General features: G+C 43.5%; 1 long non-coding RNA gene across 2 annotated transcripts; it reads left to right on the top strand.

Moving 5' to 3' along the window:
• The first annotated feature begins 11,395 nt into the window (after nt 1-11,395).
• Nucleotides 11,396-107,072, top strand: LOC138641400 (uncharacterized). Of its 2 annotated transcripts, none has more exons than XR_011313817.1 (3): nt 11,396-11,498; nt 43,636-43,769; nt 106,464-107,072. It is a non-coding gene; the product is annotated as an uncharacterized lncRNA (long non-coding RNA). The 2 variants fall into 2 exon arrangements; XR_011313818.1 differs by lacking the exon at nt 11,396-11,498 and adding an exon at nt 13,741-13,820.
• Nucleotides 107,073-131,817: the final 24,745 nt, after the last annotated feature.

Below are 131,817 nucleotides of genomic sequence, written 5' to 3'. Positions count from 1 at the left end.
GGTTGGTGGCTAACGTTAGGGTTGGGGCTAAAGTTAGGGTTAGGGTTACATTTACAGTTTGGATTAGGGTTAAGGGTGTGTCAGGGTTAGTGGTGTGGTTAGGGTTATGGTTGGGATTAGGGTTAGGGGTGTGTTGGGGTTAGGGTTTCAGTTAGAATTGGGGGTTTCCACTGTTTAGGCATATCAGGGCTCTCCAAACGCGACATGGCATCCGATCTCAATTCCAGCCAATTCTGTGTTGAAAAAGTAAAACAGTGGTCCTTCCCTTCCGAGCTCTCCCGTGCGCCCAAACAGGGGTTTACCCCAACAAATGGGGTATCAGCATACTCAGGACAAATTGATAACAACTTTTGGGGTCGAATTTCTCCTGTTACCCTTGGGAAAATACAAAACTGGGGGCTAAAAAATTATTTTTGTGGGGAAAAAAAAAGATTTTTTTATTTTCACGGCTCTGCATTATAAACTGTAGTGAAACACTTGGGGGTTCAAAGCTGTCAAAACACAGCTAGATAAGTTCCTTAGGGGGTCTACTTTCCAAAATAGTGTCACTTGTGGGGGGTTTCAATGTTTAGGTCCATCAGGGCCTCTCCAAACGTGACATGTTGTCCCATCTCAATTCCAGTAAATTTTGCATTGAAAAGTCAAATGGCGCTCCTTCCCTTCCGAGCTCTGCCATGCGCCCAAACAGTGGTTTACCCCCACATGTGGGGTATCGGCGTACTCAGAACAAATGGCACAACTTTTGGGGTCCAATTTCTTCTCTTACCCTTGGGAAATTAAAAAATTGGGGGCGAAAACATATTTGTGAAAAAATATGATTTTTTATTTTTACGGCTCTGCATTATAAACTTCTGTGAAGCACTTGGTGGGTTAACCCCTTTCTGACATCGGACGTACTATCCTGTCCATGTGGGGTGGGCCCCTATGACCATGGACGGGATAGTACGTCCAGCGCGATCGGCGGCGCTCACGCGGGGAGCGCCGCCGATCGCGGCCGGGTGTCAGCTGCCTATCGCAGCTGACATCCGGCACTATGTGCCAGGAGCGGTCACGGACCGCCCCCGACACATTAACCCCTGGCACACCGCGATCAAAGATGATCGCGATGTGCCGGCGGTGCAGGGAAGCACCGCGCAGGGAGGGGGCTCCCTGCGGGCTTCCCTGAGCCCCCCGCAGCAACGCGATGTGATCGCGTTGCTGCGAAGGTCTTACCTCCCTCCCTCCCTGCTCGAGCCCCGGATCCAAGATGGCCGCGGATCCGGGTCCTGCAGGGAGGGAGGTGGCTTCACAGAGCCTGCTCAGAGCAGGCACTGTGAAGGCTGCAGCGCTGCATGTCAGATCAGTGATCTGACAGAGTGCTGTGCACACTGTCAGATCACTGATCTGTGATGTCCCCCGCTGGGACAAAGTAAAAAAGTTAAAAAAAAAATTTTCAAATGTGTAAAAAAAAATAAAAAAAAATATTCCAAAATAATGAAAAAAAAAAAAAAATATTATTCCCATAAATACATTTCTTTATCTAAATAAAAAAACAAAACAATAAAAGTACACATATTTAGTATCGCCGCGTCCGTAACGGCCCGACCTATAAAACTGGCCCACTAGTTAACCCCTTCAGTAACCACCGTAAGAAAAAAAAAAAAAAACGAGGCAAAAAACAACGCTTTATTATCATACCGCCGAACAAAAAGTGGAATAACACGCGATCAAAAAAACAGATATAAATAGCCATGGTACCGCTGAAAACGTCATCTTGTCCCGCAAAAAAAGAGCCGCCATACAGCATCATCAGCAAAAAAATAAAAAAGTTATAGTCCTGAGAATAAAGTGATGCCAAAATAATTATTTTTTCTATAAAATAGTTTTTATCGTATAAAAGCGCCAAAACATAAAAAAATGATATAAATGAAGTGTCGCTGTAATCGTACTGACCCGAAGAATAAAACTGCTTTATCAATTTTACCAAACGCGGAACGGTATAAACGCCTCCCCCAAAAGAAATTCATGAATAGCTGGTTTTTGGTCATTCTGCCTCACAAAAATCGGAATAAAAAGCGATCAAAAAATGTCACGTGCCCGAAAATGTTACCAATAAAAACATCAACTCGTCCCGCAAAAAACGAGACCTCACATGACTCTGTGGACCAAAATATAGAAAAATTATAGCTCTCAAAATGTGGTAACGCAAAAAATATTTTTTGCAATAAAAAGCGTCTTTCAGTGTGTGACGGCTGCCAATCATAAAAATCCGCTAAAAAACCCGCTATAAAAGTAAATCAAACCCCCCTTCATCACCCCCTTAGTTAGGGAAAAATTAAAAAAATGTATTTATTTCCATTTTCCCATTAGGGCTAGGGTTAGGGTTAGGGTTAGGGCTAGGGTTAGGGTTAGGGCTAGGGCTAGGGTTAGGGTTAGGGCTAGGGTTAGGGTTAGGGCTAGGGTTATGGCTAGGGTTAGGGTTAGGGCTAGGGCTAGGGTTAGGGCTAGGGCTACAGTTTGGGTTGGGGCTAAAGTTACAGTTAGGGTTTAGATTACATTTACGGTTGGGAATAGGGTTGGGATTAGGGTTAGGGGTGTGTCTGGGTTAGAGGTGTGGTTAGGGTTACTGTTGGGATTAGGGTTAGGGATGTGTTTGGATTAGGGTTTCAGTTATAATTGTGGGGTTTCCACTGTTTAGGCACATCAGGGGCTCTCCAAACGCGACATGGCGTCCGATCTCAATTCCAGCCAATTCTGCGTTGAAAAAGTAAAACAGCACTCCTTCCCTCCGAGCTCTCCCGTGTGCCCAAACAGGGGTTTACCCCAACATATGGGGTATCAGCGTACTCAGGACAAATAGGACAACAACTTTTGGGGTCCAATTTCTCCTGTTACCCTTGGGAAAATACAAAACTCGGGGCTAAAACATATTTTTTGTGGGAAAAAAAAGGATTTTTTATTTTCACGGCTCTGCGTTATAAACTGTAGTGAAACACTTGGGGGTTCAAAGTTCTCACAACACATCTAGATTAGTTCCCAGGGGGGTCTAGTTTCCAATATGGGGTCACTTGTGGGGGGTTTCTACTGTTTAGGTACATTAGGGGTTCTGCAAACGCAATGTGACGTCTGCAGACCATTCCATCTAAGTCTGCATTCCAAATGGCACTCCTTCCCTTCCGAGCTCTGCCATGCGCTCAAACGGTGGTTTCCCCCAACATACGGGGTATCAGCGTACTCAGGACAAATTGTACAACAACTTTTGGGGTCCAATTTCTTCTCTTACCCTTGGGAAAATAAAAAATTGGGGGCGAAAAGATAATTTTTGTGAAAAAATATGATTTTTTATTTTTACGGTTCTACATTATAAACTTGTGTGAAGCACTTGGTGGGTCAAAGTGCTCACCACACCTCTAGATAAGTTCCTTAGGGGGTCTACTTTCCAAAATGGTGTCACTTGTGGGGGGGTTTCAATGTTTAGGCACATCAGTGGCTCTTCAAACGCAACATGGCGTCCCATCTCAATTCCAGTCAATTTTGCATTGAAAAGTCAAATGGCACTCCTTCGCTTCCAAGCTCTGCCATGCGCCCAAACAGTGGTTTACCCCCACATGTGGGGTATTGTCATACTCAGGACAAATTGTACAACAATGTTTGGGGTCCATTTTCTCCTGTTACCCTTGGTAAAATAAAACAAATTGGAGCTGAATTAAATTTTGTGTGAAAAAAAGTTAAATGTTCATTTTTATTTAAACATTCAAAAAATTCCTGTGAAGCACCAGAAGGGTTAATAAACTTCTTGAATATGGTTTTGAGCACCTTGAGGGGTGTAGTTTTTAGAATGGTGTCACACTTGGGTATTTTCTATCATATAGACCCCTCAAAATGACTTCAAATGAGATGTGGTCCCTAAAATAAAATGGTGTTGTAGAAATGAGAAATTGCTGGTCAACTTTTAACCCTTATAACTCCCTAACAAAAAAAAATTTTGGTTCCAAAATTGTGCTGATGTAAAGTAGACATGTGGGAAATGTTACTTATTAAGTATTTTGTGTGACATATCTCTATGATTTAATTGCATAAAAATTCAAAGTTGGAAAATTGCGAAATTTTCATAATTTTCGCCAAATTTCCGTTTTTTTCACAAATAAACGCAGGTACTATCAAATAATTTTTACGATTGTCATGAAGTACAATATGTCACGAGAAAACAATGTCAGAATCACCAGGATCCATTGAAGCGTTCCAGAGTTATAACCTCATAAAGGGACAGTGGTCAGAATTGTAAAAATAGGCCCGGTCATTAACGTGCAAACCACCCTTGGGGGTAAAGGGGTTAAAGTGCTCACCACACATCTAGATAAGTTCCTTAGGGGGTCTACTTTCCAAAATGGTGTCACTTGTGGGGGGTTTCAATGTTTAGGCACATCAGGGGCTCTCCAAACGCAACATGGCGTCCCATCTCAATTCCAGTCAATTTTGCATTGAAAAGTCAAACGGCGCTCCTTCCCTTCCGAGCTCTGCCATGCACCCAAACAGTGATTTACCCCCACATGTGGGGTATCGGCATACTCAAAACAATTGGCACAACAACTTTTGGGGTCCAATTTCTTCTTTTACCCTTGGGAAAATAAAACAAATTGGAGCTGAAGTAAATTTTTTGTGAAAAAAAGTTAAATGCTAATTTTTTTAAAACATTCCAAAAATTCCTGTAAAACACCTGAAGGGTTAATAAACTTTTTGAATGTGGTTTTGAGCACCTTGAGGGGTGCAGTTTTTAGAATGGTGTCACACTTGGGTATTTTCTATCATATAGACCTCCTCAAAATGACTTCAAATGTGATATGGTCCCTAAAAAATATTAGTGTTGTAAAAATGAGAAATTGCTGGTCAACTTTTTACCCTTATAACTCCCTAACAAAAAAAATTTTTGGTTCCAAAATTGTGCTGATGTAAAGTAGACATGTGGGAAATGTTACTTATTAATTATTTTACATGACATATCTCTGTGATTTAAGGGCATAAAAATTCAAAGTTGGAAAATAGCAAAATTTTCAAAATTTTCACCAAATTTCCGTTTTTTTCACAAATGAACGCAAGTTATATCAAAGAAATTTTACCACTATCATGAAGTACAATATGCCACGAGAAAATGTCAGACTCGCCAAGATCCGTTGAAGCGTTTCAGAGTTATAACCTCATAAAGGGACAGTGGTCAGAATTGTAAAAATAGGCCCGGTCATTAACGTGCAAGCCACCCTTGGGGGTAAAGGGGTTAAATAAAATGTTCATTTTTAGTACTTGGTTGAAAACTGTTTGTTGGCAATGACTGCCTGAAGTCTTGAACTCATGGACATCACCAGACGCTGTTTCCTCCTTTTTGATGCTCTGCCAGGCCTTCACTGCGGTGGTTTTCAGATTCTGTTTGTTTGTGAGCCTTTCTGTCTGAGGTTGATCTTGGTTTCATCTGTCCAAAGAATGTTCTTCCAGAACTGTGCTGGCTTTTTTAGATGTTTTTTAGAAAAGTCCAGTCTATCCTTTTTATTCATGATGCTTATGAGTGGATTGCACCATGCAGTGAACCCTCTGTATTTACTTTCATGCTGTCTTCTCTTTATCGTAGATTTGGATATTGATACGCCGACCTCCTGGAGATTGTTGTTCACTTGGTTGGCTATTGTGAAAGGGTTTCTCTTCACCATGGAGATTATTCTGCGATCATCCACCACTGTTGTCTTGCGTTGGCTCCCAGGTCTTTTTGCATTGATGAGTTCACCAGTGCTTTCTTTCTTTCTCAGGATGTACCAAACTGTAGATTTTGCCACTCCTAATATTGTAGCAATTTCTCGGATGGGTTTTTTCTGTTTTCGCAGCTTATGGATGGCTTGTTTCACCTGCATGGAGAGCTCCTTTGACCGCATGTTTACTTCACAGCAAAACCTTCCAAATGCAAGCACCACACCTCAAATCAACTCCAGGCCTTTTATCTGCTTAATTGACAATGACATAACGAAGGGATTGCCCACACTTGTCCATGAAATAGCCTTGGAGTCAATTGTCTAATTACTTTTGGTCCCTTTAAAAACAAGGTGGCACATGTTAAGGAGCTGAAACTCCTAAACTCTTCATCCAATTTTAATGTGGATACCCTCAAATGAAAGCTGAAAGTCTGAACTTCAACTACATCTGAATTGTTTTGTTTAAAATTTATTGTGGTAATGTCTATAACCAAAATTAGAAAAATGTTGTCTCTGTCCAAATATATATGGACCTAACTGTACATACAAAAACTGTAAGCAGGATGGTTCTTGCAGCCCAAATATGGGTGAGCATTAAATTTTTTTTCCCATGAACAAAAGTTAATTTTAATCAATAGATCTCGGAATAATAATAACTTCCACAATTTGACTGTCAGGATCCAAGCCGGGTTTTGAGTCCTGTTCTCCCTTTTTTACGGTCTGGTCATGTCAAGAGTTAACCTTTCTCAGCCTCTGTCTGGGTTCAGGTTGACTTTATCGCTGCTGCTTCCTGCAGGCGGTCAGTTACAGCCCCCTGAGGAAGCCCACGAGAAACGCGCATTGGGGCTGCGTGGTCTGACCAGTTACAAGGACCTATTTGGGTGAGACTTTTTCTATGTACTAGATTTGGACTATTTATGTTTTGGGCGTTTATGGGGTTACAGCTATGATGGCAATAATTTTTAACTTACCCTAGTTACACCAATTGTGTTGTATCAACTTTCTAGTACTGTGACAGTGCTGCAATATTTATATATTTACTTAATATTATTGCATTATGGAAATTTTTATGGTCTCTGAATCCTCGGTCCTTATATACATGTAATTGTGTCAGATCTTTTTTTGTTTTGTGTCCTTCACTGTGATATTTTTTTGTTCATATAATCTTTTTTAATAATATTGTGTATATGGTATTTTTTATGAGTAATAAAATATGATACATTTAATATGGGTGGTTTGTACTCCTTCTGTTTTTTTGTATATAGCTATGTTTTGGAGTATACCTGGTGCCTGTTTTAAACAGTGCTTATTTTATTGATTTAACTTATTTTATTCTGTTTTTTTTATTTACAGTTACAGTTTTTGCCTAGTGCTGCTGTAGCTGACTGATTGCCCTGATTGGTCCTGCTGAGTTTGCTGTCTGAACCCATGTCTCTGTTTTCCCCTATTCCCATCTTCACTCAGTGTTTCCCTTTAGTGCGCAGACTCCCTGGTTTTGACTTGGCTTGTATCCTGACCTGTTTCTATCGTTTGTCTTTTGGCTTATCCGCTCCTGACCGTTACTGACCCCCTGGCTTGTCTCTGACCACGAGTTTGCTTATTCTTTTGGCACTGCGCTTCAGTCTAGTATTTGACCCGGCTTGTTTGACTATTCTGCTGCCACCTGTGGTAGCCTCACTGCTGCACTGCAGGTCAGCTCTGTTTAGATGCAGACTCATTTTTTGGGGATGAATGGGCTTATTTAATCTGGAGAAGAAGTTGGCTCACCAGTGCAGAAAAACCTAGGTTCTGACATTGTAGAAAAACTTGTTATACCTATTTACAATTTTGGTATAAACATAGCAATGGGCAATTACTTCACTAATGTTGAACTGGGCAATTTTTTGATTGGAAAAAATATTACAGTTGTTGGTACTATAAAGCCATATAGATGAGATATTCCTCCTGTGATGAAGCACAATCCACAGCGAGCACTTTATGATAGTGTCTTTGGTTTCAGCAACAAATCAATAATGGTGTCTTACAAAGATAAAACAAAAAATCAGTTGTCAGTTGATTTGTGAAAGTAGATTTCTACAGTCATGCATTGTAGGGTTAAAATGAACTTTTGTTTGTGTTTAAACCCCTTTAAGCACCTGTCACTGATCCCTCTGCGGTTCTGCGCTCGCACCTTGCTGCTACATTTGAAAAATGTCAATAAGAAAGTCTGAGCATTTCCTATGCTCGGCTGGATTTACACATGAAGTTTTCAATGCTGTTTTGTTGGTAGCGATTATTGTAATTTATTAATGCAAATGTGTACAAATTGTATGATGGCTCATTGCTTTCTAGCAAAAAATTAGCTGTCAAATGCAAGGGTTTGTATCAAGTTGGTAAGTTATCCCATATCCAGGATATGGGATAGGACAGAACTTACTGATCACTGACGATCCAAGCGCAGGGACCCTCACAATTTAAAAAATGGGGTTCTGCACTGAACATATTTATGGGACTGTCGGAGAAAGTCGATAATTCTCTGACTGTCTAATATAGTCATAATGTTAATTATAGATTCACTTATGATTCTGGTTGCTCCAGGGGTCGTCATTCTCATGGAAATACTAGGCAATTTGCTACCTCCTGAGGCCGGGGTCATACTATCGTATGGCATCCGATGCGAGAGCATCAGATGCGATATGCTAATGACCCTCGGCTCCTGCTTCTCTGCGAGCGGGAGCTGAGGGTCATGCTACTGTGGTCCGATCCTCTTGCACAGAGAGAATCGGAGCACAGCTGTGGAGGAGACGGAGAAGGTAATTTCTCCATCTCCTGCACTGCCGGCGTCAGTGTATATCACTCAGTGATGTGCATTGTGTCACTCGCACCCATAGACTTATTTGGGTGCGAGTGAGCCAAGACTCGGCCGAGTCTCGGTGCCAATCGCAGCATGCTACGATTGTTCTCACATGCCGATTTGGCATTAGAAAATAATTGCAGATGTGATCTGCCCCATGAAGTAACGCTGGTCCGAGTGCTATGCGATGTTTTCTCGCATAGCACTCGTCCATATTCTACGCTAGTGTGACCCCGGCCTGAAGCTGACTCTGCCCACCTTATTCAAATATATATTAGCTCTACAATCATCACATCACATTTGTTAGTGGCAATATTCTACAGCCAAAAATATATGAAACTTGTCAAAAAAAGAAGTTGACAGATTTGGTATTTTGAAAGAAATAAATCCTCTGTTATGGCCAAACTACAGTATATATATTGTCAAATACCCCAAAGCAATAATGTAACCCCGGTCTTTATAAGAGGAGATAGAAAATCCTCATACCTTTCTTTTGAATCTTGGAGATGGGCTGAGTGAAATTCCCTGTTTCTGAAAACATAGCACAATACTATTGGATAAACTCGAAATAATCCACTAGATGGCAGTCATACACCAAAGAATACGTATATATGTTTACGGTCCCATTCACATTGATTTTATTTTCTTGTAAATTTTCTATTCTTTTATGAATCTAGAAGGTGAGTAAATGAAACATTACCAAATGTTATGATTTACAAATCACAGAGAATTTACTAATTAAGTTTTTAAGACCCAGCATACATTTTTACTATATTTTTTGGATATTATTTCTCATTTAGCTGCCACTCCTTCATTTCAAACCCTTAATAATCATAAAAAAGGTCACTTTGAAAAGGTTCTAACTATTAAAGATCTGTATAATTTGGGGGTCCTGTTAGAGATTCTGCATTTGGGTCCATAAGCTTCTAGTTCCACCACTGCCTTCAGGCTAAGGGACCCACTGAGAGGTTTGCTGTGACGTGGCAGTGGGCTTCATACAGTCTAATTAAAATGTTAAACTAAGAACCTCATGTCTAGCTTTGTAAATTTTTGCCAAGCGGCATTAGATCAATGTATGATTTTGGACGTGCGGTCCATGTATTTTGGCTTCATATTAGGAAATTTTCAAACCAAAAAAATGGACCCTTTAAAAAAAGATGCTGTATTTACTATTTGATGACGGGCAGGTATTACTAGGATGCTGGTGGTGGTGGTGGTACTAATGTTTTCCTATATTTGCTTATTCTTCAGAGCACCAGCTGCTCATGGTGATAGGTGAAGGATTCCAGATAGCTGACCCCTCTATTACATCCCTTTGCCCCTAATAAAACACTCTATTTTCTGATTTTTATTGCATGCTGTTTTATTAGCTATAGTTATACCATTTGATAGAGATTTTCTCGTGTTTTCTCATTGCAGCAGATATGATATTTACTTGGTTTTCTGTTGAATTTGGAACCCTGTAACGTAACACTAATCTTGAGTGATTTTTATGGACTCACCACCATCTCGGATTTATTTTGAAATTTGTAGGAATTTGATCTACACTAGAACAGGAGCTATATATAGATCCTACCAGCTTGATATATATATTGTGGTAGATCGGCTCACTCAGCTGCACACGGAGGTAGACACGGGTACACTGCGACTTTAAGTACTTCCATTGGTTTATTGTAGGCAATATAAACCAAGGTGTTGTAAAGAAAAATACAGCCCTCTGGGCAAAACAGGAAAACAAAACATAATGGTGGCAGAACAAACACAGTCCTTCTGTAAGCGTGGTTCCTACCGCTCACGGCTGGCAAAACACACACTGTTCAGGCTTACAGGTCCCAGCCACACTTTCCTCGAGTGCTCCCTCTCCAGATTCACACTGAAAGCTCTGGCGTTCAGCCATTTAAGCTCAGACCTTGTGACTCCTTCATTATGTGACTGATCACCTGATCTTGACATCACACAGGTCCTTTCAGGACTCTGCATGTGGAGATACGGTGGACACCCTCCCACCTTTTGTGGACGTCCACTAAAACCGGACCATAACATAACTCTCATTTCATCCTCTCAACATGTATTGTGCTGGAGGAAACTACTCTGGTTTTACATCATTGACACCATCATGCGCAGTGACACATATCTGCCCTCTATCACTTCACCTACATATATATGCAGTATATATATATATTTATGTATATATGGTTTAACAAATTCATTTTTGCTTAATTTGTTCCCTATTTAATTAGCAATTTTACTTTAATGGATGATAATGATGTATTTTATAGCACTGCTTTCCCACTGGAAATGTAACTGGCATAGCAGCCACATTTACAGGAAACAACTATTCTTTATGGTAACATTTGTCACAATGAGAACTGATCTAGGTCACACACTGCTGTGTATATGGTAATGGAAAAGGTAGGAAAGGTTAAGACCGTTCTCTCTCATATGTCGGAGACAGCCCCCATCTTGCAGCTGCAGGGTTGTTCGTACACTTGCATTTTAATGTGTCATAAAAAGATGACTCCTCACCAGGACATGGCTGCGCAATAGGAACAGAAGAGCAGCCGCGAAACAGAAGTAAGTGGTAATACATATATAAAGACTTTAAAGATAGGGAAAGTTTATATTTAAAATACACTCTTTTCTTAATACTATGTATGTAAGTGAAAAAATAAAAGCGCATCACTTTAGGTGTTATAACAACATTTATTTCATCTACTGACCAGCAGAGGGCGCAACAAACCTACCATATTGAACAAGGGCAAACAGCCTGCGGAGAAGACACTTACACTGTACTGCAAACAGAATAAGAATCATTTTTATTTATATGGTGCCAACATATTCCGAAGCACTTTACAATAAGGAGGGTTCGTGTATAGACAATATCAGACATTACAGAGTAACACAAGAGGAATGAGGGCCCAATCAAGGAGGAAATAGTGGTGACTCAAAAGGTAATTAGTGCTAGTCATATTTTAGAATAAATAAGGCTATTGATATGTGGCTACATGAACCGATCACCAGCCAGTGACTGTATACGTCTAGGTACGAAGTGCTACTGAGTGAATGAGGTTCCTTATTTTCTAGTGTAATAGGGACAACCACTTATAAGAGTTTCCCTTGCAATGCTTGACATTCCACATACTGTCTATAGATACTATATGGGCTGAGCCTGAAGCAACGCTAATGCAGGAGACATTTCAGTCTGCACATCTTTATGTATTTATTTGACATAGTTAGGTCCAAAAATATTTGGATATTTGGACAGTGAGAAAATCTTTGTGATTTGGCTTCTGCATGCCACTATTTTGGATTTAAAATTAAACTGAGATACAATTGAAGTGTAGACTTTCAGGTTTAATTAAAGGGGTTGAATAAAAGTATCCTGTGACATGTTTAAGAATTGCAGCCATTTTTCTACAGAGGCTGCTCAATTCCAGGGCTTAAAAGCAATAGGACATATTAAATTTACATAAATAAAATGTTCATTTTCAATACTTTGTAGAGAACCCTTTGCGCTCAATTGCTACCTGAAGTCTGGAAGCCATGGACGTTACTAAACGCTGGGTTTCCTCCTTTGTGATGCTTTGCCAGGCCTTTTCTACAGCTGACTTCAGTTGTTGCATGTTTGTAGGTCTTTCTGCCTTTCATTTGTCTTAGTTAAGTAAACAAGGCAGCACACTGCAGCGCTAAAACATGTAAACTTGAAAACACGAAATTTGAACTGCATTACTGCACTAAAAATATGAAAAATGAGAGCTTTTAGCGCATAAAAATTGCCAATTTTATGTGTACCTGGTAGCCCCTTTACGGCATCTCTCTTATACCAGGTCCTACACTTGCCTCACCTCACTGAGAATAAACGTCTCCATCTGAATGGGTACATGTGAAACCTCTTCTTAGACTAAAATTCTCTCTCTCTGTGGAGGGGTATTGGACCTGCTGTAATTAAAACACCTGAAGCTAGGAGGCGGAGTGCACGATCAGAAGGCTAAAGAATACATTTCAAAAATCTGACCGGCACATCCAAACATAGACTAAGTGTGAACAGGTGCTGAACCTAGAGTCGCCAACTCGTATATAGTTAAGTAAACAAGGCAGCACACTGCAGCGCTAAAACATGTAAACTTGAAAACATGAAATTTGAACTGCATTACTGCACTAGAAATATGAAAAATGAGAGCTTTTAGCGCATAAAAATGGCCAATTTTATGTGTACCTGGTAGCCCCTTTACGGCATCTCTCTTATACCAGGTCCTACACTTGCCTCACCTCACTGAGAATAAACGTCTCCATCTGAATGGGTACATGTGTCATTTGTCTTAAGCATGTGAAATGCCACTCAATGGGGTTGAGATCTTTTGGTTGACTCGGCCATTGCAGAATATTCCAGTTCTTTGCCTTAAAAAAAAAAAAAAAACTCTTCAGTTTCTTTTGCAGTATGTTTTGGGTCACTGTCTATACCGTGAAGTGCCGTCCAATCAACCTTGCTGCATTTGGTTGAATCGGAAAAGAAAGATCGCCCTGTACACTTCAGAATTCATCCGGCTGCGTCTGTCTTCGGTCACATCATCAATAAACACTAGTAACCCAGTGCAATTGGAAGCCATGCATGCCCATGCCATAACTCTGCCTCCACCATGTTTTACAGATGATTTGCTGTGCTTTGAACCATGAGCTCTTCCGAGCCTCCTCCATACTTTCTTCTTCCCATCATTCTGGTACAGATTAATCTTAGTTTCATCTGTCTAAAGAATGCTTTTCCAGAGCTGGGCTGGCTTTTTTAGATAATTTTGGCAAAGTCAAATATGCTTTTTTAAGTTTTAAGGCTGATTGATGGTTTGCATCTTGTGGTGAACCCTCAGTTTTTGCTCTCATGAAGTCTGCTCTTTATAGTAGACTTAGATACTGAAACACCTACTGGAGAGTGATCTTCACTTGGGTGGATATTGTGAAGGGAGTTTTCTTCACCAGGGAAAGGATTCTGCAATCATCCACAACTGTAGTTTTCTGTGGACTGCCAGGACTTTGAGTTCCCAAGTTCATCAGTGTGCTTTTTTTTGCGGAATTTATCAAACTGTTGATTTGGCCACTCCTAATATTTCGGCTATTTCTCAGATGTATTTCTTTCTTTTCAGCCTAATGGTGTGTTTCTCCGTTGACTGCATGTAAACAGAAACAACTTCCAAATGCAAATGACACACATGGAATCAGCTCCAGACCTTTTACATGCTTAATTGATGATGGATTAAAGAGGGAATAACCCATGCAGCACGGTAAAGAGCTTTTGAGATAATTGTCCAATTACTTTTGCCACCTTTCAAAAGAGGTGGTAGCATTTTAATTAGCTGTAATTCATAAACCCTTACTCCAATTAGGATGTGAACACCCTCAAATTAAAGCAGAGAGTCTGCACTTTAAACTACATTGATTATATAACGGTATCTTGAATATGTTTGCTAAACAACTAAAATACCAAAACTTGTGTCAATGTCCAAGTATTTCTGGATCTAACTGTATAAACGTGTGATAAGTTTCATGTTCTCATGTACAGAACCATGGAATTAATGGTTCTATATAAATAAATAATAATAATAAAATAATAATGTTAGTGTTTAAATGCTCATAAAATATTAATTACAAATATTCAAATATATTTGTCCTAATCGAATTGCTGCTGATACTAGAAGAGCAGAGTAATTTACTAAATAAAGATTGTAATTGCTCATGTTTTAGGGTGATGAGGAGCAAGTGGTGATACCTGTAGTGGTATACAGAGGGTACGGAAAATATTCAGACCCCTTAAATTTTTCACTCCTTGTTTCATTACAGCCATTTGGTAAATTAAAAAAGTTAATTTTTTTCACATTAATGTACACTCTGCACCCAATCTTGACTAAAAAAAACAAATGTAGTAATTTTTGCAAATTTATTAAAAAAGAAAAACTGAAATATCACATGGTCATATGTATTCAGACCCTTTGCTCAGTATTGAGTAGAAGCACCCTTTTGAGCTAGTACAGCCATGAGTCTTCTTGGGAATGATGCAACAAGTTTTTCACAACTGGATTTGGGGATCCTCTGCCATTCTTCTTTGCAGATCCTCTCCAGTTCCGTCAGGTTGGCTGGTGAATGTTGGACAGCCATTTTGAGGTCTTGCTAGAGATGATCAATTGAGTTTAGGTCAGGGCTCTGGCTGGGCCAGTCAAGAATGGTCACAGTTGTTCTGAAGCCACTCCTTTGTTATTTTAGCTGTGTGCTTAGTGTCATAGTCTTCATGGAAGGTGAACCTTCGGTCAAGTCTGAGGTCCAGAGCGCTCTGGAAGAGGTTTTCATATGGGATGTCTCTACTTGGCCACATGTTTCCTTCAATGACAACCAGTGGTCCTGTCCCTGCATCTAAAAAACACCCACATAGCATGATGCTGCCACGACCATTGTCACGCTCACGCCCTGACTGGTGGGCGTGAGCTCGGGGGGTTTGTGGCCCCACTGGGCCACAAACCAGACTACCCTGGAAGGGGCGTGACTATGACATCTGCCTGGGTTTTCACTGGAGCCTCTGATGGTGAGATCAGGCTTGTGCAGCAGGCAGCTGCCAGGTACTACTCCAGGGTGGTGTCTGGCTGTGGCTGCTGATCCCACTTGGTAGACAGGAATACTAGGATTGGTGCGGGCATCAGGCAGGACTAGCAGATGAGCACGGATGAGATTCAGACGAGTAGGCTGGCACAGCTGAGACACAGAGCTGGCAGAGACACGGCAGAGAATACAGGACTGGCAGGCACGGCAAAAAACACAGGGCTGGCAGGAACACTGCAGAGAACACAGGGCTGGCAGGAACACGGCAGAGAACACAGGGCTGGCAGGAACACGGCAGAGAACACAGGGCTGGCAGGAACACGGCAGAGAACACAGGACTGGCAGGGACGGCAGGAACACAGGACTGGCAGGAACAATGTATGAAGGTGTGGTGTATGAAGGAACAGGTAGGGACCTGTTCACACAGGAGGTGCAGGTATGGAAATGTAGTATGAATGAACAGGTAGAAACCTGTTCAAACAGGAGGTGCAGGAAAGGAAACAAGCCAGAAGGAAAGGAGAATGAAGGAACAGGTTGGGACCTGTTCACACAAGAAGAGAACCGCAAGGCTGTGGACAGGAGCGGTATAGCAGCAAGAGATAGCGCAGCAATAAAAGCTAAGCAGAGCAGAACCACAAGGAATATGGAGAGGAGCTGCAGCAAGAGATTTCTGCAGCGGCAAAGCAGAGCAGAACCGCAAAGAATGTGGAGAGGAGCTGCAGCAAGGGATTACTGCAGCCGCAGAAGCTAAGCAGAGCAGAGCCACAAGGAATGTGGAGAGGAGCTGCAGCAAGAGATTACTACAGCCACAGAAGCTAAGCAAAGCAGAGCCACAAGGAATGTGGAGAGGAGCTGCAGCAAGAGATTACTGCAGCCGCAGGAGCTAAGCAGAGCAGAGCCACAAGAAATGTGGAGAGGAGCTGCAGCAAGAGATTACTGCAGCCACAGAGCAGAACGGAGCAGAACCGCAGGAGTGTGGAGCAGAGGTAAAGCTACAGAGCAGGCAGAGCCGCCAGAGTGCAGAGCAAAAGCAGACTGAGAGCACAAGGAAAGACACAGCAGAGAAGGAAGCCACAGACAAGGAGACCGAGATAAGACTAAGTACAGACAAGGCAATGGAACAGTTCACCTGGTTAACTGAAAGCAGGGACTTGGAAGCTTGTGATTTGACCACAACATAATCTGATTCTTTGGACACTGAAGACACCTTAACTGGATCCAACTTAAGCCCATCATCACAAGAAAATTGAACCTCCTCCTTTAGACTGGTGGAAAGCAGAGATGAGAAAACTTCTGTCTTGGGATCTTCACCCAATAGCCAGATGGAAACTGGAGGCATACATACAGGAAACATCTTCAGCCTGGTACCCTGAAAAAACTGGACCTCCTCTTCTAGATTAGAGGATGAGTAAGGCTGCCGTCACACTAGCAGTATTTGGTCTGTATTTTACATCAGTATTTGTAAGCCAAAACCAGGAGTGGAACAATTAGAGGAAAAGTCTAATAGAAACATATGCACCACTTCTGCATTTATCACCCACTCCTGTTTTTGGCTTACAAATACTGATGTAAAATACTGACCAAATACTGCTAGTGTGACAATACTAAGACAGAGACTTAGGCTACTATCAGCAAGTAGCCATTTGGAAGCAGAATACTTACATTTAGCAAGCCCCATCAGCCAGTTACTTTGACAAAACTGGACCATTTCTTCCTCCGGATTGCTGAAGAACAGAGATGCAAGAGCTTCAGCTTCAACTTCTTCATCCACCTGCCACATGGAATCTGAAGGCATCATTACAGGAAGCATCTTTTTACCAGAGTTCAGAATTTTTTTTTTAAGTGACAGGGATGTTCCTGTGAACTGGTTGCTGGTATTGTCACTGGAGGTGTGCGGAGAGGACGCCACTGTTTCCTTTACTTCAGTGAGGTCAGCACACCGTGATTCAATAGCCAGCAGATCAGATGGAGAGGATGTTAACACTGTAGACTGACCTTGCATTATAGGAACTAGAGACCTCTGGAGACTAGGTAGTTCAAAATGCAGCACCATGCTGGGTCTTCGGACCGGACTGGACAGTAGAGTACCTGGCTCAGAATGACCGATGGGCAAACAGGTCAGCAAGTGAAAAACAAATTTCTTTACATATAATGCTCTGATTTGGAGCTGTAGTTGTCCCTTCGACACTGGACTGTTCATAAGTAGGACTCGGCAATCACCAAATACCTGCACAGGATTCTGGAGCAGTGGAACAGGAACCACACTTAGACTCGGTCTGGTTTGCAGCTTGAACACATCTGCAGGATCGAAGCTCCCACAAGGCACCGGAACAGACACAGACTTTAGCGGAAGGGAGTTATTCTCACCAAGGGCAGTCTCTCCTACTGGCCCGAAGTTTTGGAGCTTTAGATCCCCTGGACATAGGCTATCCAGGTGTTCCTCACAACAGCAGCGACCTAGTAAGCCCTTCTTACGACTGGTCTTAGACTGGTGCTTTGCCAGTCCACTCTTGACAGTCTTTTTGGGTTCTATTTGAGTAGCTGCTTTAACGGGTAGAGGAACTGGAGGGTCACAGACGGTCATGGCTTGACGTAGAGGTTTCTTCACGGGTTTCGCCCATCTGGAGCGCCTCTCGGATCTAGATGGGGAAGACTTCACAGGAGAAACAGGATGAGGTATGTCAAAGACTCTACGGAAGGCCACCAGGAAGGCCCCTAGGTTCATGATGATAGGATCCCCTGCTTCCCAGAGGGGAGTTATCCATATTAGAGCATCTTCGGCCAGGTAGGACATGATGTAACCCACCTTGACCCGGTCAGAGGGGAAACAAGCTGCATTCTGCAGGATGTAGTGCAAGCACTTTTTCAGGAACCCCTGGCATTCTTCAGGATTCCCATAGAACATAGGTGGGTCAGCTGGGTCGTGCTCCTCCTCATAGGCCTGAAGTTGCTTGAATAGAGCATTAGAGATTATAATTGGGTCAGAAGTCCCTTCAATCTGAACCACCCTTGGTGGAACAAATTTTTAGGTTGCTCATACTGATAGAGAGAAAGTTCATCATGCTCTGCGAGCAGTAGGACATGGGATACAGCAGAGGCTATGGCCTGTGTAAACTGTCATGCTCATGCCCTGACTGGTGGGTGTGAGCTCGGGGGGTTTGTGGCCCCACTGGGCCACAAACCAGACTACCCTGGAAGGGGCGTGACTATGACATCTGCCTGGGTCTTCACTAGAGCCTCTGATGGTGAGGACAGGCTTGTGAAGCAGGCAGCTGCCAGGTGCTACTCCAGGGTGGTGTCTGGTTGTGGCTGCTGATCCCACTTGGTAGACAGGAACACTAGGATTGGTGCGGGCATCAGGCAGGACCAGCACATGAGCACGGATGAGATTCAGACAAGTAGGCTGGCACGGCTGAGACACAGAGCTGGCAGAGACACGGCAGAGAATACAGGGCTGGCAGGAACACGGCAGAGAACACAGGACTGGCAGGGACGGCAGGAACACAGGACTGGCAGGAACGATGTATGAAGGTGTGTATGAAGGAACAGGTAGGGATCTGTTCACACAGGAGGTGCAGGTATGGATATGTAGTATGAATGAACAGGTAGGAACCTGTTCACACAGGAGGTGCAGGAAAGGAAACAAGCCAGAAGGAAAGGAGAATGAAGGAACAGGTTGGGACCTGTTCACACAAGAAGAGAACCCCAAGGCTGCGGACAGGAGCGGTATTGCAGCAAGAGATAGCGCAGCAATAAAAGCTAAGCAGAGCAGAACCACAAGGAATATGGAGAGGAGCTGCAGCAAGAGATTTCTGCAGCGGCAAAGCAGAGCAGAACCGCAAAGAATGTGGAGAGGAGCTGCAGCAAGGGATTACTGCAGCCGCAGGAGCTAAGCAGAGCAGAGCCACAAGAAATGTGGAGAGGAGCTGGAGCAAGAGATTACTGCAGCCGCAGAGCAGAACGGAGCAGAACCGCAGGAGTGCGGAGCAGAGGTAAAGCCACAAAGCTACAGAGCAGGCAGAGCCACCAGAGTGCGGAGCAAAAGCAGACTGAGAGCACAAGGAAAGACAGCAGGGAAGGAAGCCACAGACAAGGAGACCGAGATAAGACTAAGTACAGACAAGGCAATGGAACAAGACACAAGGACAAAGACACAGGGACCAGGATATTCTGCCTCCTGGAGGGCGGACAACAAGATCAAGGCAAGACAAGGAGAAAAGCCTCTAGAGAGGGAGTAACACAGAGCAGGGCCTGGCAAACTTAGAAGCTAAGCACCAACTGAGCTAACACATTGCACTGGCCCAGTCCACAGGGTGGAGCTGCATTAAATACTGGAGGCCTCTTGGTAATTGGTCAGGAACAGATTAGACAGGTGCACCTGATTCCTATAACAACCAGAGAGTTCAGGCGCAGCCCCCTTATACATGCAGCCAGGAAGCATGCAGAGGGCAGAGGCACAGAATATGGTGCTGGCTAGAAACAACCGCAACATGACCTGGAGCAGTGGGTAAGATAGTGTGAGAGATGAGAGGCCATGCCGTGATGCCAGCAGAGTTGTTACAACCATGTTTCACTGTTGGGGTTGTATTGGGCAGGTGATGAGCAGTGCCTGGTTTTCTAAACACAAACTGCTTAAAATTATCATCAAAAAGGTCTATCTTCATCTTATCAGACCAGAGAATTTTCTTTCTCATAGTCTGGGAGTCCTTCGTGTGTTTTTTAGCAAACTCTATGCAGGCTTTCATATGTCTTACACTGAGGAGAGGCATCCATCGGACCACTCTGCCATAAAGGCCCAACTGGTGGAGGGCTGCAGTGATAGTTGACTTTGTGGAACTTTCTCCAATCTCCATACTGCATCTCTGGAGCTCAGCCACAGTGAGCTTGGGATTCTTCTATACTTCACTCACCAAGGCTCTTCTCCCACGATTGCTCAGTTTCGCTGGATGGCCAGGTCTAGGAAGACTTCTGGTGGTCTCAAACTAATTCCATTTAAGGATTATGGAGGCCACTGTGCTCTTAGGAACCTTGAGTACTGCAGAAATTCTGTTGCAACCTTGGCCAGATCTGTACCTTGCCACAATTCTGTCTCTGAGCTCCTTGGCCAGTTTCATTGACCTCATGATTCTCATTTTCCTTTAGAAATACACTGGTTTAGGGAAATAGAGAAAAAAAGAAGTGCGGCGCTTCCTCTGAGCGCAATACGTTTTTACCGACAGTAAATTCGGTAAGAAATGCACTTTGAGATTCTCAAGGAATCAATTTTTTAGGCATCTCTTCTCTGTGGCTTTTATAATCCAATAAGGTGTACAGCTCACTTTGGAGAACTATGTGTTGATCCTGCTTCGGATCCACATAGGTGGTGAATTCAAAGGGAAAATAAACTACAAGCGAATGTGGTGCTTATCACTAATTTTTAAAATATTTTTTCCTTTTTTTAGTTTTGAGAAAATGAACTTTTATTAACATTTTTTCACTGGAAGTGGATGTATTAAAAAAAATCCTAAGGTGATTAGCGCCACATTCACTTGGAGTTTATTTTCCCTATGAATCTCATTTGGGCTGACATGTACTGTGAGCTGTGCGACAGGTGTGTGCCTTTCAAAATAAAGTCCTATCAGTTTATTAAACACAGCTGGCCTCCAATGAGGAGGAGGAGTAGAAACATCTTAAGGAGGATCACAAGGAAATGGACAGCATGTGACTTAAAAAAGAGTAAAATCTGAGCAAAGGGTCTGAATACTTATGACCATGTGATATTTCAGTTTTTCTTTTTTATTAAATTTGCAAAATGTCTACATTTCTGTTTTTGCAGCCAACTGCAGAGTGTACATTAATGTTGAAATAATGAACTTTTGGAATTTACCAAATGGCTGCACTGAACTAAAGAGTGAAAAATTTAAAGGTGTCTGAATACTTTCCGTTCCCACTGTAGGGGCAGAGTTCTGATTCCCTTGTTACAGCCATCCATTTAAAGTATAAGATGGATGGCTTCCATGATAGGAAGCTCACTGTAGATCCAACCCAACTCATTAGACAAAGAAGTTTTTCAAGTTAACTTGTCTTCAATGTAGTAATCAGTCCCACTGATCTGATCTAGATGACCTATTTTAACCCCTTTCTGGCATCGGGCGTAATAGTACGCCGATGTCGGACTCCTTCCCTTTGATGTGGGCTCCGGCGCTGAGCCCACATCTTATCCGGTACATGTCAGCTGTTTTGTACAGCTGACATGTGCCTCTAACAGCCATGAGTGGAATGTGTGGTAAGCACATTGATCCAACAAGTGCTTCACAGAATATTATAACGTAGAGACTTGAACATGAAAAACTAAATTTTGGCCTTAAAAATGTTGTTTCAGCCTCAACTTTTTCATTTTGCAAGGGTAACCGGAGAAATGGACCCCAAAATGTGTTGTGTGATTTCTCCTGAGTAAGCCCATACCCCATTATGTAGTCGAAGACTACAGTTTGGGCACACGACAAGGCATGGAAGGGAAGTCACGCCAGTTTAATTCTGGAGCACAATTTTGGCTGGAATAGATTGCGGATGCCATGTCACATTTGAAGAGCCCCTAACATGACAAAACAGCAGAAACTCCCCAAAAGTGACTACATTTTGGAAATTACACATCTAGAACAATTAGTCTAGCTGTGTAGTGAGTATTTTTAACCCTCAGGTGATTCACAGAATTGTTTAACATTGGGCTGAGTCACTGTAAAATTTCAATTTTTTTCATCAAAAAAATAACTTTGGCCCCAAGTTTTCAATTTCAAAAGGGATAATAGGAGAAATTGTGTGAAAATTTGTACTGTTCATTTTCTTCTATGTATGCCAATATCCTATATGTGGTCGAAAGTTACTTTTGAGGCATAGTGTAATGCTCAGAAAGGAAGAAGCGTTCAGATTTTGCTGGATTGGTTTGAGAGTGCCATATCACATTGGTTGAGCCCCTTCGGCACAAGAGCAGCAGAACAACTTCATAAGAGACCCCATTTTATAAACTACACCTTTCAATAAGTTCACGTAGGGGTGCAATGAGCATGTTGACACCACATGTGCCTCACAGAATTGTATACCATTGGATGGTGAAGAAAGAATAATTAAATTTTTACTACTAAAATCTTGTTTTAACCCTAAGTTTTACATTTTTATAAGGGCTAAAGGCTAATAGGAAAAAGTAGACCTCACAGTTTGTTGTGCAATTTCTCATGAGTGCTCCAATACCCAACATATAATTGGGAAATACTTGTCAGGCACAGTGGAAAGCTCAGAAGGGAAGGATCTCCATATTATAGTGCATATTTTATATTATTATATATTTATATGTAGTCATGGCCGGAAGTGTTTGAAATTGTTCCTGAAAATGAAGTATTTCTCACCTCAACTTAATATTTGTTTGCACACCATTTGGAATAAATCACTCAAATCAATTGCTTCCTATAACCATCAAAAAACTCCTTACACCTCTCAACTGGAATGTTGGACTATTCTTCTTTTGCAAACTGCACCAGCTCGCTCATATTTGAAGGGTGCCTTCTCCCAGCAGCAATTTTAAGATTTCTTCACAGGTGTTCAATGGGATTTATATCTGGACTCATTGCTGGCCACTTCAGAACTCTCCAGCGTTTTGTTTCCATTCATTTCTGGTTGCTTCTTGAAATATGTTTGGGTCATTGTCCTGCTGGATGACCAATGACATAGAATGCAAACCCAGCTTTCTGAAACTGGGTGCTATATTGCAACCCATAATCCTTTGTTAATCTTCAGATTTTATGATGCCTAGTACACAGTCAAGACACATAGTGCCAGAGGCAGCAAAACAACACCAAAACATCTTTGAACTTCCACCATATTGGTCTGTAGGTACAATGTTATTTTTTTTGCAAACAATAGAATGATGTGCTTTACCCAAAAGCCCTATCATCTGTCCATAAGACGCTTTCCAAGAAGGATTTTGGCTTACTCTCGTACATTTTGGCAAACTACGTTCTAGGTTTTTTATGTCTCTGTGTCAGCAGTGGGGTCCTCCTGGGTCTCCTGACATAGTTTCATTTCATTCAAATGTCGATGAATAGTTTGCATTGACACTGATGCACCCGAGCTTGCAGGACAGCTTGAACTTCTTTGGAACTGGATTTGGGCTGCGTATCCACCATCCAGACTATCTTGTGTTGCAACTTTTCTTCAATTTTTCTCTGCCGTCCAAGTCCAGGGAGATTAGCTACAGTGTCATGGGTTGGAAACTTCTTGATTATGTTGCGCATCATGGACAAATGAATATAAAGATCTCTGGAGATGGACTTTTAACCTTGAGGTTGTTGATATTTTTCAACAATTTTGAATCTCAAGCCCTCAGAGAGTTCTCTTCTATTTCTGTTCTCCCTGCTTAGTGTGGCACACACAGTGCAAAGATTGTGTCAACGTCTCCCCTTTTTATCTGGTTTCAGGTGTGATTTACATATTCCCAACACCTGTTACTTGCCACAGGTGAGTTTGAACGAGAATCACAAGCTTGAAATAAAGTTGTTTACTCACAATTTTGGAAAGGTGCCGACAATTTTTTTCCTGGCAATTTTGGGGCTTTTATGTGGAATTATGTACAATTTACTTTTTTTTTCAGTTGTGTAAACACAAACATGTGTAAATGCAATAATTTTCTGGGAGAAAACTTTACTTCAGTTTATGGAACAATTTCAAAGGTGCCAACACTTACGGCCATGACTATATTTTTTAACTTTGTGTCTGTCTGTATTTTTAGTTTTCTATTTGGCCCTTGAAAGATTCTGCTTTATCACCTGCTGCTTTGTGGCAACCTTTAGGGAGCTGTTTCTGACCTGTTGGAGACTGGATGATTTCATGATTCTTTGCTGTTAAAGAAAAACAAGAAAGTATCTTAACCCCTTAGCGACCGCCGATACGCCTTTTAACGGCGGCCGCTAAGGGTACTTAAACCACAGCGCCGTTAATTAACGGCGCTGTGGAAAAAGTAAATAGCGCCCCCCAGAGTCAGATTTTCTCCGGGGTCTCGGCTGCCGAGGGTAGTCGAGACCCCAGAGAACATGATTCGGGGGGTTTTTAACCCACCCCGCATTTGCGATCGCCGGTAATTAACCGTTTACCGGCGATCGCAAAAAAAAAACCGCAATCTCTTTTTAATTTCTCTGTCCTCCGATGTGATCGCACATTGGAGGACAGAGAAAAGGGGTCCCAGGTGGCCCCCCAATACTCACCTATCTCCCCCGATGCTCCTCGTGTCTCCCGGTGGGCGCCGCCATCATCAAAATGGCGGGCGCATGCGCAGTGCGCCCGCCGGCCGGCCCCGCGAGAATCTTTGGGGTCTCGGCTGCCGGGGGTAGCCGAGACCCCAAAGAGCATGATCGGGGTCGGTTTTAGCAACCCCTGTTTTGCGATCGCCGATAATTAACTGTTTACCGGCGACCGCAAAAAAAAAAAAAGTCAAAGTGTAATTCTCTGTCCTCTGATGTGATCGCACATCAGAGGACAGAGAAATAGGGGGATTCGGGGACCCTGCCATACTCACCTGTGTCCCTGGGTCCTCCTGCTGCTCCTCCTGGCTGCCGGCTTCTTCCTCCGGTAAGAAAATGGCGGGCGCATGCGCAGTGCGCCCGCCATCTGTCTCCATCTGCCAGCCGGCAGGAGAAGAGCAGTTGGGGCTAAAATTAGGGGTAGGGTTAGGGTTAGGGCTAGGGGTAGGGTTAGGGGTAGGGTTGGGGTTAGGGGTAGGGTTAGGGTTAGGGCTAGGGGTAGGGTTAGGGTTAGGGGTAGGGTTAGGGGTAGGGTTAGGGTTAGGGTTAGGGGTAGGGTTAGGGGTAGGGCTAGGGTTAGGGGTAGGGTTAGGGGTACGGTTGGGGTTAGGGGTAGGGTTAGGGCTAGGGGTAGGGTTAGGGCTAGGGGTAGGGTTAGGGCTAGGATTAGGGTTAGGGTTAGGGCTAAATTTAGGGTTAGGGTTGGCGCTAAATTTAGGGTTAGGCTTCTTTCACACTTACGTCAGTACGGGGCCATCGCAATGCATCGGCCCGACATAGCGACGCACGTTGTGAAAATTGTGCACAACGTGGGCAGCGGATGAAGTTTTTCAACGCATCCGCTGCCCAATCTATGTCCTGGGGAGGAGGGGGCGGAGTTACGGCCACGCATGCGCGGTCAGAAATGGCGGATGCGACGTACAAAAAAACGTTACATTGAACGTTTTTTTGTGCTGACGGTCCGCCAAAACACTGATCCAGTGCACGACGGACGCGACGTGTGGCCATCCGTCACGATCCGTCGGCAATACAAGTCTACGGGCAAAAAACGCATCCTGCGGGCACATTTGCAGGATCCGTTTCTTGTCCAAAACGACGGATTGCGACGGATGCCAAACGACGCAAGTGTGAAAGTAGCCTTAGGGCTAAGGTTAGGGTTGGGGCTAAAGTTAGGGCTAGGGTTGGGGCTAAAGTTAGGGTTAGAGTTGGGATTAGGGTTAGGGTTTGGATTAGGGTTGGTATTAGGGTTAGGGTTGGCATTAGGGTTACGCTTGGGATTAGGGTTAGGTTTGGGATTAGGGTTAAGGTTAGGGTTGTGATTAGGGGTGTATTGGGATTAGGGTTAGGTTTGAGGTTAGGGTTGAGATTAGGATTAGGGGTGTGTTGGATTTAGGGTTTTGATTAGGGTTATGGTTAGGGTTGACATTAGGGTTGTTTTGGGGTAAGGGTTGTGATTATGGTTAGGGTTAGTGATTAGGATTATGGATCAGGTTGGGATTAGGGTTAGGGGTGTGTTGGGGTTAGGGTTGGAGCTAGAATTCGGGGGTTTCCACTGTTTAGGTACATCAGGTGGTCTCAAAACACGACAGCCAATTTTGCGCTCAAAAAGTCAAATAGTGCTCCCTCCCTTCTGAGCTCTGCCGTGCGCCCAAACAGTGGGTTACCCCCACATATGGGGCATCAGCATACTCGGGATAAATTGGACAACAACTTCTGGGGTCCAATTTCTCTTGTTACCCTTGTGAAAATAAAAACTTGGGGGCTACAAAATCCTTTTTGTGGAAAAAAAAAAAAAAAAAAAAAATATATATATATATATATATATATATATATATATATATATATATATATATTTTTATGACTCTGCATTATAAACTTCTGTGAAGCACTTGGGCATTCAAAGTTCTCACCACACATCTATATAAGTTCCTTGGGGGGTCTAGTTTCCAAAACAGGGTCACTTGTGGAGGGTTACTACTGTTTAGGTACATCAGGGGCTCTGCAAACGCAACATAACGCCCACAGACCATTCTATCTAAGTCTGCATTCCAAAACGGCGCTCCTTCCCTTCTGAGCTCTGCCGTGCGCCTAAACAGTGGTTTACCCCCACATATGGGGCATCAGCATACTCAGGATAAATTGGACAACAACTTTAGTGGTCCAATTTCTCCTGTTACCCTTGTGAAAATAAAAACTTGGGGGCTACAATATCTTTTTTGTGAAAAAAAAATATTTTTTATTTTCACGACTCTGCATTCTAAACTTCTGTGAAGCACTTGGGCATTCAAAGTTCTCACCACACATCTAGATAAGTTCCTTGGGGGGTCTAGTTTCCAAAATGGGGTCACTTGTGGAGGGTTTCTACTGGTTAGGTACATCAGGGGCTCTGCAAACGCAACATAATGCCCGCAGACCATTCTATCAAAGTCTGCATTCCAAAACGGCGCTCCTTCCGAGCTCTGCCGTGCGCCCAAACAGTGGTTTACCCCCACATATGGGGTACCAGCATACTCAGGACAAATTGGACAACAAGTTTTGGGGTCCAATTTCTCTTGTTACCCTTGTGAAAATAAAAACTTGGGGGCTAAAAAATCTTTTTTGTGGAAAAAAAAAATATTTTTTATTTTCACGACTCTGCATTATAAACTTCTGTGAAGCACTTGGGCATTCAAAGTTCTCACCACACATTTAGATAAGTTCCATGGGGGGTCTAGTTTCCAAAATGGGGTCACTTGTGGGGGATTTCTACTGTTTAGGCACATCAGGGGCTCTCCAAACGTGACATGGTGTCCGATCTCAATTCCAGCCAATTCTACACTGAAAAAGTAAAACGGCACTCTTTCTCTTCCAAGCTCTGCGGTGCGCCCAAACAGTGGTTTACCCCCACATATTGGGTATCGACGTACTCAGGAGAAATTGCACAACAACTTTTGTGGTCTAATTTCTCCTGTTACCCTTGTGAAAATAAAAATTTGTGGGCAAAAAGATCATTTTTGTAGAAAAAATGCGATTTTTTTTTTCACGGCTCTACGTTATAAACTTCTGTGAAGCACATGGGGGTTCAAAGTGCTCACTACACATCTAGATAAGTTCCTTAAGGGGTCTAGTTTCCAAAATGGGGTCACTTGTGGGGGGTTTCTACTGTTTAGGCACATCAGGGGCTCTCCAAACACGACATGGCGTCCAATCTCAATTCCAGCCAATTCTACATTGAAAAAGTAAAACGGCGCTCCTTCACTTCCAAGCTCTGCGGTGCGCCCAAACAGTGGTTTACCCTCACATATGGGGTATCGACGTATTCAGGAGAAATCGCACAACAACTTTTGTGGTCTAATTTCTCCTGTTACCCTTGTGAAAATAAGAATTTGTGGGCGAAAATATCATTTTTGTGTAAACAAAAGCGATTTTTTTATTTTCACGGCTCTACGTTATAAACTTCTGTGAAGCACTTGGGGGTTCAAAGTGCTCACCACACATCTAGCTAAGTTCCTTAAGGGGTCTAGTTTCCAAAATGGTGTCACTTGTGGGGAGTTTCCACTGTTTAGGCACATCAGGGGCTCTCTAAACGTGACATGGCGTCCAATCTCAATTCCAGCCAATTCTGCATTGAAAAAGTCAAACGGCGCTCCTTCACTTCTAAGTTCTGCGGTGCGCCCAAAAAGTGGTTTACCCCACATATGGGGTATTGGCGTATTCAGGAGAAATTGCATAACAAAATTTATGGTTACATTTCTGTTTTTACACTTGTGAAAATAAAAAAAATGGTTCTGAATTAAGATGTTTGCAAAAAGAAGTTAAATGTTCATTTTTTCCTTCCACATTGTTTCAGTTCCTGTGAAGCACGTAAAGGGTTAATAAACTTCTTGAATGTGGTTTTGAGAACCTTGAGGGGTGTAGTTTTTAGAATGGTGTCACACTTCATTATTTTCTATCATATAGACCCCTCAAAATGACTTCAAATGTGATGTGGTCCCTAAAAAAAAATGGTGTTGTAAAAATGAGAAATTGCTGGTCAACTTTTAACCCTTATAACTCCCTAACAAAAAAAAATTTTGTTTCCAAAATTGTGCTGATGTAAAGTAGACATGTGGGAAATGTTATTTATTAACTATTTTTCATGACATATCTCTCTGATTTAAGGGCATAAAAATACAAATTTTGAAAATTGCAAAATTTAAAATTTTTTTGCCATACTTCCGTTTTTTTCATAAATAATCGCAAGTAATATCGAAGAAATGTTACCACTATCATGAAGTACAATATGTCACGAAAAAACAATCTCAGAATCAGCGGGATCCGTTGAAGCGTTCCAGAGTTATAACCTCATAAAGTGACAGTGGTCAGAATTGCAAAAATTGGCTCCGTCATTAAGTACCAAATTGGCTCTGTCACTAAGGGGTTAAAGTGTACTGGAAAATAATACTATGTTTTCATATACACTTTTTTCACTTTGGGATTTTGATGTGCTTTTGAATGACATTTACACATTTTTTCACATGAAGTAACATCACTTGTCATTTATATTTCACATATATTTGACATTACAATTTTTTAGCACCCATCCTATACACTCACATACTGACGTTTTTATATTCAGTATCTTCTTTTTTATTTCATTTTTTATTTACTATTAATTTTTATTCTTTTTGTCTTTATCAAATATTAATTAGCATTTTTCCTTCAAGTATATTACCTTTTAGTTACTTTCATATATTTGTAATTACCACTATCCTCCAAAATGATACTGTTCACTGGGTTCCTAAAACATGACCACCAGGATGCGCGTCCGCTTTATGATTGTGACCTAATACTGTTTCATTGATGACTTCTAATGCCTCTTTCACATTTCCGTCGGTACGGGTTGGTCGCTATGCGTCGAGCCGACGTACCGATGGACGTTGTGAAAATTATGCCCGACGTGGGCAGCGGATGCAGTTTTTCAACGCATCCGCTGCCAAGTCTGAAGTCTGAGGAGGAGGGGGCGGAGTTTCGGCCACACATGTACGGTCGAAAATGGCAGACGCGATGGGCAAAAAAGTTACATTAAACTTTTTTTGTCCGCCGAGTCCGCCAAAACACAACAGATCCGTTACACGACTGATGCGACGAGTGGCAATCCGTCGCGATCCGTCGCTAGTACAAGTCTATGGGAAAAAAACGCATCCTGCAAGCACATTTTCAGGATCCCTTTTTTTCCCAAAACGACAGATTGCAACGGAGGCCAAAAGACGGAAGTGTGAAAGAGGCCTAACATGGAAGCACGCATGTCCATGACGTCACAGGGAGATCTTCCCCCATCATGCATTCTTCCCTGAATGCCGTAACTGATTATAATACTTCCGGTTCGCATATCAACGAGCATGCGCTAAGGTAAAGATGACCATAATCAGGCTTCTAAATATTCTTAGCAGATCATTCATTCTATTACTCCCCTTGAGAAAGCACATGCGATATGATTTCTCCCTGGACTTTGCACAGGCACTTTATTATCATGGGTAAGCTGTCCATATGATTTACCTTCATGCTTTTTACATGCTTTCAGTTAAGGATTTTCATGGGGTTCTGTATTCATATAATATATTTTGGGCTTGTTTGCCACATGAAAAAAATGCTACTTTTATACAGTTCATGGCCGTTTTTGTCACAGTAGCCTTCCTGATCTATTTTTTCGGCTATAGTCACTTCTGCTTCAAGTTACTAGATATATTGTCTTCTGGCTGCATTGTCTAAGACTTTCTTAGTATTTGTGAACCCCTTGACTTATTTACTACTATATACTGTATGTGTATTGGCTATAATTACCGTATGCTGCAAATCATTGGACTTTTTAAGTCTTTTTGGCAAACCCCTTTAACATTTGTTGTTTTGATTTGTCTTTCTTATATATTATGTATAAAAATTTCATTTTTTTATTATATAAATACAGTACTCAAGTTTCTGTGTTATATGTAGGTTCTATATTGTTGGTGTGTATTTTTTACCATCTTTCACTATTAAAGGGATCATGTGGTGTGTGTGACAACATGCTTCTAACCTGGATAATATACTCATGCCTAGTGAATAGAATTATATTTATTACTAGCTATTGAACCCGTTCTACGCCCGGGTGGCGAGCATTTATATTGGTATATTGTCTCCATCATGGTATGTGCTGCTCCATCCTGCGTCCCCATCCTGTCATGCGCTGCTCCATCCTGCGTCCCCATCCTGTCATGTGCTGCTCCATCCTGCGTCCCCATCCTGTCATGCGCTGCTCCATCCTGCGTTCCCTTTCCTGTCATGCGCTGCTCCCATCCTGCGTCCCCATCCTGTGATGCGCTGCTCCCATCCTGTGATGCGCTGCTCCCATCCTGCGTCCCCATCCTGTCATGCGCTGCTCCCATCCTGCGTCCCCATCCTGTGATGCGCTGCTCCCATCCTGCCATGCGCTGCTCCCATCCTGCATCCCCATCCTGTCATGCGCTGCTCCCATCCTGCGTCCCCATCCTGTGATGCGCTGCTCCCATCCTGTGATGCGCTGCTCCCATCCTGCGTCCCCATCCTGTCATGTGCTGCTCCATCCTGCGTCCCCATCCTGTCATTCGCTGCTCCATCATGCGTCCCCATCCTGTCATGCGCTGCTGCATCCTGCGTCCCCATCCTTATGTGCTGCTGCATCCTGCGTCCCCATCCTTATGTGCTGCTGCATCCTGCGTCCCCATCCTTATGTGCTGCTGCATCCTGCGTCCCCATCCTTATGTGCTGCTCCATCCTGCGTCCCCATCCTTATGTGCTGCTCCATCCTGCGTCCCCATACTGTTATGTGCTGCTCCATCCTGCGTCCCCATCCTTATGTGCTGCTCCATCCTGCGTCCCCATCCTTATGTGCTGCTCCATCCTGCGTCCCCATCCTTATGTCCTGCTCCATCCTGCGTCCCCATCCTTATGTGCTGCTCCATCCTGCGTCCCCATCCTTATGTCCTGCTCCATCCTGCGTCCCCATACTGTTATGTGCTGCTCCATCCTGCGTCCCCATCCTTATGTGCTGCTCCATCCTGCGTCCCCATCCTTATGTGTTGCTCCATCCTGCGTCCCCATCCTTATGTCCTGCTCCATCCTGCGTCCCCATACTGTTATGTGCTGCTCCATCCTGCGTCCCCATCCTTATGTGCTGCTGCATCCTGCGTCCCCATCCTTATGTGCTGCTCCATCCTGCGTCCCCATCCTTATGTCCTGCTCCATCCTGCGTCCCCATACTGTTATGTGCTGCTCCATCCTGCGTCCCCATCCTTATGTGCTGCTCCATCCTGCGTCCCCATCCTTATGTGCTGCTGCATCCTGCGTCCCCATCCTTATGTGCTGCTGCATCCTGCGTCCCCATCCTTATGTGCTGCTCCATCCTGCGTCCCCATCCTTATGTGCTGCTCCATCCTGCGTCCCCATCCTTATGTGCTGCTCCATCCTGCGTCCCCATCCTTATGTGCTGCTCCATCCTGCGTCCCCATCCTTATGTGCTGCTCCATCCTGCGTCCCCATCCTTATGTGCTACTCCATCCTGCGTCCCCATACTGCCTCTGACCCGCTCGGCGTCGAGTGCTGGGGGGCCTGAGCAGGTGGGGACACCGGCGCGCTGTGGGGGTCAGGTGCCGGTATCGCCGCCAGCTCAGGCCCCCCCAGCACTTACTATACTCACCTGTCCGGCGTTCCATCGCTGAGCGCCGCCATCTTCCCGGTCTCCTGGCTGTGACTGTTCAGTCAGAGGGCGGCGCCAGCGCGCATTAAACGAGTCATCGCGCCCTCTGAACTGAAGGCCACAGACCGAAGACCGGGAAGATGGCGCCGCTCAGCGATGGAACGGGGACAGGTGAATATAGGCCGATACTCACCCTCCTGGCGGTCCCTGCTTCTGCGGTGGAGATCGCGGTGTGTGTTCAGTGTGAACGCACACCACGATCTCCCGGGAGCGTCGCTATGTGAGGCCCAGACTGCGCCGGCGCTTGCGCTTGCGCAGTCTATAAGGGCTTCGGACAGAGTGACGCTCCCAGCGTTATATTATAGATGGTTTATGGTGCCATGACCCCTTAGCTCCTGAGGTGCCAGAACCGCAGAACCCCCCATAAGTGAGCAAAATTTTAGAAACTACACCTGCTATGGACTGACCTGGGTTGGAGTAGTTACCAGACAGGAGGATCAGTGAATGGCGATGTCTTTGCCACCGAGAGAAATCAAGGTGCAGAAATTTATTGGTTAAAAAGTGTTTGGTGTCCAGTATTTTCCCACAAAATTTTTTGACATAGAATGGTACAGTCAGTGTTAGACTTTTCTTGAAGGTCCAGGTTCAGTAAATATCCTGGACAGAGCATCAGCCTTGCCGTTTCTTGAACCAGGCCAATAAGAAATTATAAAATTAAACCTGGAGATAACTAAGGCCCAATATGCTTGTCGTGCAGACAACCTCTTAGCTGTATGGATGGATGAATTCAAAATTTTTGTTGCTAATAAGGACAGTCACTGGATGACTGTCCCCTTCCAAAAAGATGTCTCCATTTATGCAAGAAAAATGTTGTATGCACAAATAATGTGCTCTATATATGAGCAAAAATCGCTGAAAATATAAAAATAATAATAAAGTGCTTGTCTAGTACACCAATGTAGTGTATATACTGCATGATATCTAATATATAAAGCTGAGTGTGTATGTATCGACCATGCCCACTCCATATATCCCCGCCCACTCCGCAAGCAATCACTAAGCATCCTTCATTTCACTAGAGCTGTTTAAAAGATGAAAGCTGAGCTGTGATTGGCTGCTATGAGCCACAGTTTTCCTTAGCCATGCCCACACCGCGTAGCAGGCACAGGCCACATGTAGCTCCATGTCTACAGGTATACACTATAAACAGGGGAGATGACATACAGGTATATACTATATACAGGAAATGACATACAAGTATATACTATATACAGGGGAGATGACATACAGGTATATACTGAGGGGAAAATGACAGGTGTGAGGTCAAAACCTTCCAGCATCTGTGGCAGCCTTTCCCGCTCCTCGCGATGCTCCGGTCCCAAGAATGCATTGCGGCAATGACCCGGGATGATGTAGCGGTCTCACGAGACCACTACATCATCACAGGTTATTGCCACAAGGCATTACTGGGAACAGAGCATCACAAGGAACATCGCTAAAGGCCTGGGCTGGATCCGGGGCCACCAGAACGTGAGTATATAACTATTTTTTATTTTAATTCTCTTTTTAACAGGTATATGGTGCCCACATTGCTATATACTACATGGGCTGTGTTGTATACTACGTGGGCTGTGTTATATACTATGTGGGCTGTTATATACTTCGTGGGCTATGTTATATATTACGTCACTGTGCTATATACTATGTTGGCTGTGCTATATACTATGTGGCTGTGCAATATACTACGTGGCTGTGCTATATAAAACGTGGCTGTGTTATATACTATGTAGGCTGTGTTATATACTGCATGGGCTGTGCTATATACTACGTGGACTGTGCTATATACTACGTGGCTGTGTTATATACTACATAGGCTGTGTTATATACTGCGTGGGCTGTGCAATATACTGCGTGGGCTGTGCTATATACTACATGGCTGTGTTATATACTATGTGGGCTGTGTTATATACTGCGTGGGCTGTGCTATATACTACATGGGCTGTGCTATACACTACATGGGCTGTGTTGTATACTATGTGGGCTGTGTGATATATACTGTGTGGGCTGTGCTATATACTACGTGGCTGTGTTATATACTATGTGGGCTGTGTTATGTACTGCGTGGGCTATGCGATATACTACGTGGGCTGTGTTATATACTACGTGGGCTGTGCTATATATTACGTGGGCTGTGTTATATACTGCGTGGGCTGTGTTATATACTACGTCACTGTGCTATATACTACGTGGGCTGTGCTATATACTACGTGGCTGTGCAATATGCTACGTGGCTGTGCTATATACTATGTGGCTGTGTTATATACTATGTGGACTGTGCTATATACTGCGTGGGCTGTGTTATATACTACGTGGCTGTGTTATATACTATGTGTGCTGTGTTATACTCCATGGGCTGTGCTATATACTACGTGGGCTGTTATATACTGCGTGAGCTGTGTTATATACTAGATGGGCTGTGTTATATACTGCGTGGGCTGTGATATATACTACCACTGAGATTCTTTCGCCCCCAGGGCCCTCAAAAACCTGGAGCAGGCCCTGGTTTCACTAATTGGTCATGCTCAGCCGGGCGTGACCAATCGGCAACATGCGCAGTCTGGCCGCGAATTGGCGCGGGATTTGAACCACGGTTCACTGATTGGTCGCATCCGACCGGCCTGCCGAATCCTGTGTATTCATTGCATTATTCTTAATACTTCATAAATAAACTACATACATATTCTAGAATACCCGATGCATTAGAATCAGGTCATCATCTAGTGGAATTTAGAAAAGAATATACAGTATATAGCAGGGCCGGACTGGGACTAAAATTCAGCCCTGGCATTTGAAGGTACACAGGCCACTTGTCACATGGTGACTGTATAATATCTTTGTACACTTGTAGGTTACAAGAAGTAAGGGGAGTGTAACACGACTATATAACATATAATTAAAGCTGTATCCAGCATTACAGCTCGGTCCTATTTATTGCTTTTAGTTGCAGTATCAAGAAAAGCTGCTACTTTACCTACATAACTGGATCTTGTAGATAATGAAGGGATTGAGATGACCAAAGGCTATGGAACCTCATTCTGATGCTCTATAAACTTTGCCTACAGCCACTTTGGGTTCCGCTGCGCAGCACGAGACCCGGTGACTATGAAGAGCGGTGACATCAGTAACGTCACCGCTCTTCAGATATTCCGGGTCTTGTTCTGAGCTCGGCGACTGTGAAGAGCGGTATTGTTACTAACGTCACCGCTCTTCAGAGTCTCTGGGTCTCGCCAGGTCTGGGCTAGTAGTGGGGGTGTCTGATAGACACCTCTCCATTACTTACACCAGGGATTGATAGCAGCTGACATTATGCAGCTGACATCAACCCTAAACATCATTACACATACCAGAATTAAATGCTCTGGCAGCTGGGAAAAGCAGTAGAGTTACCGCTAATACCAGGCGCCGAGTGCTAACTACAACTGTCATCATCCTTGCCTGGTCTCCCTGTGAAGCATTTCTGCTGTATTTACATGCGCTGATCTCAGGCCACTAAATGAGTGTGATCGACAATAGTGAAGTCGTTTGCTTGTTCCCCAGCCTCTTTACTCCAACTGAGAAAGAATGAAGGGAACAGAACAATCACAATTAGATCAATCTGTCCCCATACAGTTTAATGTTATCAGCAGCACATCTACAGTTTACACCAGCGATGTGCTGCTGAGAACAAGGATTTCTGTTCCCACATAAACAATCCAATCACTCGATGAATAGGCAGCATTTTGCTTGTTTAGTATAATACACCCCATAGTCCTCCATATATTATAATGTGCACCTCAGTCCTCCATATAGTATAATACACTCCTCAGTCCTCCATATAGTATAATACACTCCTCAGTCCTCCATATAGTATAATACACTCCTCAGTCCTCCATATAGTATTATACACTCCATATAGTCCTCCATATAGTATAATACACCCCTCATAGACCTCCATATATTAACCCCTTTCTGACATTAGACGTACTATCCCGTCGAGGTGGGCCGGTATGACCACCGACGGAATAGTACGTCCAGCGCGATCAGCCGCGCTCACGGGGGGAGCGCGGCCGATCGCAGCTGGGTGTCAGCTGATTATCACAGCTGACATCCGGCACTATGTGCCAGGAGCGGTCACGGACCGCCCCGGCACATTAACCCCCAGCACACTGCGATCAAACATGATCGCAGTGTTTCGGCGGTATAGGGAACCATCGTGCAGGGAAGGGGCTACCTACATGCTTCCCTGAGACCCCCGGAGCAACGTGATGTGATTGCGTTGCTGCGAGGGTCTCTTACCTCCTCCTCCCTGCAGCAGGCCCGGATCCAAAATGGCCGCGGGGCTGCATCCGGGTCCTGCAAGGAGGTGGCTTACCAGTGCCTGCTCAGAGCAAGCGCTGGTAAGCCTGCAGCAGTGCACGTCAGATCGCTGATCTGACACAGTGCACATCAAAGTGTCAGATCAGCGATCTTACACTATAACATGATGCCCCCCTGGGGCAATGTTATAGTGTAAAAAAAAAATATTCACATGTGTACAAAAAATAAAAAAAAAATTCCTAAAAAAATTCCTAAAAAAAATAAATATATATATTGTTCTTATAAATACATTTCTTTATCTAAATAAAAAATAAATAAAAGTACACATATTTAGTATCGCCGCGTCTGTAACGACCTGACCTATAAAACTGTCCCACTAGTTAACCCCTTCAGTGAACACCGTAAAAAAAAAAACGAGACAAAAAACAACGCTTTATTATCATACCGCCAAACAAAAAGTGGAATAACGTGATCAAAAAGATGGATATAAATAATCATGGTACCGCTGAAAACGTCATCTTATCGCGCAAAAAATGAGCTGCCATGCAGCATCATCAAAGAAAAAAAAAAAGAAAAAAGTTATAGTCCTCAGAATAAAGCGATGCAGAAATCATTATTTTTTCTATAAAAGTTTTTATCGTATAAAAGCGCCAAAACATAAAAAAAGATATAAATGAGGTATTGCTGTAATTGTACTGACTTGAAGAATAAAACTGCTTTATCCATTTTACCAAACGCGGAATGGTATAAACGTCTCCCCCAAAAGAAATTCATGAATAGCTGGTTTTTGGTCATTCTGCCTCACAAAAATTGGAATAAAAAGCAATCAAAAAATGTCACGTGCCCGAAAATGTTACCAATGAAAACGTCAACTCGTCCCACAAAAAACAAGACCTCACATGACTCTGTGGACCCAAATATGGAAAAATTGTAGCTCTCAAAATGTGGTAACACAAAAAATATTTTTTGCAATAAAAAGCGTCTTTCAGTGTGTGACGGCTGCCAATCATAAAAATCTGCTAAAAAACCCACTGTAAAAGTAAATCAACCCCCCCCTCATCACCCCCTTAGTTAGGGAAAAATAAAAAAATTAAAAAAAGTATTTATTTTCATTTTTCCGTTAGGGTTAGGATTAGGGTTGGGGCTAGGGTTAAGGCTAGAGTTAGGGTTGGGGCTAAAGTTAGGGTTAGGGTTGGGGCTAAAGTTAGGGTTAGGGTTTGGATTACATTTACGGTTGGGAATAAGGTTGGGATTTGGGTTAGGGGTGTGTCAGGGTTAGGGGTGTGGTTAGGGTTACTGTTGGGAATAGGGTTAGGGGGTGTGTTTGGATTAGGGTTTCAGTTATAATTGGGGTATTTCCACTGTTGAGGCACATCAGGGGCTCTCCAAACGCGACCTGGCGTCCAATCTCAATTCCAGCCAATTCTACGTTGAAAAAGTAAAACAGTGCTACTTCCCTTCCGAGCTCTCCCGTGCGCCTAAACAGGGGTTTGCTTAACCCAACATATGGGGTATCAGCGTACTCAGGACACATTGGACAACAACTTTTGGGGTCCAATTTCTCCTGTTACCCTTGGGAAAATACAAAACTGGGGGCTAAAAAATAATTTTTGTGGAAAAAAAAAGATTTTTTATTTTCACGGCTCTGCATTATAAACTGTAGTGAAAAACTTGGGGGTTCAAAGTTCTCTCAACACATCTAGATAAGTTCCTTGGGGGGTCTAGTTTCCAATATGGGGTCACTTGTGGGGGGTTTCTACTGTTTAGGTACATTAGGGGCTCTGCAAACGCAATGTGACACCTGCAGACCAATCCATCTAAATCTGCATTCCAAATGACACTCCTTCCGAGCTCTGCCATGCGCTCAAACGGTGGTTCCCCCTCACATATGGGGTATCAGCGTACTCAGGACAAATAGGACAACAACTTTTGGGTCCAATTTCTCCTGTTACCCTTGGGAAAATACAAAACTGGGGGCTAAAACATAATTTTTGTGGGAAGAGAAAAGAATTTTTACTTTCACGGCTCTGCGTTATAAACTGTAGTGAAACACTTGGGGGTTTGACGCTCTCACAACACATCTAGATGAGTTCCTTAGAGGGTCTACTTTGAAAAATGGTGTGACTTGTGGGGGTTTTCAATGTTTAGGCACATCAGTGGCTCTCCAAACACAACATGGTGTCCCATCTCAATTCCTGTCAATTTTGCATTAAAAAGTCAAACGGCGCTCCTTCCCTTCCGAGCTCTCCCATTCGCCCAAACAGTGGTTTACCCCCACATATGGGGTATCAGCGTACTCAGGACAAATTGTACAACAACTTTTGGGGTCCAATTTCTTCTCTTACCCTTGGAAAAATAAAAAATTGGGGGCGAAAAGATAATTTTTGTGAAAAAATGCTTTTTTATTTTTACTGATCTGCATTATAAACTTCTGTATAGCACTTGGTGGGTCAAAATGCTCACCACACATCTAGATAAGTTCCTTAGGGGGTCTACTTTCCAAAATGGTGTCACTTGTTGGGGGTTTCAATGTTTAGGCACTTCAGGGGCTCTCCAAACGCAACATGGCATCCCATCTCGATTCCAGTCAATTTTGCATTGAAAAGTCAAATGGCGCTCCTTCGCTTTCGAGCTCTGCCATGCGCCCAAACAGTGGTTTACCCCCACATATGGAGTATTGGCATTCTCAGGACAAATTGTACAACAACTTTTGTGGTCCATTTTCTTCTGTTACCCTTGGAAAAATAAAACAAATTGGAGCTGAATTAAATTTTTTGTGAAAAAAGTAAAATGTTCATTTTTATTTAAACATTCCAGAAATTCCTGTGAAACACTTGAAGGGTCAATAAACTTCTTGAATGTGGTTATGAGCACCGTGAGAGGTGTAGTTTTTAGAATGGTGTCACACTTGGCTATTTTCTTCTATCATATAGACCCCTCAAAATGACTTCAAATAAGATGTGGTCCCGAAAAAAAAAACGGTGTTGTAAAAATGAGAAATTGATGGTCTACTTTTAACCCTTATAACTCTATAAGAAAAAAAAATGTTGGTTCCAAAATTGTGCTGATGTAAAGTAGACATGTGGAAATGTTACTTATTAAGTATTTTGTGTGACATATCTCTGTGATTTAATTGCATAAAAATTCAAATTTGGAAAATTGCAAAATTTTCAACATTTTTGCCAAATTTCCATTTTTTTTCACAAATAAGCGTAGGTAATATCAAAGAAATTTTACCACTATCATGAAGTACAATATGTGTCAAGAAAACAGTGTCAGAATCACCAGGAACCGTTGAAGCGTTCCAGAGTTATAACCTCATAAAGGGACAGTGGTCAATTTGTAAAAATTGGCCTGGTCATTAACGTGCAAACCACCTTTGGAGGTAAAGGGGTTAAAATACACTGCAATTCCTCCATATAGTATAATACACTCCCCAGTCCTCCAAATAATATAATACATTCCTCAGTCCTCCAAATAGTATAATACACTCCTCATAGTGTTCCGTATAGTATAATGCACCGCCATTGTCATCCATGTAGTACAATTCACTTCCCATAGTGTAATGCACTCCATAGTTCTTCATATAGTATATGTATTCCCCATAGTCCTCGATACAGTATAATGCAGCCCACATATAGTATAATGATGCCACCCCAGAGTATAATGCAGCCACCCCACAGAATATATTGTAGCTCCCTGAGTATAATGTAACCCCCCCAGAGAATATAATGCAGCCCCATCATAGAGCATAATGCAGCTCCCCATAGAATATAATGTAGCCCCTCCATAGTATATAATACAACACCCCATAGAATGTAATACAGTCCTCCCCCATAGAATGTAATGCAGCACAGCCCCCATAGAATGTAATGCAGCACAGCCCCATAGAATGTAATGCAGCACAGCCCCCATAGAATGTAATGCAGCACAGCCTCCATAGAATGTAATGCAGCCCCAATAGAATGTAATACAGCACAGCCCCCATGGAATGTAATACAGCCAGCCCCCATAAAATGTAATACAGCCATCCCCCATAGAATGTAATACAGCACAGCCCCCATAGAATGTAATCCAGCACAGCCCCCATAGAATGTAATGCAGCACAGCCCCCATAGAATGTAATGCAGCACAGCCCCCATAGAATGTAATGCAGCACAGCCCCCATAGAATGTAATGCAGCACAGCCCCCATAGAATGTAATGCAGCCAGCCCCCATAGAATGTAATGCAGCACAGCCCCATAGAATGTAGTGCAGCACAGCCCCCATAGAATGTAATGCAGCACAGCCCCATAGAATGTAATGCAGCACAGCCCCCATAGAATGTAATGCAGCACAGTCCCCATAGTATGTAATGCAGCACAGCTACCATAGAATGTAATGCAGCACAGCTCCCATAGAGTGTAATGCAGCACAGCCCCCATAGAATGTAATGCAGCCAGCCCCATAGAATGTAATGCAGCACAGCCCCCATAGAAAGTAATGCAGCCAGCCCCCATGGAATGTAATACAGCACAGCCCCCATAGAATGCAATTCAGCACAGCCCCCATAGAATGTAATACAGGACAGCCCCCATAGAATGTAATACAGCCCCCCCAATAGCCCCACAATCCAGTTATCAATCAGTGATATATTTAAAAAACAAAAGAAAAAAAAGCACTCTCCTCACCTCTTTACATGCCCAGCGCTGCTCCTGGAACCGGTCTCAGCAGCTGCAGTCTGCACACAGCAGGTGCGCGATGATATGACATCATCATGCACCCGCAGTGTCAGCGCCAGGCAGAGCGGGGAATGATGGGAGAGGGAGCGTCAGCAGACGCTCTCTCCTCCATCATTGCATTCAACTGTACTGGCGTCATAGACGCCGGTATAGTTGAATGCGGTGGCGTCGGGGGAGTTGGCACTGGCGAGCGGCCCACGACTGCCACCGGCCCTACAATGGCCAGTCCGGCCCTGTTATATAGATCCCTTAAAATAAATATAGGGCACAAAATACTCCATATATAACAAAAATATATAACAATACCAAGGTAAGTATATAACCAAAGAGAAGGGAGAGGGTTGCTGAAATAATACATAAATATTAAATAGGATCAATTCAAAAATAACATCATAGCTATGCCCGAAACACATGTCCAATCCCTAAGGGGGTAAAACCATAGTGTATTCCCAATAAGGTAAAACAGAAATATGCAACTCTATTGAGAGATGTTGATGTGAACCTACTGTATGAGGATGTGAACAAAAAAATTAGGACATGCATATATAAAAAAAAATAGAAAAAAGGAAACATTCTCTGATGTCACGATAATATATCCGAATGAAATAGCAACAGCCGTTCCCAGGGGTCTTGGCTGAACACAGAACCATTCATCCTGCTACCGCGAGCCAAAAAAAGGAAGGTATATACTAGAGTAAAAGAAAAAGAGGGTTAACATCATCATAAACAACAATAACAAAAATATAAAAACAACACTACCAAAAAAACACCCACCCATAAAAACGGATGCCGATTAAAGAAAAGCTGAGAAACCCATGTTTTCATTGAGGCCGGCAGGGCTAAGAGTACCAAGCCGATAAATCCAATGGCATTCCAGTTGTGCTAAAGGCCTACCGATGTCACCACCCCTAGAACCCAAATCCAATTGATCATTTGCCTTAAAAAGTAGACCCGGGGATTGCACTTATGATTTTTCTTAAAGTGGCGTGGCAACGTTTTGAAAAGGGTATCATATTCAATTGTTGCAGACTTCTCGATATCCAACACATGCTCCTTCACTCTAAGTTTAAATTCTCTTGTAGTGAGGCCAATATACACCTTCCTGCAGGGGCATTCTGCCTGATATATTACCCCTTTGGAGGTACATGTAAGGTGTTTTCGAATCTCATAGATCTGTGGTCCATCCGCATTTTTAAAATTTTGGGTTTTAACGAGATTCAAACAAGCCTTACACAAGCCGTATAGAAAAAATCCCAGGGATGTAATGGCAATATTCTGGTCCTTCCTAGTGGTCTCATAGTGGCTATGGACCAAAGGTCCTTTAAATTAGCCGAACATCAGGCCACACATTGAGAGGAAGAGGGTAGAATGTGTTTCAGGACTGGGTCCGTGAGTAAAACGTTCCAATATTTGTTAATAATTCCCCTCAAATTATGCCACTGGCCGTTGAACATAGAAATGAAGTGTACCTGTGTATTGTCATCACTGATTTTTGCCTTTTTCGTGCCATATCACAATTCATTCCTGGATGTAGTAGAGGCCCTCTTGTATCCTCTGCGAATCTTTCTACGGTTATACCCTCTGTCTTCAAATCTACTGGTCAGTTCTGAACATTGTTTCTCAAATCTTACTGAATCCGAGCAGATTTTTTTAGCTCTCAGAAACTGGCCGATGGGGATGCCACGTATGGCACTTGCAGCGTGAGCCGAATCGGCCACAAGGTAAGAATTTGTGGCAGTCGGTTTCCTATAAAGTTCTAGACGTCTTTTAAATTTCTTGGGGTAGGCCAGTCAACTACCTCTCTGATTTTACTGAGATCCATGCTCAGACCTTCCGTGGAGATGATATATCTAAGAAATTGAGTTTGTTCAAATTCACATTTTTCGAGTTTGATATAGAGATGGTTCTCTTGTAGACATTCCAGGACTAACTGGACATGCCTGCGCTGCTTCTCCAAGGAATGTGAAAACTTTATGCTGATTGAGTAAAGGAGTAGTTAGGGTTCTTTCCAAATACTCACAGTTTTTACTTTCGTTGTTCAGTGAGTCTCTGATCAAGTCAGATGCATAATTAAATAAAGTCCTCTAAATTATATATTATCAGGTGTCTCTCGCCCCTGGCAAATTCATCCTTTATTAGCTTTGATAATCCTCATCGAAATTGACTCTTCTGGGAAGCTAAATTCCATGTGGTGTCTGCCACCCAGCTTCGGAATTGGGAGGTATATTCAGCTACAGAGCGACGCCCTTGATGTAGGTTATGTAACTTTGTCTCAGCTGTAGCACAATGATTCGGGCCATGAAACGCTTGATCCATAGCTGTCATGAAAGAAACTAAGTCATTAAAGAGGTCGCAATTTTTTCCCACATAAGATGAGGCCCATGCAAGAGCCTCATCAGTAAGGTGATTAATGATGATGAACAGAACCTTTTTGTTGTCACTGGTAAACGACTCTGAAATGCGTTGACATTAAGTCTACATTTTACCTAGGTACTGGATTGTCGTGACTCCAGAGAGCGCAGAATTACTTCAATTCCCGACACCTTATTCTGACTTATTTCCTGGAAGCTGCTGCATCTGGACTTTAGGCTTTTTAGGTGTTGTGTCTCACACAACCCTACAAGGTGAGCGGTTCTACTTATCTTTTATAACCTGTTACCTGGATAAGACCCTCTTGCATTTTTTACATTTTATAATTTTTTAATATTTTTGCCAACAGAGTCATTTGAAGGCTTGTTTTATGCGGGACGAGTTGAAGTTTTTTATTGATACCATTTTCAGTCACATAACATTGTTTGATTGCGGTCTATTCACATTTTGTGGAGACAGAATGAACAAAAACCAGCAATTCAGGAACTGTTTTGGGGATTTTTTTTATGCTGTTCACCGTGTGGTAAAATTCATAAGGCAGCTTTATTTTCTGGATCAGTATGGTTGCAGCGATACCACATTTATGTAATTTTTTTTATACGTTGCCACTTTTGAGATTAAATGGCCCAAGGCAGTGAGTGTATTGCTCCTGGCTGTGACAGCCGAAGCTCGGCTATCACTTATGCCGAGCTCCTGGCTATGATTGTGCGGGCACTGCTCTTGCCCCAACGCAATCGTCATGACATATATTTATGTTATAGGACATGAACCCCTGCGTTGCCATGACGTAAACATGCGTCAAAGGTCGTGAAGTGATTAACTGATTGGCAATTTTGGAAACCTGAAGCAGTTAAAAGACGGTCAAAAGAGTGAACCTATGAACAGAAATTTGTGTTTACTTAGAAATTAATGTTTCTTTTCTTGGGGATATTTTTTGAGTCCTTTTCGGGCCGTTTCCATTGCTGACCTGCTTAATCGGCCTGAAAGAGATGTTGTGTTAACATACCGTTAAACGGCAATAAACCAATCCGCATAAAAAGGTATAATAATACACATCAGTACTTGTAGTATTTAATACCATACATGTCATGACTCTGGACAGGATGGTTCCGCCTCCATCCTGTTCAGGTCAGGGTTAATTTTAGTTCACCTCTCTTTGGTTCTGGAGCGGCTATTTAATGTTGGCAGTTCCTGGATTTGGTATCGGTGATACTTTTGTATACTCGGTTTGTGGATGCTGACTCAGGTTACACGTCCGTAAACTTTGTGCCTCTGTGCTTGTGTGCTTTGCTGTGTATGACCCAGTTTGTCCCCTGACTTTTGCTTTTTGACTTCAAAGACGTGTTCTCCAAAAGTCAGGCCGAGGGGTTAACACCTCATCGCCTTTTGATTGTGCCATTGACCTGATTCCTTGGGCTAAATTGCCTAAGGCCCGATTGTTTAACCTTTCTGGTCCCAAGCGGGTCACCATGAAGGAGTACATATCTGAGAGTTTCTGCAAAGGGCATATCCGCCCTTCCGTGTCTCCTGTTGCTTCAGCTTTGTTTTTGTAAATCAAAAGGGTGGTGGTCTCCGCCCCTGCCTTGACTTTCGGGAACTGAATAAGATTACTGTAAGAAACACATATTCCCTCCCACTCAGTCCCAATTTCTGTAACCAATTATCCGGGGCCACATGGTTTTCAAAACTAGACTTGCGGGGGGCATATAACCTCATCTGGGTGCCTTCAGCGCTTCTTGGGATTCGCCAGTTACTACCAGAGGTTTATTAAAGGGTTCTCAAAGGTCAAGCCCCTCACTAACTTGACACAGATGGGGCTGATATCAAGAACTGGTCTGCCTCAGCGGTAGTGGTGTTTTTCACTCTGAAAAAATGTTTTATGATTGCTCCGGATCTGGTTCATCCTGATCCATCTGAACCTTTTGTGGTGGAGGTTGATGCCTTGGAGGTGGGGGTGGGGGCTGTGTTGTCCCAGGGGCCCGAAACCTTGACCAATTTTAGACCATGCATCTTCTCCAAGAGGATCTCCCCGGTGGAAAGAAATTATTGCGTGGGTAATCGATAACTTCTTGCGGTTAAGTTGGACTTTGAAGAATGGAGGCATTTTTTGGAGGGGGTGGTTCATCCCATTACTGTAGTTACGGACCACAAGAACCTGACGTATATTGAGTCTGCTAAAAGTTTGACCCCCAGGCAAGCCAGATGGTCACTTTTCTTTTCCCGGTTCCAGTTCTCGAACACTTTTTGTCCGGGATCCAAGAATGTGATGTCCAATGCCTTGTCTCAAAGTCTGGACCCAGTTTCTCCCCCCGAGCCTCCATCCTCTTCAACCCAGGGTGGTAGTGGCTGATGTTTCTGCAGGTTTGGAACGGGAGATTCAGGAAGCCCAGTCTCAGGCTCCCCCGTCCAAGCCAGTGGGAAAATTGTTTGTTCCGGTTCAACTTCAACTCAGAGTCCTCCAAGAATTCCATAATTCGGTGCTGAGTGGACATCCTGGGATTCGGCTACTTGTGTGGCCATTGCGAAGCTTTTTTGGTGGGCCTCACTTACATCTGATGTTGGGAAGTTTGTGTCTGCCTGTGAAGTTTGTGCACCTCTCTTTGGTTCTGGGGCAGCTATTTAATGTTGGAAGTTCCTGAATTTTGTGTCTGTGATACTTCTGTATACTCGGTTTGTGGTTGCTAACCCAGGTTACTCGTCCGTAAACTTTGTGCCTCTGTGCTTGTGTGCTTTGCTGTGTATGACCCGGTTTGTCCCCTGACTTTTGCCTCTGTATCCTGCTTTGTACTGCCCAGTCCCTCCTGGTTATCTGACCCCTTGGCTAGTCTGTTTACTCTTTGTCTTATCCCTAGGTACTCCGCTCTCGTCTGGCTTTTGTGCCTCATCTTTCCTTGACCACATTTACTGTCTGTGCCTTGCACACCGTGCACTCAGTTGCCTTCCCTGCGCTCACACGTGGTGACTCTGCCCCCTGGTCACATGACTGCTCAGTGCCAGGTCCTGTGCTCACTGCTTAGTCTCAAGTCCTTGAGCACAGCGTGCCTTGTTCCTGCACTCCCTGCGATCGTTCCCATGCCCCCTGATAGCGCCCCCTAGGCAGCGTCAGTGACACCGTTGGTGTCATCACAATACACTATGACAAAAGGAAAACCATGAACATATTGACTTGCATCCAGTTTCTCTGTATAACTTTACATTGCAAAGCCTGTGCAATGTGAATTAACTTTTCAAATATCATACAACTAGAAGGCACACAAAAAAACATCCATTTTTGCTTGTTAAACAGAGCACTTGGTAACCCTGGTAATCTGCAAATGCCGCTGTGTATGGCAGGGACAGAAAGTAGAAAAGGGTAGGAGACTTCTTAGTGAACAACTTCACAACAAAGATGGGGTAGTGGGTGCAGATTGTGATTTAATTTTAATTCCCAATATATGCATCCAAGCCTATAAAGAAAAATGCTCTCAATCATTGAGTGACACCATCCTCTAGAAACCAAAGCATAGAAATTGTGAGGAATTCAATACATGAGTGATGTGATCAACTGAATCTTTTTTTAAACAATTCTGTATATCAATCTGCTCAGCTTTTTTTACTCAACATGCATGATGTAATGCTAGTAGAAAGCGTTAACAAAGATCCCTTTAATGTGTGTGACGCAGAAGAATGATCATTAGGATCTGAGCCACTTTGACAAACACTAAATTGCGGTGGCTAGACTACACGACCACCTCCCAAATGATACGTTTTAATTGTGTGTTTGTGGTATGCAGTGGTAAGTACCTTCCAAAAGTGGCCCAAGGAAAAGTAAACTGGGCACATGGAAAATGTAAGCTAGTATCCCATTCTATACAATTGTACAATAAAGATTATTATTACTGCAGCATACAAATGTAGGATCCATTTGCAAAAAAAACTATTGCTGACTATGACAAAAGGGTAACAGAACACATCGTGCATCTCAGATAATAGAGAGAGAGAGAGAGAAAAAAAATACTCACTCTGTGATTGTGTTAATATGGAGCATATATCAGGAAACTCATAAGAATTAAATCCTTTTGGTGGTCACTGCCAATAAAAAATAGTATAGATCATATACGGAAATGGATAGAATTACCAGTAGTACTGCTGGCTAAAAAATTTTCAGTACTTACTACTTGGTGTGAATGTCCATGAGAGACTTCTTGGACCGGGTACTGGGTTATAGCATGAAGGGGTTCTGCTAATAGTGTGCTTTAATTGTGCGTATTTAGTACTTCAGGGAATTACAATATGTTATATGATTAATGGATGTGTTCCTTATACCTAAATACTAGACTCTGAGTATTTGAGACTTACTGCGGTATAGGCAGAGGCAGCAATTGACACTTGAAGGTGAAGGCAGTCCAACCAGTGAGATACTGATGGAAAGCACTAGGTAAATGAGAGCAGTAATTAGAGGAGATCGCTCGTGCAGCTGAGTGCTTGAATAATCTGTGCTTATACAGTGGGGCAAAAAAGTATTTAGTCAGTCAGCAATAGTGCAAGTTCTACCACTTAAAAAGATGAGAGGCGTCTGTAATTTACATCATAGGTAGACCTCAACTATGGGAGACAAACTGAGAAAAAAAAATCCAGAAAATCACACTGTCTGTTTTTTTAACATTTTATTTGCATATTATGATGGAAAATAAGTATTTGGTCAGAAACAAACAGTCAAGATTTCTGGCTCTCACAGACCTGTAACTTCTTCTTTAAGAGTCTCCTCTTTCCTCCACTCATTACCTGTAGTAATGGCACCTGTTTAAACTTGTTATCAGTATAAAAAGACACCTGTGCACACCCTCAAACAGTCTGACTCCAAACTCCACTATGGTGAAGACCAAAGAGCTGTCAAAGGACACCAGAAACAAAATTGTAGCCCTGCACCAGGCTGGGAAGACTGAATCTGCAATAGCCAACCAGCTTGGAGTGAAGAAATCAACAGTGGGAGCAATAATTAGAAAATGGAAGACATACAAGACCACTGATAATCTCCCTCGATCTGGGGCCCCACGCAAAATCCCACCCCGTGTGGTCAGAATGATCACAAGAAAACGGTGAGCAAAAATCCCAGAACCACGCGGGGTGACCTAGTGAATGAACTGCAGAGAGCTGGGACCAATGTAACAAGGCCTACCATAAGTAACACACTACGCCACCATGGACTCAGATCCTGCAGTGCCAGACGTGTCCAACTGCTTAAGCCAGTACATGTCCGGGCCCGTCTGAAGTTTGCTAGAGAGCATTTGGATGATCCAGAGGAGTTTTGGGAGAATGTCCTATGGTCTGATGAAACCAAAGTGGAACTGTTTGGTAGAAACACAACTTGTCGTGTTTGGAGGAAAAAGAATACTGAGTTGCATCCATCAAACACCATACCTACTGTAAAGCATGGTGGTGGAAACATCATGCTTTGGGGCTGTTTCTCTGCAAAGGGGCCAGGACGACTGATCCGGGTACATGAAAGAATGAATGGGGCCATGTATCGTGAGATTTTGAGTGCAAACCTCCTTCCATCAGCAAGGGCATTGAAGATTAAACATGGCTGGGTCTTTCAACATGACAATGATCCAAAGCAGACCGCCAGTGCAACGAAGGAGTGGCTTCGTGAGAAGCATTTCAAGATCCTGGAGTGGCCTAGCCAATCTCCAGATCTCAACCCTATAGAAAACCTTTGGAGGGAGTTGAAAGTCCGTGTTGCCAAGCGAAAAGCCAAAAACATCACTGCTCTAGAGGAGATCTGCATGGAGGAATGGGCCAACATACCAACAACAGTGTGTGCCAACCTTGTGAAGACTTACAGAAAACGTTTGACCTCTGTCATTGCCAACAAAGGATATATTACAAAGTATTGAGATGAAATTTTGTTTCTGACCAAATACTTATTTTCCACCATAATATGCAAATACAATGTTAAAAAAAAACAGACAATGTGATTTTCTGGATTTTTTTCTCTCAGTTTGTCTCCCATAGTTGAGGTCTACCTATGATGTAAATTACAGACGCCTTTCATCTTTTTAAGTGGTGGAACTTGCACTATTGCTGACTGACTAAATACTTTTTTGCCCCACTGTATGTATAAGATTAGCATGAGCCCATAAGACCTTACTGCGATATAAGATACGGGCAGAGGCAGCATATAATAATTGTAGGTGATGGCAGCCCAACTAGTAGAAACGCTGATAGCAAGCACTAAATAAATGATATATGATAGCGGTGATTAGAGAAATACTCTCATAGAGTTAAATGCTAGAGATAGAATTGCACTTATAGTGCGCTTACTTGTAGAGCCTAATTCCTTGCGTGGCCGGCTGGGTGCTGCTGCTAAGCGTGGTGGTGCTGGCTAGCAGTGACAGTGCGGTCTGAGGACGTGCCGACTCCTTGCGTGCTCCAGCCGGATGCAGCGCTAAGGGTTGCGGCGTGGAAAAAAATTGCAATTCTATCTCTAGCATTTAACTCTAGCTTTATTTCTTTCCTTTTCTGTTTTTCAATTATCCATTTCTGGACTACATTGGATTTGTTGGATTACATCGGACCTGCATGGAATTTTTTTTAATAAATTGGTGAACCAGTGATAGTCTTTGTTCAAATAAGTTGTTTTTTGGTGTGTGTTTTTATTTGCTTATTGGGTTAGTAATGTGGTGTCTTGTAGACACCTCTTCATTACTATCCCCAGGACGCTATGCCAACTGTGATTTTTGATAAATCAAAGCTGACATCAGCCCCAGTACAATTACCCTGATTGCCAATGCACCAGGGCAATTGGGAAGAGCCAATCAAAGTACTATAAGTGGATGCGCCACTTCTGAGGTGACTGCGGGCTGGTATTTTTAGGCTAGGAAGGGCTCAATAACCATGGCCCTTCCCAGCATGATAATATCAGCTCACAGCTGTCTGCTTTACTTGCTGATTATCAAAAATAGGGGCTACCCCACCTATTTTTTTCATTAATTAATTAGCTTACAAGTCCACACGCAAAGCACTATTTATATATCTGATGGACCTTCACTTTGTTCTGCTGTAGTCAATAGCAGGTCGACTTGGCCTTGTGTTTTGAATCGTTGTCATGTTGGAACGTCCAAGTACATTCCATGCAAAGCTACCGGGCTGATGAGTGCAAATTTGCCTCCAGTATTTGCTGATAATGTGCTGCATTCATCTTTCCTTCAACTTTGACCAAGTTTCCTGTGCCTTTGTAGCTTACACATCCACAAAAGATCAGTGAACCACCTCTGTGCTTTACAGTAGGAATGGTGTTCCTTTCATCATAGGTGTTGTTGACCTCTCTCCAAGTGTAATGTTTATGGTTGTGGCCAAAAAGTTCAATTTGGTCTCATCACTCCAAATTACCTTGTTCCAGAAGTTTTGAGGCTTGTCTCTGTGCTGTTTTGGGTATTGTAGGCAAAATACTTTGTGGCATTGTGCAGTAATGGCTTTCTTCTGGCGACTCTACCATGCAGCCCATTTCAGAGAGTCCTGTGTTTCAGCTGATGTTAGTTGTGAGTTTTTCTTTGCATCCTGAACAATTTTTCTAGCAGTTGTGGACCACATTTTTGTTTGTTTACCTGACCGTGGTTTTCTTTTTACAGAGCCCCTGATTTTCCATTTGTTAATCACAGTTTGAACGCTGCAGACTGGCATTATCAATTCCTTGGATATCTTTTTGGATCCCTTTCCTGTTTTATACAGTTTAACTACCTTTTCCCATAGATCTGTTGACAATTCTTTTGCTTTCCAAGTGATGTACAATCCAGAAACATCAGTGGTTGAATTAACCCCTTAGTGACAGAGCCAATTTGGTACTTAATGACCGAGCCAATTTTTACAATTCTGACCACAGTCACTTTATGAGGTTATAACTCTGGAACGCTTTAACGAATCCCGCTGATTCAGAGACTGTTTTTACGTGACATATTGCACTTCATGGTAGTGGTAACATTTCTTCGATATTACTTGCTATTATTTATGAAAAAAAACGGAAATATGGCGAAAATTTAAAAAATTTTGCAATTTTCAAACTTTGTATTTTTATGCTCTTAAATCAGAGAGATATGTCACAAAAAATAGTTAATAAATAACATTTACCACATGTCTACTTTACATCAGCACAATTTTGGAAACAACATTTTTTTTTGGTTAGGGAGTTATAAGGGTTAAAGTTTGACCAGCAATTTCTCATTTTTACAACACCATTTTTTTTTTAGGGACCACATCACATTTGAAGTCATTTTGAGGGGTCTATATGATAGAAAATAACCAAGTTTGACACCATTCTAAAAACGGCACCCCTCAAGGTGGTGAAAACCACATTCAAGAAGATTATTAACCCTTTACGTGCTACACAGGAACTGAAACAATGTGGAAGGAAAAAATGAACATTTTACTTTTTTGCAAACATTTTACTTCAGAACCATTTTTTTAATTTTCACAAGTGTAAAAACAGAAATTTAACCATAAATTTTGTTGAGCAATTTCTCCTGAATATGCCGATACCCCATATGTGGGGGTAAACCACTGTTTGGGTGCACTGCAGAGCTTGGAAGAGAAGGAGCGCCGTTTGACTTTTTCAATGCAGAATTGGCTGGAATTGATGCCATGTCACGTTTAGAGAGCCCCTGATGTGCCTAAACAGTGGAAACGCTCCACAATTGACACCATTTTGGAAACTAGACTCCTTAAGGAACTTATCTAGATGCGTGGTGAGCACTTTGAACACCCAAGTGCTTCACAGAAGTTTATAACGTAGAGCCGTAAAAATAAAAAATTGCATTTGTTTACACAAAAATGATTTTTTTGCCCACAAATTCTTATTTTCAAAAGGGTAACAGGAGAAATTAGACCACAAAAGTTGTTGTGCAATTTCTCTCGAGTACCTCGATACCCCATATGTGGGGGTAAACCACTGTTTGGGAGCACCGCAGAGCTTGGAAGAGAAGGAGTGCTGTTTTACTTTTTCAATGTAAAATTGGCTGGAATTGAGATCGAACGCCATGTCGCGTTTGGAGAGCCCCTGATGTGCCTAAACAGTGGAAACCCCCCACAAGTGACACCATTTTGGAAACTAGACCCCTTAAGGAACTTATCTAGATGTGTGGTGAGCACTTTAAACCCCCAGGTGCTTCACGGAAGTTTATAACGTAGAGCCGTGAAAATAAAAAATCGCATTTTTTCTACAAAAATGATCTTTTGCCCCCACATTTTTATTTTCACAAGGGTAACAGGAGAAATTAGACCACAAAAGTTGTTGTGCAATTTCTCCTGAGTACGTCAATTCTCCATATGTGGGGGTAAACAACTGTTTGGGCGCACCGAAGAGCTTGGAAGAGAAGGAGTGCCGTTTTACTTTTTCAATGTAGAATTGGCTGGAATTGAGATCGGACGCCATGTCGCGTTTGGAGAGCCCCTGATGTGCCTAAACAGTAGAAACCCCCCACATGTGACCCCATTTTGATAACTAGACCTCTTAAGGAACTTATCTAGATGTTTGGTGAGGACTTTAAACCCCCAAGTGCTTCACAGAAATTTATAAAGTAGAGCCGTGAAAATAAAAAAATCCTTTTTTTTCCCCTCAAGAATGATTTTTTAGCCTGCAATTTTTTATTTTCTCAAGCGTAACAGGAGACATTGGACCCCAAGATCTGTTGACCAGTTTGTCCTGAGTATGCTGATACCCCATATGTGGGAGAGGCACTGTTTGGGCACCCATCGGGGCTCGGAAGGGAAGGAGCGTCGCTTGGAATTCAGACTTTGATGGGATGGTCTGCGGGTGTCATGTTGCATTTGCAGAGCTCCTGATGTACCTAAACAGTGGAAACCCCCCACAAGTGACCCCATTTTGGAAACTAGACCCCCCAAAGAGCATATCTAGATGTGTGGTGAGCACTATGAACCCCCAACTGCTTTACAGAAGTTTATAATGAAGAGCCATGAAAATAAAAAAAATATTTTTCCCACAAAAATGATCTTTTCACCCCCAAATTTTTACTTTCAAAGGGTAACGAGAAATTGGACCCCAAAATTTATTGTGCAATTTATGCTGAGTAGGCTGATACCCCATATGTGTGGGGGACCACTGTTTGGGCGCATGGCAGAGCTCGGAAGGGAAGGAGCGCTGTTTTGGAATGCAGACTTTAATAGAATGGTCTGCGGGCGTTATGTTGCATTTGCAGAGCCCCTGATGTACCTAAACAGTAGTAACCCCCCACAAGTGACCCCATTTTGGAAACTAGACCCCCCCAAGGAACTTATCTAGATGTGTGGAGAGAACTTTAAATGCCCAAGTGCTTCACAGAAGTTTATAATGCAGAGTCGTGAAAATAAAAAATATTTTTTTTCCACAAAAAAGATTTTGTAGCCCCCAAGTATTTATTTTCACAAAGGTAACAGGAGAAATTGGACACCAATAGTTGTTGTCCAATTTATCCCGAGTACGCAGATGCCCCATATGTGGGGGTAAACCACTGTTTGGGCGCACGGCAGAGCTCAGAAAGGAGGGAGCACCATTTGACTTTTTGAACGCAAAATTGGCTGTCGTGTTTGGAGACCCCCTGATGTACCTAAACAGTGGAAACCCCCCAATTCTAACTCCAACCCTAACCCCAACACACCCCTAACCATAATCCCAACCTGATCCATAATCCTAATCACAACCCTAACGATAATCACAACCCTAACCCCAAAACAACCCTAATGTCAACCCTAACCATAACCCTAATCAAAACCCTAAATCCAACACACCCCTAATCCTAATCTCAACCCTAACCTCAAACCTAACCCTAATCCCAATACACCCCTAACCCTAATCCCAACCCTAACCTTAACCCTAATCCCAAGCATAACCCTAATGCCAACCCTAACCCTAATACCAACCCTAATCCAAACCCTAACCCTAATCCCAACTCTAACCCTAACTTTAGCCCCAACCCTAACCCTAGCCCTAACCCTAACTTTAGCCCAACTCTAGCCCTCACCCTAACCCTAAATTTAGCCCCAACCCTAACCCTAGCCCTAACTTTAGCCCCAACCCTAACCCTAGCACAACCCAACCCTAGCCCTAACTTTAGCCCCAACCCTAACCCTAGCCCTAACCCTAGCCCTAAGGCTACTTTCACACTTGCGTGGTGTGGCATCCGTCGCAATCCATCATTTTGGAAAAAAAATGGATCCTGCGAATGTGCCTGCAGGATGCATTTTTTTGCCCATAGACTTGTGATGCCGTCGGATCGCGATGGATGGCCACACGTCGCGTCCATCGTGCACTGGATCCGTTGTGTTTTGGCGGATCGTCATCACAAAAAAATGTAACGTTTTTTTGTACGTCGCGTACGCCATTTCCAACCGCACATGCGTGGCCGTAACTCCGCCCCCTCCTCCCCAGGACATAGACTGGGCAGCGGATGCGTTGAAAAACTACATCCGTTGCCCACGTTGTGCACAATTTTCACAACGTGCGTCGGTACGTCGGGCCAACGCATTGCGACTGCCCCGTACCGACGCAAGAGTGAAAGAAGCCTAACCCTAGCCCTAACCCTAAATTTGGCCCCAACCATAACCCTAACCCTAAATTTAGCCCCAACCCTAACCCTATCCCTAAAATTAGCCCCAACCCTAACCCTAAATTTAGCCCCAACCCTAACCCAAAATTTAGCCCCAACTCTAACCCTAACCCTAAATTTAGCCCCAACCCTAACTTTAGCCCCAACCCTAACCCTAAATTTAACCCCAACCCTAATTCTAAATTTAGTCCCAATTTTAACCCTAGCCCTAAATTTAGACCCAACCCTAACCCTGACCCTAAATTTAGCCCTAACCCTGACCCTAACCCTAAATTTAGCCCCAACCCTAACCTTAACCCTAATTTTAGCCCCAACCCTAACCCTAACCCTAAATTTAGCCCCAACCCTAACCATAACCCTAACCCTTAATTTAGCCCCAACCCTAACCCTTAATTTAGCCCCAACCCTAACTCTAAATTTAGCCCCAACCCTAACCCTAAATTTAGCCCCATCTCCTCCAGCTGCCGGCCAGCAGATCATGGCGGGCGCACTGCGCTTGCACCTGCCATTTTCTTACTGGATGAAGAAGCCGGCGGGCAGGAGGGGATGCAGGAGGACTCAGGGACACCGGTAAGTATAGCAGGGTCACCAAATCCCCCTATTTCTCTGTCCTCTGATGTACGATCACATCAGAGGACAGAGAATGACACATAGCTTTTTTTTTGCGGCCACCGGTAAACAGTTAATTACCGGCGATCGCAAAACAGGGGTCGGTAAAAACCGACCCCGATCATGTTCTTTGGGGTCTCGGCTACCCCTGGCAGCCGAGACCCCAAAGATTTTCCGGGTGCCGCCCGCCATTTTTTGGCCGAAACAAGATGGCGGCACCCATCGGGAGCCACGAGGAGCACCGGGGGAGACAGGTGAGTATCGGGGGCTATTGGGGACCCCATTTCTCTGTCCTCTGATGTGCGATCACATCGGAGGACAGAGAAATTAAATGAGAAATCGCGGTTTTTTTGCGACCGCCGGTAAACAGTTAATTACCGGCGATCGCAACCCGGGGGTCAGTAAAACCCCCCTGAATCATGTTCTCTGGGGTCTCGGCTACCCTCGGCAACCGAGACCCCAGAGAAAATTCGACTCTGGGGGGCGCTATTCACTTTTTCCACAGTGCCGTTAATTAACGGCACTGTGGTTTAAGTACCCTTAACTGCCGCCGTTAAAAGGCATATTGGCGGTCGTTAAGGGGTTAAAGATGCAAGAGTCTTTCTGGATCCCAGAAACTGTCAGCTTTTAAGCACACACACTTATTACAAGCAAACAGGACACAGGTGAGGATGTTACCTTTAGTAGCCATTCAAACCCTTTTGTGTCAACTTCTGTGCAAGTTATCAGGCCAAAATCACCAGGATATGTGAACTTTTGATCAGGGTCATTTGGATGTTTTGGGTTGTCATTATGATTTAAAAAGAGAAAACACAGTAGTTTGACAATAAATGGCTTCACCCAACCACTAACCATAAGGGGAGAAAAAGTTTTGGTGTTATTCATATTCTCTGAAAAAAAGGTCAAGAAAGCAAAAATTCTTTGAAAACTTTGGAGCACAACTGTATATCCTAATGATTCTCACAAAATAAGACAAATTGTAGAAAAATGCTTCATTATGAAAAATGATCCTTGTATTGCTAGTCTGCTACTTGTCACTCGAAGACTGTGTTTTAACATGCCCATAATATTAAGTATACCGTAATTCAGGAGCGGACATATCGTTGGTACAACTTGTGCAGCCTCACAGGGGTTTAAAATGTAAAGGGGCCTATTTCCACATTCAAATAAGCAAGCAACTTCAGTCACAGACACAAAGAAAGGACGATATACTGTTCTTGCACATTGACCCTCTTCTGCCTGTGTACACCATAGCCTTTAATAAAAATAATATTTGAAATTGGGAGAATTTGGAAAGGCTTATATGCTTTTATAAATCTTCAAGCTTCAAGGACTGGCAGAGAGGTCAGTTATAGATTTTAAAACCAGTGTGGATAAAATCCTTTGTTGCTTCCAGCAATGGAGAATAATACAGAATAGAGCAATAAATCACATGTGACTTCAAAATAGTTATAAGCGCCCATGTGGGAGAACTGAGTAAATTAAAAAAAGAATTCTTGAAGACGGTGAGAATATACAAAATGGGAAACTTACACACAGTATTTCATCACACTTAGGGAAAAACATAATAAAAATCTAATAGGATTGACTAGGAATGGAAGAATTGATTCGCAGGACTTCAGTCTATCAGCCAGGTCAGTAATCTATGACCATGAACGAGAGGCCGATGACCCTCTTTACCTCCTGGCATTGGTGGCTCTTCTTTTGATTAGTTATTTTGTGCTGACAGACTCCGTTTAACTAATTATTATGATCAATACAAAATGGCATGTTGAGCAGCCAAAATACCGTGTGTGTCTGTAATTTAATTTACTAATTCTAAGTCATGTCTTGTTACTAAGGCTATGATAATGCATAATGCTGCTTAGTCATGGGACTGCTAATGTTACTGGTTGTGGCGCATCTAGAGTCTCATGGGCCCTAGTGCAAAATTCGTACTGGGCCCACACCTCCATGTTGGTCAGATGTAAGTATCCTATAAAGACATACATACAATGGGGAAAAAAAGTATTTAGTCAGCCACCAATTGTGCAAGTTCTCCCACTTAAAAAGATAAGATGAGAGAGGCCTGTAATTGACATCATAGGTAGACCACAACTATGAGAGTCAAAATTGAGAAAACAAGTCCAGAAAATCATCTTGTCTGATTTGGCAAGATTTATTTTTCAAATTATGGTGGAAAATAAGTATTTGGTCACCTAAAAACATGCAAGATTTCTGGCTCTCACAGAACTGTAACATCTTCTTTAATAGGCTCCTCTGTCTTCCACTCATTACCTATAGCAATGTCACCTGTTTGAACGTGTTATCAGTATAAAAGACACCTGTCCACAAGCTCAAACAGTCACACTCCAATCTCCACTATGGTGAAGACTAAAGAGCTGTCGAAGGACACCAGAAACAAAATTGTAGCCCTGCACCAGGCTGGGAAGACTGAATCTGCAATAGGCAAGCAACTTGGTGTGATGAAATCAACTGTGGGAGCAATAATAATAAAATGGAAGACATTCAAGACCACTGATAATCTCCCTCGATCTGGGGCTCCACGCAAGATCTCATCCTGTGGGGTTAAAATGATCACAAAAATGGTGAGCATAAATCCCAGAACCACACGGGGGACCTAGTGAGTGACCTGCATAGAGCTGGGAACAGTTACCATCAGTAACAAACTATGCCGTCAGGGACTCAGATCCTGCAGTGCCAGACGTGTCTGTTATGATAAGGTAATTCAGTACCACAATGGACATAGAGGTCAGAGCACATACAGTGACCTGACAATAACCCAAAAACATTGAACGAGCTCTGAGACGTGGGAACTCTGCTGACCGCAATCCCTAATCCTCTCCAACCACACTAGAGGCAGCCGTGGATTGCGCCTAACGCTCCCTATGCAACTCGGCACAGCCTGAGAAACTAGCTAGCCTGAAGATAAAAAATAAGCCTACCTTGCCTCAGAGAAATACCCCAAAGGAAAAGGCAGCCCCCACATATAATGACTGTGAGTTAAGATGAAAAGACAAATGCAGAGATGAAATAGATTTAGCAAAGTGAGGCCCGACTTTCTGAACAAAGCGAGGATAGGAAAGGTAACTTTGCGGTCAACACAAAACTCTACAAAAACCACGCAAAGGGGGCAAAAAGACCCTCCGTACCGAACTAACGGCATGGAGGTACACCCTCTGCGTCCCAGAGCTTCCAGCAAGCAGGAAAAAACAAATAGACTAGCTGGACAGAAAAAAACAGCAAACAAAATAGCAAGCGGAACTTAGCTATGCAGAGCAGCAGGCCACAGGAACGATCCAGGAGGAAACAGGTCCAATACTAGAACATTGACTGGAGGCCAGGATCAAAGCACTAGGTGGAGTTAAATAGAGCAGCACCTAACGACTTCACCACATCACCTGAGGAAGGAAACTCAGAAGCCGCAGTACCACTTTCCTCCACCAACGGAAGCTCACAGAGAGAATCAGCCGAAGTACCACTTGTGACCACAGGAGGGAGCTCTGCCACAGAATTCACAACAGTACCCCCCCCTTGAGGAGGGGTCACCGAACCCTCACCAGAGCCCCCAGGACGACCAGGATGAGCCATATGAAAGGCACGAACAAGATCGGGAGCATGGACATCAGAGGCAAAGACCCAGGAATTATCTTCCTGAGCATAACCCTTCCACTTAACCAGATACTGGAGTTTCCGCCTTGAAACACGAGAATCCAAAATCTTCTCCACAATATACTCCAACTCCCCCTCCACCAAAACCGGGGCAGGAGAATCAACAGATGGAACCATAGGTGCCACGCATCTCCGCAACAATGACCTATGGAATACGTTATGTATGGAAAAAGAATCTGGAAGGGTCAGACGAAAAAACACAGGATTAAGAACCTCAGAAATCCTATACGGACCAATGAAACGAGGTTTAAACTTAGGAGAGGAAACCTTCATAGGAATATGACGAGAAGATAACCAAACCAAATCCCCAACACGAAGTCGGGGACCCACACAGCGTCTGCGATTAGCGAAACGTTGAGCCTTCTCCTAGGACAAGGTCAAATTGTCCACTACATGAGTCCAAATCTGCTTCAACCTGTCCACCACAGTATCCACACCAGGACAGTCCGAAGACTCAACCTGCCCTGAAGAGAAACGAGGATGGAACCCAGAGTTGCAGAAAAACGGCGAAACCAAGGTAGCCGAGCTGGCCCGATTATTAAGGGCGAACTCAGCCAAAGGCAAAAAGGACACCCAGTCATCCTGATCAGCAGAAACAAAGCATCTCAGATATGTTTCCAAGGTCTGATTGGTTTGTTTGGTCTGGCCATTAGTCTGAGGATGGAAAGCCGAGGAAAAAGACAAGTCAATGCCCATCCTACCACAAAAGGCTCGCCAAAACCTCGAAACAAACTGGGAACCTCTGTCAGAAACGATATTCTCTGGAATGCCATGTAAACGAACCACATGCTGGAAGAACAATGGCACCAAATCAGAGGAGGAAGGTAATTTAGACAAGGGTACCAAATGGACCATCTTAGAGAAGCGATCACAGACCACCCAAATGACTGACATCTTTTGAGAGACGGGAAGATCTGAAATAAAATCCATAGAGATATGTGTCCAAGGCCTCTTCGGGACCGGCAAGGGCAAAAGCAACCCACTGGCACGAGAACAGCAGGGCTTAGCCCGAGCACAAATCCCACAGGACTGCACAAAAGAACGCACATCCCGCGACAGAGATGGCCACCAAAAGGATCTAGCCACTAACTCTCTGGTACCAAAGATTCCAGGATGACCAGCCAACACCGAACAATGAACCTCAGAGATAACTTTATTCGTCCACCTATCAGGGACAAACAGTTTCTCCGCTGGGCAACGATCAGGTTTATTAGCCTGAAATTTTTGCAGCACCCGCCGCAAATCAGGGGAGACGGCAGACACAATTACTCCCTCTTTGAGGATACCCGCCGGCTCAGATAAACCCGGAGAGTCGGGCACAAAACTCCTAGACAGAGCAGCCGCCTTCACATTTTTAGAGCCCGGAAGGTACGAAATCACAAAGTCAAATCGGGCAAAAAACAGCGACCAACGAGCCTGTCTAGGACTCAACCGCTTGGCAGACTCGAGATAAGTCAAGTTCTTATGATCAGTCAAGACCACCACGCGATGCTTAGCTCCTTCAAGCCAATGACGCCACTCCTCGAATGCCCACTTCATGGCCAGCAACTCTCGATTGCCCACATCATAATTTCGCTCAGCAGGCGAAAACTTCCTGGAAAAAAAGGCACATGGTTTCATCACCGAGCAATCAGAGCTTCTCTGCGACAAAAAAGCCCCTGCTCCAATCTCAGAAGCATCAACCTCGACCTGGAATGGAAGCAAAACATCTGGTTGACACAACACAGGGGCAGAAGAAAAACGACGCTTCAACTCTTGAAAAGCTTCCACAGCAGCAGAAGACCAATTGACCACATCAGCACCCTTCTTGGTCAAATCGGTCAATGGTTTAGCAATACTAGAAAAATTGCAGATGAAGCGACGATAAAAATTAGCAAAGCCCAGGAACTTTTGCAGACTTTTCAGAGATGTCGGCTGAGTCCAATCATGGATGGCTTGGACCTTAACAGGGTCCATCTCGATAGTAGAAGGGGAAAAGATGAACCCCAAAAATGAAACCTTCTGAACACCAAAGAGACACTTTGATCCCTTCACAAACAAAGAATTAGCACGCAGGACCTGAAACACCGTTCTGACCTGCTTCACATGAGACTCCCAATCATCCGAGAAGATCAAAATGTCATCCAAGTACACAATCAGGAATTTATCCAGGTACTCTCGGAAGATGTCATGCATAAAGGACTGAAACACTGATGGAGCATTGGCAAGTCCGAATGGCATTACTAGATACTCAAAATGGCCCTCGGGCGTATTAAATGCAGTTTTCCATTCATCGCCTCGCTTAATATGCACAAGATTATACGCACCACGAAGATCTATCTTGGTGAACCAACTAGCCCCCTTAATCCGAGCAAACAAATCAGATAACAACGGCAAGGGGTACTGAAATTTAACCGCGATCTTATTTAGAAGGCGGTAATCTATACAAGGTCTCAGCGAACCATCCTTCTTGGCTACAAAAAAGAACCCTGCTCCTAATGGCGACGATGACGGGCGAATATGCCCCTTCTCCAAGGACTCCTTCACATAACTCCGCATAGCGGCGTGCTCAGGCACAGATAAATTAAACAGTCGACCTTTTGGAAATTTACTACCAGGAATCAAATCGATAGCACAATCACAATCCCTATGCGGAGGTAGGGTATCGGACTTGGGCTCATCAAATACATCCCGGTAATCAGACAAGAACTCTGGAACCTCAGAAGGGGTGGATGACGAAATAGTCAGAAATGGGACATCACCATGTACCCCCTGACAACCCCAGCTGGACACAGACATGGATTTCCAATCTAATACTGGATTATGGACTTGTAGCCATGGCAACCCCAACACGACCACATCATGCAGATTATGCAACACCAGAAAGCGAATAACCTCCTGATGTGCAGGAGCCATGCACATGGTCAGCTGGGTCCAGTACTGAGGCTTATTCTTGGCCAAAGGCGTAGCATCAATTCCTCTCAATGGAATAGGACACTGCAAGGGCTCCAAGAAAAACCCACAATGCCTAGCATACTCCAAGTCCATCAAATTCAGGGCAGAGCCTGAATCCACAAATGCCATGACAGAATACGATGACAAAGAGCAGATCAAGGTAACGGACAGAAAATATTTTGACTGTACCGTACCAATGGTGGCAGACCTAGCGAACCGCTTAGTGCGCTTAGGACAATCAGAGATAGCATGAGTGGACTCACCACAGTAGAAACACAGCCCATTCTGACGTCTGTGTTCTTGCCGTTCAACTCTGGTCAAAGTCCTATCGCACTGCATAGGCTCAGGTTTAAGCTCAGGTAATACCGCCAAATGGTGCACAGATTTACGCTCACGCAAGCGTCGACCGATCTGAATGGCTAAAGACATAGACTCATTCAGACCAGCAGGCATGGGAAATCCCACCATGACATCCTTAAGGGCTTCAGAGAGACCCTTTCTGAAAATAGCTGCGAGCGCACCTTCATTCCATTGAGTGAGTACGGACCACTTTCTAAATTTCTGACAATATACCTCTATCTCATCCTGACCCTGACACAGAGCCAGCAAATTTTTCTCTGCCTGATCCACTGAATTAGGTTCATCGTACAGCAATCCGAGAGCCAGAAAAAACGCATCGATATTACTTAATGCAGGATCTCCTGACGCAAGAGAAAATGCCCAGTCCTGAGGGTCGCCACGTAAAAAAGAAATAATGATCCTAACTTGTTGAACTGGGTCACCAGAGGAGCGAGGTTTCAAAGCCAGAAATAGTTTACAATTATTTTTGAAACTCAGAAATTTAGTTCTATCTCCAAAAAACAAATCAGGAATAGGAATTCTCGGTTCTAACATAGAATTCTGAACCACAAAGTCTTGAATATTTTGTACTCTTGCCGTGAGCTGATCCACACATGAAGACAGACCTTTAATGTCCATCGCTACACCTGTGTCCTGAACCACCCAAATGTCTAGGGGAAAAAAAAGGCAAAACACAGTGCAAAGAAAAAAAAATGGTCTCAGAACTTCTTTTTTCCCTCTATTGAGAATCATTAGTACTTTGGGCCTCCAGTACTGTTATGATAAGGTAATTTAGTACCACAATGGACATAGAGGTCAGAGCACATACAGTGACCTGACAATAACCCAAAAACATTGAACGAGCTCTGAGACGTGGGAACTCTGCTGACCGCAATCCCTAATCCTCTCCAACCACACTAGAGGCAGCCGTGGATTGCGCCTAACGCTCCCTATGCAACTCGGCACAGCCTGAGAAACTAGCTAGCCTGAAGATAGAAAATAAGCCTACCTTGCCTCAGAGAAATACCCCAAAGGAAAAGGCAGCCCCCACATATAATGACTGTGAGTTAAGATGAAAAGACAAACGCAGAGATGAAATAGATTTAGCAAAGTGAGGCCCGACTTTCTGAACAGAGCGAGGATAGGAAAGGTAACTTTGCGGTCAACACAAAACTCTACAAAAACCATGCAAAGGGGGCAAAAAGACCCTCCGTAGCGAACTAACGGCACGGAGGTACACCCTCTGCGTCCCAGAGCTTCCAGCAAGCAGGAAAAAACAAATAGACTAGCTGGACAGAAAAAAACAGCAAACAAAATAGCAAGCGGAACTTAGCTATGCAGAGCAGCAGGCCACAGGAACGATCCAGGAGGAAACAGGTCCAATACTAGAACATTGACTGGAGGCCAGGATCAAAGCACTAGGTGGAGTTAAATAGAGCAGCACCTAACGACTTCACCACATCACCTGAGGAAGGAAACTCAGAAGCCGCAGTACCACTTTCCTCCACCAACGGAAGCTCACAGAGAGAATCAGCCGAAGTACCACTTGTGACCACAGGAGGGAGCTCTGCCACAGAATTCACAACACGTCTCCCTGCTTAAGCCAGTACATGTCCAAACCTGACTGAAGTTTGCTAGAGAGTACTTGGATTATCCAGAAGAGTATTAGGAGAATGTCATATGGTCTGATGAAACCAAAGTAGAACTGTTTGGTAGAAACAAAACTCGTCGTGTTTGGAGGAGACATAATTGCATCCAAAAAACACCATACCTACTGTGAAGCATCTGGTGGCAGCGTCATGCTTTGGGGCTGTTTCTCTGCAAAGGGACCAGGATGACTGATCCGTGTACATGAAAGAATGAATAGGGCCATGTATCGCGAGATTTTGAGTACAAACCTCCTTCCATCAGCCTGAAGATGAAACATGGATGGGTCTTTCAGCATGATAATGATCCCAAGCACACCAGGGCAATGAAGGAGTGGCTTCGTAAGAAGCATATGAAGGTCCTGGAGTGGCCTAGCCAGTCTCCCGATCTCAACCCCATAGAAAACCTTTGGAGGGAGTTGAAAGTCTGTGTTGCCCAGCGACAGGCCCAAAACATCACTGCTCTAGAGGAGATCTGCATAGAGGAATGGGCCAACATACCACTAACAGTATGTGCCAACCTTGTTAAGACTTACATGAAACGTTTGACCTCTGTCATTGCCAACAAAGGATATATAACAAAATATTGAGATTAACTTTTGTTAATGACCAAATACTTATTTTCCACCATAATTTGAAAAATAAATCTTGCCAAATCAGACAAGATGATTTTCTGGATTTGTTTTCTCAATTTTAACTCTCATAGTTGTGGTCTACCTATGATGTCAATTACAGGCCTCTCTCATTTGTTTAAGTGGGAGAACTTGCACAATTGGTGGCTGACTAAATACTTTTTTCCCCACTGTATAATATTGTCCCCATCATGGCACATTCTGTCCTGGACCCTTTTTGTAATAATATCCCCGTCCTGTCCCATTCCTGTAATACTGTCCTCCATCCTGAGCCCCTTTCTGTAATAATATCTCCCTATTCCAGTATAATGACCCCCATACGACCCCCATACCACCATACACCCATCATGAATCCCATTCTTGAATAATGACCACCATCCTGGGCTTCTTCCTTGTTTAATGACCTCCATCCTGGGCCTGTTCCTGGTATAATGTCCATTCTGTTTTCAAAAACATAAAAAAATTAAACAATTCTTATTACCTCTATTCCCATGATGTCTGGCATCCTTTACTGTAGCTGGCATCTGACCTCATTGTGCTAGCATGGGCAGCGCATAACATCACTGCCATGCACCGCTTGTGACTGGCACGCTGATGTCAGGTGCAGGCTTCGGATGGCCATGAATTGCTGCACAGGGAGTCAGAGGGTCATACTTACAGTGTATTAATCTGCTGGCCACGAGAGGTGGAGGAAGTAGCCAACACTGTTTTTTGTGTTTTTTACTTCTTGGGGGGTATTCTGCAAAACAGACTCATTGGGGGTACTCTGCAAAACAGCCTCTATGGGGGCACTCTGCATACAGGCAGTGTAATAATCTGCTTGCCACTCTCACTCTGTATACAGGCCGTGTAATACTCTGTACTTATTTATGTGCAAATAATGAGGAAAGCATCAAATAGTGGCCGTGGCCGTGATGCTGGTTGTGTAGCTGCTGCAGGCAGAGGACATTTTAGATCTGTGCCTGTTACATGACTAAATGAAACACCTTCCTCTGGTGCACGCAGGTGACAGGACGTTCTGCGTACTTTCTTAGGCCCAAGTACCGCTGGACGAGTATTGGGACCAGAACAAGTAGAGTCGGTTTTAGATTGGATGATTAAGTGTGCCTACAGTTCCTTTGCTTTGTCTTCCACCTGGTCCCCAGCTGAAAGCGCAGAGTTTGCTCCTTTGATACATGGTCATCTGTCTTCCACCTGTCTTCATTGCTGTAGAAGCTGGCTGTTTACAGAGTGCTGTATCCAAGCATATTAATGGAAAGTTGAGTGAAAGGAAAAAGTGTGGTAGAAAAAGGTGCGCAAGCAACCGGGATAAATGCAACCTGGAAAGGATTTTTAAGAAAATGCCATCAAAAATTTTGGGGAGATTCACAAGGATTGGACTGCTGCTGGAGTCATTATTTCAAGAGCCACTACATACAGACATTTTCAGGACATGGGCTACAAGTGTTGAATTACTTGTGTCAAGCCACTCATGACCAAAAGACAATGCCAGAAACGTCTTATTTGGGCCAAGGAGAAAACGAACTGGACTGTTGCTCAGTGGTCCAAGGTGTTGTTTTCAGATGAAAGTAAATTTTGCCTTTCATTTGGAAATCAAGGTCCCAGAGTCTGGAGGAAGAGTGGAGAGACACACTATCCAAGCTGCTTGAGGTCTAGTGTGAAGTTTCCACAATCAGAGATGGTTTGGGGAGCAAAGTCACCCGCTGGTGTAGGTCCACTGTGTTTTATAAAGACCAAAGTCAGCGCAGCCGTCTACCAGGATATTTTAGAGCACTTAATGCTTCCCTCTGCCGACAAGCTTTTTGGAGAAGGAAATGTCATTCTCCAGCAGGACTTGGCACCTGTCCACACTGTCAAAAGTACCATTACCTGGTTTAAAAACAACAGTATCACTGTGCTTGATTGGCCAGCAAACTAAACTGACCTTAACCCCATCTATGAGAATCTATGGGGTATTGTCAAGAGGAAGATAAGAGACACCAGACCCAACAATGCAGACGAGCTGAAGGCTGCTATCAAAGCAGCCTGGGCTTCCATAACACCTCAGCAGTGCCACAGACTGATCGCCTCCATGCAAAAGGATCCCCGACCAAGTATTGAGTGCATTTACTGAACATACATTCCAGTAGGCCAACATTTAAGATTTTAAAATAATTTTTCAAGCTGGTGTTATAAAGTATTCTAATTTACTGAGATAATACCTTTTGGGTTTTCATTGACTGTAAACCATAATCATCAACATAAATAGAAATATACATTTGAAATACATCACTCTGTAATGACTCTATATAATATATGAGTTTCTCTTTTTGCATTGAAGAACTTAATTAAATTAACTTTTTGATGATATTCTAATTTTGTGAGAAGCACCTGTATGTATGTATGTATGTATGTAGGATACTTTTCATCAGTTTGGTTGCTGCTCCATATAAATAATTCTTCTGCTGTTTAGTAGAAATATGGGAAACCTATTCTGATTTAGAGAGAGAGTACATTGTAGGTCAAACTATTTTACAAACTATCATTTATTAAAGTAATTTTAAATGTAAAACATTGAGAGGTGAGAAGAGCAGGTTTTACCAGCGGAATGTAGCCCCACTTCCACATCTGCATCCCAGCTTCTATCACTAACCACTTCTCTAGGCCTCTCACAGCTCTCAACCTCTGAGACAAACAAGGATGGTAACACCCTTGACCTGGTCTTTGCCTAGCTCTGCTCGATCTCCTACCTAGATAACTCACCGCTTCCCCTCTCTCACCACAACATTCTCTCCTTCACACGCACAAATCCTCGCCCACCCCAGCACACTCCTATTTACCGCACATTCAGAAATCTACATGCCATTAACCCTCATACACTTTCAGACTCCCTACACTCATCATTGTCCCCAATCTCTTCTTTTTCCTGTCCTGATCTGGCTGTACTTCACTTCAATGACACTCTTAGAAGCACCCTTGACCAAGTAGCACCCCTCACCCTCAGAACCTCCAAACACAGAGTGAAACAGCCCTGGCTCACATCGCAAACCCGATTTCTCCAGCGAAGCTCTAGGTGTGCTGAACGCTTATGGAGGAAAACACGCACACCAGAAGACTTCATACACTTCAAATTTATGTTAAGGACCTATAACTCTGCCCTTCACCTCGCCAAACAGACCTACTTCACCACCCTGATCTCCTCACTAGCCAACAACCCCAAGAAACTTTTTGACACCCTTCACTCCCTCATCAGGCCAAAAGCACAAGCCCCTATCACAGACATCTGTGCTGATGACCTGGCCTCCCACTTTATAGAGAAAATAGACAATATCCGTTGGGAAATCCGCTCCCAATCACCAAGTTCAGTGACTCCCATCCCTCCCTGCATCTCCCCTGGCTCACTCTCCACATTCGATCCCATCACAGAAGAGGAAGTCTCCAGGCCCCTCTCCTCTTCTCGTCCGACTACATGCACCACCGACCCCATTCCCTCACACCTCCTCCAGTCGTCACAACTCACCTTACTACAATCTTTAATCTCTCCCTCTCCTCTGGCATTTTCACTTCCTCCTTCAAACATTCTATCATTACTCCATTACTAAAGAAACCCGCTCTCGACCCATCTTGCCCAAATAACGACAGATCGGTCTCCAATCTCCCCTTCATCTCTAAACTCTTGGAGCGCCTGATATACTCCCGCCTTACTCGTTACCTCTCCACTCCCTCCTAGACCCTTCACAGTCCGGTTTCCGCCCCGTACATTCGACTGAAACTGCACTCATCAAAGTGACCAACGACCTTCTGACTGCAAAAAGTAACAGTGACCACTCTCTGCTCATTCTTCTCGACCTCTCTGCAGCTTTCAACACTGTTGACCACCCTCTCTTACTCTCTAGGCTCCAGTCACTTGACATTAAGGACACTGCTCTCTCCTGGTTCTCTTCCTACCTTTCTGACCGCTCCTTCAGTGTTCTGTTCTCTGGCTCCACTTCCTCTCCTCTTCCTCTCACTGTCGGGGTACCTGAGGGCTCAGTCCTTGGCCCCCTTTTCTTCTCCCTCTACACCCCCCAATTGGACAGACCATCAGCAGATTTGGCTTTCAGTATCTTCTTTATGCTGATGACACACAACTATACACGTCATCCCCTGACCTTACCCCCGCTGTACTACAGAACGACACTGACTGTCTGTCTGCAGTCTCCAACATCATGTCTGCTCTCTATCTGAAACTCAACCTTTCTAAAACTGAACGTCTTCTGCTCCCGCCATCTACTAACCTCCCTAAATCTGACATTTCCCTTTCAGGGGGTGGCACCATAATAACACCCCGGCAGCAGGCATGCTGTCTGGGTGTTATGTTTGACTCCGATCTCTCCTTCACCTCCCATATACAATCTCTTGCCCGCTCGTGCCGCTTACCCCTAAACTTTTTGCATTGAAGAACTGAAATAAATTAACTTTTTGATGATATTCTAATTTACTGAGAAATATTATACACTAGCTGATGAGCCCGGCGTTTTCCGGGCATAGTTGTTGGCAGATATGCAACAGATACAGACTTATTTGTGTGCAGGAGGAGTTTACACTTTTCTGACAGTAGATGGCGATGTTACTATTATATGCTTAGTTGAATGTAATGCATATACTTGTTGTACTTTGGCTTCACTTTCTCTCTGGTAAAAGGTCCTTCAGACTTCCTGTTATGCTGTATTAAGAAGCTGATGTATGTACCTCATATTCTCTGTAGATAAAAGTTGAATTACCCCATATAATCTACTCTCACAAGTTTCTTCTGTGACCAAACTATGTAACAGGTTATGGGCCTAGCATAGAAGATGATGTTTTCAGCACTACCATTTTTATTTACATTTGTCTTTTTGAACTCGTTTTATTATACTTTTTGTTCGGCAGTATGATGATAAAGCATTGTGTTTTGCCTGTTTTTTATTGTTTTTTTTATGGTGTTCACTCAAGAGGTTAACTATTGAGACAATTTTATAGAGCAGATTGTTACTGACGCGGTAATACCAAATGTATGTACTTTAATTGTTTATTTTTTTTTAATTCACACAAATAAATGTATCCCCCTCCCTGCATGATGCTCATCAATACCGCTGTCACTACTGACAGCGGCATCATATGGGTCAAATGCCCACGATTGGTGCTAGTGTGAGGGAGGGCCAGGGCCATAATCGTGGCTGAGAATATCTGTTTAAACGCGCCCTGGCCTCACACCACATGAAAACAATGTCCCCTTTTCAGCGTACCTTCAGCTACATCATCTGCACTGTCAGGGTCCGATCTGAGCAGCCGAAGTTCTGCTGCTGGCGTTATTGCACAAGTAGAGACAGAGTCCATGTTCAACTTAAAACAGATAACTTTACTGGTTTCTTCTCTCAGCACATCCATGTTTTTTGCAGCATCAACATAGAGTTCCATACAGTTTACATCCTTTGTTTTCCCTCTGCTCTCCCTCATTTCCTTCAGCACGTTCCCAGATCGGACCCTTGTATCCGGTGTCGCAGCATCCTCCCTGTTCAGCTTCACTACTCTTACGAGTTCCCCTGTCTACTTTGCCCCAGACATGATAGTAAGCTGCCACATGATAGAGCCACCTGCGTTCTTGTGCTGCTACAATTCCTGATCTCCTGGCCTTGGATGTCTGGGCTTCTAGCTTCAAATGTTACAGAGCCCACTGTGTTGCCCCTGGCTCTAGGGCTCTCTGGGACTGCCTGGGCTCTCTGGCCCTCCTGAGCTATATGAACTCCCTGGCCCCACTGACTCAATACAGGAAATGCTCACTATCTTATCGCTCCTATGTTAACTATTAGTTTTTATCTCTATAAGGGTACTTTCACACTAGCGTTTTTTTAAATCCGTCACAATGCGTCGTTTTGCAGAAAAAACGCATCCTGCAAAAGTGCTTGCAGGATGCGTTTTTTCCCCATAGACTTCTATTGACGACGCATTTGCGACGGATTGGCACACTTCGCATCCGTCTTGCGACGGATGCGTCGTGCTTTGGCGGACTGTCGGGAGAAAAAAACCCTACATGTAAAGTTTTTTTCTCCCGACGGACCGCTTTTTCCGACCGCGCATGCGTGGCCGGAACTCCGCCCCCACCTCCCCGCACCTTACAATGGGGCAGCGGATGCGCCGGAAAAATGCATCCGCTGCCTCCATTGTGCAATGCAGCAAACGCTAGCGTCGGAATCTCTCCCCGACGCATTGCGACGGGGAGATTCCGACGCTAGTGTGAAAGAAGCCTTACTATTTTATTGGGACGTGCTTGGGGTATAAATCAGTCATTATGACCCCTTAAATTAGCACTGATCGTTGCTACGGGGTGCCAGCTCTTAGACACAGCTGGCACCCGTGAGGCCACGCAATCAGTGCGCAGTACCTGTACTGCTGTTTGCAAGAACGCATCTCCCACAGAGCAGTGCATGTATGGCGCATGTCGGGAAGGGGTTAAATACACATACACACACATCTCAACATTGAAATTGCAACACCAAGAGGTAAATTTTGATGATATTCTAATTTATTGGGAAGCACTTGTACCAGCAAGGTGAAACTCTAGCTATATTTTCAAAGTATTTTTTTCACAGTCTTGTTAAAACTCTTTATGCAGGATGTATTTTTAATAGCTGAGGAGGTACTTTTCTTACTCCTACAAGCCTAAATGTACATAAGTTTAATGGTATATAATGTTATATAAATTGCATATCAAATGTTGTTGAAATACATCTAGAGCTTCCATAGACATGAATTCTCATTATCTTGTATCAGTATATAGCATACTTGTTACAATAAAAGGTTTACCTCTCTTGGGAACTGAATAAAAAACCCTGAACTTTTGTTTCCTTAATCACGGTAGGCAACCATAATGAGCCCAGGTGCTAGAAGTAACCTCTGGTATACATGCTATTTCTGAGTGATGCGCACAATAAAAAGCACACAATAAAGACCTGAACCATTATTATTTTTCTCGGATAGCATCTAGTCAGTTAGCAACATAAATCACAAGTTTCTAAAACACATCTCAGTGAACAGAGGAAATGCACCTGTTTGATGACTTAGATGCAATCTATTAGAAAGGGTGTAACAAACTGAAGTGGTGATCATACATCTTAATGACACAATTTAAAATGATTTTACATTGTCCTGCATAAATTTACACTCGCCCAGGAAGTCTAAGAATTACAACTACAATGAAGTGTTCACAGCAAGGCACTAAAAATTTAGAATGCTTTTTATTTTAGGAGGAGAAGAAGAGTCGCTTTCAATCCCACACAAATGTGTTGTGTATGAAACTCAGATATATCGGTTATGTAAAAAAAAGATATTAAATAATGATGAACACAGTTACAATGTAAAAAGCCTTTTTTCTCTATCACAATAACTTCATCCTGAAAGACGTCAGCAGCAGTCAGCAATTGATTAGTTTGATGCTTTTTGTCATTTTTCAAGCGCACTTGATAATAGTGGCCCACAAAATAATAATGACCAGCTTTATTCCTCATAGAACAATAGTGTCTCCCAGTGTGCTCCCCATATAAATGGTGTCTCCCCGTGTGATCCCCATCTCAATAGTGTTTCTCCTTGTGCAAACCATATCCAAAGAATCTCGTCTTGTGCTACTTATATCAATAGTGTCACCCCATGTGCTCCTCATACCAATAGTGTCTCTCATTATGCTCTCCATATCAACAGTGTCTCCCCCGTGTGCTCCCCATATCAATAGTGTCTCCACTTGTGCTCCCTATATCAATAGTGTCTCCCCTTGTGCTTCCCATATCAATAGTGTCTCACCTTGTGCTCCCAATATCAATAGTGTTTTCCCATGTGATCCCCATCTCAATGGTGTCTCCCCTTGTGCAAACCATATCTAAAGAATCTCGTCTTGCGCTACCCATATCAATAGTGGCACCCCGTGTGCTCTCCATATCAATAGTGTCTCTCATTGTGCTCCCCATATCAATATTCTCTTCCCTTGAGCTCCCCATATCAATAGTGTCACCCCAAATGCTTCCTATATCATCAGTGTCTCCCTGTGTACTCCCTATATCAATAGTATCTCCCAGTGTGCTCCCAATATCAATAGTGTCTCCCCGTATACTCCCCATATCAATAGTGTCTCCCCTTGTGCTCTCCATATCCATAGTATCTCCTCTTGTGCTACCCATATTAATAGTGTCGCCCAGTGTGCTCTCCATATCAATAGTGTCTTTCCTTGTGCTCTCCATATCAATAGTGTCTCTCCTTGTGCTCCCAGTATCAAGTGTGTCTCCTTGTGCTCCCCATATCCAGAGTATCTCCCCATGTGTTCCCTATCTCAATAGTAAAAAATCCTCCTAAAAATTTCTGCAATAAGCGACAATGTTCTTTTAAAATTAATTATTTTATTGAAAAATTATATAAATAAAATGTAACATATAAAACAGTTAACAGCTGATAATAGAAGCACATATGATCATGTATGATACAGGTATAGGAAACTCAATATAATTCATAATATATTATGACATACTAGGTAATACAAAAATTATAAATAAAACCGTGAAAGATTCCCTCAAAAAGTCATATACTAAAGTGCATTTTATTGTGAAAGAATTAGATAATTCCCAAGTAACATGTGCTGCAGCATATAATTATAATTATATTATTGCCACAATTCCACAAAAAGTGCTATCATGCAAAATATATATATATAAAAAAATATTAAAAAATACACAATAAAATGTGTCTAATTAAAAATCACCTATATCAGGTACTGCCAGAAGCCTAACAAAGTGCTGAAAAAAAGGGGGAAAAAAATACCCTGAGAACGTCATACACTAAAATGCATGATATTGTGTCAATGTTAAATAACTCCTAAAAACATGTGCAACAGTGCAAACAAAACCATAAAAAGTTGCTATAGTGCTAAAATAACATCCACAAAAAGTGTATACTATTAGGAGCCACCTATATCAAGCACTGCCAGAAACCTAATAAAGTGCTATAGTACTAAGTTAATTAATTAACCTGTATAAACCTAAATGACAAGTATTATCAAATATATGCAGAGCTCCTCATACCTTAGTGGGCTTCTTAAATCCCTACGCACGTTTCAGCGTTTAGCCTTCTTCCGGGGGCCTATCTCAATAGTGTCTTCTCGTGTGCTCCCCATATCAATAGTGTCTCTGATTGTGCTACCTATATGAATAGTGTCTCTCCTTGTGCTACCCATATAAATAGTGTCTTCTTTTGTGCTCCCCATATCAATATATCAATAGTATCTTTCCTTGTGAACCCCATATCAATAGTGTCTCCCTTTGTGTTCCCCATATCAATAGTGTCACCGCGTGTGCTCCCCATATCAATAGGGTCTCTCATTGTGCTCCCCATTTGAATAGTGTCTCTCCTTGTGCTACCCATATCAATAGTGTCTTCCCTTGTGCTCCCCATATCAATAGTGTCATCTCATGTGCTCCCCATATCAATAGTGTCTCTCCTTGTACTCTCTATAGAAATAGTGTCTCCCCTTGTGCTCCCCATATCAAGTGTGCTCCCCATATGAATAGTGTCTCTCCTTGTGGTACCCATATCAGTAGTGTCTCCCCTTGTTCTCCTCATATCAATAGAGTCTCTCCTTGTGCTCCCGATATACATAGTATCTCCCCTTGTGCTCCCCATATCAATAGTGGCTCTCATTGTGCTCCCCATATCAAGTGTTTCTCCTTGTGCTGCCCATATCCATAGTATGTTCCCTTGTCGGCCCCATATCAATACTGTCTCCCCATGTGCTCTCTATATCAATAATGTCACCCCATGTGCTCCCCATATCAATTGTGTCTGTCCTTGTGCTACCCATATCAATAGTGTCTCCCCTTGTGCTTCCCATATCAATAGTGTCTCTCGTTGTGCTCCCCATATCCATAGTATCTCCCCTTGTGGTAACCATATCAATAGTATTTCCCCTTGTGCTCCCCATATCAATTGTGTCCCTGTTTTCTCCCAATATCAATAGTGTCTCCCCTTGTGCTTCACATATCAATACTGTCTTCCCGTGTTCTTCCCATATTAATAGTCTCTCCATGTGCTTTACATATCAATAGTGTCTCCCCTTGTGCTCCTCATATCCATAGTGTCTCCCCTTGTACTGTCCATATCAATAGTGTCACCCCGTGTGCTCCCCATATCAATAGTGTCTTTCCTTGTGCTCCCCATATCAATAGTGTCTTACCTTGTGCTCCCCATATCATTGTGTCTCCCCGTGTGCTCCCTATATCAATAGTGTCTGTCCTTGTGTTACCCATATCAATAGTGTCACCCCATGTGCTCCCCATATCAATAGAGTCTCATTGTGCTCCCCATGCAAATAGTGTCTCTCATTGTTCTCCCCATATCTATAGTGTCTTCCCTTGTGCTCCCCATATCCATAATAATCCATACCGATTGACCAAACCGCTGCACGGCCAGCTCTACCCTCACCTACTGTATCCTCACCCATCCCTTGTAGATTGTGAGCCCTCACGGGCAGGGTCCTCTCTCCTCCTGTACCAGTTGTGACTTGTATTTTTCAAGATTATTGTACTTGTTTTATTATGTATACCCCTCCTCACATGTAAAGCGCCATGGAATAAATGGCGCTATAATAATAAATAATAATAATAATAATGTCTCCTTGTGTGTTCCCCTTATCAATAGTGTCTCCCCGTGTGCTCCCCATATCAATAGTGTCTCTCATTGTGCTCCCCATATCAAGTGTCTTTCATTGTGCTACCCATATCAATAGTGTCTCCCCTTGTGCTTTCCATATCAATAGTGTCTTCCCTTATGTTCCTCATATCAATAGTGTCTCCCCTTATACTCCCTATATCAATAGTGTCTTCCCTTATGCTCCTCATATCAATAGTGTCTCCCCTTATACTCCCTATATCAATAGTGTCTCCACGCCACTCAATCATATGTATATGGAGTGAGAGAATATGTCTCTAAAGTGATGGGTAATATCATGATCACATATATGTATTCCATAGGTAATTCTAGATTTTTCAAGCTAAATTCAGTTTGGTGCCCCCTCCTATGCATAGCTTAAATAGTTTGAGTAGCCATCATGTGACCGCTCGTATGTGATTTTCATACTTATGGTCATGTGCTGATTAGCTGCCCTTCCTAATTCTACCAATGTTAAGTGAGATACAACAACCCTTGGCAGAAACAGAAATAAAAACTAGTTGGCACATGACTTGTAAGTAGGAAAATCACAGGTGTGGTCAAGTGATTACCCCAGGAAATTGCAAGCAGAACGGAATCCTGAGGCCTCGTTCACATGTCAGTATTTTTGCATCAGTGTTTGTAAGCCAAAACCAGGAGTGTCCCCAAAACACAGAACAGGTGTCAATCGTTCAATTATAGTTTTTTTCTGTAAATTCCATTCCTGGCTTTAGCATACATTCACTGATGAAAAAATACTGACTTTTGAATGAGACCTGACAGTGAGTATATTACACACTGTTAGGATTGGGCATAATTCAATACAGTGCTCAATTTTATAATGAATGCTCCTAGCATAACCTCAGATGAAGTAACCCTTAACTTGTCACACTACCCAATACTATATTAACATAGCCATGTACCATGTTTAGTGATGAGCAAATATACTCGTTACTCGAGATTTCCCGAGCACGCTTGGGTGACCTCCGAGTATTTTTTAGTGCTCAGAGATTTAGTTTTCTTCGCCGCAGCTGAATGATTTACATGTTAGCCAGCATAAGTACATGTGGGGGTTGCCTGGTTGCTAGGGAATCCCCACATGTAATCAAGCTGGCTAAAAGATGTAAATCATTCATCTGAGGTGAGGAAAACTAAATCTCCGAGCACTAAAAAATACTTGGAGGACACCCGAGCGTGCTCGGGAAATCTCGAGTAACGAGTATATTCGCTCATCACTAATCATGTTATCTGCTAATTCCCCCGCCGCATATTTCTCCTTACATTGCTCCTCTACTGACCGTTAACGCATCCCCCATGCTAGTTCTGACACATTCCTCACCCATAATGTCCCTCACACATTTCTCTCGCATAGTCACCTCACATTCACCACCTACTGACCCCTCACACATTTTCACCTCCCAATATTGTTTTCTCACACATCCCCATAATGTCTCCTCACATATTTCCCCCACTCCTCCCTGTATTGTCACCTCACACATTCCCACCATCTCCATATTGTTTCCTCACACATTCCCCTTACACTGTCTCTTCACACATCCCCTAGTCCCGATATTTTCTCCTTACACATTTGCCCCACTCATGCCCATACTGTCCCCTCACACATACCCCACCATACTGTACTATCCCATTCTCATCCCATAATACCCTCCCCATACTGTCTCCTAACATATTTTCGCCACCTACCCATACTGTCACCTCACACATTTTCCACACTCCCCAAATGGTCTCTTCAATAATTTTTCCCCATACTGACGTCGCACACATTCCTCTCACTCCCATACTGTCTCCTCATTTATTCTCTCGCCTGTGAGTTTAAAGGGACACTGTCACCTGAATTTGGAGGGAACAATCTTCAGCCATGGAGGCGGAGTTTTTGGGTGTTTGATTCACCCTTTCCTTACCTGCTGGCTGCAATATTGGATTGAAGTTCATTATCTGTCCTCCATAGTACACACCTGCGCAAGGCAAGATTGGCTTGTGCAGGCATGTACTATGGAGGACAGAGAATGAACTTCAATCCAATATTGCAGCCAGCATGCAGCCAGCGGGTAAGGAAAGGGTGAATCAAAAACCCCCAAACCCCGCCTCCATGGCTGAAGATTGTTCCCTCCAAATTCAGGTGACAGTGTCCTTTTAATTGAATTTAGGGAGCCAATGGTTTATGCCTTCTCTGAGCCAGCTGTCAGCTTGACAACTGATTCAGGGAACGGACGAATCCCTCTCCTAGCTACACCCAGGCTAAACGCACAGGTTGCCCCCAACTAGATATGCTACCGATATATTCTGTGGGTCCACGAAGTCGCAAAAAAATTGCATATATTCTGTGATATTTAGGGATAGACAAAATCAATTACAATCACATTCATCATGAACCCATGCAATGGTCCTCATATGCTCTTGGATGCCATGGTATCTATACACTCTTGGATGCCATGGTATCCAATGGCTCTTGTCTTGACTGATGATTTCTTTTCCGTTAGTGATGAGAAAACATGCTTGGATAATGTGTTTTCCGAGCATGCTCAGGTGTTATCCGAGTATCTTGGGTATGCTCGAATATGTTTGAGTCTATGTGGCTGCATGTTTTGTGGCTGTTAGACAGCTGCAACATATGCGGGGATTGCCTATTTGTTAAATGCCGCAGTTAATCTGTGACAGCATTTAATGTGCGCCTGCAGGAGGCGTGACATCCTATCTCCTCATCGGTGCAGCCGTGACTAGATCGCTTAGGTTCCCAGTGTTTGTCATCACAGTTTTTCTGTAAAAACCAGCCTGTGGCTGCTGTTTATGGGAGATTGTGATTTCTGCTATACAGTATACAGTAATGCTGTGACAATGCTGCACACAGTGCAAGCAATCGGGATTGCAGGTTCAAATCCCATAAGGGGACTAGCAAATACAGTGAAAATTATTATTTGTTTTTTGAAAATATAAAAGTTCAAAGCACCTGTTTTCACCCATTAAAAATTAAGAAATATAAAAAATAAAAAAATACACATATTTGGTATCGCTGCGTTCATAAAAGTTAGATCCATCAAAATATAAAATAAATTAATCTGATTGGTAAACGGTAGGGTTGAGTGACTTTTGTTTTTATAGGATCGGGTCGGATTTCACGAAACCCGACTTTTTCAAAAGTCGGGTCGAGTGAAATCGGCCGATCCTATAGAAAAGTCGGGGTCGGGGTCGGCCGAAACACGAAACCCAATGCAGTGCATTGGGTTTCTAATGGTTCCCAGGGTCTGAAGGAGAGGAAACTCTCCTTCGGGCCCTGGGATCCATATTAATGTGTAAAATAAAGAATGAAAATAAAAAATATTGAAATACTTACCCTCGGACGCGCCCTGGTTGTAACCGGGAGCCTTCCTTCCTAAGAATGAGTGCCTGAAGGGCCTTAGATGACGTCGAGGCTTGTGATTGGTCGCGTGACGCCCATGTGACCGCTCACGCGACCAATCACAAGCCGCGACGTCATCGAAGGCCCTTCAGGAGCTCATTCTTAGGAAGGAAGGCTCCCGGTTACAACCAGGGCGCGTCCGAGGGTAAGTATTTCAATATTTTTTATTTTCATTCTTTATTTTACACATTAATATGAATTCCGATACCGATTCCTGATATCTTAAACATATCGGGAATCGGTATCGGAATTCCGATTCCAGTTCAGAAGATCGGCGACCTCATGGCCGACCCCACACAGGGGTCGGGTTTCATGAAACCCGACTTTGCCAAAAGTCGGCGACTTCTGAATCTGAATCTTCTGAATCTGGGTTTCGCTCAACCCTAGTAAACGGCGTAACTAGAAAATAAAATAAAATGCCAGAATTATACTTTTTTGGCTGTTGCAACAAGAAAAAAAAATTGAATGACAAATTATCAAAACATGGAATATACCCCAAAACTTACACAGTTATTTTCCCCTTACTGAAGCCCCTTAGTGTTCTCTCCCACTATGATACCCCTTCCACGGTCCTCATAGAGTATGGTGCTCCCCAAAAATTCACCGATACAGAATAATGTTCCCACTTTCTTACACCTACACCACATGATGGCACTAAAATCTTCACACAATAATATGTTCACCCCAGCCCCTCAAACATTATGATAGTCACCCCAGCCCCCCCACACATTACAATTGTCTCCACTTACCCCCACACTATATAATGTTTACCGTAGCTCACCACACAGTATGATGGTCTCTCCACAGCATGATGGTATTCAAAGCCCTGCAGACAGTATGATGGTTGTCACACAGTTCCCCACACAGTATGATGGTTAACACACAACTCCTATACTATATATTTTTTTTAAATGTGTGATTCCTTCTGTCTGGTTGTTGTGATGCCATTTTCCTGGTGATGAATTGAAAGTGCATGAAGTTGTCATCGTGCAAGACCTTAATTGTAACAAAAACGCTTTAGAATATAGTATAATAATTGTCTAAGGTCCACTTCCGTCTGTTTGTCTGTCACGGGAATCCCGCGTCGCTGATTGGTCGCGGCCGGCTGGGCGAGACCAATCAGTGACAGGCACAGTCTGGATGCGAATTGGCCCCTCCCTACTCCCCTCCAGTCAGTGCCCCCTCCATACTCCCCTCCAGTCAGTGCCTAACGCGGTGTAACGCAGTCCGTTAACGCTGCCATTAACCCTGTAAGTGTGACCAACTTTTTACTATTGATGCTGCCTATGCAGCATAATGTTAAAAATAATAATAATAATAAAAAATCATTATATTCTCACCTTCAGCGTCCGCGGCAGCCTTTCCCGCTCCTCGCGACGCTCCGGTCCCAAGAATGTATTGCGGCAATGACCCCAGATGACGTAGCGGTCTCGCAAGGCCGCTACATCATCGCGGGTTATTGCTGCAGGGCATTACTGGGAACGGAGCATTGCAAGGATCATTGCTAAAGGCCTGGGCTGGATCTGGGAGCCGCTGAAAGGTGAGTATATAACTATTTTTTATTTTAATTCAGGGATATGGTGCCCATATTGCTATATACTATGTGGGCTGTGTTATGTACTACATGGGCTGTGTTATATACTGCGTTGGCTGTGTTATATACTGCATGGGCTGTGCTATATACTACGCAGGCTGTGCTATACACAATGTGGGCTGTGCTATACACTACATAGGCTGTGTTATATACTGCGTGGTCTGTGCAATATACTATGTGGCTGTGCTATATACTACGTGACTGTGTTATATACTATGTGGGCTGTGTTATATACTACGTGGGCTGTGCTATATACTACGTGGGCTGTGCTATACACTACGTGGGCTGTTATATACTGCGTGGTCTGTGCTATATACTATGTGGGCTGTGCTGTATACTACGTGGGCTGTGTTATATACTGCGTGGGCTGTGCTATATACTACATGGCTATGCCATATACTATGTGGCTGTGTTATATACTATGTGGGCTGTTATATACTGCGTGGGCTGTGCTATATACTACGTGGGCTGTGCTATACACAACGTGGGCTGTGCTACAAACTACATGGGCTGTGTTATATACTGCGTGGGCTGTGCTATATACTACGTGGGCTGTGCTATATACTACATGGGCTGTGTTATATACTGCGTGGGCTGTGCTATATACTACGTGGCTGTGCTATATACTACGTGGCTGTGCTATATACTATGTGGCTGTGCTATATACTACGTGGGCTGTGAGACTCTTTCGCCCGGGGCCCTCAAAAACCTGGAGCTCACCCTGGCTTCACTGATTGGTCGAACCCAGCTGTGAACAATCAGCGACAGATGCAGTCCGGCCGCGAATTGGCACGGGATTTAAACCACGCTCTGCTAATTGGTCATGCCCGGCCGGCCGAATTCTGTGTATTCATAGCATTATTCTGAAATCTTCATAAATAAACTACATACATATTCTAGAATACCCAATGCGTTAGAATCGGGCCACCATCTAGTATGGTATAATCATTTAATTAAAGAAACCTGACTGTCAAAAGTTTTGCATATACTATTTATTGATCACAACCTAGAGAGTAATTACCGTATATACTCGAGTATAAGCCGAGATTTTCAGCCCAAATTTTAGGGCTGAAAGTGCCCCCCTCGGCTTATACTCGAGTCACGGTAGCGGTGGGGTCGGCGGGTGAGGGGGTGAGGGCGCTGGGGTATACTTACCTAGTCCCAGCGATCCTCGCGCTGTCCCTGCCGTCCCACGGGCTTCGGCGCTGCAGTTTCTTCCTCTCTTCAGCGGTCACGTGGGACCGCTCATTACAGAAATGAATAAGCGGCTCCACCTCCCATAGGGGCGGAGCCGCTTATTCATTTCTCTAATCAGCGGTGCCGGTGACCGCTGATAGAGAAAGAAGCTGCGGCACCGAAGACAGGAGGGGACAGCGCGAGGATCGCCAGGACTAGGTGAGTATGTCATATTCACCTGTCCTCGTTCCAGCCGCCGGGCGCCGATCCATCTTCCCGGCCGGCGCCTCCATCTTCCCGGCGTCTCTGCTCTCTGACTGTTCAGGCAGAGGGCGCGATGACGCATATAGTGTGCGCGGCGCCCTCTGCCTGATCAGTCAGAGCAGAGACGCCGGGAAGATGGAGGCGCCGGAACGAGACGCCGGGAGCTGCAATCAAGGGAGGTGAGTATGTGGTTTTTTTTCTTTATTGCGGCAGCGGCGGCACAAATTTATGTGGAACATCTATGGGGCACAGTGAACGGTGCAGAGCACCGTATATGGCACAGCACAGCTATGGGGCACAGTGAACGGTGCAGAGCACCGTATATGGCACAGCACAGCTATGGGGCACAGTGAACGGTGCAGAGCACCGTATATGGCACAGCACAGCTATGGGGCACAGTGAACGGTGCAGAGCACCGTATATGGCACAGCACAGCTATGGGGCACAGTGAACGGTGCAGAGCACCGTATATGGCACAGCACAGCTATGGGGCACAGTGAACGGTGCAGAGCACCGTATATGGCACAGCACAGCTATGGGGCACAGTGAACGGTGCAGAGCACCGTATATGGCACAGCACAGCTATGGGGCACAGTGAACGGTGCAGAGCACCGTATATGGCACAGCACAGCTATGGGGCACAGTGAACGGTGCAGAGCACCGTATATGGCACAGCACAGCTATGGGGCACAGTGAACGGTGCAGAGCACCGTATATGGCACAGCACAGCTATGGGGCACAGTGAACGGTGCAGAGCACCGTATATGGCACAGCACAGCTATGGGGCACAGTGAACGGTGCAGAGCACCGTATATGGCACAGCACAGCTATGGGGCACAGTGAACGGTGCAGAGCACCGTATATGGCACAGCACAGCTATGGGGCACAGTGAACGGTGCAGAGCACCGTATATGGCACAGCACAGCTATGGGGCACAGTGAACGGTGCAGAGCACCGTATATGGCACAGCACAGCTATGTATGGGGCACAGTGAACGGTGCAGAGCACCGTATATGGCACAGCACAGCTATGGGGCACAGTGAACGGTGCAGAGCACCGTATATGGCACAGCTATGGGGCACAGTGAACGGTGCAGAGCACCGTATATGGCACAGCTATGGGGCACAGTGAACGGTGCAGAGCACCGTATATGGCACATCTATGGGGCACAATGAACGGTGCAGAGCACCGTATATGGCACAGCTAGGGGGCACAATGAACGGTGCAGAGCACTATATGGTTCACACCTATGGGGAAATATGAACGGTGCAGAGCACTATATGGCACAGCAATGGGGAAATAATGATCTATTTTTATTTTTGAAATTCACCGGTAAATGCTGCATTTCCACCCTAGGCTTATACTCGAGTCAATAAGTTTTCCCAGTTTTTTGTGGCAAAATTAGGGGGGTCGGCTTATACTCGGGTCGGCTTATACTCGAGTATATACGGTAAGTGTTTATAATGCCATAACTTGGTATATTGTAGCATAACCTCTTGCTTTAATTACTGCACCACACCGACGAGGCACTGAAGCCACTGGGGTATTCAAGATATCCTGAGGGATCTTGCTCCATTACTTCTGCAAATCTGCAAACAATTCATATTTATTGCTATGGGTATGGGCCCCAACTCATCACCCTAACTCATCCCAAAGGTGCTCTATAGGGTTTAAATCATGTGTTTGGCTTGGCCATTGCAACAAGGGAGCATTTTTCTTTGCTAACCAATTTTTGACTAAATTGGATGTGTGCTTAGGATCATTGTCTTGCTGAAATTTCCAGCCCCTGCCTATTTTGGTTTTACCATGTAGCAGCATTACATTCTCCAGTATATTATTGTACATGGTAGCATTCATATTTCCATCAATTCTATGCAGAGGGCCAGTGGTAGATGCAGAAAAGTAGCCCCAAACCATGACATTGCCACCACCATATTTCACTTTACGTGTTTGGTACCTTACATCATTACGTTTTCCAATTGGACGGTATATATAGTGCTTGCCATCACTACCAAACAGATTGATCTTGGATTCATCCGACCACAACACCTTAGACCAATCTGTCTCTTTCCATTGGCTGTGTTCTTTAGCAAACTCAAGTCAGATCTTCTGGTTCTTTGAAGAGATGAAAGGCTTCTTGACTGGAACTCGTGCATTCAACCCTACTGCTCTTAGCCTTCGCACCACAGTTTGGCAACTCACTTTGACCCCATATTCTTCATTCTTTTCATGTGAAATTTGTACAGTACTTTTATGGACATCAGATACTGATTTTTTTCTTAATAATGTGATCAACTTTGGAGGAAGTTTTCTATGGCTGTCCACTTCTAGGTTTGTCAGCTATTTTATACCCTTTTTCTTTCTTTATATTAAGTGATGCTTTACTTTGTAAGCAGTTGAATTCTATAGCTACCTATTTTTGGCTTTTGCCTGACATCACTCTCAGAATAATAAGCTTCCTGACATCTGGTGATAAATTTGGCTTTGTGTTTGCCATGTTTTAACCAAAAAACACAAAAAAATTTTAAAAACATTTTTAGGCAAAATTCGACTACCCATGGCAAAATATGCAAAATATTTGTCACATTGAATTTTGAAAACTAACACATAAATGGATAAAACAATGTAAAACACAACTTTCATCCTCCTAGCTGACAACCATTTTCTTCCAGTTTACTAAAATCACCAGGAAAATGGCAGCACAACAACCAGACAGAAGCAATCACAGTTTTATAAAAAAAATGCAAAAGTTTACGTTGCCACTGCAGTATGATGGACGCCGAGGCCCAATACAGTATGATGGCCCGCATTACAGCCCCAATACAGTAGGTTGTTTGCCTATAGCCCCTTATAGTATGATGAACCTATTTACAACCCCAATTCAGTTTGTAATACCCAGTAATGTATGTTGATCCCCTTCACAGCCTTAATACTGTATGATGGGAGCCCTCATATAGTATGAGGGTCCCCCTCACAGCCTCAATAGAGTTTGATAGTCCCCACAGCCCCATATAGTACAAAGGTCCCCTCATAGCCACAATACAGTATGATGGTCCCCCACAGCCTCCATATAGTATAAGGCCCCCCCCCTAACAGCTCTTATACAGTATAACAGTCTCCCTCTTAGCTTCCATACAGTAGGAGGATCCTCCTAACAGTTCCAATACAGTATGATGGTTCCCTACAGCCCTCATTTGGTATGATGAACTTGTTTACAGCCCAATAAGTATGATGGTTCACTTTATAGCCCCAGTATTGTATGATGGTCCCACTCAGGGCATTTCCTTTAATGGTACCATCTCTGCTTGCTGTCATCTGCTGCCTATCATCCTGCAACAATTCCTTTAATGGTACAATCTCTGCTTGCTGTCATCTGCTGCCTATCATCCTGCAACAATTCCTTTAATGGTACAATCTCTGCTTGCTGTCATCTACTGCCTATCATTCTGCAACATTTTCTTTAATGGTACAATCTCTGCTTGCGGTCATCTGCTGCCTATCATCCTGCAACAATTCCTTTAATGGTACAATCTGTGCTTGCTGTCATCTGCTGCCTATCATCCTGCAACATTTCCTTTAATGGTACAATCTCTGCTTGCTGTCATCTGCTGCCTATCATCCTGTAACCATTCCTTTAATGGTACAATCTCTGCTTGCTGTCATCTGCTGCCTATCATTCTGCAACATTTTCTTTAATGGTACAATCTCTGCTTGCTGTCATCTGCTGCCTATCATCCTGCAACAATTCCTTTAATGGTACAATCTGTGCTTGCTGTCATCTGCTGCCTATCATCCTGCAACATTTCCTTTAATGGTACAATCTCTGCTTGCTGTCATCTGCTGGCTATCATCCTGCAACAATTCCTTTAATGGTACAATCTCTGCTTGCTGTTATCAAATCTGTCCTAATAAAACATAAAACAAGCCGGCCACTGTCCTTCTCCCACATGCTCTCCCTTTCTCTGCTTCTCCTCACTGCTTGAGACATATCTCCCAACCCTAGACCCCCACAGCTCATACCTCCCATTACTACCCCCTCCTACTGCTCCCTATCTAATATGAACTACCGCAATATTTCCAACATAAAACCTGTGTCCCTGACGCCCACCCCCCTGCTCCCTTTCTCTGGAGCACTCTGGAATGCCGACTCAATCTGCAATAAGCTTCATGTGATTCATGCCTTTTTCTCTCTCACAATCTTGCCTTCCTTGGCCTCACAGAAGCATGGCTAACACCCTCTGACACCGCCTCCCTTGCTGCACTGTGTTACGGTGGCCTCCACTTCACCCACACCCCTCGCCCTGGCAACAGACATGGTGGAGGAGTGGGTCTTCTCCTTTCTTCAAACGCACCTTTAACCCAATCCCACCTCTTCCCTCCCTTATCCTCCCCTCTTTTGAAGTCCACTCTGTCCGCATCTACTCTCCCTCCAACCTCCAAGTGGCCATCATATACCGACCTCCGGGCCCGGCCACTGCCTTTATTGACCAATTCTCCACCTGGCTTCTTCACTTTCTCTTTGCTGACATTCCCACCATCATCATGGGTGACTTCAATATCCCCACTGATACCCTTCAGTTAACAGCCTCCAAACTTCTGTCCCCTACTTCATCTTTTGGACTTACTCAGTGGTCCTCCGCAGCCACCCACACAGACGGACATACACTAGACCTGGTCTTCACCCATCTCTGCTCGCTATCTAACTTCTCCACCTCCCCTCTCCCTCTATCCGACCACCATCTACTCGCCTTCTCATCCCTGTCCTCCTCACCAGTCATCCATGTCCAGAAACATGCGCACCCCTGCAGAAACCTTGCACACTTAGACACCCACACACTCTCTGACTCTATCCTACCATTGGCATCCATATCCTCACTCCACGACACAGACAGTGCCGCTGCTTTCTACAATGCCACTCTCGCATCAGCTATTGACACGGTTGCCCCTCTCATTCATGGCAGAGTGCAGCGTATCAATAAACAATCTTGGCACAATAACACCACTAAAAAGCTCCGGCAAATGTCCAGGATTGCAGAGCGGCGTTGGAAGAAAACACACTCGCAAGATGACTTCACTGCATTCAAACAGGCAACACTCGCTTTTAAATATGCTCTCACCTCTGCTAAACAGGCCTACTTCACAACCCTCATATCTTCCCTATCCTACAACCCCAAACAGTTATTCAAAACCTTTAACTCCCTCCTTCGCCCCCCACTGCCCCCTCCAACCTCCCTCATCTCTGCTGAGGACTTTGCCACACACTTTAAAAATAAGATCGACCAAACAAGGCAAGTCTTCATTGTTTAGCCACCACAACCCCTTTGTATACCAGACCAATGCCCAAACCCCATAACCTCCCTATCCAACATCACTGAAGGGGGGCTTAATTGTCTCCTTTCCAAATCGTACCTCGCCACCTGTGTACTCGACCCAATCCCATCCCACCTCCTTCCCAACCTCACCACCTCACTTATCCCATCCCTAACCCACCTCTTCAACCTATCACTAACTTCTGGCACCTTCCCTTCTGCTTTGAAACATGCCACAATCATGCCTATCCTTAAAAAGCTAACCCTCCATCCAACTGCCATGTCCAGCTATTGCCCAATATCGCTGCTCCCGTTTGCTTCCAAACTCCTGGAGCAGCATGTCCATGCTGAACTTTCCTCCCACCTCTCATCTATAATCTGGTTTCCTCCCCATCACTCAACTGAGAGAGCCCTGACCAAAATCACTAATGACCTACTTACAGCCAAAGCTAAAGGACAATACTCTATACTCCTCCTTCTAGACCTATCCTCTGCTTTCGACACAGTTGACCACTGCCTCCTACTACAGATCCTCTCTTCCTTTGGCATCAAAGACCTCGTCCTATCCTAGATCTCCTCGTACCTTTCCAACCGCACATTCAGCATCTCCCACACTACCGCCTCATCCCACCCTCTCTCTGTTGGAGTCCCCCAAGACTCTGTTCTAGGACCCCTACTCTTCTCAATCTATATACTTGGCCTGGGACAACTCATAAAGTCTTATGGTTTCAAGTACCACCTTTATGCTGATGACACTCAGATTTACCTTTCTGGCCCAGATGTCACTGGTCTGCTGTCCAGAATCCCGGAGTGTCTATCAGCCAGATCTTACATACCTGACCTATCTATCACAATTAACAACATCATGCTTTCCCCGTACCGGAAGTCCGCTGCCTCGGAGTAACCTTTGACTCTGCCCTATCCTTCAAGCCGCACATCCAAGCTCTCTCCACCTCCTGTCGCCTCCAGCTCAAAAATATCTCCAGAATCCATCCTTTCCTCAACCGTCAATCTACTAAAATGCTTGTGTATGCCCTCATCATCTCCCGCCTTGACTACTGCAATATCCTTTTCTGTTGCCTCCCTGGTAACACCCTTGCACCTCTCCAGTCCATCCTTAACTCTGCTGCCCGACAAATTCATCTCTCTCCTCGCTACTCCTCCGCTTCCCCCCTCCGCAAATCTCTTCACTGGCTCCCATTCCCTCAGCGCAAGTTAAAATTACTAATACTGACCTATAAAGCCATCCATAACCTGTCTCCTCCATATATCTCTGAACTAATCTCGTGATATCTTCCCTCACATGATCTCGGTCCTCCCAAGATCTCCTTCTCTCCTCCACACTTATTCTCTCCTCATCCAAGACTTCTCCCGAATATCCCCCATCCTCTGGAATTCTTTGCTCCAACACGTCCGACTATCAACGACATTCGGATCCTTCAGATGGAACCTGAAAACCCACCTCTTCAGGAAAGCCTACAGCCTGCACTGACCCCACTGCCTCCTCATCACTACCAGAAATACTGCCTCACCAACACCGGAGCTCCTGCAACCCTCAACATATTGTCTCCTTCCCCATAATCCTGTAGAATATAAGCCCGCAAGGGCAGGGTCTTCGCCTCTCTGCATCAGTTGTTACTGTAAGTGATATCTGTAATTTGTATGTAACCCCTTCACATGTACAGCACCATGGATTCAATGGTGCTATATAAATAAATAATAATAATAATCTTCTGCCTATCATTCTGCAACATTTCCTTTAATGGTGCAATCTCTGCTTGCTGTCATCCGCTGCCTATCATCCTGCAACATTTCCTTTAATGGTGCAATCTCTGCTTGCTGTCATCTGCTGCCTATCATCTTGCAACAATTCCTTTAATGGTACAATCTCTGCTTGCTGTCATCTGCTGCCTATCATCTTGCAACAATTCCTTTAATGTGCCTGCTGAATTTTTGCTAAATTCATTTGTGGCATTGTATTCAATGCTTACTGCCATATATCCATGCTGGGGTCACAGGAGATATTACCTGGTGCAAGGTGTTACAGCATATGGTTGTAGCCAGGCCCAGTGCCTTTGATCATGTAACCTCCCCTGGTGTGTTGGCCAATTGCTTATCACAAATAATGTCCCACAATCCCTCTCACTTGATCCTCTACTAAAGGTACCGTCACACTAGACGATATCGCTAGCGATCCGTGACGTTGCAGCGTCCTCGCTAGCGATATCGTCCAGTGTGACAGGCAGCAGCGATCAGGCCCCTGCTGTGCTGTCGCTGGTCGGAGAAGAAAGTCCAGAACTTTATTTGGTCGCTGGACTCCCCGCAGACATCGCTGAATCGGCGTGTGTGACACCGATTCAGCGATGTCTTCACTGGTAACCAGGGTAAACATCGGGTAACTAAGCGCAGGGCCGCGCTTAGTAACCCGATGTTTACCCTGGTTACCATCCTAAAAGTAAAAAAAACAAACACTACATACTTACCTACAGCCGTCTGTCCTCCAGCGCTGTGCTCTGCTCTCCTCCTGTACTGGCTGTGAGCATCGGTCAGCCGGAAAGCAGAGCGGTGACGTCACCGCTCTGCTTTCCGGCCGCTGTGCTCACACAGACAGTACAGGAGGAGTGCAGAGCACAGCGCTGGAGGACAGACGGCTGTAGGTAAGTATGTAGTGTTTTTTTTTTTTTACTTTTAGGATGGTAACCAGGGTAAACATCGGGTTACTAAGCGCGGCCCTGCACTTAGTTACCCGATGTTTACCCTGGTTACCGGCATCGTTGGTCGCTGGAGAGCGGTCTGTGTGACAGCTCTCCAGCGACCAAACAGCGACGCTGCAGCGATCCGGATCGTTGTCGGTATCGCTGCAGCGTCGCTAAGTGTGACGGTACCTTTAGTCCTACAAATTTAAAGACACAAAAGAGCACAGTGAGGTCAAAAATACTATGTTGTAAAAAAATCACAGTAATAAGCAAGTGCTAGTCAAAAGATGGAAAAAACAGGGTATTTAGTTGATACTTTTTTTGCAAAAAAAAGTATACTAAGCTACTCCACCAATCGTCAAGGTATAACCATATAGAGCAGTCCTGACTAATGTATATAATCCCTATCTGATGTATTTAAAAACCTGATCATCTGTATAGTACCTGTATAATCAGGGTTCAGAGAGGGAATATCCATGTGGACATGCTGGATGGAACAGCTTTGATGCAAATGACCCATAAGGAGTGGTGGACTCCTTAGTCTTGTAGAAACAAGAGAACAATTATAGAACCAGAAACACATTGGCTACTTGCACATTGAACAAGTCTGTAGGAACCTGTTCACACACCACCAAGAAACGTGAAGACACAAAAGAGCACAGTGAGGTCAAAAATACTCTGTTGTAAAAAAATCACAGTAATAAGCAAGTGCTAGTCAAAAAATGGAAAAAACGGTATTTAGTTGATATTTTTTTTGCAAAAAAAAGTATACCAAGCTGCTCTACCAATCGTCAAGGTATACCCATATAGAGCAGTCCTAACTAATGTATATAATCCCTATCTGATGTATTTGAAAACCTGATCATCTGTATAGTACCTGTATAAGCAGGGTTCAGAGAGGGAACATCCATGTGGACATGCTGGATGGAACAGCTTTGATGCAAATGACCCATAAGGAGTGGTGGACTCCCTAGTCTCCCTTAGTCCTATAAATTTAGTAGCATTCCAAGGGGGCACGCGTGCGGGTCAGGCACGCGTCTCCCGGCAGCAAAGTTTTTTGAAGTGCAGTTATTTCAACGGCAGTTAGTCACGACAGGAGTCAGGACTCCACACTATGTATCTGTCTCTTTTGGGTATGTCTGCTGAATAAGCACTTCTTATTACTTGGATCTAGCTACTGTACATATTACGGCTCTTAACTGTATATAATAGCATTCCTATTTTAATGTATGTATCTTTATGCATTTTCTTTTATACAAATGAATATAGATGAATATAGATTTGTTTCCTTTAAGATTTGTATGTCTAAAGCTTTTAGGTAGGGATAGCTTTGTGCATGCAATCTCTGGAATACCTCTGTATGGTAAAGAACAGCACTTAATGTGTGAATGATGCCTAGATACAATATTCAACCCCAATTTTCTTTCCAATTTTTTTTTACATCATGATTTTATGAACTAGTTATTCTACAGACAATGCAGTATACATTGAGCGTATACAGTCATGAGAAAAACAGTACACCGTCTTGGAATTTTTTGTTATTATGTATCAAATCATAATTAAAATATATCTGGTCCTTAGACGGTCTTGAAATTAGAACAGTAATACAGTTGGGCAACAACAATTGCTTTTCTAAGATTATTATGACATCTTTTCTCATTGGTATTGTGTCGACACATGTTTAAATGCTCCAGGCCAGCAAACTATCAAAACTTCTGCTTTTATAGTGGTGGCCAAACTTACTGGTAAACAAATGATCAAGGGCATTTGATTTGCAGCACCTGCCTGCGACTTGGAATCTTAATTCCTATGGAAGAAATAAGGGTGTACTTAGTTTTTCATACATTGCTTCTGCATTTGACCCTGTTTAGATAAAAAAAAAATTACACGGTATAATTTGTCATGTGCTAAATCCTAAATTATGCCAGAACTGTAGAAATGGACCATACCTCCAAAAATCATATGATGATCTAATGACACTAGGCAAAAATGTAGAAAAATGAATATGAGGTTCTTAGTTTAACATTCTGATCAGACTGTATGAAGCCCACTGCAATGTTACGGCGAACCTCTCAGTGGGTCGCTAGCCTGAAGGTTGCTGCACCGTGTGCAAATCAATATCGTAGCGACAGTGCACCAGCAGGGCAGATGACCTGGTGCCCCACAGCACCCATGCTGGGAAGCTGAGTGCCCAGAATTCCAGGCCACTATGTCCCACAGGCACAAAGCCACAGAGACAATGACCTCCACCCAGCACCAACACCAGGTGAATAGATGTGAAAAAACTCACCTTCCACAAGCTCTCGGACTGTGAACTGAGAGCAAAAATAGGCGGAACCCCTCCCGAAGTCTCCTGCTAATTTAGAAACATCTGGGTCCAATCTGATTAGTGCTGGTCCAATTTAAAAAAAAATAGAGGTGACAGTAATACAAATGCCAGAAAAAAATACATTGATCGAAAGCAGCTAGGCAAAAATGAACAAAACGGAGCAAGACTTTTTAAGGCTAGGTTCATATTGCGTTAGTGCAATCCGTTTAGCGCCTAGCGCTAGCTGATTGCGCTAACGCAATGTTGTTTTATGGGGTCGCGTTAAACGTCCCCGCTCTCGCAGATCTCCGATCTGCGAGAGCGGGGAACGGACCTCGGGCGTCCCGCGGACGCTGCTTGCAGCGTCCGCGGCGCGCCACAAAACACCGGCACATCGCTAGCGCGTGCCGAAAATGGCACGCGCTAGTGATGCGCGTCCCCATTGCTGTTAATGGGCGCGCTAACGGACGCGTTGCACGGCGTTAATTTTGCCGTGCAACGCTGTCCGTTAGCGCGGTCACATTAACGCAATATGAACCAAGCCAGTGGATCAGATGCTTTTCTTTAGTATGTATTGACACATAAAACTATCAAATTCAAAGAGTGCGTACTTAGTCTATCTCAAAACTGTATATTGGACTTTGTATTATTTTAAAATAAAATAGAAGCACAGAATTTTGAGAAAATAAAAAAGAGAAGAAAACCTCTAATTTTATTTCAGTGACTAATGGATTTCCAAATGGCCATTAACTGAGAGTAGAGGGCTTTGTTTACAGAATGCCACATGCTGGTGACTGTCACATTCACACTTTCTGACTGATGGCTGCTTTAATTAGCCTTTTCTTTCAAAGGGTCACTCAATGGAGCAATTACATCTATAAATCTATTTGTGAGAAGCTCAGTGAAAGAAAAAAAATCCTCTCTTCAAAAGCCGCTGTGTCAGGCTGAAACCTAATTAATTAACAGTACAATTTTCCATGTAGCTGAAAGTAGCAGGAATCACAGGCGTTTCCCCAGCCCCCACTTTCATATATGTATTCCACTAGTGCACTCTACAGCAATGCGCATACTCTATATCCTTACTAATGAAAGATCCTAGAACAAGGGAATGATTTTCGTACATTTTGCCCTCCACTCTCCATGTGATTGACATCTTCGAAACGCAACGTCACATTCAACTAGGGCAGGATTCAATTAATTGCATATGAAATATTTATAGCTCATCTCTGTATTTATATCCAACTCGTATGCGAGAGATCTCCTCATTAGCATGTGTGGAGACTCATTTTTATGCTGTCACAGTTATTCTGAATTAAAATCCAATTAGTCCAATAATCCTGTGAATGTTATGAAATTACTGAAAACACCCCATTAAGGCGATAGTGTGCAATCTAAACCATGAGCAAAGATACAATTAGTCACTTGTGTTCATTTATATTCAGAACATTCATACAGCCGCATAATAACCAGAGCTATGGTTTATATTGAGCATATTCAGAAATATGTTTCATTTCCTTATATTGATGCTGCTGTTGAATACTGGGTTATGAAATTTTCTAGGACATTATGTGGGCTATAGCCCCGGTATGGGAGATGAATAATCCTACAGTACAGTTATTGTTCTCCACTGATGGACTTGTATATTGTAAGCATGCTAAAAATATTTTTTTTTATATGACAAATGCTGTCTATATGTACACTTTCCTGACCTGATCTGATGAGTCTTAAAGGGATCCTTCGGCACTGATCATTGTTACTGAGTAGCAAGAGAAGGTTAGCAGACTGATAAATACTTTGGTGGGAAAGTACAAGTGTTTCTCACTAAAACTAGAATATCATTAAAAAGTTAATTTATTTCAGTTCTTCAATATAAAAAGTGAAACTCATCTAATTTATAAAGCTGAATGTATGTATGTATGTATGTATGTATGTATGTATGTATGTGTGTATGTGTGAGATTGGCATCTGCATCGTCGCAGCTACAGCCACAAAACTTTGCACAGTCACACGTCTGGACCCCGAGAGCGTCATAGGCTATTTTGTGAGGTGAAATTTTAACCCCGCGCGTTCCAATTCACCAAACAATTTTGCCCCTATCTACATAATGGGGAAAAAGTGAAAGGAAAAGTGTTGGAGGCAAATTGACATCTGCCAGATGTGAACAAGGGGGACTTAAAGAGTGAAAGCGATGGCGCCAAAGAGTATATACCGTACAGTTGCTAAGGTGGGGCCCCGACATGGGATACTCACCACACACGGGGATATGAACACACACACAAAATGCGCCACACACTACCACGTGCTTGAACACATATACCACCCTAAGCACACATTTCACCACACATACACCAACCTCGCCACATAAAAGTCGAAACACAAAAGTCGCCGCTCAAAACTCGCCACGCGCAAAACTCACCACATGCAAAACTAGGCTCACGCAAATCTAGCCGCACGTGCAAAACTCACCTCATGGAAAACTTGCCACATGCAAAACTTGCACACGCGGAAAAATTGCCACATGCACAAAAGTTGCAACACATGCAAAAGTTGCCTCACACAAAACTTGCACATACTCAAAATGCACCACACTTAAAACTCGCCACGCGCAAAACTCGGCATGCGCAAAACTTGCTGCACACAACTTGCTACACTAACCTGTCACATGCAACTCGACACACAAAAAGTTGCTACACGCATGTCGCCACACAAAACTCATCTCACAAAAGTCACTACATGCATGTCGCCACATGCAACTCAACACACACAACTTGACACATGAAACTCACCCTAAACACAAGTCTGGTATTATCCTTCAAAAATAAAAATCTGATTTATAAGCAGGCAAACTACAAGAGCAACAACTGTACCATATAGGAAATATGGCAGCTGTCAGTCACATGACCTGTCTATCGTGTGTATGTGTGAGCTAATATATACTGCCAGGGGGCAGGGCTTCCTGTTGGCTGGGGATTCATCAGGCTGCCAATTTAGCTTACAAATACTGAGGTAAAAATACTGACCAAATAACGTGTGAACGCGGTCTAATACAGGAGGAGATGACACACAGATATATACTATATACAGGAGAGATGACACACAGGTATATACTATATACAGGAGAGATGACACACAGGTATACACTATATACAGGAGAAGATGACACACAGGTATATACTGTATACAGGAGCAGATGACACACAGGTATATACTATATACAGGAGGAGATAACTTACAGGTATATACTATATACACCAGGAGATGACACACGTATATACTATATACAGGAGGAGATGACACACAGATATATACTATATACAGGAGGAGATGACAGACAGGTATATACTATATACAGGAGGAGATGACACACATATATACTATATACAGGGGAGATGACACATGTATATACTATATACACAGGAGGAGATGACATACAGGTATATACGATATACAGGAGGACATGACACACAGGTATATACTATATACAGGAGGAGATGACATACAGGTATACACTATATACAGTAGGAGATGACAACCTGGTATATACTATATACAGGGGAGATGACATGCAGGTACATACTATATACAGGGGCGATGACACAGGTATATACTATATACAGTGGAGATGACACACAGGTATATGCTATATACAGGAGGAGATGACATACAGGTATATACTATATACAGGAGGAGATGACACACAGGTATATACTATATACAGGAGCAGATGATACACAGGTATATACTACATACAGGGCAGATGATACACAGGTATATACTATATACAGGAGGAGATGACACACGTATATACTATATACAGGAGATGAAATACAGGTATATACTATATAAAAGAGGAGATGACACATGGGTATATAGAGGAGGAGATTACATACAGCAGGTATATACTATATACAATGGAGATGACATACAGGTATATACTATATACAGGAGATGACATACAGGTATATACTATATACTATATACCTGTATGTCATCTCCTCCTATATATAGTATATACCTGCTGCATGTCATCTCCTCCTGTATATAGTATATACCCATGTGTCATCTCCTCCTGTATATAGTATATACCTGTATGCCATCTCTTCTGTATATACTATATACCTGTATGTCATCTCCTCCTATATATACAGAAGAGATGACATACAGGTATATACTATATACAGGAGGAGATGACACATGGGTATATGCAATATACAGGAGGAGATGACATGCAGCAGGTATATACTATTTACAGGGGAGATGACATACAGGTATATACTATATACAAGAGAAGACATACAGGTGTATACTATATATAAGGGAGATGACAAACATGTATATACTGAGGTGAAAATGAGAGGTGTGAGGTGAAAAGAAAAGGTGTGAGTGCAAAATGAGAGGAGTGAGGGAAAATAGTGGAGTGATCGGAAAATGACAGATGTGAGGTCGAAATGACAAGTGTTAGAGGGGAATGAGAGGAGTGAGGGGGAAAATGAGAGGTGTAAGGGAGAAAATGAGAGGCATGATGGGAAAATAAGAGACGTGAGGTGCTATAACTAGCCACAGATATTTACTATGCCCAGGCAACGCCGGGCTCTTCAGCTAGTATATTATATAGAGTCATTGCAAACAAAGTGATCTATTTCAAGGGTTTATTTCTGTTTACGCTGATGATTATGGCTTACAGCCAATGAAAACCCCAAAGTCATTATCTCAGTAAATTAGAATACTTTATAACAGCAGCTTGAAAAATGATTTTAAAATTCGAAATGTTGGCCTACTTAAATGTATGGCCATTAAATGCACTCAATACTTGGTCGAGGATCCTTTTGCATCAATTACTGCATCAATGTTGGGTGGTATGGAGGCGATCAACCTGGGCACTGCTGAGGTGTTATGGAAGCCCAGGTTGCCTTGATAGCAGCATTCAGCTCTTCTGCATTGTTGGGTCTGGTGTCTCTCATCTACCTCTTGACAATACCCCAAAGATTCTCTATGGGGTTAAGGTCAGTGATACTGTTATTTTTAAACCAGATGTTGGTACTTTTGGCAGTGGGGAAAGGTGCCAAGTCCTGCTGGAAAATTACATTTCCATATCCAAAAAGCTTGTCAGCAGAGGGAATCATGAAGTGCCATAAAATTTCCAGGTAGATGGCTTTGCTGACTTTGGCATTCATAAAACACAGTGGACCTACACCAGCAGATGACATGGCTCTCCAAACCATCAATGATTGTGGAAACTTCACACTAGACCTCAAGCAGCTTGGATTTTGTGGCCCTCCACTCTTCCTCCAGACTCTGGGACCTTGATTTCCAAATGAAATGTAAAATTAACTTTCATCTGAAAACAACACCTTGGACCACTGAGCAATAGCCCAGTTCTTTTTCTCCTTGGCCCAGGTAAAATGCTTCTGGCATTGTCTAATGATCATGAGTGGCTTGATACAAGGAATGCGACACTTGTAGCCCATGTCCTGGACATGTGTGTGTATGGTGGCTCTTGAAGCAATGACTCCAGAAGCAGTCCACTCCTTGTGAATCTCCCCAAAACTTTTGAATGGCCTTTTCTTAACAATCCTTTCAAGGCTGCGGTTATCCCGGTTGATGGGGCACCTTTTTTACCACACTTTTTCCTTCCACTCAACTTTCCATTAACCCCTTTCTGACCTCGGACAGGATAGTACGTTCGAGGTCAGAACCACCGCTTTGATGCGGGCTCCGGCGGTAAGCCCGCATTAAAGCCGGGACATGTCAGCTGTTTTGAACAGCTGACATGTGCCCGCAATAGTGGCGGGTGAAATTGCGATTCACCCGTCGCTATTAACTAATTAAATGCCGCTGTCAAACGCAGACAGCGGCATTTAACCGGCGCTTCCGGCCATCGGGCCAGAAATGAGCGCATTACCGACCCCCGTCATATGATCGGGGTCAGCGATGCTTCTGCATAGTAACCATAGAGGTCCTTGAGACCTCTATGGTTACTGATACGGGTTTGCTGTGAGCGCCACCCTGTGGTCGGTGCTCATAGCAAGCCTGCATTTCAGCTACATAGCAGCGATCTGATGATCGCTTCTATGTAGCAGAGCCGATCGAGTTGTGCCAGCTTCTAGCCTCCCATGGAGGCTATTGAAGCATGGCAAAAGTTAAAAAAATAAAAAAAAGTGAAAAATATAAAAAAATATAAAGGTTTAAATCAGCACCCTTTCGCCCCATTCAAAATAAAACAATAAAAAAATCAAACCTGCACATATTTGGTTTTGCCGCATTCAGAATCGCCCAATCTATCAATAAAAAAAAGTATTAACCTGATCGCTAAACAGCGTAGTGAGAAAAAAATTTGAAACGCCAGAATTACGTTTTTTTGGTCGCCGCGACATTGCATTAAAATGCAATATAGGCTAATTAAAAGAACGTATCTGCATAAAAGTGGTAACAATAAAAATGTCAGCTCGGCACGCAAAAAATAAGCCCTCAAACGACTCCAGATCACGGAAAATGGAAACGCTATGGTGCAATTCTTTGGATTTTTTTCCACCACTTAGATAAAAGAAAACCTAGACATGTTAGGTGTCTATGAATTCGTAATGACCTGGAGAATCATAATATCCGGTCAGTTCTAGCATTTAGTGAACCTAGCAAAAAAGCCAAACAAAAAACAAGTGTGGGATTGCACTTTTTTTTGCAATTTCACCACACTTGAAATTTTTTTCCCATTTTCTAGTACACGACATGGTAAAACCAATTATGTTGTTCAAAAGTACAATTCGTCCTGCAAAAAATAAGCCCTCATATGGCCATATTGATGGAAAAATAAAAAAGTTATGGCTCTGGGAAGGGGGGAGCGAAAAACGAACACGGAAAACGGAAAATCCCAAGGTCTTGAAGGGGTTAATATGCTTGGATACAGCACTCTGTGAACAGCCAGCTTCTTTAGCAATGACCTTTTGTGGCTTACCCTCCTTGTGGAGTGTGTCAATGACTTCCCTCTGGACATCTGTCAAGTCAGAAGTCTTCCCCATGATTGTTGAACCTACTGAAACAGACTAAGGGACCCTTTTAAATGCTTAGGAAGCCTTTGCAGGTGTTTTTTGTTAATTATTCTAATTTACTGAGATAATCACTTTTGGGTTTTCATTGGCTGAAAGCCATAATCATCAACGTTAACAGAAATGAACACTTGAAATAGATTACTCTGTTTGTAATGACTCTTTGTAATATATGAGTTTCACTTTTTGTATTGAAGAAATGAAATAAATTAACCTTTTGATGATATTCCAGGGGCGGACACACCGCATGTTCAGCCGGTGCGGCTGCACAGGGGCCCAGAGGTGGAGGGGGGCCCCTGCAGGACGGCTAATAATGAGGGCAATCTGGTGACGTCACCGCTGTGCTTTACGGCCGGCGCTCACAGTCAGTGCGGGAAGCTGAAGGCGAGGGACCTGACCAGACACCGGGAATGTAAGTTTGTAGTGTTTTTTTTTTACATTTCCAATGGTAACCAGGTTAAACATCGGGTTACTAAGTGCGGCCCTGCACTTAGTAACCCGATGTTTACCCTGGTTACCCGGGGACTTCGGCATCGTTGGTCGCTGGAGAGCTGTGTGTGTGACAGCTCTCCAGCGACCAAACAGCGACGCTGCAGCGATCGACATCGTTGTCTATATCGCTGCAGCGTCGCTTAGTGTGACGGTACCTTAAGATGCAAAATATATTGGATTTTACTATCTCTTTATCTGTATCTATCCATCCCATATCTATAATCTATCTATCTCCTATCTATGTATCTCCTATCTATCTATTACCTATCCATCTATCTATTATCTGTATCTCCTATCTATCATATATCTATTATCTACAGTATCTGTCTATCTATTCTCTATCTATCTATCTATCCATCTATCTATCTATCTATCATCTATCTATCCCATATCTATCTTCTATCTATCTATCATCTATCTATCCATCTTTCTCTCTATTATCTATCTATTATCTATCATCTATCTACTAGCTATTATCTATCATCTGTCTATCTATATCTATCTGTCCATCTATCTCATGTCTATCTACCCCCAACAATGGCAGCTCCTGGTGTATTTGGGAACTTGGGCAATGGAGACTCAATGGACCAGCTATGCGACTAACACTAAAGGCCTCTGTGCACATTAAAGAGCTCAACACAATTTGATCATTCTTGCAGGTCCAAGAGAGCAATTAATGTATAATCGGACCCCCCGAATCTCCCCAAAGGTGGAGAAAAGGATCAGGCTCTTTGAACGTTAACTACTGATCCTCTTCCTCCTGTGAGATAATCCACCATCAGTGTGTGGTAATGGCTTACTCCCCACTCCTGTTGGAAGCACCTACATCTTGCCTTGTGCAGGCGTGTACTATGGAGGACAGAGAATGAACTTCAATCCAATATTGCAGCCAGCATGCAGCCAGCGGGTAAGGAAAGGGTGAATCAAACACCCGATAACCCCGCCTCCATGGCTGAAGATTGTTCCCTTCAAGTTCAGGTGACAGAGTCCCTTTAACAGAATGTCCTTTCTGCATATACTTCACCAGTTGTGGGGAAAAGGCAATGATGGTGGTGGTGGAAAGGACAATAATGGGGGTGGTGGAGGAGAAAGCAATGATGGAGGTGGTGAAGAGGGCAATGATGGGAGTGGTGGGGAAGGCAATGATGGAGCTGGTGAAAAGGGCAATGATTGGGGTGGGGGAGAGGACAATAATGGGATGCGGGGGGAAGAGGACAAGATGGGTGTGGGGTATTGGGATGGGAAGAAGGGGGATTTATAATGAATTTAGGAAAAGGGAAGGTGGAGGAAGTATATAGCACAGTCCCTTAGTATATAGCGTACTCGCTTATTATTTTATGATGCCATCCCATATTTTATAGCTTCCTCTGCTGTTATGTACAGTGCTGTCTCTTACATAGTGTATTCTTGTTATTTTTGTTATTCACAGCACCCTCTTTTATTACATAGTCCCCTCTCTTGTTAGATGTAAAATGACTGCTGATGGAGGAGCCAGTGACCAGACGACCAGTCCAACATCTCCTCCATTAGAAAAGAAGCATTCCCATGCTCCATCAGCCATAATTGCATTATACAGCTAACAAGACAGGACAGTATGTAATAAAAAATCAGCGCTCTATATAATCCAATATGTAAGGGACGGTACTGTACATGACAAGAGAGGGCACTGTATAATAAGGGACGGCAATATACATAACAAAGGAGACTATGTAATATATATACATGTATGTGTGTGTGGCTATATATATATATATATATATATATATATATATATATAATGTAGCTTTGGAGAGGGGCCCACAGACACATTTCTTGCACATGGGCCCCAAGCTGTCAGTGTCCGCCCCTGTGATATTCTATTTTAGTGAGAAACACTTGTATTTAGCATAACTTGTATTTTACTAACTACTTTCCATTAATGAGTGTGCATATAGACATAGCTTTCAATCACTAAATAGTACCACCCACCAGACTCCTTAGCATCCAAAGAGCATAAATTTAAATTTAAATGGAATCTTTTCTCTCAAAGCTATAGTGTCAAAAAAAGAAAGAAATGCTAGAAAGGTACAAGGCCAAAAAGTCAGCATATTCAACAGGATACTGTATTGTTGTGTCTTGTACAGATGTAAAATTTGACTAGTGAAATAGATATTATTAAAAATTGTTTGTGATATACATACTATGTGACTTAGACAGTTGCAGTAAAATATCAAATTGTTTAGGAATCTTCTTTTGCATTATTAAAATGATCATATCCCTTTCACAAAAATGATTGTCAAAGGAATGCAAAAACTCAGTATAGTCACTTGTGACATGCAAGCGCATATTCTGACACTGATTTCAGATTATTTTTTTCTGTAAGAACTATTATGCAGCCTTGCTTTGGCTTTCTAGTGTATTAAGAGTAAAAACAGTGTTTTCTAGTTCATATGCCTGCTAGACCATCTCATTGATCAAGCACACTGAGTTTGGCACTGCTGCTGGCACCTCTCCTATCTCTCACCTCTATTGTCAAGATCTTACCACGCAGCTTCACATTATCATATGATGGGATGGTCATGCAGAAGCACCTGCTGTGATCTCTGTGTGGAACAACTCTCTGCTGCTCCAGACAACTACTTGATTGGCCTACGAATAAAGGGAGAGGCCACAGGCTATTTGAATTAACAGGCCAGTTATCGGGAAACTAACAGTGAGCATATGGTATATACACCATATATTCCAATGCATGAATATAGGTATATACCCCCATGCGGTCACAGCTAACTCCACGATAACCCCAGACTACTCGCCGCCACCACCAAACATTTATACAGGCAGATTGGACACCTGATAGATAGCGTATGGTTTTGAGGTGTGGTTTATAGAACAAAAGGAACAGAACTGTTAAAATTTATACTTAATCCAAAGGGAGGCAGTGTTTAAGAAAACTACAAAAGATTTTACAAAAGGGACAAAAAACAGCATATATAGTTATATAAAAATAAAACGGACAAAACAAAATAAACTTACTACACCGATCACAGAGATGATTCAGTTTAGCTAAAGGAGAGCATTTTGATTGGTCGTTTAGTGATCGGGATCCCTGCATACACGATATGTACACTAACCCAGATCACAATTCAGCTTGATCTTTTACACCCCCTCTCCATGATAACCTCACGTGGGCAGGTTTTTGGGCTGTTATCATCCCTTTATGAGTTTATGAAATCCCAACTTATGCCATAACTCCTCACCGGACGTTCGCATATGTTCAAAATTGATGGCACATTTTTTATCAGGATTTTATCTTTACTTAGAGACCAAACATAGCATAGCTGTTGTCAGTTATCTGGCCCCTATGGATTTGGGGCATTTTAGTTGGGGTTAAAGTTATGAGAAAATATGTAACTTTTTGCCTGGGTAGCCCAGGTGCCGAAAATGTATGTCTAATTAATATCGGATTTATACAAATTCCCATATTCTATATTTTCTTTCAGAGACATAATGTCTGAGTTGGTTTAATGGAACATTTTCCTCCCCGGCAGGAACCCAATGTCAACTGAATCCAACATGCATTTCTTGTAGACAAAAGGCTTCCACTCTCCTGCGTATGTGTCTGATGAGTGACCATGGCTATTTCTAAAGGGTGTGAGATATTCCCTTTAATCATCTCAAAATTTAAAAAGCCTTTTCCTGTCTAAACTATTTGTCCAATCTGTACTCTTTGTCTATGCACAAAATACATACTGGTTCAGTCACCAGGGCAAGAAGAGGACTTCATGCAGTTTAAGTAAGATGGTTCACATCTCTTTGTACTCTTCCATTTGACATAAAAGCAGCTTTAGATTGCTAGCTCCTGTATCTTTACTGCAAATGGGAGAGGGGAGTAGGAAGAGGGTTGGTATCAGGATCTCTGTTACTCTTACTCTAAATTGGTGTGAGAGAAAAGAGGAGGGATGGGGGATGGGAGTGACTTCATAGATATTTTAACATTTTCTATGACATCTATCAATTGAATCTCTTTATTATTCAATGACAACTACTATCATCTTCAGCACTGCAGTTATACAACATATTACTGTCTGAAGTCTTTTTGAATATTTTAGGATTTTCTCTTCCTATCTTTCTTGCAGAGCTGTGAGCTCACTTACCTCACTCCCTAAAGTACGTCAAAAATACCTGCTGCATTTCCTGCCTAAGCTTACAGTCTAAGATGGTCCATTCTGGTTGTCTGCATTATACTATGTGATGTGGTAGCTGCAAGGCATTATGAGGATGCCTGCTTGGTTGTGCCTGAGGTCATGTCAGCCTTCTGTTACTGATGCAGTCTTCTGCAATGTATAAAATGACAGATGGTATTTTATTGGCGATTCACACCAATAGAATTGCGAATTATTTGATTTTGCCGTGACCTGTAAATTTCATGAAGTGCGACTTGAATTCAATTAGTATTGCATCAATTTGATCATTACTAGGCACCAGGCAACATGTTTCACTTCACAAGAACATTATCTGTTGCCACTAGGGCAATAATTTTCCACCTGCTACCAGCAGAATCGCATGTCACTATGGATTTTATTGTTAACTCGATGAATTAGTAATACAAGAGAAGGAATGTCTTTAAAGGTTGTCTTATAAAATGGGGTCCACTGCTATGAACTCTATTCCATGAGACAAAACTGCTAACAAACATTGGCTCTCACTCTGGTAGACTCAAGTTGCCCAAGTATTATTTGAATGGTTGCCATGTAATCTTACATTTCTCCAACAGTTCAATGTATGTTATTTAAAAATGACCTATGGTTTACGAGAAAAACATAAATAGTGACACACAAAGTAACAAGGGATGAAATCCCAGGATTTTTCTTTAATATACTGCATATCATTAGTAAATCAGATTTTACTTTCATTTTACCAGTGTGAAGATTCTCTGGTTAGATTTTCTGTCTGAGAAATACCAACTGTGGGGTGGATATTCTTTTCAGGTCGTAAAATGCAACATGGAGAACTGTTCCCAAATCTGGCCGGATTTTGTATGTTTTGGCCTGTTTTGCTACTTTATTGGCTCACTGGTCAATATAATAAAATGGGAGAATTTATTCACCTATTTTTCTCATAAATTCTCCAAATATTCCATATCAGAAGCAGGAAGTCTTAGACAGCTGTTAAAATAATGAGACAGTGAAGAACCGTTGTAAGCCCTGAGTTTAATCTCCCTTTCTTGAAGGGGTTTTTCCACTATACCAATATTGAAAATGCATCAACTGATCTTATTGTCCAAAGGATAGCTGATTGTGATGACTTTATACTTAATTAGGCCAGACGTATTTTTCAGTAGGTCGAGAGACATAGACTATTGTAAATATGAGTCTGAACGTTGTCTCTTGTAGATTGAATTAATGTTTGTGAATTGTGGAATGGCTGCTGTTTACTGTTAGGTGTCAAGTTCCCGCCTTTGCACAGGGGGAATCTCGAACCACCTCAGCTGTGGCCTCCCATTATTCTCCAGCCACAGTGGAGCCTGCTCAGCAGAGACGTTGGTCCCAGTGTCTGGCTCCAGCTGATACTGAGCCACTAGTTACTACCCTTCTTCCAGGCTCTGCCTTTGTAGCCAGTACTTGTCAGCGGCGAGCAGACGTCTCTGAGACTAAGTCCTGCTTTTCCCGTTCTGAGCATGCCCAGGGTAAGACCTCTCATTGGAGGCCGGGGTTCACATGCTCAGATACTGCAGCAGCTCCCATTGGTCCTCTAGGAAGGTCCTGAAGTTGCTCAGGTACTGTAGCAGCTCCCATTGGTCCTCTAGGAAGGTCCTGAAGATGCTGCAGCTATAAAAAGTTTGCATGGCTGCACAGCCATGCGCTAGTATCAAACCAATGTCTATGAGCTCAGCGCCAGTGTTGTCATGTCTGAATGCAGTTAGGGTTTGGCTGAAATAAGCCCTTAGAATGCCAGCACCTCCAGTGAGGAGTTTGTATGAGTGTATTCAGGGCCTTGGCTGAAATAAGCAGCTAGAATACCGGCACCTCCAGTGAGGAGTTGTTTGTCTGTTTTCTCTGACTGCATGACCACAGTTTGCTCTGGTTGGTAGCTGTGTACCTCTATGAGGTTAACAGGGCACAGCATCTTGTTCCTAGCAACTCTGTGGAGTTAACAGAGTTCGCTTATACCGCCATATAGTTCCCCCATTTGCCAGCAGCAGGTTCCTCTCCTGCATGGTAGACCCCGGGTTGCGAACGCACCTAATAATACATATACAGTATATATATATATATACTTGGTGCGTTCCGCCAACCCTAACATTTACCTCCTTATATCAGTTCCTACAGTTTATTGTGCTGCTATCCTTGGAGGATAAAGACACAGGGTCATTGAACAATCAATGTTTGATGATGTGTTGATTACCCATTGTATAAGTCCATGTAGCTTGTTGATCTGCAAACAGTGAAGTACAAGCTACACAGATTGATTAAATACTCAAACAATAAGAGTAGACCTCCTCCTACCTTGCCCCTGACCTGTGGATGATGGTCTGAAGAACAGATGTGGGTATAAAAAGTACCTTTTTCCTTCTGCAGAGAGACTCTACAGAACAGCAGTCAGGACACCATCGCTCCGACCGGAGGAATACAGATTTGATACACTCTACAAGAAGTCAGCTTAATGGACCATGACCCCAGGGAAATACAAATCTGCTCAACTGAGCATCACTGAACCCATGGAGAAGTTTCGGAGAAGCCAGGTTGGGACTATTCAGTCACGTGGCCCAATGGAGACATTTGGGGAAGCCAGGTTGGGACAATTAGGTCACCTGGTCACATACCTCAATGGATTGTCAGCTTCCTAAGCTTGTCGCTACCTCCTTTCTTTGGGTGCCCACCAAAATTGAGGTGTCACTGGTGGGGGTAGGCGGCCCTGGAAGCCCCGAAGTTACAGCTGCTTTAATTCGGTGAACCAGCGGAAGGGTGAGACTCTGTAATTTGCACCGTCTTGTGTATTTTCTGGGACTGTTCTGCATGCTATTGTCTGTTGGTGGTTCAATAAAGTATTGCCACACTGTTTTACCCTCACCCTGTGTTGTCTGAGCAGTATTATGCTCACGGGAAAGGAGTGCGGGCATTCAGTGGATTGAGCACTGATTCATGCTGTCTTTTTAAAGACAGTTGGGCTAGCAGACAAGAGCACCCACTGACCCTCATGTTTCCACAATGATCAATATCTGTGCAGTGGAAAACCTCTTTAAAAGGACCGAGTTTAATCCCAAAACTTGACAGATTTTTTTAGTTTTCTCAATTATATATTTAAGAAAGGTTTCCCTGCTCTATTGCATTTTCACCAGTTTCATAGAGTGAATAGCTATCATTTAGTAACTTATTTGTTTGCGAAAAATTCATTAAATGATTTGCGTCTTTTTCAAGTTGTCTTTTGTTGTTTCCACTTTATGATTCTTACATCAATGTGGCTTTTCCACATTTTTTTAGGCAGATTCATAAAATCATCTTTTTCTAAAAGTCACAGAATTTGGCTTTATTCTACTCCAAATTCCCTCTGGAATACTTTTATGTAATGTAGTAAAACATTTTTACAACATTTTAACATTTCCCACTTAAAAGCAAAAACTTGTTGAACACAATTTTGGACTTTCCAAAATTCAGGAATCGCGTGCGCCATTTTGATTAACTGCAAAAAATATCAGCAAAAATCACAAACCAAAAATGAAAAGCTACCTTAAAAACACTGCAAATGATAAATTGGGAATTAACCCCTTAATAGCCACCAATACGTCTTTTTTACTGACCTGCGACCTTGTCGGCTGTACGTGCTGCATCAGCCATGATCAGTGTTAGCATCAACCATGGCCATTTAACCCCTTAGATGCTGCTGTCAATAGTGACTACAGCATCTAAATGGTTAGCAGAGTGTGGGGACTCCCTCTTCAACACCATTGGCATTTTGAGATCTTGATCATGTGGTCCTTATGTTTGTCATGGCAGTTCATGGTCAAATAATGGTCTTAAAGTCTGCCTGATATAGGGGCATGTTCAGAAGTTATACCACTTTACATTAATTCAACAAAAGCACTTGATAGGTTAATAAAGTACCTGAAAGCAATTTTGAATATATTGAAGGGTGAAATTTTTTAAATGGTATCACTTTTGGAGGTTTCCAATATATAGAACCTCCAAAGTCACTTCAAAACGCAACAGGTCCCTTAAAAAATAAGTTTTGTAAATTTCCTTGAAAAAATAAAAAATGACTGTTACATTATTAAAGGGACACTGTCACCTGAATTTGGAGGGAACAATCTTCAGCCATGGAGGCGGGGTTTTTGGGTTTTTGATTCACCCTTTGCTTACCCGCTGGCTGCATGCTGGCTGCAATATTGGATTGAAGTTCATTCTCTGTCCTCCGTAGTACATGTCTGCACAAGGTATTCTTGCCTTGCGCAGGCGTGTACTATGGAGGACAGAGAATGAACTTCAATCCAATATTGCAGCCAGCATGCAGCCAGCGGGTAAGGAAAGGGTGAATCAAAAACCCCAAAACCCCGCCTCCATGGCTGAAGATTGTTCCCTCCAAATTCAGGTGACAAAGTCCCTTTAAACCTTCTAAAATGATAACAAAATAAACATTTCAAAAATTGTACTGATGTAAAGCAGACATGAGAGAAATGTTATTTACCATATATACTCGAGTATAAGCCGAGAATTTCAGCCCTTTTCTTAGGCTGAAATTGCCTCTCTCAGCTTGTACTCAAGTCATTCCCAGGGGTCGGCAGGGAAGGTTGGAGCAGCAGCTGTCTAATAATACTCACCTGCTCCTGGCGCGGTCCCTGCACATCCCCGGTTCTGCGGGTGCTGACAGCTTCTTCCTGTATTGAGCGGTCACATGGTACTGCTCATTACAGTAATGAATATGGACCCGACTCCACTCCCATAGGGGTGGAGCAGCATGTTCATTACTGTAATGAGCGGTACCATGTGAACGCTCAATACAGGAAGAAGCTGCCGGCGCCCGGAGATCCAGGAACCTGCAGAGACCAGGCCAGGAGCAGGTGAGTATAACGGGGGCATATTCACCTGTCCCACATTCCACCGTCAGCGCAGCTCCGTCTTCCGCATCCTCTGCAGTGACGCTCAGGTCAGAGGGCGCGATGACGTGATTAGTGTGCGCGCCGCCCTCTGCCTGAACAGTTAGTGCAGAGGACACGGAAGATACAGAGGCGCTTGGCGGTGGAACGTGGGACAGGTGACTATAGCAAGTGCCGGGGGGCCCTATGGAGCATCTTATGGGGCCATAATCAGCATTTGTGCAGCATTATATGGGGCAAATGTCTGTATGGAGCATCTTATGGGGCCATAATCAGCATCTGTGCAGCATTATATGGGGCAAATATCTCTATGGAGAATCTTATGGGGTCATAATCAACATTTGTGCAGCATTGTATGGGGCATATTTTAATATGGAGCATCGTACGGGGCCCATCATAAACTGTATGGAGCATTATATGGGGCGTATTTTGTATGGAGCATTATATGGGGCCCATCATGAACTGTATAGAGCATTATATGGGGCTCCTGATTCAATATGGATATTCAAAAGCACTTAACCTACTGATGTCTCAATTAATTTTACTTTTATTGGCACCTATTTTTATTTTTGACATTTACCGGTAGCTGCTGCATTTTTGCACCGTAGGCTTATACTCGAGTCATTAAGTTTTCCCAGTTTTTTGTGGCAAAGTTAGGGGTCTCGGCTTATACTCAGGTCGGCTTATACTTGAGTATATATGGTATTAATGTTTTTGTGTGATATAACTATCGGGATTAAAGGGATAAAAGGGATAATAAGGGATTTTTTTGTCAAATTTCTGATAGCTTTATAACAAAACGTAAAACAAATCAACTTAAATTTATTATTATCATAAAGTATAATGTGTCATGAAAAAATCTCAAAATCAATGGGATATGTTGGAGCATTCTGGAGTTATTACTACATAAAGTGACAGATGTCAGATTTTAAAAAACTGTCCCATCACTAAGGGGTTAAAATATATAATTTACATGGCATTATAGTAATTATAACAATTATAAGCAAAAGAATAAGCCACGAAAATATAGCATTGAATAAGAATTCTAAAAAGAATTCTGTTCTTTTCTGAACTAAATAATTAGTGAAAGCATATTTTTATGAATTTATGTGACTGTGACTGTTAAGTTTTATTTAATGGGTAATGGACATGCATTATTTTTATATCATCTGCAATGTATGTATTTGTAATGGTTAGTTATATTAGATTCTCCCTGAGATAACCCTACATTTCATATTTTTCATGTGACTTAATAGTGTTTTTTTCTTAGAGACAGAACATGGTTTATTGATTAATGACAATTTACCCTACGGTCTGTTCTAAGCAAACAGAATCCATTATTTAAGCAGCATTCTTTGTTAATCCCAAATGATTCTTGGAGTATCCCTTTGGTTTGTTACACTGCTGATTCATTACTGAGCCATATAAAAGTCTGTTTTTACATATAATGTGTTTGATCCACTGTCTTTAAGCTTTGCTTCTCTAGTCATGGGCTGTATCTGCTGGCATTGATCAGTTAAAATGAATTATTCATGTAGGGTTATCAATATTAATATTATTTATATATTATAGACATAAATATGCTGGAATATTTGATTTATTATTCAAGTCCAATACTAGTATAATACAACACAAACATGTACATGAGTGAATATATGTAATCATTCATTGGGTTATACCCATACATAAGTCTAGTTGAGTCCTAAAGTCGCTACGCCGATGGCCAAGGAGCTGCTTTTGTACTACTTTTTATTCAAGTTCTATATTCAAGAAAATTTATTAATTCATAGTAAAGAAATAGGACGGAATAGGACGGAATATCTGAATCCTAGATGAGTAGACAGGTTCAAAGCATTTTATAGTAAGTTTAGCAAATTGGTAAAGGTGAACTTCGGTTCACTAATGAAGATAACAAACTGTAAATGCAAAGACTCACAGAAATATTGCTATCATTGATACTTGGGGAATCTAACCATTATAACATGGCCAACAGAAAGAACAATAAAAAAAATCAGTTTTCTTAAGCATGCATTAAAAAGAAAACCCCAAAACATAACAAAAAAGGTATGTAGATTAGTGGGTCAAAGATGATAGAAATAAAAATTAAAGCCGATAAATCAAAGACACCAGTAGCAGTATAACAATTCAGGTATCAAATTGATTAAAAAGACCTTGGTAATCCCTACATATTGATATACCCTACTTATACTTCAGGGGTTGGAACTTTAGGTGTCCACATTGACTAAGCTCTTAATGAAGCACTCACACTAAAGTTTTTATCCTCTTGATATATTGGGATCACCATGTTAAATGGCACTGTGTACTTACAATTGCTCATTTTTCCCTTCTACCAAGTTAACTCTTCTGATGCATCACATTACAAAAATTTTTAAACACATGTTGTAATGTAACGAAATAGGTAAAAAGTCAAGAGGAAGGGTGGGGGATACTTTTGTAAGCCACTCAAAAAGTACACTATGGACAGGAGGAAATGCCATGCAATACCAGTGTACTGAAAAAATATCTTGCACAAAGCGGATATCAGTATCTACTCATATCATATTCTCCACCCATTTGTCATTTTCCTACCATCATATATTAGAAACATGACTGACTTTGGAATGTTGAGGACATCATTACAGATGACAACACCCTCCTGGCATCAATAGACATTGAAGAACTCTATAGCATTATTCCTCATGTTGCATGTTTAAATTCTGTTGCCCACTTCCTAAAATCTAACTCCCCATGTATGCGGAATATATTATTACCTAGGAAATACTAGGGGCTGTTTAGGTTCATGTGGTGCCTTCACTGTTATCGTTGTCTATGATATACTTACTTTGCTATTTGTGTTTGTTGCACCCTTGATCCACTTATTTGTAGCATTTACCTTTGGGTGTAACAGTGATTTTTTTTGTTCCATAAAAGGATCCCTTTTTTGACATTTCAACCACAGACTTGTTTTGTCAAGGTAAATTAAAGGGTGTGCCCATCTTAGCTAGTTATCACCTACCCCAGGACAATTTACTTGCTGATCTATGGTGGCCTGACTGAGAGGAACCTCACCGGTCCTGAGACTAGAGCTCTGAAATTCCCACCCCTCTATTAATTGTCTTTAGAACTGCTAGATGTGTTTTACCTCTGGAGTAGCCACCGCTCTGATCTAACAGAGCATTTACACGTGAGTGTATCTTTTGAAATTTGAATTTCCAGAGTTTTCTAAATTTTCTCCAAAATTCAATTTATGCAAATTTCAGTACCCAAAGAGTATGTGTAGGGAGGAGGTGGATAGTGGTGGCATAGATCTGATACCTATGTTGCTCTTAACCATTGGAGATGGAAATCGATCCTGCTGCTTGGAACTGCTCACTGAGCACCATTCTGCAGGGTATGATAAGTGTGTGGGAAATGGCGTTGGGCAAGTTTTCTTTTGAATCCTGAATTTAATCTTAGAGTGTTTGATTTGTATGAAATTGTGAATTTAATGAAATTCTACTCAAACTTGATCCTCCATGGATCCATCCACTGATCTCCATTTCTGAGTCCCATTCTTGAGGTCCCAGCAAATTGATCTCCAGTAACCATCAAGTTATGTAAGAAAAAGAGAAAATCCAGTTCTGGAATAAAAGTAGAAACATTTTTTTATTTCAACATTTAAAATTGGAAAGCTGCTTGCAAATAACCAACAAACTTCTTAGACAAGAACAGCCATACGTTTGCTATCAAGTTATAACCTGTCTTGCGGATAGACATAAAGATGCTAGATATAAAGTGAGTGTAAAGTAGTTTGAAATCCATCTCCTGGCTGAAGCTGATCCACACAATCCACTTAGATTTACATTGAGAGCTTGTGACTTTTACCTCTGACTTCCAGTAATTCAGAAGTAGTGGTTGCGAGATGGCAGTGTGGGACCAGAGCGGCTCATCATAGGCGTAAGACTAGCTGTAGGGACCTTACATTAATGGCACCATTTCAGTGCTGAAGTTAAAAAAGCATGCTGGAGGGGTGCTTAATGATGCATCACATTGTGTCAATTGTTAGGGGCAAAAAGGTTTAACGTACACTAAGAGGTGGCATAGTCAGGGATAAACGTGATAAATTTGGAGTGAGAATTACAAAATAATCAGCATTTTGTCATAATTCAGTGTAAATACTGCAATACATTTATTCTCAAAGCAAATGACTAAGAAAAGCTTGTTCCATTAAATTATACATATTCCTAGAAAAAGTCTCAGCAGGTAACTTAAATGCTGTTGAGATAGTAAACTGTGGCTTTAAAAGACAAGAAGGAAATATGTACCTTCATGTTGCATTTTCATTTGCAAAATTTGCAAATAGTGCAGTACCACAAACCCATTTCTCAACCTTGCTACTTTGGTAAATCAAGATTTTTTTTGCCAGTGTGTGTCTTACTTTTTATTCTTATTATTATACTGTAATTTTAAGGAAGCTACCTTTATTGTATACTCTTCACAGCCATAATGGCTGCACCTGCGCTTTGCATATGCCTTAGAACTGTAGCAGCTGTGACCAGTAATTGCCGAGCATCATTTTATATTCCTCACTGAACGTATTGATGTTGGTGTGCGTATAGGAGCCATTTGTAATGAGTTTGGCCAAATGACCAATTACTGTGATAGCTGCATAGCAAGATGTCATATTTTCTGAGGAATTGTTAACCTCACATGTAATGCAAGCCCCCAAATAATGACTTTGTATTAACTCCCTCTATCTGTGAAATATACTGGAAACACAGAAATAGTCTTTTTTCTCCAAAGTGTCTACAATTTCAAACATTTGAAATATTACAATATAATTCACTCTACCCAGGACTCTTATTCTCATCCGCATGGGGTGGAGATTTAACAGAATTTTATGAGTTTTTATGAGTTTTTACTGTATCTGGCCCCTCACTGATGACAATACATGCTATCTTAATTTGAAAATATTTTTCAGTGTGGCTATTGCATAGATTTGCACAGCTGGGATTTATATATAAACGTTGGATGTGTTGTGCAGTGCAGTTGTTCTTTTCTGGAAATGGCAGTTTTTATACGCTTCTCTGATGCAACTTCTAGTTTACCAATTGCTTACATTCAGGGTATGCGCACACACTGCGGATTTTGCTGCGGATCCGCAGAGTTTCCACAGCTGCGGATCCACAGCTACGGATCCGCAGCGGTTTCCCATGAGTTTACAGTACCATGTTAACCTATGGGAAACAAAATCCGCAGTGCACATGCTGCAGAAAAAAACGCGCGAAAAAGCAGCAGTTTATATTCCGCAGTATGTCAATTCTTTGTGCGGGTTCCGCTGCGTTTTTACACCTACTCCAATAGAAAACTGCAGGTGTAAAGCCGCGGGGAATCCGTAGTAGAAACCGCAATAAATCCGCAGGAAAAACCGCAGCGGTTTTGCACTGCGGTTTTTCCAAATCCGCTGCGGAAAAATCCGCAGTCCTCCAGAATACGTGTGCACATACCCTTACAAGTCTGAAAAGTTATATAGATTTCTACAATTGTAACACTAAATGGGAGTGTGCCGTGCTCTAAGGGATGCAAATTGAATTATCTAATTACAATAGAGATTGTGACACACTGACTGGCAATGTATGTGAGGGGAGATATGTGTCACGAAGCTTGCTATCTTCCATGATGTGAAACCTAGAAGGTTCTCTCCACATGTTATAAGCTGAGGGGTTGCTCAGCCATAACAGGGTTGGGTTTTTTGTGAGTGGCTGTAAGAGATGGGTGGGACAGCCACTCACCATATCTACTCCCCAAGGGTGTGGTTGGTGATGTTAAATGTCCAGCCATTGAGTTTCTTTTTCTTGTCTGTTTGTTTGGAGGCAAGGAAGTCTCCAGTCTGGAGCTCCAGTGGGATCTGAAGTTTATTGTATTCTGAGCAGGTGGATACAATACAATGAGCCTTACTGTATTTTGTTGAATATGAGTAGAAAATATAACCCTGTACACTTCAGAATTCATCCGGCTGCTTCTGTCTTCAGTCACATCATCAATAAATAGTAGTGACTAGTGTTGAGCGATACCGTCCGATACTTGAAAGTATCGGTATCGGATAGTATCGGCCGATACCCGAAAAATATCGGATATCGCCGATACCGATATCCGATACCAATACAAGTCAATGGGACATCAAGTATCGGAATGTATCCTCATGGATCCCAGGGTCTGAAGGAGAGGAAACTCTCCTTCAGGCCCTGGGATCCATATTAAAGTGTAAAATAAAGAATTAAAATAAAAAATATTGTTATATTCACCTCTCCGGCGGCCCCTGGACATCAGCGGGAGGATCCGGCGTCCGGCACGGCTTCTTTCTTCAAAATGCGCGCCTTTAGGACCTGTGGAATGACGTCCCGGCTTCTGATTGGTCGCGTGCCGCCCATGTGACCGCCACGCGACCAATCAGAAGCCGCGACGTCATTCCTCAGGTCCTAAAAGGCGCTCATTCTAGGACTTTAGCTGAGGAATGACGTCGCGGCTTCTGATTGGTCGCGTGGCGGTCACATGGGCGGCACGCGACCAATCAGAAGCCGGGACGTCATACCACAGGTCCTAAAGGCGCGCATTTTGAAGAAAGAAGCCGTGCCTGACGCCGGTTCCTCGCGCAGATGTCCAGGGGCCGCCGGAGAGGTGAATATAACAATATTTTTTATTTTAATTCTTTATTTTACACTTCCGATACCGATACCCGATATCACAAAAATATCGGATCTCGGTATCGGAATTCCGATACCGCAAGTATCGGCCGATACCCGATACTTGCGGTATCGGAATGCTCAACACTAGTAGTGACCCAGTGCCATTGGAAGCAATGCATGGCTATGCCATCACACTGCCTTCACCATGTTTTACAGAGGATGTGGTGTGTTTTGAATCATGAGTCATTCCAACTCATCTCCATGCTTTCTTCTTCCCATCATTATGGTACAGGTTGATCTTAGCTTTATCTGTTCAAAGTTTGCTTTTCCAGAACTGGGCTGGCTTAGTTAGATGTTGTTTTTGGCAATGTCTAATCTGGCCTTTCTATTTTTAAGGCTTATTAATGATTGGCACCATGTGGTGAATCCTCTTCATTTGTTCTGAAGAAGTCTTCTCATTATGGTAGGTTCAGCCACTGTCAAACCTACTTCCTGGAGATTGTTCTTCATTTGGGTGGATGTTGTGAAGGTGTTTTTCTTCACCATGAAAAGGATTCTGTGATCATCCACCACTGTTGTCTTCCATGTCCATGCACGTCAATGCCTTTTTGAGTTCCCAAGCTCGACACTGCACTCTTGTTTTTGCATGATGTACCAAACTGTTGATTTGGCCACTCCTAACATTTCTGCTCTCTAATGTATTTATTTTCTTTTTTCAGCCTAAATGTGGCACCTCAGGAGTTCAGGTACCAGAGTGGCATTGCCTTCCTCTCGGGGAGGGTAATGCCATGCCTGGAGACAGGAGGAATCCCTTTGGCAGGTAACCTTTCATGCAACACATTCTGACTCCAGGCCAGAAGGGGGAGCTCTACACCCGACTTGAGGGGAGCTGCTCTCTCTGGTCAGGAGGATGAGTCAGTTGCTAGGCAGACAAGCAGACAGTTGACAGTTGGTAGCAGACAGTGAAGGAGCACAGAGGGACTTAGGAGCTAGAGAGAGACTGCTACTGGGCCTCTCTAAGCTGAATGCAGAAACCAGGTACCGAGAGCCTGAGGCTGAGGAGGACTGCAAGCCCCATGGCAGAACCGGTGGGCAGGAAATTAATAGGGACTTGCCCACATAATACCTGAGGTACAGCAGCAATCAGAGTCCAGAATCACCGTGAACAGAGACCCAAAAGAGATGGCTCAAGTTGCCTACTGTGCAGGTACTGTCCCTGGACAGGGAAGAAAGAGGGCCTTGTTAGAGAGCTACAGGCAGCAAGGGACCACAGACGAGTGCATAGTGGAAGGCTCCCAAACTGACCTGTCAAGGGGATTCCCACCTGTCTTCAGGCTGCCTGGACTTCAGCTATGCCTGTTACTGTACCCTGGACTGAGGCTGAATACCATCTCAGTAAACCAGGTAAAGACTGCAACCCTGTGTCCTCCAATTATTTGCAAAACAATAGGGAGACAAAGAGCGCAATAGGGTCTTATCCAGGAGGAGACTATACACCAAATTTGCTCACCTGGTTAGGATGAGATTAGAGCATATAGATAGTGGCTGCTGCAGATCCACAGGTCTTCACCGACCAGAGAAAATAATGTCTTTAAAGGGAGATTTGTAGTTAAGGTACCGTCACATTAAGCGACGCTGCAGTGATCTAGACAACGATCCCGATCGCTGCAGCGTTGCTGTTTGATCGCTGGAGAGCTGTCACAGAGACAGCTCTCCAGCGACCAACGATCCCGAAGTCCCCGGGTAACCAGGGTAAACATCGGGTTACTAAGCACAGGGCCGCGCTTAGTAACCTGATGTTTACCCTGGTTACCATTGTAAAAGTAAAATAAAAACACTACATACTTACATTCCTGTCGCGTCCCCGTCCTCAGCTTCCCTGCTCTGTGTAAGCGCGCTTGCCGGAAAGCATAGCGGTGACGTCACCGCTGTGCTGTGCTTTGCTTTACGGCCGGCCGGTGCTGACACTGGGGGACGCAGGGAAGCTGACGCTGAGTAACGTGACAGGAATGTAAGCATGCAGTGTTTTTTTTTTAACTTTTAAAATTGGTAACCAGGGTAAACATCGGGTTACTAAGCGCGGCCCTGAACTTAGTAACCCGATGTTTACCCTGGTTACCAGTGAAGACATCGCTGAATCGGCGTCACACACGCTGATCCAGCGATGTCAGTGGGAGATCCAGCGACGAAATAAAGTCCTGGACTTTCCCCAGCGACCAACGATCTCCCAGCAGGGGCCTGATCGTTGGTCGCTGTCACACATAACGATTTCGTTAACGATATCGTTTCTACGTCACAAAAAGCAACGATATCGTTAACGATATCGTTATGTGTGACGGTACCTTTAAAGTTCTGCGCTGCCGCTAAGATGAATTTCAGGAGAGTATAGTTGATTCACAGTGGTTTTATTCTACGCGTTTCAGGGGTCTCATGCCCCCTTCATCAGGAGATACCACACAGAATATACAGGCATCACAGGTATAAATAGTTTTGTTGGGTGCAACAGGAGGAAAACAGGAGGCTTGTCCCTTTAAAAGTTCATGTGGGTTTATTACTTCATAAACCCATTAGCCAAACAGAAAACAAATAGCCGTTATATCAGGCAAAGAAAATACACATGTCAATAGCAGGGCTCTGCTGCATCAGGCCTGTGGGCACACAGGCTGGGAAGTGTCCAGTATTCAGGCTTCGTCTGGAGCCAAACACACAGGAGGCCTTCTCCCTCCCAACACACAGACCTGAACTTTAACTACAAATCTCCCTTTGAAGACTCCAATTATTTGCGTCATTCACCATCCCTGCCAAATACTCCGAGAGCCCTTGGGACACCGCTTTACCTGTGGGAAGCGACACCATCTTTGCTGCAGCACCATCACCCCCAGATGACCCCTTTAAGCAGCGTTGGTCACCTCTGACCAAGAACCACAGGTGGCATCACAAACTTTCCTTATTTCCACTTATTTCCACAACCCCTTTAAAGACCGTCCCTTTTACTTGGGCGCTCAGTGCCACAGACTGGGTCACCTGACCACCCCTTTAATTGCAACCCGACCCGGTACCGAGTGGCCCATGGCTCTGATGGGCGACTCAAGTTGGCATCACGAACAGGATGGACTGACCCTTTGAAGTGGGTCTTGTGTGCCTAAGCGACTGTGCGTAAAGGAGAGACTTTGATAAGTTGTGTGCTGGGTTTCTAAAACATTGCCATCAAAACATCGCCATAACTGCGTCACACCTTAACTGCCGCCATCATTGCATCACACGGTGCGTGCACTTTGTTTTAAAATAACCACCAACAGCTACCAGAAGGAGCACCATGAGGAGCGCAGGAATAGAGGGGTGTGCCATTGTAGGCGGAGCCAGAAATGAAGACGCCGTACTGTGAAGCAAGAAGTGAGGGTGCCACAAAGTCCCGGACGGAGCACTGGAGGAACCGCTGCAGACTCCGGAGAGGAGACCCCGGCTATTACAAGGTTAGCAAGGGGGAAGAGCCATGTCTGACCCGGGAGGAGAATTGGCAGCAGTCACAGCCACAGGCCCCATAATGCCACCGGGCCCCACCGCAGTAACTGCTCCCCTAATGCCGCTATCCATGCCCTATATACCAGGAGCGGCCTGTCTTCCACAATATTCTGGGGAGTCCCAAACACTCAGTGACTTTAAGGAAAGGCTCTGCAGCCTATTTGAAGCATATCCTCTGACAGAGCATCAAAAGGTGAGCATTCTAATTGGCCAACTAATTGGCGCAGCCCTAAGAAAGGTATAATCCTGGCCAGAAATGGAAAAAGGGACAGTGCAGCAAATCTTTAATAATAATTGGAGTCTTCAAAGGGAGATTTGTAGTTAAAGTTCAGGTCTGTGTGTTGGGAGGGAGAACCGGAGGTAGAACCGGAGGCCAGGAAAGTAAAAGGGACTTGCCCGCATAATACCTGAGGTACAGCAGCAATCAGAGTCCAGAGTCACCGTGAACAGAGACCCAAAAGAGACGGCTCAAGTTGCCTACTGTGCAGGTACTGTCCCTGGACAGGGAAGAAAGAGGGCCTTGTTAGAGAGCTACAGGCAGCAAGGGACCACAGACCAGCGCATAGTGGAAGGCTCCCAAACTGACCTGTCAAGGGGATTCCCACCTGTCTTCAGGCTGCCTGGACTTCAGCTACGCCTGCTACCGGTACCCTGGACTGAGGCTGAATACTATCTCAGTAAACCAGGTAAAGACTGCAACCCTGTGTTTTCCAATTATTTGCGGCATTCACCATCCCTGCCAGATACACCGGGAGCCCTTGGGACACCGCTTCACCTGTGGGAAGCGACACCATCTTTGCTGCAGCACCATCACCCCCAGAGGACCCCTTTAAGCAGCGTCGGTCACCTCTGACCGAGAACCACAGGTGGCATCACGAACTTTCCTTATTTCCACCACCCCTTTAAAGACCATCCCTTTTACTTGGGCACCCAGGGCCACGGACCGGGTCGCTGCCACCGTGACCAACTCTTTAATTGCAACCAGACCCGGTACCGAGTACCCCACGGCTCTGACGGGCGACTCATAATGATGGTGTGCTTCCCTTCTATTGAGATCTCCTTTAACAGCATGTTATGTGTTCACAACAAAAACATCCAAATGCAAATGCCACACCTGGATTCAGATCCCGACTTTGTATCTGCTTAATTGATGAAGAATTAACAAGGTAATAGCCCATGCTGTCTGTGTAGGATGGCACCAGAGATATCACACAGAATCCCATCTCTTCTACCAAATGTGAAGAACACGCACCTCACCAACCCGAGTAACTATTATGTCTGAGCTGAGATATCACATGGTATGCTCTCCTCACCTGCATCAACGTGATGTATCGCACCCCCTGAGGATACGTGTGGTCAGCTGGGCTCAATTTTACACACAGGCCCAGGTAAGCATGGAGAGTGAGAGGATGTGGCCCACGCAGTCGCTGATGTGGCATCAAACTTGCTCAGAACCCTGACAGGACCCTTTCACTAGTACCAGTACTAGCACCAGTGAAACAGCGCCTGGTTAGCTTAGTAGGACTGCCAGTTCTTTGTTAAATATAAGCCTGATTACTTAATATATTATATCGGGTCAGAAACCAGCCCTAATAGCATGGAAAGTTAAAGGGACTCTGTCACCTGAATTTGGAGGGAACAATTTTCAGCCATAGGGGCGCGGTTTTCGGGTGTTTGATTCACCCTTTCCTTACCCGCTGTCTGCATGCTGGCTGCAATATTGGATTGAAGTTCATTCTCTGTCCTCCGTAGTACATGCCTGCACAAGGCAATTTTGCCGGATATCTGCAGTACTATTTTTTCAGGTACCGGAAATATCAGGATGTGTGAAACCAGCCTAAAGCCACATTCACAAGTTCAGTATTTGGTCATTATTTTACCTCAGTATTTGTAAGCCAAATAGGGAGTGGTTGAGAAATCCAGAAGTGGTGACGTGTTTCTATTATACTTTTCCTCTGATTGTTCCTCTCCTGGTATTGGCTTTCAAATACTGAGGTAACATACTGAACATGTGAACGTGGCCTGATTGTTGTGAATTCTGCTCTTGGGCTCCCTCCGGTGGTTATGAGTGGTAGTGCTGTTGTCTTTGGATCGCTGCATTTATCAGGTGTGTTCACTTTTTGTAATTTGGACTCAGCTATTTAGTCCTGCTTGATCCTTTAGTCAGTGCCAGTTGTCCATTGTTTTTGGAGGATTCACATCCCTTTCTGGTCTCTCCTGTTTGCTGTGCTTTTCAACAAAGATAAGTCCTGGCTTTGTTTTTGCTGTCCACATGCTGTGGGCCTTATAGTTCTGTGCATTTTCATGTTTTGTTTTGTCCAGCTTGTCTGTGTAAGGATTTTTTGCAGCCAAGCGGTATCTCTGGAGATGCAGATATACCCTCCATGTCTTTAGTCAGATCTGGAGTTTTGTATTTTCTGTGGTGGATATTTTCTAGTGTTTTAATACTGACCGCATAGTTCTCTGTCCTATTCTTTCTTTTTAGCTAGTAAGGCCTCCTTTGCTAATCCTGATTTCAGTCTGCGTTTGTCATTTCCCTCTCCTCTCACAGTCAATATTTGTGGGGGGCTGTCTATCCTTTGGGGATTTTCTCTGAGGCAAGATAGTTTTCCCATTTCTATCCTTAGGGGAAGTTAGTCCTTAGGCTGTGTTTCGAGGTGTCTAGGGAGTGTTAGGTACATCCCACGGCTATTTCTAGTTGTGCTGCTAAGTTCAGGGTTTGCAGTATACGAAAACGTGGAAACTCCAGCTCCAATAAAATGGCGAAATTCTTTATTAGTCCAACTTCATAAAACGGACAATCCGTGGTAAGAGGACGCGGGTGGTTACATATATACAGGCAACGCGTTTCGATCACACAGGATCTTATTCATGCCCATATGGTTCCCTCATTCAGTCTAATACATATAGAGAAAATGGACCTATCACAAACTCTTTCACAATCACATGACAAATCGAAAGGTCCTACAGATCTCAACTGCATACATTTACCAAAAGACAGAAAGAAGAAATATAATAAAAATATACTAAAATATCAACAATAATGATATAAAATTTCATTCCTTTTGTTCAAGCCTACAGGGAAACGAGTATTTAAATTGTACATCCAAAAGGCTTCTCTGGTAAGTAAACGCCTTAAGTTCAGGGTTTGCGGTCAGTACAGGTACCACCTTCTCCAGAGTACGTCACACGCTGCTCCAAAGCCACCAGATCATAACAGTACAACTGGCCTACAATGAGTTAATTAAACCTCAGAAGAAGGGAGGAAAGGTTTTGAGCCATTTTTTTTTCCTTAGCATGTTTTGTCTTTTCCTCCCTCTTAATCTCTGGGTGGCTGCGGAACCTAGTAATAACATGAATGTTCAGGAGTTAGTTTCTCGTGTGGATCAGCTTGCTGCTAGGGTACAGGGTATTTCAGATTATATTGTTCAGCCTCCTGCCTTAGAACCTAAGATTCCCACTCCTGATTTATTCTTTGGTGACAGATCCAAATTTTTGAGTTTCAAAAATAACTGTAAACTGTTTTTTGCATTGAGACCCCGGTCCTCTGGTGATCCCATTCAGCAGGTTAAAATCATCATATCCCTGCTGCGTGGTGACCCACAGGATTGGGCATTTTCCCTGGAAACTGGCAATCCTGCTTTGCTTAATGTTCATTCTTACTTTCAAGCATTGGGGTTATTGTATGATGAGCCTAATTCTGTGGATCAAGCTGAGAAGATCTTGTTGGCCCTGTGTCAGGGTCAAGAAGCGGCAGAATCGTATTGCCAGAAATTTAGAAAATGGTCTGTACTGACTAAATGGAATGAGGATGCCTTGGCGGCAATTTTCAGAAAGGGTCTTTCTGAATCCGTTAAAGATGTTAAGTGATTGTATGTCTCTGGCCATTCAGATTGATCGGCGCTTGCGTGAGCGCAGAGTTGTGCACACTGTGGCGTTGTCCTCTGAGCGGAGCCCTGAGCCTATGCAGTGTGATAGGACTTTGTCTAGAGCTGAACGTCAAATATTCAGGCGTCAGAATAGGTTGTGTTTTTACTGCGGCGATTCTGCTCATGTTATTTCTGATTGCCCTAAGCGTACAAAGAGACTTGCTAGTTCTGTTATCATCAGTACTGTACAACCTAAATTTCTGTTATCTGTGACCTTGATCTGCTCATTATCATCATTTTCTGTCATGGCATTTGTGGTTTCAGGCGCCGCTCTGAACTTAATGGACTTAGAATTTGCCAGACGTAGTTTCCCCTTGCAGCCTTTGCAGAACCCTATTCCTTTAAGGGGCATTGATGCTACACCGTTGGCTATAAATAAACCTCAGTTTTGGACACAGCTGACCATGCGCATGGCGCCAGCCCATCAGGAAGATTGTCGTTTTCTGGTGTTGCATAATTTGCATGATGATATTGTGCTGGGTTTTCCATGGTTACAGGTACATAATCCGGTGTTAGATTGGAGATCTATGTCTGTGACTAGTTGGGGTTGTCAGGGGGTTCATGGTCACGTTCCTTTGATGTCAATTTCCTCTTCCTCCTCTTCTGAAATTCCTGAGTTTTTGTCAGATTTCCAGGATGTATTCGATGAGCCCAAATCCAGTTCCCTTCCACTGCATAGGGACTGTGATTGTGCTATTGACTTGATTCCAGGTTGTAAGTTCCCTAAGGGCCGACTTTTCAACCTGTCTGTGCCAGAACATGCCGCCATGTGGAGCTATATTAAGGAGTCTTTGGAGAAGGGGCATATTCGGCCATCTTCTTCACCATTGGGAGCAGGTTTTTTTTTGTTGCCAAGAAGGATGGCTCCTTGAGACCCTGTATTGATTATAGCCTCTTGAATAAGATCACGGTCAAATTTCAATACCCTTTGCCTTTGCTTACTGATTTGCTTGCTAGGATTAAGGGGGCTAGCTGGTTTACTAAGATTGACCTTCGAGGGGCATATAATCTTATTCGTATTAAGCAGGGTGACGAATGGAAAACTGCATTTAATACGCCCGAAGGCCATTTTGAATACCTTGTGATGCCATTCGGACTCTCTAATGCTCCATCTGTGTTCCAATCCTTCATGCATGATATCTTTCGGAGTTATCTTGATAAGTTCATAGTTGTTTATTTGGATGATATTTTGATTTTTTCCGATGATTGGGAGTCTCATGTGAAACAGGTCAGGATGGTATTTCAGATCCTCTGTAATAATGCTTTATTTGTGAAGGGGTCGAAGTGCCTCTTTGGAGTGCAGAAGGTTTCTTTTTTGGGCTTCATTTTTTCTCCCTCATCTATAGAAATGGATCCGGTTAAGGTTCAGGCCATTCATGATTGGATTCAGCCCACATCTGTGAAGAGCCATCAGAAATTCTTGGGCTTTGCTAATTTTTATCGTCGTTTCATTGCCAACTTCTCCAGTGTGGTTAAACCTCTGACCGATTTGACGAAGAAAGGCGCTGATGTGACGAATTGGTCCTCCGCGGCTATTTCTGCCTTTCAGGAGCTTAAACGCCGATTTACTTCTTCCCCTTTTTGCGTCAGCCGGATGTTTCTCTTCCATTTCAGGTTGAGGTTGACGCGTCTGAGATTGGGGCAGGGGCCGTTTTGTCTCAGAGGAATTCTGATGGTTCCTTGATGAAACCGTGTGCCTTCTTTTCTCGGAAGTTTTCTCCTGCGGAACGCAATTATGATGTCGGCAATCGGGAGTTGTGGGCTATGAAGTGGGCATTTGAGGAGTGGCGACATTGGCTTGAGGGGGCCAAGCACCGTATTGTGGTCCTGACCGATCATAAGAATCTGATTTACCTCGAGTCTGCCAAAAGGCTGAATCCTAGACAGGCTCGATGGTCCCTGTTTTTCTCCCGTTTTGATTTTGTGGTCTCGTACATTCCTGGTACTAAGAATGTTAAGGCAGATGCCCTCTCTAGGAGTTTTTTTCCTGATTCTCCTGGGGTTCTTGAGCCGGTCGGCATTCTGAAGGAAGGGGTGATTCTTTCTGCCATCTCCCCTGATTTAAGATGGGTTCTTCAGGATTTTTCAGGCTTTTAAACCTGACCGCTGTCCAGTGGGGAAACTGTTTGTTCCTGATAGATGGACTAGTAAAGTGATTTCTGAGGTTCATTGTTCTGTGTTGGCTGGCCATCCTGGGATTTTTGGTACCAGAGATTTGGTTGGTAGTTCCTTTTGGTGGCCTTCTTTGTCGCGGGATGTGCATTCTTTTGTGCAGTCCTGTGGGATTTGTGCGCGGGCTAAGCCTTGCTGTTCCCGCACTAGTGGGTTGCTTCTGCCTTTGCCGGTCCCTGAGAGACCTTGGATGCATATTTCTATGGATTTTATTTCAGAGCTTCCGGTTTCCCAGAGGATGTCTGTTATCTGGGTGGTTTGTGACCGGTTTTCTAAGATGGTTCATTTGGTACCTTTGCCTAAATTGCCTTCCTCTTCTGATTTGGTTCAGTTGTTTTTTCAGCATGTGGTTCGTTTGCATGGCATTCCGGAGAATATTGTGTCCGATAGAGGTTCCCAGTTTGTTTCTAGGTTTTGGCGGGCCTTTTGTGCTAGGCTGGGCATTGATTTGTCTTTTACTTCCGCATTTCATCATCAGACAAATGGCCAAACCGAGCGAACTAATCAGACTTTGGAAACTTATTTGAGATGCTTTGTGTCTGCTGATCAGGATGATTGGGTGGCTTTCTTGCCATTGGCCGAGTTTGCCCTTAATAATCGGGCTAGTTCTGCTACCTTGGTTTCGCCTTTTTTTTTGTAATTTTGGTATTCATCCTCGTTTTTCTTCAGGGCAGGTTGAGCCTTCTGATTGTCCTGGTGTGGATTCTGTGGTTGACAGGCTGCAGCAAATTTAGGCTCATGTGGTGGACAATTTGGTGTTGTCTCAGGAGAAGGCTCAGCGTTTTGCTAACCGTCGTCGGTGTGTTGGTTCCCGGCTTCGGGTTGGGGATTTGGTATGGTTGTCTTCCCGTCATGTTCCTGTGAAGGTTTCTTCCCCTAAGTTCAAGCCTCGGTTTATTGGTCCTTATAGGATTTCTGAGATTATCAATCCAGTGTCTTTTCGTTTGGCCCTTCCAGCCTCTTTTTCCATCCATAATGTTTTCCATAGATCTTTGTTGCGGAAGTATGTGGTACCCGTTGTTCCCTCTGTTGATCCTCCGGCCCCGGTGTTGATTGATGGGGAGTTGGAGTATGTGGTTGAGAAGATTTTGGATTCTCGTTTTTCGAGGCAGAAGCTTCAGTATCTGGTCAAATGGAAGGGTTATGGCCAGGAGGATAATTCTTGGGTTGTTGCCTCCGATGTTCATGCTGACGATTTGGTTCGTGCCTTTCATTTGGCTCGTCCTGATCGGCCTGGGGGCTCTGGTGAGGGTTCGGTGACCCCTCCTCAAGGGGGGGTACTGTTGTGAATTCTGCTCTTGGGCTCCCTCCGGTGGTTATGAGTGGTAGTGCTGTTGTCTTTGGATCGCTGCATTTATCAGGTGTGTTCACTTTTTGCAATTTGGACTCAGCTATTTAGTCCTGCTTGATCCTTTTGTCAGTGCCAGTTGTCCATTGTTTTTGGAGGATTCACATCCTTTTCTGGTCTCTCCTGTTTGCTGTGCTTTTCAACAAAGATAAGTCCTGGCTTTGTTTTTGCTGTCCACATGCTGTGGGCCTTATAGTTCTGTGCATTTTCATGTTTTGTTTTGTCCAGCTTGTCTGTGTAAGGATTTTTTGCAGCCAAGCGGTTTCTCTGGAGATGTAGATATACCCTCCATGTCTTTAGTCAGATCTGGAGTTTTGTATTTTCTGTGGTGGATATTTTCTAGTGTTTTAATACTGACTGCATAGTTCTCTGTCCTATTCTTTCTTTTTAGCTAGTAAGGCCTCCTTTGCTAATCCTGATATCAGTCTGCGTTTGTCATTTCCCTCTCCTCTCACAGTCAATATTTGTGGGGGGCTGTCTATCCTTTGGGGATTTTCTCTGAGGCAAGATAGTTTTCCCGTTTCTATCTTTAGGGGAAGTTAGTCCTTAGGCTGTGTTTCGAGGTGTCTAGGGAGTGTTAGGTACATCCCACGGCTATTTCTAGTTGTGCTGCTAAGTTCAGGGTTTGCGGTCAGTACAGGTACCACCTTCTCCAGAGTACGTCACACGCTGCTCCAAAGCCACCAGATCATAACACCTGATAGAGTGTTTCTGTTACTTCTGACTTCTCGCAGACAGAAGTTGCAGTCACAAGATGGCGCCGATAACAGGTGAAGATGGCAGCAGGGAGTAGAGGAGCAGGGCAGGGACTTTAGGTTATAATCACCACTCCAGGGCAACCCCCCAAAAAAACGCAAAGTGGTGCTTAGAGTGCAGAATCCCAGCATTAAATCTACACCAAAAATACATGCACAGGGAAGCCAAAAAAATACAGCAATGACCCAATAATCGGAGCAGATTGTTAACAACAAAAAATATATATATTAACCCCTTCCCGACCTTTGACGCCACGTAGGCGTCACGAAAGTCGGTGCCATTCCGACCCATGACGCCTATGCGGCGTCATGGAAAGATCGCGTCCCTGCAGATCGGGTGAAAGGGTTAACTCCCATTTCACCCGATCTGCAGGGACAGGGGGAGTGGTAGTTTAGCCCAGGGGGGGTGGCTTCACCCCCTCGTGGCTACGATCGCTCTGATTGGCTGTTGAAAGTGAAACTGCCAATCAGAGCGATTTGTAATATTTCACCCATTATAACGGGTGAAATATTACAATCCAGCCATGGCCGATGCTGAAATATCATCGGCCATGGCTGGAAATACTAATGTGCCCCCACTCCACCCCTCCGATCGCCCCCCCAGCCCTCCGATCTGGCCGGTACACTGCTCCGGCTCCCCTCCGTCCAGTGCTCCGCTCCCCCCCGTGCTCTTGTCCGCTCCCCCCGTGCTCCAATCACCCCCCCGTGCTCCAATCACCCCCCCTGCACTCCGATCCACCCCCCCGGTGCTCCGTTCCACCCCCCTGTGCTCCATTCCAGCCCCCCCGTGCTCCGTTCCACGCCCCCGTGCTCCGTTCCACCCCTCCTGCACTCCGATTCCCCCCCGTGCTCCGATCCCCCCCGTGGTCCCCCCCCACCCCATCATACTTACCGATCCAGCCGGGGTCCCGTCCGTCTTCTCCCTGGGCGCCGCCATCTTCCAAAATGGCGGGCGCATGCGCAGTGCGCCCGCCGAATCTGCCGGCCGGCAGATTCGTTCCAAAGTGCATTTTGATCACTGAGATATAATCTATCTCAGTGATCAAAATAAAAAAAAATAATAAATGACCCCCCCCCTTTGTCACCCCCATAGGTAGGGACAATAAAAAAATAAAGAAATTTTTTTTTTCCACTAATGTTAGAATAGGGTTAGGGTTAGGGTTAGGGGTAGGGTTAGGGGTAGGGTTAGGGGTAGGGGTAGGGTTAGGGCTAGGGTTAGGGCTAGGGGTAGGGTTAGGGCTAGGGGTAAGGGTAGGGTTAGGGTTAGGGTTAGGGCTAGGGGTAGGGGTAGGGTTAGGGCTAGGGTTAGGGTTTCGGTATGTGCACACGTATTCTGGTCCTCTGCGGATTTTTCCGCTGCGGATTTGATAAATCCGCAGTGCTAAACCGCTGCGGATTTATGGCGGATTTACCGCGGTTTTTCTGCGCATTTCACTGCGGTTTTACAACTGCGATTTTCTATTTGAGCAGTTGTAAAACCGCTGCGGAATCTGCACAAAGAAGTGACATGCTGCGGAATGTAAACCGCTGCGTTTCCGTGCAGTTTTTCCGCAGCATGGGCACAGCGATTTTTGTTTCCCGTAGGTTTACATTGAACTGTAAACTCATGGGAAACTGCTGCGGATCCGCAGCGTTTTCCGCAGCGTGTGCACATACCTTTAGAATTAGGCTATGTGCACACGGTGCGGATTTGGCTGCGGATTCGCAGCAGTGTTCCATCAGGTTTACAGTACCATGTAAACATATGGAAACCAAATCCGCTGTGCCCATGGTGCAGAAAATACCACGCGGAAACGTTGCGTTGTATTTTCCGCAGCATGTCAATTCTTTGTGCGGATTCCGCAGCGTTTTACACCTGTTCCTCAATAGGAATCCGCAGGTGAAATCCACACAAAAAACACTGGAAATCCGCGGAAAATCCGCAGGTAAAACGCAGTGCCTTTTACCCGCGGATTTTTCAAAAATGGTGCGAAAATATCTCACACGAATCCGCAACGTGGGCACATAGCCTTAGGGTTAGGGTTGGAATTAGGGTTGTGGTTATGGTTAGGGGTGTGTTGGGGTGTGTTGCGGTTAGGGTTGTGTTTAGGGTTATGGCTACAGTTGGGATTAGGGTTAGGGGTGTGTTGGGGTTAGTGTTGGAGGTAGAATTGAGGGGTTACCACTGTTTAGGCACATCAGGGGTCTCCAAACGCAACATGGCGCCACCATTGATTCCAGCCAATCTCGTATTCAAAAAGTCAAATGGTGCTCCCTCACTTCCGAGCCCTGACGTGTGCCCAAACAGTGGTTTACCCCCACATATGGGGTACCAGCATACTCAGGACAAACTGCGCAACAATTACTGGGGTCCAATTTCTCCTGTTACCCTTGTGAATCAAAAAAAATGCTTGCTAAAACATAATTTTTGAGGAAAGAAAAATGATTTTTTATTTTCACGGCTCTGCGTTGTTAACGTCTGTGAAGCACTTGGGGGTTCAAAGTGCTCACCACATATCTAGATAAGTTCCTTGGGGGGTCTAATTTCTAAAATGGGGTCACTTGTGGGGGTTTCTACTGTTTAGGCACACCAGGGGCTCTGCAAACGCAACGTGACACCCGCAGACCATTCCATCAAAGTCTGCATTTCAAAAGTCACTACTTCCCTTCTGAGCCCCGACGTGTGCCCAAACAGTAGTTTACCCCCACATATGGGGTATCACCATACTCAGAAGAAACTGGACAACAAATATTGGGGTCAAATTTCTCCTGTTACCCTTGGGAAAATTAAAAAATTCTGGGCTAAATAATTATTTTTGAGGAAAGAAAACGTATTTATTATTTTCACGGCTCTGCATTATAAACTTCTATGAAGCGCTTGGGGGTTCAAAGTGCTCACCACACATCTAGATAAGTTCCTTTCGGGGTCTAGTTTCCAAAATGCGGTCACTTGTGGGGGGTTTCTACTGGTAAGCCACATCAGGGGCTCTGCAAACGCAACGTGACGCCCACAGAGCATTCCATCAAAGTCTGCATTTCAAAACGTCACTACTTCACTTCCGAGCCTCGGCTTGTGCCCAAACAGTGGTTTACCCCCACATATGGGGTATCAGCGTACTCAGGAGAAACTGGACAACAACTTTTGGGGTCCAGTTTCTTCTGTAACCCTTGGGAAAATAAAAAATTCTGGGCTAAATAATTATTTTTGAGGAAAGAAAACGTATTTATTATTTTCACGGCTCTGCATTATAAACTTCTATGAAGCACTTGGGGGTTCAAAGTGCTCACCACACATCTAGATAAGTTCCTTTGGGGGTCTAGTTTCCAAAATGGGGTCACTTGTGGGGGGTTTCTACTGTTAAGCCACATCAGGGGCTCTGCAAACGCAACGTGACGCCCACAGAGCATTCCATCAAAGTCTGCATTTCAAAACGTCACTACTTCACTTCCGAGCCCCGGCATGTGCCCAAACAGTGATTTACCCCCACATATGGGGTATCAGCGTACTCAGGAGAAACTGGACAACAACTTTTGGGGTCAAATTTCTCCTGTTACCCTTGGGAAAATAAAAAATTGCAGGCTAAAAGATCATTTTTGAGAAAATAATTTTTTTTTTTTTCATGGCTCTGCGTTATAAACTTCTGTGAAGCACTTGGGGGTTCAAAGTCCTCACCACACATCTAGATTAGTTCCTTTGGGGGTCTAGTTTCCAAAATGGTGTCATTTCTGGGGGATCTCCAATGTTTAGGCACACAGGGGCTCTCCAAACGTGACATGGTGTCCGCTAATGATTGGAGCTAATTTTCCATTTAAAAAGCCAAATGGCGTGCCATCCCTTCCGAGCCTTGCCGTGCGCCCAAACAGTGGTTTACCCCCACATATTGGGTATCTGCGTACTCAGGACAAACAGGACAACAATATTTGGGGTCCAATTTCTCCTATTATCCTTGGCAAAATAGGAAATTCCAGGCTAAAAAATCATTTTTGAGGAAAGAAAAATTATTTTTTATTTTCATGGCTCTGCGTTATAAACTTCTGTGAAGCACCTGGGGGTTTAAAGTGCTCAATATGCATCTAGATAAGTTCCTTGGGGGGTCTAGTTTCCAAAATGGGGTCACTTGTGGGGGAGCTCCAATGTTTAGGCACACAGGGGCTCTCCAAACGCGACATGGTGTCCGCTAACAATTGGAGCTAATTTTCCATTCAAAAAGTCAAATGGCGCGCCTTCCCTTCCGAGCCCTGCCGAGTGCCCAAACAGTGGTTTACCCCCACATATGAGGTATCGACGTACTCGGGAGAAATTGCCCAACAAATTTTATGATCCATTTTACCCTACTGCCCATGTGAAAATGAAAAAATTGAGGCGAAAAGAATTTTTTTGTGAAAAAAAAGTACTTTTTCATTTTTACAGATCAATTTGTGAAGCACCTGAGGGTTTAAAGTGCTCACTAGGCATCTAAATAAGTTCCTT

Source organism: Ranitomeya imitator, chromosome 6 (genome assembly GCF_032444005.1).
Source record: "Ranitomeya imitator isolate aRanImi1 chromosome 6, aRanImi1.pri, whole genome shotgun sequence".
Classification (NCBI taxonomy): domain Eukaryota; kingdom Metazoa; phylum Chordata; class Amphibia; order Anura; family Dendrobatidae; genus Ranitomeya; species Ranitomeya imitator.
Note: the sequence above shows the minus strand (reverse complement) of the source record. Positions and strands in the feature narration are given on the sequence as shown.